Here is a 123,476-nt window from a genome sequence, read left to right as displayed (position 1 = left end):
AATGAAAAGACTATCGACTTCGTGCTTCCACTAATCAAAGCATCTCCTACTGATTGGTCAACACAGTACACTGCTTTGCATTGCACAAGGAACAAATACTGTCAGTACCCCAGATCGAAAGACTGTGATTTCTCAAGATGGTTTCTGCAGTTTTATATAAAAGCAATAAAATTGAAAGCTAAAGATAGTATCAGCAAAAATTTGACAAAAGTTTTTACTTTTCTCAAGTCATTGGAAAGTATCTTCACATGAGTGGGTTAGATCAATCACTTGTTGGTGCAGATATTTATGGTCCCATAACCATAAAAAAATAAGGGATGAGAAACACATGGAAAATGCTTGTGAAATACATGTTGATTAAAAAAAAAATGCATTAACCTAGTAGAATTAAAAGGATTTCTATTTTCATCCTCCTGAAAACAACATAATTAATTAACAATTTCTACTTGAACTAAAATTGCAACTGAATTTTGTTTTAAATTTATGTATGAAAAAAATTAGATATCAGTTGCTGGGATTACATGGTGAATCCCAAAAACGTAAGTAAGGGAAATTGCCAAGGTGGGAATTGTCCAGGCTTATTATCCAGGGAAGATTAGTGGGTAAATATGATCTGGGACAAAAGAGATTGTCCTAGTTTTAAATCTGTTAAAAATCGTGAAAATAGAATATACCCCTGGAAAGTTGCAAAAATTGTAAAAGGATTGATGCGATACCATAATTGTGTGACAAAAATCAAAATTTTGGAATCATCATCATCACTTTAGCATTTTAAATTTTTTTGAAAACCAAGCAATTTTTAATTTTTGGACTAATTTTAGTCTTACAGTATTAAAGTGATAAGATATAAATGTCACTATAATTCCCAGCATGCTTTTATTGTTTACTGTCCCGAATTTTGTTAAAAATTAATTATTAAAGTTTTGGACTAATTTTGGCCTGCGATAATCACTATCTCGTTTATGTTTTTTGTTCCCCGCGCTGAATTTTTTCGAAAACAAAGGATTTGGTTTAAAACAATTTTTAAGGTGTTCAGCATGTCTAATGCACATTTTGCCAAATATTTACACATCGCAGCATATATAAACTCCAAATTCCATAACCTTTTTAACCGACTTTTTATTGATTACAGAATTCTTTTTACCTGATTTCTGTTCTTAAAAAAACAAGACTTTTAAGATCAGCTTCCATTGAACGAAACGCCGACTGTTGCTCACGATTTTCATATTAATGGAACAGACCATTAATTTCAATTCTCTGTGCAAGAGGATGGATGTCCAATCCAAACGGAATTTAATTTCGCAAACAGTTTTTGAAAAAATCACGGGAATAAGTATTTGTGGTTAGTAACGTGGTTTGTTTTTCTTAACTCTTTATGAAAGTTTTTTATTTCTTTTACTGTACCTTACACTCCGGGCATACTCTTTTCGACGAACTTGGGTTTTACCTTTCCATGCCAATATGTTATTCTGGCCTTCGTAATATTTTTATTAAAGAAAATCGGCCTGCGTCTGGGTTGACTTTTTCTGTATGCCGGCCGGTGAATAGGGATAATAAAATTTAGACCACAAGGTCTTATTTCAAGTAAACACCACATTAGTCCCACTTTATGCGCAAAATCGACGGGGTGTATTAGTACAAAAGAAAAACAAACAAATTTCTTGACGCCTTACTACTTGTTCCAGAATTTTTAAATAGGGATTTAACACGAACATCATGTGAGAGACGCTTTTCTTCGTCCACTATGCTACAAAAAGGGTATTAATTTTCGCTACAATATTTTTTATGTTTTGCACGGAGTTTTGATAAAACGCCAAAATAAGTTCTCGCGAAAAGTCTAGATACACCTGATCCGCGAAAATAAGTTCCCGCAAAATTTCAACCCTGTCTGACCCGCTAAGTTTTATTCATTTTTAACAAAACTTGGATTAACTCTAAATCCAGGGAAATTTTAATACAAAAGAAAAAGATATGTTTATTTTACTTATTGAACACTTGTACGTTGTTTCGAAATAACTCACCGAATTATTTTTTTTTTCATTTTTTATTCTAGTTTTATAATTGCGAAAAAAGAAAATTGCGAGCCGTGAAAATTAATTATTACAAAATCTCCAAATATGCCAAATTCGCAAAATTTAGTCCCGGCGAAATTTTCTTCAACACTAAATCCGTGAAAATAAATCTCTTTTTTTCTCCCGCAAAATTCCAGTAAATAAAATGCGCGAAAATAAGTCACCGCGAAAATTGCCGTCCTGATGTTTAATATACTGTTGTTATATTCATTTCAGTGCAGACTCATGTGGAACTCATTTAAAGAGACACGTCTTTGAACTAAAAAACGTGTATTTTCTCGTTTTATGAAATATAAAAAACATATCGAAGAACTATATATTAACTATCTTAAAAAATTTAATATCATATATAATCTTTTCATTTTTTATCATCTAAATAATAATAAACATTTTTTTAAAAAAAATTCTTTTTAGCTATATTCACAGAAAATGGAAAAAAATAAACTACTTTCATGAACTAAAAAACAAAGTATTTTTTGCACATCTTAAAAAATTCATAAAATATTTTAATTTATACCAACCAACATGAATTATCAATTACGTTTGATTTTATGATTTGTACAAAAAGAATATCACGACACTTTAAATCAGAGCAGCGACTCTGCAAAAAAATTAGATTGTGCACGAAATTCACGATTTAAAATTTTTGTGCATTAAAACCTTGCTGGTTCTCGTTACACTGATCCCTCTTACTGTCAATTTTGATACCACGGCGTTAGGGTCACTGTCAAAAAGACGGCTGTCGAAGAAGTTACGGCGTTGACTAATAGCAAGGAAAGTAAAATAAATTATTATATATAAGTTTCTTTGTATATTACTTGGTTAGGGTAATCCAGTTCTTTAGAAAGCATTCTAAACAAAAAAATAGCCATATAACGTAACGATATAAAATAGAATGTATTCAAGGAAGACCAATTGTGAGACAAAAACATTTAAATCTTTGATTGACGTCAAAGCAATTTTAACATTAGGGGAATATCGCTACTTGAAAATCGCGTCCTGGGAGATTTTTTGCAATTTCTGTTTTAATTTTTTGTTACTTATGGGAATAATATAAATAAAGCCCTGATAAAATCCCGATATATTTTTGATATATTTTTGATATATGTCGAATTAGAATCGCGAATAATCAGAAAACAAATCAGGTAAGAGTTGATAGCATTGCTGGTAGTTTTAAGCAATGTCTAATAAGTCATGACGCCATCACCAGATACAGTAAACATTTTTTAGAAAAGGTGAAGGCTATAGAAATATTAAGTCATAAAGTTTCACAAAAATTGAGCAAGTAATTCAGAATATATAAAAGTTTAAATATGCCGCAGGCACTTTATGTCACTGTCATAACAAACAGGGTTAAATGCTTTAGCTGATGTTAACTGGGTTAGCTTAAAAAAAGCGAAACATTGATTTAAAATTACATTAGAGATTGTAATAAAGTACGAGGAAATATATACAAGTTTTAAAAAATTCTCGAAAACAACTAAAGTGTTCATACATGCTTTCTTTACTTTCATCTCTCTTGGTTCTGGCCTACAGCAAAAAAAATCATAACACAAATTATGTAAAGCATACACATGTTTACTAGTTATAATTTTATTGTTATTGCTAGGAGATATTTTGCTGTAGAATTCTTAAACAAAGAAAAACTTCAACAATAATAACTTCTGAATAGCCCGTTCCTATAAAGCGGCTAGTTTGCAATGCATTCTGGTCATTGTAGTAAAAGAAGTTTCGTCTGGCGAGATGAAAACGTAAACAAAACACTGTGCGTATTTAATTATGGAGATAATGATATTTGCGAACAAAGTCGAATAAATAAATAAAATTATATGATTCAAATCCTGTGTAAAATTTAAAATGTGCTTTATTGTGCTTAAAACGATCTAATGTAAACTTGTTTTTTTCAAAGTGTCTGATTCATTTATTTGATTTTGTAGTTCTTTTTCTTTTTTCGAACTTGTTGACTCCAAATGTGACACCTTGCTTTTAAGCTCCTGTATCTCTTGCATTAATAGTTCTTCATTAGTAAGCTCTGGCACTTTTTCATTTTCTTGTGGTTCAGGTAGCTTTCTTTTAATACCAAGACTGTTATTAGAAGTCCTAGGTTTGTATACTTTTGGTTTTACAGTCTTTGGAACAACTGTTGGGATGTTATTCATGTAAGTTTTTTTCCCACCCTCAAAGTGTTCAGAACATACTCTGTGTCCATCAGTTGCTACAAAATTTTTTCGACTTATCTTGCCTAGCCATATATTTCGTAACTCATGATTTTTTGGAATTACATAAAACGACAAGTCTTTGTTTTTCTTTAAGTTGTTGTAGCACAATGGGACACAACAAGTGAAGCCACCAACAGGACTCTTTAACCCTGGATTTTTCTCGTTTTTCGGTATGTTTATTTGACTTCTTAAGGCAAAATCAATATCAATATCTTCTGAAGGTCCAGATGTACTGGAATGTTGGAATGTCCACTACCAAATGCATTGCAACTTTGTCTGTTTGGGGGAACGGGCTAATAAAAGTTATTAGATTGACGTGAACGAGACTTCGAAAAGAAATTGGGGGCACAATCGGTGTAGCACAACTATCTACATCTGTGGTTAATAACAATGTCAATCGAAGTGTTCGCCACAAATCGTCCGAGTACTCTAAATAACCAAAAAGACTTATATTGACGTCTTATATAGATGGCAAATTTGATTGGTCGGTTGGTACTTGAGCTTCGATTGTGCATCATTCGGTGATATCGCGTTGGTATGTGTTAGCAGAAAGGTATGTCGCAAGAAGGACATACACCTCGCCCTCGTGGTATGTCGCAAGGAGGTAGTATCCTCGCCTGGTTTACTACATGTGCTAGAATGAAAGCATCGGATCGATAGCACAGTCGGTATAGCAATCGCCTAGCAATCGAAAAGTCGTGGTTTTAAACCCCACTCGATCCATCATCTTTGCAGCACTTGGGCAGATAATGTGCAGTTTTACTTATAGTAATATATCTCACATATGCACGGTTGTTTCTGACGTCTTATTTATATCATTTTTTTTTGATCAAATGGCTTCAAAGTTACGATTTGTGAAGTAAAAAGACTGAATGGAACAACGAACAACGATAAACATTGGAGACTAGCATTAGAGAACAGTAGCACGTCTGTTAGCCATATTGGATTAGTTTGAATAAGGATTAGCTTTAAGAGTACTTTTTTTCGTCTACTTTTTCGTGAAACATATTCAGACAAACAAGTTATTGACGAAATGTAATATTTCAACAAAGAAAAGAGAAAAGTATAGGTGCTAGTTTAAAAAACCGGAGAGCTTTATGTGGATTACTTAGATATTTGATTTCACCAAAGCGTCTCCACTACACTACAGCAACGCGAAGTACATACCCGCTGTAACTTCACATAACCAGCTGCTAACAATATCATTACTGAATCAGCTAGAAATCCACTGAATAATGCAACACTTCCCATTGTTGCTCCATGTAAACTATGAAAACAAAAACAAGAACATAAAGTTTTACACAACTCTACTTTACTCGATTCTTTCTTTAAAAAGTTTTGCCTTTTTTCATCGATTTTTTTTGCCTGATCATATTCCACATTTTTTGGAAACGCAACCAGATCTCTGTTACAAGGCAAAAAATATTTTGCCTCTCATCTATTATTGTTTATAAGGAAAATGATCACTACGCAATATTTTCATAAAAATAATGACCACCACAATCCCTAAAGCTGATCAATTTTTGGATGGCCTACATATCATTGAAAAACAAAAAGCCTTTACAACATGGGCGCCTCTATAAGAAATAATTAAATTATCTTCTGGAAATTTTAAAAATACTAATCTTAGGTCTACAATGATTCCGTGAGCTCCTGTGGCTTCCTAGGTGGAAACTATGCTAATTGAAGAGCTTACTCAAAGCCGCAACAGTAGGGTTTATTTTTTAAATCATTAGGCATCTTCAAATTATCCATTTTGTAAACCTCGTAGTTCGGCAGTTATGAGAGTAAAAAGTACTTTAATATAAGATGCAAAAGTAAAAATTCAACATCAGAAACATTTTTTCGACCTTTATATCTATTGCACCTAAGAAGTTAGAATTTCTGGTATTTTTTATTGAATAACACACTTTGATTCTTTCGAAAATCAAATTTCTACTTTTAATTCGTTACTTTGTATTTATTAAACTCGAAGAGATTTCCACTTACCCCACTCTCGGTAATACAAACAACAGCGTGACAATAATGATCAGCCGAAAAAATCCACTTGGATAAAGCAGTGAGGTCTTTTTAATACGTAAAAACCAGCCAGTTCCAATGGCTCTGTTGATTGCTAAACAAATAGCGAGTTTTCATCAAACTCAGATAACAAGCTATTACAACTGTCAGATTTTTCTTAGTTTGACGTAAAATACTTGCATAAAGAGGTGCCCATATTCTAAAATTAGGGTCTCAGGTATTATCAAAAATATTAATTTGGACCGTTTTTAAAAAGGGCGACTAACCACAGAAGAAAGGTTCGTGTAAGGAAGTAACATTAAAACAAGAAGGTTTGCACAAGAAAACAGTAAGAATGTACACACCCATGGCTTAGCATGGGTCAAAATAAACACAATCCTTTCAAGTACTCCTTTTATTGTGGAATTAACAGGGAAACAAATTAGCAACAGGTACAACCTTTCATATGAGATAATATATTCATTATATAAATAAAATTACTAAACCATTGAACTTACTTGGGATGGGTAGAAAGGTCAAAATTTTCAAAGGTAACACACATAAGGAAGCTAAACCAACATCTACATTCGAAACATTCATCAGTAACTTCGTTGATAAACCAGGAATCCAAAACAAAGTGAGCATGATCTGATATGTATATATTAATAAGATTGTGTTAGATTAACAGACGCACAAATTCTAGTGGTGCATTAAGAATAACACAAACACATTAACATACACAAACATTGCATTACCGAGAGAGAAAAAACACATGTTCCAACTCCAAAAATACGGATTTGGCGAATTGAGATCATTCGATTTTCATCTGCCTTCTAAGAAATAAAGTTGAATATAGTCAATTTGTTGCCCATGTAACTAAGCAGGGAAAGAAAATAAATACTAAGATTACCTTGGTGAAAGCAGCTTCTAATACGCGAACTTCACTTAACCATTTGCAAGGCATGGATGAAATAGGCCATATCACAGTTAGAGCAGCTAGGGACTATATTTTAAATAAGAGAACTATAATGGAAACCCTTGTGTTATATAAGATTTTCCCATTTTTTATAGTTGTTTAGGTGTGATTGCAAGTCACAAAGAAAGATTTTTAGGACCACATTTACTTGGTAGCCAAGTACTTCAGTACAGAAATTTATACTTCCAGACTACTTACCAGTACTCAGAGGCCTAATTGAAAGTAACAGAGGATCATAACAAGTAAACATACCTTAAGCCCATCTTCTCGTGTCAGTCCATCAAGTCTGTCTCTTGCTACAAAAAGATTTATCATTGGTCGGCTTATTTTTTGAACAACTCGTATCAACATAAATGGTGCCCATAATTTGTACACTTCACATATTGTAACTACTTTGGCCTAAAAAACATTTTTAACAGTGGTCTATAAGAGTGCTTCTACTCTCTTTTCAAGGAGATTGCAGAGGTAATTAGAGTTTTGTAAAATAATATTCTGCCACTGAAAACTAGGAGAAATGGGAAGGTTTTCATGCATGTTTTTCATAATGTCCTGGAAAAATGAATCTGATCTGAAAAATCTAAGCCACCCAAACAAACTGCACTCACTTGAGCTAAAAATAACTATGTTCTCTCCCCCCACTTCTTCTAGCAATCCCAGTCTGTCATCCATTGCTATTTTCTCCTACTTTACTGCACCAGCCTTCAATACGTTCACTACCTTGGACTCAAGGAAATTTTTTGTTTTAAGTTGATTACACCAGGCATAATTTGTCAATTATTAAACTATTACTGAGACGAGAGCCCATTACTTCTTAAAACTTCTGCACATTTTTTTTTTCATTAAAGGGTTATAAGCCCACTTGCAGATTAACCCCACGGTTAGAAGAACACGGTTGAAAAAATATTCTCTGTTCTCAACACTACACTGTAAAAATCAAAAAAAAAACAATATTTATTTTTGCAATTTACACAACTTCCAACATTTATTAAAAAAAATAGGTAATTGATATCAAAAAATTCTTTTTGTCTACAAAAGGAAATCTAAAAGCTAAAATAAATACTTTTACTTAAGACCCCCATATTTCCAAATCAAATGAAAATACCATACCAGGAATTTTTTTTTTTCAATTTGAGGTTAATCGAAAATAATTTTCATTTTGTAAAAGATTCAAAGAGTTCTGAGGAGACGTTGGAACTAACTAACAAAGATTAAAACTGACGTAAAATAAGTTGGTTCCAAGATTACTAAAATAAATGCTACCCTGCTTTAAGATGAAAATTCTAAAAACAACAACAAAATGTATGCACCTTACCTCCTCGTCTACCTCTTCAATCTGCTGAGGAACCAAATGATGCACATATTTATAGTATGCAATAAGCAAAATTGTCAATCTGGCTAACACACCAGAATAAGCTGCTATTAGTGGAATGTAAAGCGTGTTTTCATACTTCAAGTTGGTTTGTAGTAGTATTAAGACAAAAACCACCTATAATGGTAAAAAACACACACAATGGTAAAAAACACATAAATGTAAATAAGCAATAACAGCTGATCTTATATATATTGTATAGATTATAACTAAAAATCTATATAATAATACGCCAGTTCCGTGTGTCTGTAACAGGCAAAGTGGATGTGTTGTTTTTTCTAAAGAAACAGCCGCGGTAACATGTTACTTTTGCTAAACTTTTATTTTTATTCTGTCTTTTGTGTGCTTTTTCAAATTGATTTAAATTTTTTTGTTTTTAAAAAGTCACGGTTTATTTACTTTATTGTTCTCATAAAAACCTTTGTGTAATGATGTAAGCTTTATTATACAAAAGTCACAAGTAATTAATTTTTATTATTTCCTTAAGCACGTGTCTATTGTTATATGAAAAACATATTGGTTTTATTTATTCCCGCTTGAATTGAATTAACAATAAAACGTTTTGACGAAAAGAACAATAAATTTTATGGTTAATTTCGCTCACTATTTCGCTGTTTTTTTATTCGGTGTATATAGTGGACTTTTTCACGGGACTAAATACTAGTAAATAATAAAAGAACAGTATAAACAATGGTAAAAACATATACAATGGTGATAAACACATGCGATGGTTAAAACACGCAAAATGCAAATAAGCATCAATAGCAGATCTTATATCCTATAGATCATAATTGAAAATACACAATAGAAGGACAGTATTATACAATGTAAAACACATTAGAGGTTGATTTGAAAACACCTTGATATACCTGCGCTATCACATCTGAAATTGATGCTAAACCACACCAAAAACTGTGCTTGTACTTTAACAAAATGCCAACGTGGATCCAAGACTAGCAAAAAGATTTTAAATAAAAAAATAGGTAAATAGTAAATATAATTTGCTATTTTGCTACAGTTTTTAAATACCAAATGCATTATTAATTTGTCAACTTGTCATTAAAGATTTGCAAGTTTTTGAAACTTAGCATAACATGATAACATGACACTATAACACTATAAGAAAATCTTTGAGTAAAAAAAAAACAGCAATTTGGTTAAAATATTGGCAGCCTTAAATAAAAAAAAAATTTGGTCGTTTCTTAAAAGCAATAGGAGCATTTTTCGTGTGCATCATGCTACCATTGAGAGGTTTTGCATAAAACTAATAAATAATCATTTAAGATGGGAGCATATACCTTAAATATACAAGAAATATACAACAAAATATTATCAAAAAGGAGTAATGGTCACAACAAGGACCAATTTAGTGAAATTTACGCTGAGGTGACGTGACAGTAAACTGTACTTGACTCACATTCCTATATAATTATTTATTACCAACCCAAAAGAAATTTCAAATAAAGACTGCATGATATTACATTTTTTAATTTTAAATATAAAAAAGGCATTACCTTTTATATTTCACAATAATAATAAAATGGTATATATATTTTTTGATTCCTAAAACTTAGGGAAATTCTGGATTAAGAAATCAACTTTGGTTAAAAAAGTGTAAATATATAATGGTTCTAATCAAATGGGTTGTCCCAATTTTTAAAACACTTTCATACTTAAAAGCTACTGTATCTTCCCCACAGTAGATAGATAGATAGATAGATGTGCATATTTTACATGGCTAGCCTCACAAATATCGAGGGATATACCCTGTCTATTATTTCCAGAAGGGGCCATGGCTTAGATGGAGAGTCCTAGAGTATTTAATGCTCATTTTGAGCGACGCAGACCCAATTACGGCCCGCGCTCTACTAGACAACTCCCAGCAACATCCAACGGCCCACAAAGTGTGCCATCTTCCCAATTTCCCTCACATGGCTTGGGTTAACCCGGGGCTATGGTAACATTCACTCGCCCATGTTGAATCGCCGTCAAGAGGAATCGAACCCCGGTCTCCCGCACAGAGTACGAGAGCTATAACCACTAATCTACGGCGCCATACAGTACAGTTAATCTATGTAAGCATAGATGTTATAATTATTTTATTAAAATATTTTATTTTAAATAAATACTGCAGTGATGTATAACAGAATTTATTCCTGGCTTATATTTTAGGTTTTACTTCTATATAGCTACACCCCAAAGAAAGAGAAATCTTACCATAGCATCTATAAATGGATAAAGAGAAAATAAGTATAGGAGCTTTCGTGCTTTAGCACCAACATCATTAGATACGTCATGAAAATCGTTTATGATTACAATGCCAGCAGAACTGAAACCTGCAGAAAAGAATTGACACTAAAGACAACAACATTTACAACTAATGGCCTCAATTTTAATTTGGAAACATTAATATGCATACCAATTATCTTGAAAAGGAAAACTATTGAAAGAGTGCAGAGCTAATTTTCATTCGTTTATTTACATATTTTAATTTTTATTTTGTAAAAAAACGAATGAATATGCATACCAATTATCAATAAAATGGCCAATGAAAATATTGTAAACAATCCAGCACAAAACAATATCTTTTTACGATCACGTTGACATTTTAACAAGACTACACTAACAAATTTAAAATCTTCAATGGCACCAGTAAACAACTGTATAATTTTAAGAGCTATTCCAAAACTTGCCAATTCCACTACAGCATTAGTTGATGATGCCAAACTTCTGTTTAAAGCCTATATTAAAAGAACAAGAGTTATGACTACAGACATAACATTGATTTTCTTTAACGAAAAAAATGTTTAATAAGGTTTTAAAAAAGTCACAGAATTTTTATGTATAAAAAGCATAAAAGTACAAAAAAATTCAGGACAAATTCGTTCTGTGCAAAGAAAAATGCAACTTTGACAACTTTTAAACGAAACCCTGACTTGCTACTTACATTATGTGGGATATGATAATGTAGATACGATAGACTTTATAGAAGTTATAGGAATCCTGCATATACAGGATTATCGGAGAGTTAGAATTATTTTCACAAACCATGCCACAAAGACATGTTTACCAGAAAGCAAAATTAGTTGAAATGCAGGAGTAATAGAGTAAAGATTTTGCTGTATGCTAATGTATATATGCAATTCATTGAAATAAAAAATACCTGTTCACCGACATCTTGTGCTACAACTGTAAATGCCAGCGGTGTTATAAACTTTGTCAATGTCCAATATGAATATTTAGAAGTCATTTTATACAGTTTACTAAGGAAATGAACCATAAAGTAATTTTGGCAATGTGGAGAATTTTATGTTGATGTCTCTATTGAACAAATGATGGAATTTTTTGAGTGTTTTATTGGCAAGAAATTATTTATTAATTATTTATATACGATAAAATAAAGAAAAACATTTTAAATTAGACAAAAAAGACTACTGTATTGCAAAAAGTTGCTTTTTGGTCGGCTATGTGCGATAAACCAGTTGGGCCAGTCAAAGTAGGGCGTTATTACAGCTTTCGTGAAACTAATAACCTTTCACAACATTCTAGAGTCAATTAAAGGTGGGCATTTTCATAAAATTCGACTTAATTTTTTTTTCAAGGAACAAGTCAAGGAAAAATTCCAGCTAGCCAAATTCTGTTTCTGACTTCATTGCACAATTTGAAAAATAGTACCCAGGGATATCCCTCCGTATGTGTTAACAGAATGTATTTCTATTCACATGCAGAAATTTGCTAAAACTTTCCCACTCCATCAACAAATAACATATCTCCCTGAAACAAAACTTACAGAATAGGCACATGAACTATATTTCTGTTCTGTCTGTTTTCTAAAAAATGTCCATTCACTTATTTTTTTGGAATGGTAGCTCCCATTCTCAACCCCAGAGCTCTTTGAGATACACTCAAAAGTTTATCTCAAAGAGCTCTGGGGACGAGAATAAGTAACTTCCCATCAAGAGCTAATAAAGAGTTTCAATTGCATCACGGTTAAGATCATTGGAAAATTGCATGTGCAAAAATCATGCCATTCAGGCCAATTAAAGACATAGAAAGAGGTACAAACCCATGTATTTGTCTTTAGGAGCATTCTATATAATATAAAAGACCCATTTATATATAATTTTTAATCATTGACGTAATATTGCTTAAAAATAAACGCAAGAAAAACTCATCCTTAAATCTGATCATACTTAAATGGTGTTTTATATAATAAATCCTAAATATATTTATCACTTGTGCTGCTTGAGGATAATTAGGAATGTCGGAATTTTAGAAAAATGATGAATATCGAGACAGGTGGTGCATACATCTATATAATTATTATTATCTTCTTAGATAAACCAGATGCACACTACTGCAGATCAGTGGTAATATACTTTGTATCAATGTGTACCACCACTTGTCTGTTGAGGGCATCTTATTAAGACCAGTAAGTTTCACTTTGGCATTTCAAATCAAACGAAATGGATATATATATATATTTACCTTTTTAAATCGAGAATTATTACTGAGGTTTTTAACAAGGTGAAAGAACCTGAATTTAAATTTATAATTTACTTTTAGATTGATCGATTTAGATAGACATGCAGATAAATTCAACTGGGCAATTCAAATGGATATGTGATATCGTGCATTTTACTTTACGTATCCTTAAACAACTAAATCCACGAAGAAAACGGCTGGAGATTTCAAAGTTAAGTTTCTTAGTGTTTTTGGTTTGTCAAATGTTTTTCAGTCAGGTAATGGTTCTGAAAACGACATATGGCCTGAAGAAGCAAAATTCATTAATGGTTGTCTAGGTCATTCTCAATCACAAGGCATGGTGGAACTAGGCAATAACACAATTCAGACAATGATCAGCGCCCAAGAAAATGACTTGTGAACATGCAACTGGTCTAATTGGCTGCCAAAAACACTTTATTTGAGCGGTTGATATCTTTATTTTTTTGTATTTGATTCCATAAGTAAGACTAAAGATTTTATGGCTGAAGACAATATAGAACATGCCAATTGAACTGATTTTTGTTCATATTTTGATTTGCTCCTCATAAACCTTTGTGTTCTACATTTATTGTAAACTTTTGTGAGGAAGGACCATATATATATACAATGTTTTCAAAATAATGATTTTTGTTGATTTGAAATTTACTCCTTGCTCATTGCTTTTTCGACATTTCAGGTTAAAATGTTTGGTAAAGTCAGTACGGATCATTAGACAAAAAATTGTTTTGTTAACCGGTTAATTTTTACATTTTGTGCATATTTTTGCGGGAGAGGATGGTATGCAACCGAATAAATGATTTTTCAAAGTTTAACTTTTTGTTTTTAGGTGTTTTGTGTTTGTTTAAGTTTGGCTTTTTGATATTGTTCAGGTTGTATTGTTGTAAAAAATTATATACAAAAATTCACCCTTCCAGTTCATTTTGTCGAACACTCCCCTTAGTAAAGTTTTTGTTCGTTGAAAAAATATCATTGCAAAGCTCTTATTCAGCTCTAAAAAACTTTGCTTTTTTCACTCAAAATAACAGGTGGTTCCAAAAATATAGCATATTTTGTGTCACAATAGGTGTTTTATGACAGATTTATCATTTTTAAGCATGATAGATCAATAACTCGATATTTCCTCACTTTCTGCGCTAAAAAGCAAAGTTTTGTAGCCAAAGATATAATTGCCCCAACAAACTTGTTTTTGTACAATTTCGATAAGATGAAGGGGAGTGTTCGACAAAAATATATAGCCTTACGACTGAAAATTTTTCAAGAAAAACCAAATCAAAGACCTTTGCTTTTACCTGCAAGAATCATGGTTACACCAACTTAAACGTTATGAATAATTAATAACTTATAAATATTTTATTTAAAATTAAAGTTAAAGTATTTTCGCAGAACTTTGGGTCTAGTTATTGTTAAACAACAGACAACAGGATAACAAAACATAACATGATAAAAACGAAAAAAATAAAGAAGTAAATTAAAAAGGTATAGATGATAAATAATAATAAATTTGTATAGATTATTAAAGTGTATATGTTTCCTGTTATATGTAGGGATGCAATTTTTTATTAGTTCTGCATAAGCCTTTTTAATTATTATACAGATTAAATATATTTAAGGAATTTTAAACTTTAAGCACACTATTGAAAACACCAAAAGATAAAGAAGATTTTACTTCATTTTATCACTTTTAACAGTAAATATTTTTTGCGAAGCAATTGAGCTTTGCGAGCGAAGCGAGCGAAGCGAAATTGTGGAGCACGTTTGCTACACGCGAGGTATACCAAGAGAATTATTGAGATTCTCAAAATTTCGATAGAAAAAAAATCATATAAAATCAGCGTAAAGAAATAGGACTGATATTTTTGCACATAAAGCTAGGGTATTTTTTTTTCTAATAAAACAAATAAGTTTGGACCGAGGGGTTAAAGTATAAGTTTAGTAAAAAATACAATAAGTACGGCTCGTACCCCCCCACCCCCGGATTTTGACCCCCCCCCGTCTTTTGGTCCGGATTATACGTCCGCCGAACTTGAACACACAAAGAGGAATATGCCGTGAACAAGAAACGGTAGTCGGCATTTTAGACACGTATATTTTACAGACCCAAAATATGCCTTATTTCTTTGTATTATAGCTAATTATGGTATAAATAATTAATTAATTACTTTGCAATTTTGCTTCTAATACTATTATAGTTGTATTTTAATGAAACATAATAGTATTAAAACGGTTTTCTTCTTTTAAAAAAATTTATTGCTAGTTCTGTTTCTAATCGATTTACTTGTGTATTTTAAGCTTTTTTGTTGCTGTGCTTTTTCTGGAGATTTTAGTTGGATTGGAAAGCTCCTGTGTAAGGTACCCTTTCCTAAAGAAAAATTGAAGTAATTTGTACAATTATAACGCGCCGAGCTGTGTTTTATTTTATTGTTTTTAAGAGGATGTAAGAATACAATATTATCAATTTTAATTGGTTTTATCCAAATCAAGGTAAGGCTTAATCACACGAAAGGTAGCTAGCTAGAGCTCAGTTTTGTATAAAAGAATTGAAAGTAATTTGTAGAATACATATGGAGAAGCTGTATTACTACCTAACTGATAGCCAGATATAGGAAAAGCTGTAGCTAGGGCGCAGACAAAACAAATAGCTCTGGGCGCTAGAGTGAGCTGACCAACCGTTTTTTATCATTTTTTATTTATTATATAAGTAACCTGTTTCAGTAATTAAAAAAATATCCACTTTTGCTATCAAACCAACAGCAATGTAATTGTCAATAGGAATTAGTTTTCCGTACACCCTCCCTAAGAACAAGGTTTAAAACGACATTTAAACATTAAAACTGTCATTAAACAGAACTTCAAGGATGCCCAAGCCGCACCACGTCCTCTAAACGGCGTGGGCATCTTCAAAACTGCTTGTAATTTTAGAACAAGGGTGCTGATAAGCTGAATACGCCGTATAACGTGCAGGCGTTTTTGGGCAAGTTTAGCGTTTTGCAAAAAAATTAAAGTATTCACCCGAAAAAACCTGCATAGACCATAAGTAAACTATGTGGTAGTAAAGTTCTTAAAAGAACTGTTTTTGATGGTTTTTGATAAAATTTACTTGATAAATAACTTTTAATTTTTATTAACTTCTTTCTCTTAAAGCATCTTTTTCCAACTATCGTCCACAAGGTATGTTACAAGGAATTGAATTTTAAAAATGCTCCAGGCAAGTTCGGGAAAGTGCGGGCGGTTTTGGAAGACAATCACTAATTTAATTGGAAAAGTTGCCCGAACTCGCCCTTATATATGTGGCTGTTTGCAGCTTATTGACACCCTCTTATTTTAGAATATTCTCAGGAATAATAGACCAAAAGAAATTACATCACAGTTTTTTGTCCACCGCCCACGTGTGTTTGAGAACAACCCACATAACAAAGTTCATTATTTTTTAAATTATTTGTGTAAAAATTACTATTTCATTCACGATAAACCATTTGTCAGTCATTTTATTCGCCCAACAAAGAATCCTATCCAAGGTGCTTTTCTATTAGTGCTGAATTTAATAATTGACATGGTTCAGCATAGTTTTTAAAAGGGTCTGATTGCAAAATATGATTGCCAAAGTTCAGCACTTGTAATATTTGTGTATTTGTGTACTCAGCTTCTAAAACACACACAAGAGACATTATAATTTCCTCTGGGTGATTACATTAATGTTGGTTGAAAAAAAACCGAATGATGAGAAGCATATGTTTTTTAATGGGTCTAGGACAATAAACTTATTTAATTTCCCTTGGCCTTGCATCAATCAAATTCTGAAAAAATAAACACTTCTAAAATTATTTTGTCAGATTTGGAAACTGTTGGTATGGTTGGAACTTTGCGTATAAAATTAGTAAAGTTGCCAAATTGTTTAGTTTTTTTCTTTTATACTGTTCCGAATTAGCCTTAATTATTTATAAGATGAAAAACAGTGCTTTCAATTCCATTGACTTGGCCATCCCTTAAAGGCACTGGAAGCTTCACTATATGAAAATGTTTTCTTTTTCTTTTAGATTGTGTACAATGGGAGTGAGTGATGTAATCTTCTAATGCGAATCCGTTATTGTTTTTCTGCCCAAATTTGAAGCTATTTAATAAATCTTGATAAAGTTAAAAAACTGTTTTGATTTGTTTGTTTTTGTTTTAATTGTTTCCCGTGAGTTTTCGAAATTCGTTCCAGCAGATTCTGTGGCTTCTACTGCCGGTATTTTTACGTGAAAAAAATACTGTTTTGTTGTGAGGTCATTTACGAAATCGTTAACGTTAGGACCAACTTCTGCGGGTAGTACAACTCGATGTATCACATATCTTTCGGAATACTGCTAAAAGTGTAATTTTGTATTGCGCTCTTTACTTTTACCATTCTGTGGGAAAAGGCGGTACAAAATTTTAACACGCGTTATTCGTTTTTGTTAGTTTCGCGTAATCTAATTTTCTCGCACATTTTGAAAAGAATATCCCACGCACATCAAATACTCGCGCAGTCTATTCGCAAAAAAACTGTTTTTGAGCAACGAATTGTTCCGCAGAGCGTTCATTTTCCTACCTCGTCCCCAGGGTTCTTCTATATGATATTTAATTTTGATGTATTTCGGAAGATGTTAGCGCTAATTAAACAAGAAGCGCTAGGGACAAAGTATTGGATAGTTTAATTTTGCTTGCAACTTGCGAAATGCTTCGCAACCTTTTTTTTAATTTCTAGTGATTCTTTTTTTAAAAAATATCAGGAAATTATGCCAAAGAATCAAAATTAAAAAAAAAAATTACCCTGAATGGGTATCCTTAAGCCGAGAATGATGATGAATGATGAGAACGTTACGGCCCTGTTGTTGTCCCTCACGCTTTTCTCACGTGATTTCTGCGGTATGGATTTGACCGATAGAAATAAGCGCGCCAACCCAGAACTTTCACTTTCTCATGGAAAGGTCAGGTCGCTAGCTAGCTAGAGAACAAAGGTACATTATGTTTCGTCTCTAGTTTTCTGGTTCAATATATAGTAGTGATTTATATTTAACGTCGTTAGCTCTACTGATTTCGAGGGATATATCATGTCCCTTGTTTCCAGTGGGAATCACAAAGGTGCTTCTAGATTGTAAGAAGCTACCTCTCCATCTAGACCACCAACCTGTGTGGAGGTGGCTATAAGTTGTTTCCTTCTTCAAAGTAAAAAGGTTGTTACAAAACTTTAAAACTTCAACCCCTTAAACAGTAAATATATCTATAACTGAAAGAAATTACATCACAGTGTCCTGTCCACTGTCTGCATTTGAGACCCCTTGTAAAAAACTTCATTTCAAAAGTTTTCATCATTTGTGCAAAAAAATCCATTTTATCTACAATAAGTCGTTTTTCATTTCTTTAACCAATAAAAACCTTATTTATGTAGCTACATGGTGTTTTTCCTTGGCAAAGGTGTTTAACAAAGGTGTTTTTGTGGCGCCGTAGATTAGTGGTTATAGCTCTCGTACTCTGTGCGGGAGACCGGGGTTCGATTCCTCTTGACGGCGATTCAACATGGGCGAGTGAATGTTACCATAGCCCCGGGTTAACCCAAGCCATGTGAGGGAAATTGGGAAGATGGCACACTGTGTGGGCCGTTGGATGTTGCCGGGAGTTGTCTAGTAGAGCGCGGGCTCTAATTGGGTCTGCGTAGCTCAAAATGAGCATTAAATACTCTAGGACTCTCCATCTACGCCATGGCCCCTCCTGGAAATAATAGACAGGGTATATCCCTCGATATTTGTGAGGCTAGCCATGTAAAATATGCACATCTATCTATCTATCTAACAAAGGATGTTTAAAGAAACTTTGCATAGATGACTTCCAATGTTTATGTTTTTACGAGATTCTTAAGAGATGCTTAAGAGGTTTGAGGATTTTAAACAACACGCGTCACAATGAAATTTGAATAATGATATTTTCCTATATGTGTTTTTGAATAGGTCTAGGACAAGAAACTGTGATTAATTTCCAGCCTTCGAAATTAGCCCAAAAACCCGTCGGCAATAAATTGCCCACGACATAGTTTTTTGCAGTGGCAATTCCTTGGCAATAACAAAAGACGCAAGAGAGTGCAGTCTTTTAGAAAAGGCGTGCGATTGCACGTGCACGCCTTGGCACACCCCTAAATCGTTTTAAGTGTGATTAATCTCACGCCTGAAAAAAAATATTTAGTTTTCAAAATTAACTTATAAAATCCATTTTGTAGCATGCAATGGCAGCCCTTGACATAATTTTTGGAGACTCTACAGACAAAACGTCCGATAGATTTCCGTCTTGGTTGAAAGCCTTTAATCTCAGAATTATTGAATAGTCCTGGTCCTTTTAATCCAAGAGCAAGCCTATTCATAGCCAACCTGACCATCCTAGCTAATTCACCGACTCCTGACTTAGTTAAAAGAACTACGTAGACATAAATCTCTTATGCCTAGCCCCTTCGTCGTTGGTAACCAGGTCTTACACAAGAAATCCAGCCATGTGGTTCTTAACTAATGCAGAGGTGACGCCGCCGTTAGTTTGACACCCAAGTCTGCAAAACTGCACTTACAGGCGGAACAGACATTTTATCGTGGATTTAATTGTAGATAATTTTTTCATTTTACAAAACAATTGGAAACCATAGCAGGTCCGAATTTAATGGATTTTCTTTATGCTGCAAGTGTTATTCAAACAATTTTAAAAACGAAACCCACGTGTGGTAAAAAAAATTTTCTATATAAGTTTTGTTAAAACGTAGCTGAACTTTTCGAATGAATTTTGAAGTTATATTTAAGCCACGTGGATAAAGATTTTTTGTGATTTGAAAACGAAGCATATTTTTTCCTATTTGCTGGTATAAATTTCCTATTTGCTGAATAAACAATAAATTTATAAAAGTGACAGTAAAGTCATGCATACTATTTCGGACATGTGGGAAAGGAAGTTAAGATTGAGAGAGTTGCTATACGTAGATGCTCGATCATCGTGTTTGGGGTTCACGATTCAAAATGTCCCTCTGTTTTCTACCGCTAAATGAATGCGCAATAGCCTCAGCAGTTTTTTGCTGTCGCAAAATGAAACGGCGCCAGCAATTCGACGGTAGTTCCTGATTGCCGACACTAATCTCGAGGGCTGAATATCGGTCTGTCTAAATAACAAGTCCGGAAAAATCGTAGAATTTTTTTCTTTTAAAAGATGTAATTACGATTTTAAAAATTTTAAAATAGCCCCAGAGGTTTGTAGTTTCGCAGCTTTTTGGTGGCCAGAGCTAAATTCCTCAAATAGCGTAAACAAAAAATAAGTAAATAAAATCCTTACATTGGGCCACACATATTCCAGCAGCCTTTTTAGTGATGAGGTAAAAGGGTTGTACTGTAGAGTTAAGCAATTATCAAATAGATTAAGGTAATGTGAAAAAAGTTCTGTGCTTCATTTTGAAGCGGTTGAAACATGTAAATAAATATGCGGTTCGTGTAAGTTTATGGAAGACAGACTTTGTTTTGTTATTGTTGTATTATAGTGGCACCAGGTTAGTTGTTAGAACTTTGTGCGGGAGATCAGGGTTCGATTCCCCTTGGCAGCGATTAAATATATTGGAGAGTGAATGTTACCATAGCCCCGAGTTAACCTAAGCCATGTGAGGGAAATTCAAGATGGGACACTGCGCTGCAGCTGTTGGATGCTGTAGGGAGTTGTCTGGTAGCGTGCAGAGTGAAGCTCAAAATGAGCATTGAATACTCAATAGGAAATAATAAATATGATCAAATACAGTACTGTGAAAAGGTTTGTTAGCATCGTGGTTCTTGTTTATTTCATGTTACGCACGAACCACGATAGCCCACGATGCGTATTTTTTTAACAATCGAGGACCTCACGATCATGTTTCTTGGACTACACGAATAAAAATTAAATATTACATTGTGGCGTCCACGATAGATAACTTCTATTGTAAAACAACAAAGACCGTATTCGTTTATCAATTAAATCAAAAACCAACGGGAAAAAAATAAATTAACACTTGTTGTTTTAATTCGTTGTCATAAAGCTGGCATAGATTTTAATCATTTGTGAATCAAAATGCGATCTAAAAAGACATTTTTTATCACCGCTTTTCATTTTTAAACTTTTAAAATGCGATCTAAGAAAAATTTCTATTGTCGCTTTTCCCTTATAAACTTTTAAAATGCGATCTAAAAGAGCATTTCTATCACCACTATTCGTCTATGAACTTTTAAAATGCGATCTTAAAAAACATTTCTATTGCCGCTATTCGTTTTTAAACTTTTAAAATGCGATCTTAAAAAACATTTCTATCGCCGCTTTTCGTTTATGAACTTTTTAAAATCCGATCTCAAAAAACATTTTTATCGCCACTATTCGTTTAAATGCGATCTAAAAAATACATTTCTATTGCCGCTTTTCGTTTTTAAACTTTTAAAATGCGATCTAAAAGAGCATTTCTATCGCCGCTATTCGTTTATATACTTTAAAAATGCGATCTCAAAAAACATTTTTATCGCCACTATTCGTTTAAATGCGATCTAAAAAATACATTTCTATTGCCGCTTTTCATTTTTAAACTTTTAAAATGCGATCTAAAAGAGCATTTCTATCACTGCTATTTGTTTATATACTTTTAAAATTCAATCTAAAAAAGCATTTCTATCGGCGCAGACAAGTTTCACTTTTCTAGACAAATCACATTTCGTAAAAATACGATCGCGTCCATGACAAAAAGTATACACCAAGCAAAAACTACAAATATGTTTTTTTAACTTGATAAAACCTGAAGAAAACAAATTAACTTTATTGAAAGACTTTTTTGAAAAGAAAAAAAAATTAAATTATACTGGCTAATAAAAATCGTGGAGCTCGCGAAAATAATCGTGCAACACACGATCCTTCATGGCGATAATAATATTAGCGTGGTGGCCACGATAGAATGTTTGTTATACATAAAGACCCCGATTTTATCGTGGTTCGTGTGTAACACACTCGTTACACGAACACAATGTTAACAAACCTTTTCACAGTACTGTATGTACATCTATTTATCTATTTATTTATTTATTTATTTAGTTTTCTATTACTTATATTTAGTTTTATGTATTGATGTCTAATTTTGTTATTTTTATTTTTATGGATTATTGATTTTAAACTTAGCTCTTGTGATTTAATATGTTGAATTGTACTTTATATGTTTTTATAGTTGCAAAGAATAATTTGAACATGGCAAGCCACCAAATATATGGATCACAATCACTGTTTGACGAGGATGAGGCAAAGTCACAAGTTAGTATAGTTACTTACTTTGGATACTTTAAAGTAGATCTTCACGCGTCCAACTTGGTGAGTCCAATGCTCATCATGTCAATGATGCTGTTCGTGTTTGCCTTTTCCGAACTGAATATAATTTGGTATCAGTGTCTCATCAGGAACAGTAGAAAGAACCTCAATTTGAAACAGTCTATGTTGCATATTGCCTTTGGTAGACCATTAAACCATTGTACTCCTTGAACAGCCAAGCCTGCACAACGAAGCTTATAAAATGGCCACATTTTTTACCCAAATGATCCTTAGTGTACCATGTGATGCCTCCTTTCACAGTTTCCTGACCAAGGTTAGTACTATGTTTTCAATTACTTGCCAGATGTAAATTATAACATTCCGTTTTCTTCCTCTCTCCAGAGAGTGCAGATTTAAATTTTTTTAGTACGTCCCGTTCTTTGCACCATTTATATGTCTTGTATTTGTCCTTTCATTAGTGGAGACCATAACTGGGAACAATAGTCAATGTGGGAAATAACAAATGATTTTCAAAGAGTCAACATCAAGTTTCTCTGCCCTCAAATGTTCGTAATATCCATCCAGTTATCCTGTTTGCCTTTGATACAAGGCAAACAGGACAACTGGTTTGAGATATACTTGTTAAATTTGCAATCATTTGACAGTCCTTCACAGTGATTTTTGTGTTAATCTTTTTTGAGTGGTTTCAAAGACTCAATCTTAGGTGCTCGAACTTACACCCATTGGGTTCCATATTATTTTCATTTGTCAACTTAAGGATCAAATTGAAAAATACCGTTTTTGTCACGAAAGGAAATCAATACACCTTATTGTAAATTTTAAGAAAGCTTAAAGTATTCAGTGGATGCTGATTACATAATTTTAAGTGCTTGCCTAAAAACATTACCTAATGAAATGTAAATTTTCATTAATAGGCCAATGAAACTTGCATCACGGAAGGAATGATAGAAACGCTTTAAACTGAACGTTTAACTTTGAAGGTAGATACTATGAAAGTTAATGCAAACTCATCTTCAATCTTCCTTTTGTAACTAGATATTGGCCTTTCCTTTGAGATGAATAAAATGTTCGTAAAAAAAGTTGACACAGATGGATGAGTGCCACCCTGAATAACCTTTGAAGACAGGCGCTATGTTTGCAGTCCTTAAAAGCAGGGGTGTTACACCTGTGTTAAGACAATTGGGCCTAAACATAAGAAGTAGAGTTGCCATGGCATTCCTACAATTTCAAGAAATATAACAGGGACACCATCTGGGCCAGGAAGCTGAATTCGCAAATAGAGTGTTAATTGCTTTAATTATATTATCAGTGGTAAGCGCAACATCTGTCATTACAGGAATGGTACAAGTTAAATCATTAGCATCAGCTGTTGAATTATGTTGCTTACTAAATACACTCACAAATTGTTGTTGCAGGAGATCAGCCATTTCTTTGCAATCACTAGTGAACTTCTGTTTACTTTTGTTAAATAATGGACCTACTCTGGACCTTGTTTCGTAGGAATAAAAATATTTCGGGTTTGTTTTAATAAAAGAAATTGCTTTCTGCAGAGAAAGTTTAATGTTGACTAACTGTTCTTTTGTTTCTTTTACTTGTTGCATTTAAAAGTTTTGGACAGTTGCTTTATAAGCTTACGACGCTGCCTTATTGGTACACAACGGTCTGAGTGTTTATCTTGTTTCCTTGTAAACACTTTCCTTTTAGGAACTAGCTCTTCAGATAAAAGTAAAATTTTATTAATAATATTTTGTACTTGTTGTTCGGGGTTCATATCTTTCAACATTGTGTTCCAGGCAACAGAAATAAGTTTGTTGATATTTCCCCTGTCTATAGACTCATCAAAGTAATTAAGTAAATCAAACGGGACATATGTGCTGTTTTTACCTCATTATTTTTTTAACAGAACAATTGGGTCGTAATGAGTTGTCACTTCAATTAAACTATGGTGGGATACAGATGGTGAGGAAGGTATGCACTTATAACTGTGAATAAGCTCCTTGTTGTTTGTTATAAGCAGATCAAGCACATTGCCACAGTTGTGCATAGGCTTATGAATGCATTGCACAAGTTTGAATTGGAAGAAATCATATGGGTTTCCCAGTTTATGTTTGGAAAATTAAAGTCACCACAAAGAAACACATCTGGGAATTTGCCACTAAAGCTGTTAAGAGTTTTACGTGCTCAAATCTTTAATCATTGTTTGAACTCTTACGAACCTGATTGCATCATCAGGTTGTCGATACAATACTGCTATCAGCGAGTTACTGTGTTCGGAAAATAAAGCAAGAAGTTCGTGTACGCCATTACTGTATTCATATGTCACTCTAATTCGGGTAGCAATGTCCTCTCGCATGTAAACTGCAACTCCTCCACTTGATTGACTTCTTTTAGACTTTTTCGGGTTCCTATCTCATCTGAAGACTTCATATCCTTCTATTGACAATTCTGCATCTAAGTGATCATATAACAAGGCCTCGGTAAGTGCTATGAAGAGTTGGTTCTTCTCTTTCAGTACATCATGTATTAAAGGAACAGAAGATGCAACAGTAAGTGGCTTTAGATCCTGTGTATTGAATATGGAGCATTATTTTAAAGTAGTCTTCGTTGGTTTGCTGGATTCCAACTGTTCATTACCATCTGATTCAAAGGTACTCCTGGTCTCATATTCTGAGTTTGAGGCATTGGTCGATGCATTGGTACCTGTTGTGAATGTCTGAACTATTGTGGCTGTTGCAGTGGGGGATGGATTGGCTCTCCATAGTTCTGGATTGGTGAGCATTTGTGGCTGTTGTAATGGGGCATGAACAAAAGTGGCCTGGAGTTGTGGGAGGTCTGTGAATATTGTTGAGTTTCTAATATATGTCCCTTTTGAAGTTGTGAATAGCCTCTAAAAAATCATAGGAATTATTTCTTTTTGTGATTAAAAGTATTATTATGTAAAATATTTGACTCATTAGTTCTATTTCCTAACATTTCAGGTGTTTTACGTATGGTCTCTTTTACGTGTGCCAACAAACATTTCCATTGATACACTGTCTTCTAGTTATAGAATTAGAACACACTCTACGTTGAAAATCTGTACATTTAGCACCTAGCTTACAACCTTTCGTACCCTTGTTTCCATGCAATAAATATTTTTGACAGGCTGGTAGGTGGGCAAGTGGACAATCTGCACCTTTTCAGCCAAACTTACATGTTCCTTTTTAATAAAAGTGTCACACCTTTTCCTTCAGTTGATGTGATGTATCTCTATCAGCAGGAGGATCATCACTGTCTTTGTCATCATTGATGGAATCATACACATTGACAATGGGGTTAACTAAATTAAGTCTATTGTTCTGATATTTATATCATTCTGATCAATTACATCAAAACCAGCATGGCTATTATTTTGTTTAATAAAGCCTTGGGTTGAGAAGTATTATTATTATCATCATTAGAAATATCATCTGTAATAATGTCCTTTTCACATAGTGCACAGAGGTAATTTATACCAGGAATTTTAAAAAGTAGGTCTTGTGGTAAACACCCCTCATTTAATAGATTCATTGATGCCAATAGCTCAAAATAACATTTTTTGTGGACCTCTTGACCACAGGCATAGCATTCCATAAATGGTGTAACACCCATGGTATAACAATACACTTCTTTACATATTAGACATTTTTCTGGAAAATAATTTTTTACCTTCATAATTAATACATCTAACAAATTGCTTTCTTCATTTTGTCATCATGCGGTTTCTTAGATAAAAAAATAAATGTCTCTTTATTGAAGCTATTTAGCACTCTTTATCTGTTTGTTAGGTTTGGATGGATCGTAGGCCCGTAGGCAGTCTCTAATAATAGTGTCTGGAACTCGAGTACAAAGTTAAGCAATAATTATTTTCCACTCTTCAATATCATTTTGATCGCTACCAGAAAAGTGGTCATCGTTTTTTCTCAACATCCTTTATTTCTCATTCTCTGTTGCTATGATAAATATTCACCTATGTATCACATCAAAGTTTGGAGACACTGAACTTGTCATGGTGGGCGGCGACTTTAATGGTCATGTTGGGAAGTCATCTGAAGGTTATAGAGGTGTGCATGGAGGCTATGGATTTGGGAGCAGAAATAAGGAAGGGAAGACCAGCGCAATGAGGTATTCAAGATAGCAAAGCAAATGAAGAAGACTAATCAAGATATTGTAGGTGAGAAGTGTATACGTAATGATGAAGGTGTTTTGGCTAGCACAGAGGAGGAGAAAAGGGTAGCTTGGAAGAATCATTATCAGAGGTTGCTTAACACTGAGTTTGATTGGGACGAGGATAATTTGTCTGATGATGATGTCGTAGAAGGGCCAGCCATGCAGATCAAGACAGAATGGGTAGTGGAGGCTATTAGGAAAATGAAGATTGGCAAGGCTGCAGGAGTATCAGGTATTGTTGCAGAGATGGTAAAAGCATCTGGATATTGGATTGGAGTTGAGCTTATTACAAGTCTTGCTAACCAGATTATAAAGGATGGTGCTATTCCGAGTGAGTGGCAGTCGAGTGTAATAGTGAATTGTTTCAAGGGCAAGGGTGATGCATTAGAAAGGGGTAACTATAGAGGTTTGAAGTTGGTTGATCAAGTAATGAAAGTTATTGAAAGAGTGATTGATAAGTTACTTAGAGAAAGAATTGATATAGATAAGATGCAATTTGGTTTTGTTCCAGGGCGTGGCACTACAGATGCAATATTTTTACTCAGACAGCTTCAGGAAAAGTATTTAGGAAAGAGAAAGAATCTCTATTTTGCCTTTGTAGATTTAGAGAAAGCTTTTGATAGAGTGCCACGTAAAGTTATTTGGTGGGCTATGAGAAAATTAGGTGTGGATGAGTGGCTAGTTACGATGGTTCAGTCTATGTACAGCAATGCTAGAAGTCGTGTCAGGATTAACGATTCACTTAGTGATGAATTTAGTGTAAATGTTGGTGTACATCAGGGTTCTGTACTTAGTCCTTTGTTGTTTATTCTAGTCTTAGAAGCGCTGTCGATGGAGTTCAGAACAGGTTGTCCATGGGAGTTATTGTATGCAGATGATTTGGTACTCATAGCAGAGTCGATGGAAGAATTAGTTGAAAAGTTTGAGAAGTGGAAGAAAGGACTAGAAGAGAAAGGGCTGAAGGTAAACACAGCAAAGTCTAAAGTCATGATAAGTAGCATTGCAGCCAAGTGTGACCTTGTAGTTGGAAAGTGGCCTTGTGGAGTTTGCAGGAAAGGGGTTGGTAGTAACTCAATTTTTTGTCAGACTTGCAAGCATTGGGTACATAAGAAGTGCAGTAGTATTAGTGGAAGGTTAAGAGCTGGCATACAGTTTGTATGCAAGCGTTGCAAAGGTGAGATTATAGAGAATGAAGTATTTCCAGCTTTAATGATGTACAACAGTGGCTCGTTAGAGATAGTTAAGAACTTCTGTTACTTAGGTGATATGTTGGGCAGTGAAGGGGGTGTTGGAAGAAGTGTTACTTGCAGGATAGGTTCTGCTTGGAAAAAGTTTAGAGAGTTACTTCCTTTATTGACTAGCAGAGTTCTGTCAATTGAGGTAAAAGGTAGGTTGTATGAGGCCTGTGTAAGAAGTGTTATGTTGTACGGTAGTGAGACATGGGCAGTGAAGCAGGAAGATCTTGACCGTTTAGAAAGGAATGATATGAGAATGGTTAGGTGGATGTGTAATGCCAGTCTGAGAGACAGAAAGAGTTCAGATGAGCTAAGAAGCAGGCTAAGTCTCTGTAGAATTAAAGATGTTATCCAGATAAGAAGATTGAATTGGCTGGGGCACTTGGAAAGAATGGAGGAGGATAATTGGGTAAGAAAGTGTAGAGACTTGATAGTTCCTGGGGCAAAGCCCAGAGGCAGACCGAGAAAGACTTGGCAGGAGGTTATAAGGACAGACTTAATAGAGAGGAAGTTGAGTTTAGATCTAACACAGTCTAGATCAGATTGGAAGAGGGTCATTAATATACCCCGTCCAACCCATGCTAGCATGGAAAACGGACGTTAAGCCGAGAATGATGATGATGATGATGATCCTCCATTTCTCTATCCAAAACTTCACAGCAAATGCTATTAAGCTGGTAAAGGACTGATTACCAGATTGGTACAGCCTTGACTGTGCTGCCTTATACCTTTTTGACTCTCTTGTTTGTTATACTTTTCCCTTAAACTTATACTCAGGAACCCTTTTTTTGTTGTGTTATTGTGTTATATATTTGTTGTGTCTGATTTTTTTCAACGAGGAATTACAATAATAGTAAAAATCTCACACATGACAGGTTCCTGTTATAATTCTCACTTTCACAGGAAGTGTTAGTAAGCTGGTAGGGTTGATTACCAGATTGGCACAGCCTTAACTGTGCTGTATTATACCTTTTGACTCTCTTTGTTTGTTATGCTTTTCCCCCAAACTTATACTCAGGAACTTATTTTTTGTTGTGTTATTGTGTTTGTGTTATATATTTGTTGTATGTGATTTTTTTCAACAAGGAATTACAATAATAGTAAAAATCTCACACTTGACAGGTGAAAAGTAATTAAAAAATGTTGTGTTTTTTTGGTAATTTGACTAAAAGCTAACGCCAGTTGGTTATTTTTAATGAATGCTAGAAATTGATCACATTTTTTAGCCGAAATAATACTATATAAGAAGAAAGAGGCTAGTGTTTTTGATCTAAAGGCCTAAATCCACTTCTTGCTAATTTGACCTTTGTAACGCATCCAGCAATTTGCTGGCTCATCTGTGTTTTTATAACAACTAAAATAGCGTGTTCAACCAGTGTTCACAAGTTTTTTGAAAAATATCTTTTCATTCACAAGTTATCCATGTTTAAAGATTTTGTCATTTAATCATTCTATACATGATGTTACGTTGGCGCCACATAATTTATCATAATTAATTTTCCAAAATTATTAAGATTAAGTATTGTTGATAATATATAAATACTTTTTTAACAACTTTTTGACCTATACAGCAGTTTAATATTATTTATCACCTTATTTTCCATTTAGTGGCCGTTATAAAATATTTTACAACTTCAATGTTATGGATATGAAATGTGTAGTCATGTATACTTCAAGAAGCTATATATTTCTTACTCTTACTTTCTGCTACAAATAGGAGTCTTGTTTCTCGATAAATACTAAATTCTGTTTTCTTTAACCAACGCAACCACAAATACAATTACGTTTTGTACTGGAACCATGAGCTGTTATATATTGGTCACTGAAGAATTATATAAATAAAACACATTTTTATTTTTAACCACGTTTCATAGCTTTTAGGTTTATCAGATTAAAAAATAAACCATAGCTGTTTAAAAAACTGTAACCCCACTGTCCTCTCATTTGTTGGTTAATAACAATCAAATAAATGGCATGAAAAAGCTTAAAGAAAAATGTTAAAAAATAATGGATTACACAGGGACTTTTATTCCTTAGTTCCCCGACTTAAATTTGTGGGTTACAGTGGTAAGTGTGTTACAAAATACTTGCCTTTCTATGTTAGATCAATATTTGGATTTTAAAAGACTTTGGTGACAATTCCATTGTCAAAATATTTTGATACAATTTAAAAAAAATGTGTCTGATGTATTCCATAGGATATTCGTGATGATGAAAGTGCTAAGAACAATTGCGAAGAGAAACCATTTGATCAGTAAGTGCATTGCGTAATTTGTTATAAAATGACAATTTTATTATATATTCATAAAAATTTGTTATTATAACCGATGTTTAGTTTTTAGTAAAAAAATGCAGGGAATTTACTTGTGTTTTCTTTCTAATAACTCACATCGTGGTTGTGATGAGTTAAATAATTTTTTCATGTGTGCAGTTGCGATTGAAATAAGCAGTTTTTTTCTCCATTTGGAAAATCATGATAGCACATCATAAGTATATATAGTGTAAAATGTTTTTCATAATAAAAAATTGTTCTCTTTATTGTTTTTCTTCATTTTGAAAAATTAAAATCTTTCTGAATGATGGACATGTTGATTCGTGTGGTATTTTTAAAGCAGATAGTTTTTATGTTGTTTATTGATTGTTTTAGCAACAAGCATTGGCTGTTTGAGATACAAAAGGTATGTTTGACAACTCTTCCAGTTTTAATTATTTTTTATCTGTAAATCTACAAATTTGTAGGCTTGAAAATTGTCTGGGAAAGGGTCTATATGCATGTATAAAGTTTTCAGAAGTTTCCTTTTCCTTGGATTTTTACAATTTATCTGAATAATACAACCAGTATGTTTTTGCTATGTTTCCTTATGTGTATATGTTTCATTTGGTGAGAAACAGAAAGAGTTGACTTTTAAAAAACTTGGTTTTTACTTCACTAGCTCGCGCACAAATACTGCTGCAACTTGCAAATTTTTCTACAAATATACTACAAATAAAATATCCTTTTACTAGGACATTGCTGCAACAGTTCCTTCGAATACAAAATCTACCAGACGCAAGTTACCTGTTGAATGCATTCGAGAAAACTTCAATTCTCTTATCAACCAACTGCAGATTGCGCAAAAAACCTTACCTAGAGAGAAATGGTCAAAGCCGGTTACTGTTGACCACACCATTTCGATAAACGCATCTGTAGACTACTTGTTTTGTAATGACACAATGAGGTTCAGACGCAAAATCAATTTGAAAAACACTGCAGGAATTGGTATGTTGCCTTTATTTGTATAAAAGTTGTGTTCAAGGAAAAGAAAGTGGACTTTCATAGATTGTGTCTAACTTGTGATAACCCTCTTTTTGAGAAGGAGGAAAATCCGAGCTTGCAAATACTTATAAAAAATTAACTTGGAAAAAAATTGCAAACCCCGAGATTTTTGGTGCATAGCCTTGTGTTTATGGAGTTCGCTTCGTAATCACAAGGACAGTTGTTTTGGTCCACAGCGCGGGGATATTTAGCAAGCGCCTTTACCACTGCTACGGGTCAATCCATGTGATGTGAGGGAAATTGCGTAGGCAATACTAATAAACAGGCCCACATTGATAACAGTGTTTACACTGAAGTGGCTATATTCTGTATAAATATTCGGAATAGGTAGTTCTCATCATTTTTTTACTTCATAGATTATATGTTATGTAGGTTTTGTGGCGCATTTTTTCTATTGCGACAAATTATTTCATATATCCAATCTCCACTGTATAGCTACTTTTACTTGACCACTCATTAATCGTTTTTTTTTTTACATTCTAAATGAATCTAGTTAGGCTTTAGTAATATCGATAGAAATAAAATTCATACTTAACCAGTGATTGCATATAATTATATTTATGAATTTCAGTTATATTTCCTCGCAGTATATATAAATTGAATTTTGTCTCTAAACTCCATAGTTATAAAACTGTAATTGGAGTCCCACCCACGTGATTGCTGGTACCTAAAAAGTTATTTAGAGTGAATAATCGTTCACCATAACTTCTATTTTATAATAGTTATGTCATTTGAAATTGCATTTAGCACAACAGTCATTCTGTACAGATCAATTATCAAAATCATACAACTCACACGAGACGACAAAGTTTCCTTCCATTTTTTCCAGCCGTTTTCCTAGACGTGCTAAAATGAAGGCGCAGCAAACATTGGAGGGCTTGTCTGATGACGAATTTGAAACCAAACAACAACATAAAAAATCTGGAAAAATCATTTTAATTGATGCAAGACCGCAGCATCCAAAACTAAAACTAAACACAAGCAAGAAAAAATCTCATTCAAGCAATGTGGAAGGTGACTGTAGCGAGATTGATATTCATAGCAAGCCGACTAAAAAACGCAGAGTGGACCAGCAAGAAGAAAGTAAACCGAGCACAATATTTTCGAAAACAAAAAACATACTTTCTGGTTTGTTTAAACATGAATCTAAAGAAAACGCAACCTCTAAAGAAGTTATGTAAGTTAATCTATACTGTCGTGCTTTGTTCCATGTGAGGTAAGAAGTTTTACGCTTTCTGCAAATCTGTTTTATACTTTGTAGTGGACAGTCTGCAACAGTTTACTTTACCAAAATAATCGACTTTTTTTTCATGCTTATGTAATATAAACTTTTTTCTTATACCCAACGCTACGTATCTCTTCTCAAGGTGGCCACACCTTAAATCTTCTCAGTAACATCAACTTTGAACTATAAATATTGATTTCTTTTATAATCTTCTAAAATTGTTTAATGGTGTTTTTAAATAGCGAGTTTTTCTTATTGCGTTTATGTGACAAAAATTGGGCATGTGTTTATCTTGCAACAGATGATATATATTTACATAAATGCTTCAATTCGAAATGAACAACTTTTCTGACATTTAGCGAGCTGAATTTATTAGTAACTTTATGTCCTAAAATTTTACCAAAATTTTGTGAAATATGGAATTAATTGATACGTCTTTAGTGTTTTCTCCTAAAACTTAAACTTCTCCTAAAACCTAAACTTCCGAAGTTTTAAATCTATGGCCACTCTGTCTGACTACTGTTATGTCAATATCTGCAGTAATCCCTTTTCATCATTTGTTTTACTTATACAAATAAACACAAGTATACTCTCGCACCTCGTGAGCTTTTCATTGGACAAAAACTTCTTCCCACTCTGGATACATAACACCTAGTGGCGAATCTAGACAATTCCCACGAAGTATCTGTGTTACCGTTACCGTGAGTGAAACTAGTGACCACTCTACGTCAAAATCACAGTGGGATTTTAATTTAAACTTTCATCTCCACCCAGTAAATTTTATAAGAAAATAGACTGCTGATGTATGACTGCTGATGCACTTTCATCCTGTTGCCTAGTTACAGTCCTTTTATTGTTTCAGCAACATAGATGATCCAGAATCAGGTGATACGATTGAAACAAAAGAAGAAAAGGAGGAAGAGGACAGACATCCTTGTCCAATGTGTAACATCCTGTATCCTGCCAGTGAAATAAATGAACATGCATATCAATGTCAAGGTCCTAGTATTACTTCGAGGACTAGGTATGGAGTTGTTTTAATTTCGTTGTGTCGTACCTAATATTACTTCGAGGGCTAAGTACAAAGTTGTTTTTATTGCCTTGTGTCGCATCGTGTGGCGAAATGTTTGATATGAGATGTTTTAATTTTAAATTTAGATCAAGTGCCAGCCAAAATAGTTTGTTGGATTATTCAGGTAATTCCATTTTTTTTCTCACGTTGTTGCTTATATGCTGGACAAATAAGGAAATGATTTTTCTTACTTTTTAGAACGATTCTATTTTGATGAGTCAGTTGATCTTGATTGTTTTTTTGCAAATACTTTTAATTAGCTTGCAGAGTTTGAAACTTTTTTAACTTTACTCAGAGAACACCTTTGCTGGCACACAAGCGAACTTTATACAAACTGCATTGCAAAAGCACCCCATTCTCGAATAAACACCCTTATCGCAAGCGTTTGGCGTCCTTTGACAACCTTTTAATTTGGGTCATAGACGAGAGACAAAAGTTAGATTTCAGGAAAATATCAATTAGTTTTTACTCTGTTTTAAGACTGTGTTGTACATAAGTCTTGCCAATATCTCAGTGTTAACATTGTACAACGCCTGGTACAATTGCTACTGCCAACAACATTTTTTTGCCATTTTTATTTATTTTGCTTATTTTATTGCAAAACAAGAAAGTCAGGAACTTCTAGGGAAGCAAAAGACTGTCTATAGTCATGTGTTACTTCAGCAGGCCAAGACTTCGACAATCATGCATGGGCTAAAGCATGTGAAGGTTTAAACGAGACTCCGAATTCGAAACCGGATAAAACGGGATATATAGTGACACTAAAAGATGATAAAAGAAACGTCTGTCAGAACGATGCCACAAGGAACAGGAATCCTTCCCGGTTTTTAAATCGACCTGAAAAATCCGATAATGCGGAATCTCACATGACCGATTACGATGAACCTGTAAAAAGATGGAAATCAAAGCCAAAAACATATGCGGGTTATTATCGGAGAGGAAGTGTTAATTCGAATAAAACTCTCATGGAGAAAAGGAGCGCAGTGGAAGAGAGCTGGGTTACCGATGATGATAGCGATAATGACATTTATAAGGGTTATGTACAAAAAGGAGCGCCTAAAACGAAGAAAACGATGTACGCCACCAGTTGTAGGAACTTTGATGAAAGTCAGGATGAGCATGAAGGGAAGGTGAAGTGCGGCCGATGTGCAAAATATGTACCGGAGGAGGAGTTAAAAGTACATACGGATGAGTGTTTTAATAACACCACCATGGATTGTGATGTTTAATTTTCAAGTGATGTTGATTTAGATATATTTTTCTGTAATATTCATTTTTCGTATCATACAAATAAAAAAAAGTCGTTCAGTTAAACGCGACAGTTTTTTTTTCGTACTAATGTAATAACGCTATTTTGCAACAAGCAAATTTTGTGAACTCCACAGCGGACTCCCCGTCTGTATATAATGAGAATAAAGTATTGAATGATTATATTACTATCTGAGATTTTGATAAAAGAAATACAAGGCAAAACATCTCTAGTAAAATCACCTTTCTCACAATGCTGCAAAAATTGTTGCGGGGATGCTGCACCTAAAAGCGGTACAAATCATGGTACCTTTTTTTTACATCACATTTGTTATGATTTGCAAACCATCAGAATAGAATCTGAATTGAAAATTGTTACCCCATCCCTGTTGATCGACACATCATCTTGATGTTAATAAAAAACTTATTTTCATTTGTTTACTTATCATACAAAAAAAATCTGAGTTAAAATCAAAACGGTGTGTAGTAATTAATATCAGCAACTTTATTCCCAGGGCTTTTTTTTCCTTATATTAGTATCAGGGTTAAAAGAATTATTACAGAGTTGATGCGCGAGGGATGAATTTTATTAGTTTTCAAATATTTCATATTTTCCAGTGTGACAATATTACATTTTCGTCTATTCTTGCAGAATAACAGTGCTGATATGTAGTATATACGTTTCTTAGTTCCCTTGCTTTGCTGAAATTCTATTATAAATATTACGCGCTCGAAAGAAACCAAGGTCGCTTCATGTTGTTCTGAAGGACTGTTTTTCACAGATGATTAGTGGGAAATAAAAACAATATTACCAGATCCTCCAGCGTTAGAATCACAAATTTATTTCGTGTTTATAAATAAAGGTTATCCAGGGTCAATTGTAAAACACTCCAATTATGTATAAAAAGTTTAATAAGGGAGGAGTTGACATCTGATAAATTTACGTAGTAGTTTTTAAATCCTTTCCTTCCCCACCATCGCAAATCTTCGCGGCTAACTGAAGTTTTGGCTTCAACATAAATTATAATAACGAAATCAAAGGGAAAGAATTTTTACTATGTAATTTTAACACTTTCTCTTAGCGGCCGTTTATTTGTGTTTTATTCGGGATGTTAATGCGTCATAAGAGGAGCCTCACTTTCCAACTATTTGTGGAATAGACAAATATGTTTACGTCCAGGATATAGCAAAAATTACGCTGAGTCGCAAACGAATTTTCTACGGCCGGAATATTGACTGTGTTGTTTTTGCTAATATTATCATTAATGGGATACTTTACGATACATTGAGCATCCTCGTCACTAGGGTTTGTTGTCTATGCCAGAGCCGCTAGCGCTTACTTGACGAATTATTTTGCCGCCCGCCTCGATGTCAAAAAGGCAAAAAACCCTGGGGACAAGGTTGTACTTTAAGAGGTTGGTCTCATTTAAAGAAACAATCCCCGAACTATTTAATTAAGAGGGTGTAGATATAGTCGCGATTGGTTTGTGCTTATTGGTCGACTTGAATTCGAGGTTTTCTCACAGAGGTAAGAAACGTGTGTGTGTTTGTGAATTCAGGATTTGCAACGAGTGACAATTGCTTGCGTAAGGCTTCTTTGTTTGAGGTTTGAAAGAAACTAAAATGATGAATTTAACATTTTTTTTAGCAGATGGTAGATTTATGCTGAATCAGCAGAACAGTTTTTTTGTTTACAATTCAAGGTTTAATGTAGATATGTCAAAAAATAAAAGTACTTATCTAAAATCTTGACTTATCTTTGTGGTAAGCGTTGCTTAAAACGAGAGCTGTTGGTCACTACAGCAACGCGCTGGTCCTGTTTATGTTCTTTTTTCTGATGTCAAACAACGGATTTTTTCCGCCAGCCAGTTTTAAAAAGAGCTGCTCGACAAAGAGAAATGTGTTGAAAAAAGTACGTCTCATAGTGCGAAATTGGTAGAATAAATACTAAATTCCTTAATCCAGAACCAATCTAAACGAAATTGTTTTTGAGAGAGAAGTCCCCTTTTATCTCTCTTCATAACCAATATATTGGCTACTACGAATAATTAATGTATTTGTCTCGTTGTTCTCATTATCTGCGACTAATGAAGGCAACTTGATCGAGTCCTGAAACTATTTTTATATGCAAACTTTCATATACAAAATCAAAAAATGCTCTACATCTATTGTATAGCTAGCTACATACATTTTTTGTTTAGTTCGTACTTTTTCAGAATTATTAACAAAATAACTTTTTTGGAAATTTTCATTATGCATTTTGTAGTGTTTTTAACTTACATGTGACTTGTGTGGCTAAATTTTGCAAGTGTGATGTGTCTACTAACTATATATTGACAAACAAAATTTTAAACTTGTTCAATTAGAAATAAAAAGAACCGTGATTCTGCATTTATCGCCTTTTCTGCCCTTATGGTCATTTTCTTGCATTTATCTCAACTTTGACAACGATTGTAGATAGTTACATGTCTTTTCTCACTTAACTAAATTGCCAAAAATCATGTTTTCTACCAAGCTTTAAACCTTTCTTTCCATTAAATATGTCGACAAAAAAATTTACTGCTCCATTTACCGTTCTTTTGCTCAATTTGTTTTAACATTTGTCATAGTCAGGAATCTGCTCGTGTTTCAATGTTTTTGTAACAAAATTCGTCATCGTTATAGCAGCAAATTGTTCCATACATTATGACGTGTAAAAGAATTATCTATGTCGGATGTAAACCAATCGCATTACAGAACTCGCCAGCCTGTACCAAGAGTTTTTTCGCCGACGATCTCGATGTCGAAAAGGCAAGAACCCCTGGGGACGAGGTTCCCCTTTAAATTGTGTGACTTTAGACGAGCATTAAAAAACACGTACGCAAATGGTTTAAGTATTCATGTTTCTAAAATGGTTTCACATGGTCATATTAAAATGATATATACACTCTTAAGTGAATAACTACGTTAAATGTAAATAAATCCGGACGGTACAAGATTTTACACGTCGTTTTGAAAGAAGTCAATGTTTATCAAATCAGCACGCATTAAAAGTATTTGTCAGATCAGAAATGCGATGGTTAGGATACATCTCAAGGATATCCTTCAAAAGACCTCCATATTTTTTTTCGTTGCATATTAACTTTCTCATGGTACGTGTGACCACAGGAGTTGTGCACGAATTGTATGTGGATGTTACGTCTTCTCGAGAATATTGTGAATACTTCGTGAGAACAGCGTTTAAATGTTTTCCATCTCTGTTCTTGTATGCACAGATAAGACGTTTAATATTCTCGTTTAAAACAGGAGGAGGACAGCTGTTGTATGTTGTAGTGACCTGTCCTTGGTTGTACTTGCTATAATGCTTCTTTGTATCTTCCAATGATAGGAAGGATTTAAATGTGCAAATCAGATTTGAAACCTTTGGTGTAACAGTTGCTGGTGGACAGATCCTTTTAAAATACTCCACTTGTGTTACTGTTAGCCCTGTTTTGCCTCCATTTTGAACATCAGTAAAGCCCTGCACATAGTAGGTACATGCTAGCCTGAACAGGTCTCGGTTGTTCAGTATGCAATCCTTTTGATAACCCTCTTTCTGCATCCGCGTCTCCACGTATGTCTTTGTAGCTCTGTAAGTAGTGTAGCTCTGCCCAGTGGCTGTTGTACATTCATACTTATTTGTTTCGAAATTTTTGATCGCATTTTTCCAGATCAACTCCATGGAGGCCTCGCCTACTAAACATTTTTTATAAGCGTATGAGACTGTTTTGATTTTGTTATCGTAACATTGCCACGTGTAGCTCACATTAGTTAAAGCATTGTAAAGAAGTTTTTGCAGTTTTATGGTATTGATTTTGCTTGCAGCTTTTATCTGGTCCTGAAAATTTTGAATCTCTCTTCCCGCCTTTTTTAAATATGGCGGCGTTTTGTCACTAGATGTGACCATTTGATGGATTTGTTTGACGTAACCCAAAAATGCGTCGGATGCGATTTGGCCTTTGACGTGGTTATAGCTCTAAATGAAAGAACAAATAGAGGTAGCAAAAATAGCAACAACAACAACAACGAAAAGCAAACACCTTACTTTTGTGAGATTTGATCGAAATGCTACCAAATTGTCTTCGCTTTTCTTAAATTTGGCTTTTTGAGGGAATATTGCATTGTAGGAATTCACGGCGTTATCTCGAACTTTCTTACAAGCCTTTACTTTCATAATGGCGGAATAAATCTCAAAACCTATAGAAGGTTTAAAGTTAAAAGAAAGTTAAATACAATTGTACAATGAAACTATACTGATAAATTCTTTTAAAAGTTCCTATTTTATCTTGCATCATGACTGCACGTTAAAGCAGCCAAACAAAAATTTGCTTTTTTGCTCTTTGATAGGGTCAAATGAAATGATTAAATGATAGCCGGGACAAAGCTCATCCCGGATAATTGGAATAAAATTGGCAACCAGAATCCTGTAATTAGACCTTAGATTTACACGAAATTTTCCATTGTAGCTAACCCGCTAAGTGTACGTATATCGTTGATTGCTTATAAAAAGAGTGTAACATTCGTACCTATCGATAGAACTGACATTGCACCAGTAGCGAAGGACATAAACTTGCTAAACTTGGTTGCTGTCGTTAACGCTCTTGTTTGTGCTGTTGCAGTCGATTTGATGAAGGTGTTTACATTTTTAACACCTAATACTTTTGCAACTTTGACGTTCTTAAGAGCTGCTACATTACCAGTCGATTTTAGTGCTTCTGCTGCCTAAATATTTTCACAAAGTAGAAAAAGAGTTCTCTCTCATTAGTAAATACAAAAGCAATTAAAAATGTTATTATTTTCCATTTTATGAATATTTTACATATCTGCTGTTAAAAAACCTATAGTTTCAGTCATATGTTTCTTAAAATTGTATTTTCATAAAACTCGAATATCACTTTAAAGACAGAAACTTACGCGGCACCAAAACCAACGCGCAATTTGTGAAACAACTTTCCCTGTTTATTTCTTTAAGAAATATTCGCGGAAATAAACATTCGCGAAATGTAAAATTTTATATATTTTGCCAAATAAAGTTTTGCATTTTTAGCAATGAAAATTGAAACTTGATCCGAGTCTACCAGACATTTTATTTGACACGGAGCTGTTTAAGCAGATCAAGGTCCTTAAACTGATACGTAAAGTTCTCTTTCCAAATTAATATACCTTTCCCTCAGGTATGGTAATTTGGTAAGAGAACGTTACATAAAAGTGCATAAAAGTGTTCCTTAGTGACAAATAGTCTGAAAACGCAGCGCGATCTGATCGGGGGTAGGTATTTGAAAAACATTTAAAGATTTCAATGGATAAAACGAAAAGGGTAAATACGCATTATATAATTTAATTCCACAATTCATTTCATCGCGAAATCTTTCAAATAAAATTCTCTTCTGTAGAGTGCGATAATTTTGTATCACTGGATTATTTTTTGTTTAATTATAGACCATGCGTGGATCTTTTAAAAAAACACCTGAGAATATATTACCTTGTATGTTTTGTACCACGTGAAACCTTTCGATATAGCGGCAGACCCCAGGAGACCAACAATAGGAGCGATAGTCAGCAAAGTACCCTCCACGCTATCAAAAACACTTTGAAACTCCGTACTGACAGCAAGGATGTCCATATTTTTAGCAGTTTCGTTGTGCTTTCTTATTTCTCTCTATATAAACATGACAGGATGAAATTAAGGAATTATAAAATTTTTCACTTCTCTACAACGAAAGTTCTTTAGGGATAACAACCATCTCATCTGAGAGGAAGTTAGTTAAGGATAACAAGAAACCGTATTGGTAAGGGTGCTAGTAGGAGCAGAAAAATCGCGCTATAGACATTTATTGTTATTATCGACCCAAATAGCTCTTTCAGAAGAGCTCTAGAGTCGAGAATGATTTTTTTCATTCCCGGAGATTTGTGTTGCGTTTTAAGTCTCCTACGCCGTGTGAGTGGATTTAACCCAAAGAAGAAATACGCCGAAAATTTTATTCTACTTTTACGCAGCGTTTTTCACAAGTAAGGTCAAAAAGATAGTTGTTAAAAAAAGTTATAGCTTCGTCCTAACAACAAATGTTTTCCTTTTTTATCTTCTGCCTGCCTCTTTTAAAATATATGTCATTACCAAGTGGAGAAAAGTTTCTGAATAAAAATGTTTAAAATTAATATGCAATGCAAAAATGGCATTTTGCCTTCTTATTGAATTTAATATTATTTGAGGTGATAACAGCTCAGGGGTAAAGAGACCCTAGGGACAAGAATGAGTCATCTGAGGTTGACCTAGCCATAACTTGTTTATAATGTCATGCTGCTAACAACAACAAATAAGGCTGAGACTAATAAGGTAAAAAAGTTTCCACACATACCCTGAGTTTGGCGGATTTGTTGTTATATTTTACAATGATTGACGTGTCCAGCGTTTCCACGATTTCATTGGTTAATACCATAATTCTTTTTACGTTCTGCCAAATCTCTGCATTGTAATTATTCGTACTTTTAAGGTAAGCAAGTATGTTTTTAGAGATTGTATAGTGGTCGTTCATCTCGCTTGCCCGTCTTTTCAGTTCCTCCTTTAACGCAACGAATTTTCGTTCGTACTTACAAGCGTCGGGGTACAAGCCGCAACACTTCTTTACTTTTAAGTATATATCAAAGCCAATATTAGCCAGCGTTGCGAAAACTGAGATCGCAAATAAAACAGCTAAAACGAGACCTAAAGTAAAAGGTGAGATACCATTGCTATTTTTTGATAGGAAGCTTTGTTGAAAGCCAATCTCGCACGTCGTTTCTCAGTTTCCGGGTATTCATAAAAATGGCCTTTTCGTCATTTTCAATGTTCTATTTTCAGGAAAACAGTTTATTACGATTCATTAAGACTTATTTTGACTATAACTAACAGAGTCAACAATCCTTGAAGACGGGCTAAATGATAAAAGTTTCGTAAATGCTAGCTTCTTGGAACAGCATCTTGGCTAGCCAACGTAAAAACATTAAACTAAACCTTACGTTTTTCTCTGGGCGAATCTCTTTTTTTTACCGGACACGTATAATCTCCGTCTCTTCTACAAATTCCATAATCTCTGTTGCTATGACGATCATAATAAGCATGGTGATAGTGATATTGTTTCGCGGATGTTATGATTGTTTGTGTGATTATGAGAAGTATGAGAAAGAAACCAGTCTTCTGTAATCCATACATAGCGGTTGCTTCAAAAGTAGGTAATTAACTAAAAAATATTCGCATCGGAAAATTAACGCAACATAAAAGCAAAGTAAAAAAGGTCAGGGCCGTGGTCACGATATTCTGCTTTTTTTTGAAAACCACGGCGAAGATGCTGACGACAACAACCACAACCACAACAACAAAAACAAACAACAACAACAACAAATTCAAGTTTTATACTACCGTTAACAAAGGAAGTTTTTTGTAAATTTTGCTTTTGTCATGAGTCTCTTTCGAAATTTTAAGTTTCCGAACACAACATTCATGCACATATTTTTTCATACCTTGTTTAAAAATTGTCTATGAAGAGTACCCTACCACATAAACAAATTACAATTCTTCACGATTGGTCAGGATTTACCAGTGTGAACCCACCATTCTTTAAAACACGATACAACGCAGCTTGTAAAAAACTTCCTCTTTCAAACAATATACCCAGCAATTAAGATCACCATGGCAACTAAGAAATTTATTTGATCGCAACAATGAATGGGAATAGTTTTTAACAAATTTTTTATTATCTTAATTGTAATAGGACAAAATTATGTTTGAAAACAGGAACATGTTTTATATTACTATAGGTACACTGCATCAGTAAATATAATACTGTTTTTAATACAAAACCTGTGAGAGTTCTCATGTAATGGTAGCTACCATTCTTTCGCTTTTACATAGCAATAATTCAAATGATCAATAAAAATTAATTCCCTTTAACAACCTCGTCTCAGGGTTATTTGCCTTTTTGACATCGAGGCGGACGGCGAAATTACTTGTTTAGCCGTCAAGTAAGTGCTGGCGGCCCTTAGGCAACAAACACTGGGTACAAGGATGTTCCCTTTAAGTATGCAAATTTACTCTTAAAAGTGCAAGGTGACTTAGGCCTTACATCTGTTTAATTGAGCAATTTTGTCGAAAATATTGTACGAAAGGTTTAATACTGATATTTGCAGTAAGTTTTGCGATCGGATGGTGTATGTAAATATTCCTGCAACTTTTAATTAACTTTGTACTGAATTATAAGAGCTGTATTTCACACCGCGTGCATAGATTACTACCCCGTTTCCAGGTCATTTTGCCTTCAGGCTGTAAATTTATCGCTGCATCTAAACGCGTCTTTTCCAGGCTGTTTATTCATCCACTTTTAGTGATTAAAAGAAGAATTTGTGATTAAAAATTGAGAGAGAAAATGTCTGGTAGTAGATTTGTGAAATTTCATCCCTCCATAAAGGAAAGAAGTGAAATATCGTGAATTGTCTGAGACTCAATGTTTATGAAAGTATTTAACTGGTCTTGAAAGAATCTGCCTCATTGTTTACTTTTAATTGAAGACCATTCCTGATTCAATTGTCAAATTTTGTCGACATGTACCTTTAAACGCAACACTTACTCCAGAATTATTTCGCTAATTTTGACCAAATTCGCGAAAGTTTGTCGCAAAATTGGTCAAAAAATTTAAAAACACGTAAAAATATTATACTTTAAGTCGCGAATGTTAATGTTTGTTCAACTTTAATCATCAGTTTAAATTTTATGTCTTAATGACCAAAAAAAAATACGTTTTTAGTTTCAACTTTAAATCTTTCCAACAAAATCGATTCACGGAATAACGTTATTTTGTGAAATTTATTAAAAATAATATCTGAATATGTGTGAATCACTTTGTACTCACAGTTTTAGTGGAGTCACAAATTGCTTTAAAAGTTCTATTCCTTTGCTCTCCTGCGGCGAACAGTTAACCAGACGAGAGTTTGCAGACAATAGAAACTGCAGCGACTTTATTTCAATCTGTTAAAGTTGCAAAAATTAAAAACCTTCAAATTCACAATAGACCTTTCCCGAATTTCCTAATTATGCCAAACTAAATTAAAGAGGTCGATACTAAAAATGATTCTTATTCCTAAGTTCCCTAGCAAAGGGCAGAACAAATTACCTAATTTCGTAAATACTTTTGTTCGACTGAAAGTTACGGTCAAACCCTTTATGTCATATGGCCGACCTTTCTAAGAATAGCCTCGTTTTCAAAATAATTATTCTCTTTAAATCTAATTTGTCATGATATTTTAATATTCTATCTGAATATCCTTATTCAAAGAGCACAGAACAATTATAAAATTTTGGATGACGTCATAATTATTATAATTTATGAAATTCGGGAAAGGTGTATTCGCTCGATTACTTCAGAAAAGAAATCTGCGAATCTATATTTGCAAATTACAAGTATCAATGAAGTAATCAAGAAGAAAGAAAACAAAAAAACAGCAGAAACGGGGGTACTACAGAAAAAATAGCACGATTTAAAGGTCTAAATTTTTTCCTTTCATGACTCTATCAAGTTTAGTATGATTTTTATTCTTACGTGGTGAAAGTGTTCCATATGTACAGTCATGCTTGATGTGGTTTTCGTATTCAGCAGTTGGCGAGTACGCGCGAAAAACCTTTTTAAAATTTTCCTGTAATCTTTCTGAAGGTATTTCATCGATTTTTAACGTTTGCCAATAGTTAACAGCTTTCTCCTCATTCTCGATGTTCAATTTATCATAATACGAGTTCCGCGCGATATTTATACGAACTCGAATTTTGTCCATATCAAAAATTGTGAATCTTCTATTTTGGTTAAACTTAACTACAGGGAGACCAACTTTCGTTATAGGCAATCGATGGCGCGGGGTCCAGCCAACTTTACTTTCAGATCGGGACCCAGATCTTTTGGTTGAACTTCTTCGGGATGAAGTGAGTGACGTTGGAGAGCAACTAGTAGAACGACATTGAAAAGGTGTCGGCGAAGGCGTAACATGTTCAGATCGATCAGCCTTCTTTTTTTTCTTCAAACGAATTGTTTTCTTTTTGAATCCCTGTCCATCATTATACGACAAAGCAAAATTTAACGGTTGAGCATATGGAGAGTTTTTACCTTTGCTTGCAAGGGACAGATTCTTCCAAGTTTGTTGCAACTCCTTGTCGCTCAAGCCATCCACTCTTGCACCTGCAGCATAGTGTCCAACAACATGCGGAGTGTAACGGCCTTTACTTGCGTAATATCTTTCGATTTCTTTTAGCGAGTGTTTCATAGCAAATTTTGTGATTACCGAAAAGAAGACGCTTTGTCGTCTTTTGCCCGCCCTTGTACAAGCGGTGTCTTCGACTTGCGCTTCTGAAAAATACAACATGTAACTGTAAATTTTGAGTAATTTATAAGTGTCCTGATGTACTTTCTTACTTATCAAACATATTTAACTATTTCGTTTCTCACCTTTACATAGCAAAGACAAACAATAAAAAAGATGCTGCATTCTTTACGGAGTAAGAGATTGTGGAATTGAATTTCGCTATATAACCCTGCAACATAATTGCTTTAGGTAAAATCTACACCTCTTCACTGCACAAAGGAGGATTGGACGGAGAGTTCGCTGGCGAAATGTATTTGACCATACGATTAATTGGATTTTGCTTCAAAAAATTCGTTACGCCCGAAAGTTATTTCTACTTTTTTTAGAGGCAAAATATTTCGCTGTAAACTTTTAACCAATCAGAACCCTATTGTAAGTGTTTATTTTGAAAAACCCCACCTAGAAAAATCACTGTTTTGTTTTTAATGGTAAAGGATGTTTGCAATCAGTTTTTTAAATTTGCCAATTTTTTTTTTTTTTTTTTTGTGAAAATCAGATTATTAATAACGCTGGATATTTTCAGGTTAAATTTTTACCTAAAACTGTTATACAGAAATGAATATTTGTTAATTTCCTTTACATATATGATTGTTTAATATTTAAAAAACACACAAAAAAATATATAAATTTAGAGAGATTGATCAAAATAGCCGGAAACAGTGATCCAATTTCTGTCAAGTTAATATTTTTAAAGGTATGGAAGAAACGCACCTTTTATTTGTATACTCATACTCGTCATCATGTAGAGAAACTCTTCAAAATCAATCTCTCCATTGCCATCACGATCAAGCTCTTCCAAAATCTCCTTTACTTCATCAAGATTAAGATTTGACTCCAGATCTTTCATACTGTTATACAACTCCTCCGCGTCGATACTTCCTCCACCATCTTTATCAACTAGATCAAATACTTGTCGAAATGCAGCAATTTGTGTTGCTGTTAATTCTTGATAAGGGTCAAACTGATGAATGCCTGAGATGAAAGTTGAATATCGACTTCTTCGACCTCCCTTGTAGTGAGGATTCGTTTTACACACTGGTTCGCTGATTGTCACTTTTCTATCTGTTTTTTCTCCGCTGAATTTGAAATTAGACGGTTCAAAATAATCATCGGAATCAGAGGATATTGTAACATTGCTCAACTTTTCATTCAACTCTACATTCATGATTTAATTAGCGTCACCGCAGGCTGCAGCCGACAGGGCTAGCTACATTTTTACGTCAAAAAGTCAGTTTAGATTGTCAAAGAGCGTTAGATGAAGACGTTACATTGGCAAACTTTTGAGACTTCCGATTGTTTTGGACGATGACGAAAAGAAGACTTTTTTAAAAATGAACTCTGATAATGAAAAGCAGCAAAAAACTTACAAGGCAAAAAGTAAATAAAAAAGGTTTTTTTTCGATAGCATACGAGGACCTGCGTTTAGTCAAAAGGTCCTAACTACTGTTATCTTATTTTTATCAAGTAAAAGATGTAAAAATGCTTGAAATTTTTGTGTTTTAACACTTAAAAATATGTAATAGCCTGCTATCGACGATTTTGTCAAACCTTAGAGAAAAGAAAAACGTCCAGTTCAAACTCCCGACTTAGCTGATAGTGTACAACCAAGGTCGATGTCATTTTATCATGCATGCGTTAAATTCACGATGTGTTATGTTAGATATATTTCATAAAAAAAACTTCAAAAATGGCAGGTGTATTTTTGTACCAAAACGACTTTGTAAAACAATAAAACCTCAATTTCACAAAATTCATGACCTCTGCGAAGCTGACTTCATTAGGTAATAAAATTATTTCCGCGCAGTATTAATTATCAACAATATAATCAATCTTCGTGTAATTTCTTAAAAAATTAAAAGTCCAATGGAAATTAAATTTATTACGCACGCGTTAAATTGGTTTGGGACTTGAAACACCTCCAGGTGGAATCATGTGATAAATTACTGCCACAATCATAATGTAAACGGTAAAATGTAAATTCATTCTGGCAAACATAATATTAAAAAGTGAATTAAACTATTATTTGAAACTCATTTTATTCCCAATTCAAATCATCTTTTCGCAAAGTAGTCTGCAGTTTCCGCACTTTTTTCAACATGTCTAAATTGACGTTTTTTTTACTAACTGTCTGTTCTCCACCTTTTGTTTGATTAGTTGTTCCAACACCTCCTGCATCTGGAGAACGATAGAGAGCGTACTGATCTTTTGATGTAGTCTTCTTTTTACTTTTTGATAACTCCTTCAATTTTTTTAAATGATCTCTAATTACATGTATCTGTTTTCCTTTCGTTTCCATTTTCTGCACGATTCGCTCTACTTCACGTTCCAAATCGTTAGATATATCTGTCTCCTCTGTCTGCTGAATCTGTGACGTCAGTTCTCTGTGTTCACTAAATGCACAATAGCAAAACAAAGTTACGGTTGCCGTTTTTTAAATAAACTGTTAAAGTAAAAAGTTCGGGTCTTCTACAACCAACAGACATTATTTCTATTATAACTCCTAAAGTACTGCTTCAACAGCGCTAAAATTTGGTGACTTCTAATATTTTATTATTTGGATCTTATTTTAGGAGTTGCCATAGAAACCGTTTTGTTTAACGTAATAAGTATTTTGAGCATTGCTTTTCCTCAACTTCTGTATTGACAGAAAACGTAACAAGATAAGAGGGTAATAACATTGAAATGGTGAAATGGCGAAAACACGTGTTCTCAAAAAAACAATGTCGTCGCAAAATTTTTATCCTTGTAAATCTTTTTTTTGTTATATTATATTGCTGCTAAGCTTAATCAACGTAGCTTAACCCAATAAAGAGTTATTTGAGATTGTTAAACCCTCCTAGGTTAATTCCACCCTCTAACCCAAAAATATTTGATACTAAAAAATCTCAGTTAAAATAGGTTTAAACGGTTTCTAATATTCAGGGTTCGAGCTACAGGAGATGTTATTCACATGTAAGTCTGATGAAGGATTGACAACATTGATTTCCCAAAAAGCGGAGTCTGTTAAATCGATGTAAAAAAAGACTTACAATCCCAGTTGGGCGAATTCATCTTGTAGCGTGACTAATAACTCGTTAATGTCTTCATCGGATGGTGTTACTTTAGTGTTCTTGACGTGCTTTCGGTGTTGGGTAGGAAGAGGTAAGTCGAGAGCATTGTTACAAAGTTTATTGTGAGACTTCATTATGGAGAGTACATTTTGGATATTAGCTCCAAGCGAATGAGATCTTTTTGTAGACTAAAATGTGAAGGGAAAATGGTTTTTCTATATAGGAAACATACAATTGGAAAGAGATTTTTCTTTTGATACATTTTGTGAACTCATTTTGCTGTTTCTTTAAATAAAGATTGAAATTGATGAAAAGAATCATTCAAAAAATGATAATTGTACAAAGAAAATTCAGAAACTTTTGTCTACCCTATAGCAATTTTGGATTTCAGTAAACTTGATTTGAGGATTTAAGGAAAGTCGCTTCTTATTTGAAAAAAATTCCAGTACTGATGATTTTTATTTCTTCGCTAAATCTCACAACAGTTTATATTAGGTCTTGTTTCTCATTTTTTTATCCAATACTCTACCCGCTAAAATTATATTCTCTTTCCACACGTTTAAAGCAAAATCGAATAATCAAAAAAGAAAAGTGTACCTGTCCAACAACAAAAGGAATGTTAGCTAAATCAAGATGATAATGTGGTGTGTTTCTCACAGCGGGCTGTTTAGTTTGTGGAAGTGTACAGCTCGATGAGCGGACAACCTAAACATTATGAGTTTAAAGTACGTTTTATTGAGTAACTCTCATTTCAAATGCATACTCCTGTTAAATATTTATTCTAAAAAATAAAAAAAATAAAAGAATACGGTGTGACGCAGTGACGACGCGGGTGTTCAAATAAAATCACTGTTATAATTTTTAACCCTAATTAAAAATTTCAGTAAAGAAAAATAAGTTACAAATTTGACGTGATGCATGTAAAACAATAGGGAGAAAAAAGATACAACAATTTACATCTATCGCATATGATAATTAGGTAAAAGGCCTCAAGTGAATAAGAAAATATTGAACACCAGAATTAGGAATTGTCAAAATTTATAAAAAGTGAAGGGTTATGTGAAGTCGGTTAAATTTCAACATTATATTTTTTGTTACAAATAAACCGCAGATTACCAACCTTTTTCCTTTTTTTCGTTCTCGGGAGCGGTTCTGTTCGAGCAGTATTTCCAACGAATTGTAGAGCCTTACTTATCGCTACAGCACTCTGCAACTGGAATAAAAAAAAATACAATAAAAAAACGAGCCTCCTTGCGTGAACATATTCAAGCTCGAGTGGACTAAAAATAAAACATATTCTAAGAAAGTCTTTGAGAGCAGATCTGAAATTCATCCTACGCTAACTAGCCGAGAAACCCAGCGTCGAAACGCCGGGGTAAGCCACAAGTGAAGGTGTGACCCGGCATTGAACATTCTGTGAAGCGCTTAATAAGAGTCGTAAACTGTGCCACACGATGAGATAGAGCGCTTTAGTACAGGTATACAGTATGTCCTAAATTAAGTGAACCGCATACACCATTGTAGTGTTGCGACTGTAACATATTTTTCAAAAAATAACTTCCCTGCAACAAAAACAAACCGTTGTTACACCGTCATAGCAAAAACAATCGGTCAATATTATTTTATTTTGCAATTGTCAGACAATTTAATTGTCTGTGAAAGTTAAACAATTAATCGTGACACCGAGCTAAGCGCTTAGTACAGGTAAACCGTGTCGCACATGCGTTTAGGCTTAATACCCATTTCAAAAAAACTGAATATATTGCAGCTTTGGTTTACAAAACACAGGAAACACTCTGTTGAAACGCCGGGTTAAGCCACAAGTAACTGTGTTACCCGGCGTTAAACACCCGAATTAGTGATTAATAACCGTCAACTGTGCAACACATTCAGGCAAGTATGTAGTAAATCAAGTGAAGCGCACACAATTTATAGTGTTTCTGGTGTAATAAATTTTGCAAAAAATAACTTTCAACATTTTAAGCTGAAATAAAAACACAGATTAAAATCTGTTGTTTTCCCGTCACAGCAAAAACAATTATATATTCGATATAATTTTTTAAAAACACACGAAACAGCCCGTTGTTTACACTGGTCTGAGCATTTTGTACAGATACATTGTGTCGCACAGGAGTATAGGCGTAACACCATTTTTCAAAAAACTTTATCGCAACTTTGGTTTTAAAAGAAATCAGTGAACCGCCTGGCGTTAACCCAGGGGTTAGTTAAAAAAATTACTCAGGTTCTAGCGTGATTCCGAAATTATTCCGAAATTAAGCAGCGTCCAACCGAAAAGAGGAGGTCCGTAAAAATCGGGCCTCGCGCGCAGGCATTTTGAACAGACCGAATACGGCTATTATTAAAGAGATATTTTAAAATCAAAATAGTTCTGACTGATCACTTAAACCAGAACATTCAAACTATCCCTGACATGTCAAAAAAAATTGGTAAAATTTGGTAAAATTATATTTTTTAAAACGGCATATTCGAACGTAATGTATGAGAAAAACGCCCTAATAATGCACGCGTTACCTCTGCAGCCTTGTCTTGTAAAAGTTTTCGGTGATGGCGCTCTTCTCTGATTTTCTCCTCCAATTCTTTGATTTTGCTCTAAAATGAGGAGATAACAAGTGAACTAGCAAGGTCATAGTGTAAAATATCAATTTCGTCCATAACGCACGAACTTTTTGAATAACATAACTTTGCAATTTTTAGAATATAGGATTCTCTTTTAAAAGAAAATATAGCTATATTATTGTAAAAAGGCGACAGGCAAAAAAAATAAATAAATAAATAACCAAACCTCTGTAACGTTTTGTGATGCTGTCAACTTTAAGTGCTCCCTTTCCAGATCATTAAGTTTTGTCATGGCATGAGACTCAATAGGTCTAGGGACAGACTTGTACGTCTGCGCAGGAGAGTTGGAAACTTCACCGCTGGTGGCTACGCTGTATCCTGGAGACGAAGTGGTGACAGGAGATAAAGACGAACTTGTTATTCTGGGCACAATGGGACGTTGATTGTACATCATATCACGCATAACGTCTAATTGTTTTTCCAACAGATGACATTTACTTTGCGCATGATTAAGTTGTTCTTCAAGTTCTACAAACAAAATAGACGATAATCTCAAAAGCCATATTTACAGGAATACAATGAACAACAAATAAATAAAAGCATATTCTTCCATCGGACCGATTAAACGTCGTGAACAACAGAATTAAAATGAGATTTCATTGGTAGTTAAGGTAAAAGAATTAAATACCAATTTTTCTCACAAGCGGAGTGAAAATATTATTAGGTGCATTTTTGTTTCACATGAAGCTTTCTAAGTGTTATTTAACTAACCAAATATAGCTACCAAGGATAATAAAAAAATGAAAAAGAGCACACAAAAAAACAACAACAATATAAAAAATTTCAAACGAACAGAAAAAAAAATCCCTCTGCAAGGTACAAGACAACACCTTGTTTGAAGCAGGTGTAAGCCAATGTTTCTGTGATTTGCAGACTTTTGGCCTAATTGAACACCTGAAACATGTTAACATATTAATACATAATTAATGTTTTATAATCTCTTTGATCATAGATCTCCTATAAACAAACCTTTTGTGTGTGAATCATCCAGAGAACTAGCGTGATCAGCCACATGTTGTCGTTCCAGCAGTGTTTTGTAATCTTTCGTTTCTGTTGCTAATGATTTCAAATTATTCTCTGCTTTGGTTCTGTCAGATTCCAAACGATGTATTTTAGATTGAAGTCCTTTCAAAGCTTCCATCACAGCTGTTAAAAGAAGGATAAATCAAACATTTATCATCATTGTAACGAAATACAGAGTTTACACTGTTTCTCTTAGTTCGGTTTTTATTTGGGAAAGGTATTGGAGAGTAGTCAGCGAATAAAAAAAACAACAATCTTTTGACCGATTTTCATATTTACTCTTAAGTCTTTCGAGGCTGCAAACTATATTGCTTTCAAACACTGCAAAAGTATAACATTATTCTGCGTGTCTGTGTTGATATTTACATACTTCTAAGGGACAGAAAATAAAAAAGTGTGTTGTGGAAAAAATACTTGTGCTATTCGTTGAATTAATTCTTATTATTTCTAGCATTCCATAGTTATACTTGTAATAAAGATTAGTTTTATCCATGTTCCCAAAAAATTTTCTGCGAAAAATTCCTGCATAGATTCAATTACCTTTTTTCATAAATTTGATAATTTGAGAGGGTGCAATGGATTTTTCTCATGACGATTGTAACTTATAACTTTTTAATTTAAGTTAACTATATATATAAGTAATTTTTTTTGATGACAGAACCCAAATTCTTTTCCATAACTTTGGTTACACAAAATAAATAATTACTTATGGGTAAAGATAAACAGATTAATTTTATTATTAAATTGTTTGAAAATGTCTTAAAATACTTTACCTCTTGATTTACTGTCATGCATCACACTATTTTTCTCTGCTCTTGCTTTTAGAAATTCATAACTACCATGTTGACTAATACTTGCATATGAACTCTGTCCCGATTCCAGAGATGTATATGGAGATTCTACAGATCTCTCCCTCTGGTAGTCAACAGAGACCTTGTTAGAGTTGTGATATGGGCTGTTTAGCATGCTGCTAAATTTTCTCATGCTATCTTTAGTTTCCATTCTAAAAAAATGATACAACTGAAGGTTTTTTTGCAGGATAAATGCACATATTCTATTTCGTAATGTGTTCAGTTCGCTGCTGGGTGGTTTATTTTCCATATAAAAACTGGTTATGGATCCAATGAAATGTTTTATGCCACTTAAAAGCTGTAAATGATATAAAAATGATGCACAGTTATACTCTCGCATTTCTAATGTTGCAAAAAGAGGAGTTGTTTTCAATTTTTACTATATTCTGTATCAACAAGTCTTTAGTTTAAATTTGGATGGTGTGGAAAACTATGCAAATGTAAAACCCTGACTGGTTAAGAGAAATCAATATTTCATCCTTGGTTATAATTCAAGTACCAAAGCTATCATCGTAGAGGAGTAGTGAGAAAATTTCAAACAGGTGTCGTATTGGTCATATGCTATGTGACTTGCCCAAGCTTATACAAAAGAAATGCATACAATCCAGAAAGAAGCATTTTGGCACTTCAGAAAGAAAGAAACACAGCCATAAAACTATTGTAAATAGCTTGAGCATTGAGAAATATATTAGCTAACATGAAAACATATAATAATAACGCCTACGCATAGTGCTAAAGAATCCTTTAGACTTTAACTGTCAAAAGTTTCTTCTGATTAAATTTTCTTCTTTAAGGTAAATCATCGAGACCTCTTAAGTTCTTTAGGATTAAAAACTTAATTTTCCATAAGTCAGTCCCGGAACAACCACATGTTTACCCTTTAGGTAAGAGGCCTGAAAATAAGGTTGCTAGAATGTCATTTTAAACAATTTCAATGATACAGTTATATTACAAATACAAGAAAAGAAGAAAAAACAAACCTATAAACAAAAAAAATATTTTTGAGGGTACCCTTATCCCAAGGGTCTCTTGGTCCCTGGGCCGTTGTTACAAAGTGGCTGAAGTATTCAAAAAAAGGCTAAAAGTCCTGGAAACGAGGTTGTTTTGAAGGGAAACGCATAGATTTACTTTGTGCACAAGTTTAAAGAACCTTGAACTTGTTGCAGAAGTGCTTACAGAAAATGTAATGCAGAGTGACAGAAGTTTAATTTTTGTTCTTGCTTTAAATTTTATGAAAAACGAACGGATCTTAATTTCACTTTTTTATATGACGAATTAAAATGTTTTAAATGTCAGTTTTATTTCACCTCATATTTCTGTGAATTGGGTTTACTGCGAATCCTCTGTCTTTTTTCCTATTTCTGCAGCGCAAAAACTAAAATTTTATTTTAATTAACCACATTCCCACGGATTTTCTACCCATATGATACTCTTTTCTTTTTACATGTGAAAATTTTGGTTTTAAAAGAAAACAAAAGACTTCACGTGCAAATAGAAAAAATATTTGTTGTTTGTGAGAGTCAGACAATAGAAAGAATATTATAGTATGGTCCATGTATGAATAGTCACTTTGTTTATTTAATGCATATATAATAATCAAACAGCAGTACTGCAGCATTGCAGCAGGCATAACGTTGTAGCAATCATGCCATCACAGCAATATTTTATTTTGCAGGTGGTTATAGCAGAATTGCTTTGAATGTTTGTCAACAACGCTACTCTGCTATATGCCTGAATAGACAATCACAGAATGGATCACAAAAAATAAGAAATACATTGTCAAACAGAAAAGTAGTTATGCTTTAAAGAAGCTTTATGTCTGCTCTGCATTTAACTTGGATATTGCTGAATGCTAACTGATAGCTGGAATGAGCAATTTGTGTAGACAGTAGGTTGTTCCTGTTGTTTTTGGAGGGATAGGTAATTCAGTAAAAAGTAGCTAGAGAAAATAATTTATATAATTTCCAGCCATTGTCCTGACAGGTTTCACTGTCAAAAAAAAGAAGGATCACAAAAAGGCTGGCAAATACAAATAAAAATCTCCCCCGCCATAATATTTACAGTTACTTGTCAAGAAGATTTTGATGTACATAATGTCAGCCCAATAATTTTTTTAAGAAAGTGTACGCGTTAAAGCAAGTGGGATATAAAAATATATAACGCTACATAGATTAAATCCTTTTTGCTAACAAATGATATTAAACGGTAATTTTTAAAAACAACAACAAATATGGCAGCAATAAATGTAAACATTGGAAATTTGTTGGAAATTATCCCTCTTTTACGGTTTTTGTTTTTGTTTTTTTTGCTATTGTTGTTGGTCTGTTTTGAAATCTATAATTTAAAATAAATTTTTTTCTGAAGATTAAAAACAGTTTTTGTTTAATTTTGGGGCAATACAATTAAAAAAACAATATATATATAAAACTATTGATGTCTTTTTTATTTTGGATATTTAGTTAATATGTATGATTTTATGAGGCATTTGACATAGTGATGTGATATGTCTTGCCCTTCATGTCAAGTTGCTGGACGTCGTTTGCCTTCTTTGCCTCTTGCCTACGTCTCGAAAACAAAGATAAACGTGGGTGTTCAGAACTTGAAAAGGTTTTCATTATCGAATGGAAGGCTGAGCATAAAGCAGATTGATGTAGGTGAATTGAATCCAAGATGTACTTCTGCAGATTCTCTAGAAGGTATATGTGTACTGGTTTATTTTCATAAAACGTATTTTTTTGCTCTTATATGTTTATCATTATTATAGCCCCTGTTATTTTTTTCTTGTTTTTCAAACTCTTTGACACTAAAAAAGTGTTTACTCGAGGTTAACTGTGTTATGTTTTTTCAGAAAATGACCTACAAGGATATCTGTTAGAGAATCCCTACCTTGTGGAAGAATTTGTTATGAAAAATGTCAGCCAAGAACAAATTGAAAGGTGGCTAATCAGAAAATGTAAAATAACTGGAAAGGAAAATGCTAATTCAGGTTATTAACTCTTTTAGGAGCCTTGTTAATACAACGATGTTTTGCTGTAAAGTTCCGATTGGGCTAAACTTTAGAATATCCCCTTCAAATAGTAAATTAAATTTAATACAACCAACGACCAACTTTTGTAAAATCATTAACCAAAATAACGCTATATGCAACGTCTTCAACACTATCACGTTAGCGCCTACGCGTCTTTTAATTCGTTGCTTCGCGCAATGTCACGACATCGTATCCGACGTTAAAAATAACGACCGTTTATTAAAAAAGTCATTCTTGTAACAAACGGCTTCGCGTATCTATCGCCCATATCTTTTATAATGTATTCTTCAAAATCAATTATTAATTCACAACCTGAAGAAGTTTGGGCCGAATTAAACTCAAGATTTATTAATCATGACGTCAAGTATGAAAACGTTCTATCCGAACAATTGTTTACATACCTTAACAATAAAGCAACAGCTGCAGGTACAAACATTGGATATGTTCTTGCTTCCGTAATAACTACAGCTAATTACTTGACCTCTAAAAATCACGGTTCGATCGAAATAAGAAATGGTTATAGCATTAACCTTAACACATTTTTCTTGTTTGTTGGGCAGCCGTCTACAGGAAAGTCGCCCGCTATTAAGATGGCAGTTAATCAACCATTAAAGGCTATTCAAGAAGATACAGACATTATATCTAACACCACCACATCTGGCTTGACAAAGTGCCTCTGTACAAGAAAATGTACATACATTGTTAATGCCGAAATACAGGAGTACTTGTACAAAATATTGAAAAAAAACGATGAGAATTACACTGGGGATATGGAGATTCTATCGAAGATTTTTAGTGGAGAAAATGTGTCTATTCAATTCAGTACTGAAAATAACAGATATATACCTGAAAATTGCGCATTGTGCATATTAGGTAATTATTTTTTATTTATTCTTTTCTCTTTCCTCCTTATGCAACGCATACCGTAAATGACGGATTAAGCGCCCCGTGCTCAATACGCCCCCTGTCGAATAAGTGTCCCGGGGTTAGGGAAATATTTGTAAGTAAGCGCCCCGGAACCTTAATCCGTTATTTACGGTATACGCAGATGCGGTTAGTTGGTTCGTAATCTAACTTTTTAGCTCCTTCCAAAAAGTGAAGCAAAAATATACACCATAAAGGCTGATGAATATACGTTTAAACAAAATCAATTCTTGTGATTACAAAAAGGTTTTTAAAAATATGCACACGTATTAAATTCTTTATTTTTTAAGGTGCTACACAAATAAAAAGCATGGCTTTTATTTTGTCTTTAATGGATAAAGGTAATGGATTTTTGGACCGATTTTTAATTATAACGCCTCGTTCATACCGTCCGATGCCCAAGGAACAACAAATCGCCCAACAATCCTCAACAACAATCGATATTAAGGATATTTATGCCAACTATGTACACATAGATAATACAATATTCTATTTTGAAGAAAATGCGTTAAAGTAAGAAGATTTTTAATAATTTTAAACTTTATACATGACATGATAAATAATCTCTTCTTCCTTTTCTTCAATTCTATTTCCCCCTCTTTATTTTTTTTTTTACCAATTTGTATAGATTGTACGACAACATGGAGACACAGTTTTTGACCGATCTAAACAACGATCTTTTGCACGGCAGACCAACCAGCAAGTCTAAAAAACCAGAGTTAATTCCAAAAGTTGCTGTCGCTCTACACACAGTGGAATACTTTTATAATGCCCTTTTTAATGAAGTTGAATTTACATGTCTACCAGAAGCTATTTCCTTGCAAACATTGGAACGTGCCATAATGTATGTTGAATCAATTGATGAACAGAAAGAATTATTTTACACAGTTAGTCTTTTAAATATTTTATAATTAAGTTACAGCAAATTTGCATTTATTATCTTTTCATAGACATTTATTCATCTCATTTATGACAATATTTTTCGTTTTAGTATATCACAGAATTGGTTAGTACCAGCAAAACACCATCAGTTAAACGTGCCCCAACTTCTGATGAATATAAAAAAGCTGTTTTAATGACACCGGGTGCCTTCGTCACATACAGATCTTTCAAACAAAGTACATCAAAAAGATTTCGCGGTTTACTATCCCAAGAATTTGTTAAGTTTATAGAAAACTTTGTTAACAAAGACATTGGTCGTTTGGTTAGTGTAAGAGCAGTTGGGTCGTCAAAATCATCAAAAGTATTTGTTAAAAAAGAATTTAGGGACTTGCCATCCGAAATAAAAAATTGGTTACAAGAAAGTGAATATGAAACAAAAAGGCTCGCCAAACATCCTGTTTGTATTACGGATCGGATTATCGAGTCTATTAATCTTGAAATTCATTAGCAAAAATTTTTCAAATAATCCTTTTTCTATATCCATAGAATAAGTCGTTCTTACTTATAAAAAAGTTTACAAATTTATCAACACCAAAATATATAGGTTAGCTATAACAAAGTTAATCGGGTTTAAAATTGTAAATTTTAATAAAACTTATTTTACTCGATTGACAAATTGTATACAGATATGCCGAGGCAAAAAATGCTCGAAAAATAACAACAGTTTCTTATAAAAAATTGCTTGTACATGAAAAAGTATAAACACTGTTCGGAAAGTTGCGTAACATTTGAGTTGTGTTCAGCATGTTTTTACTATTATTTGTATTGCTTAAATTTAATCACGTTTTCTTATTTTCTGTATGATTAATATGAGTAATTGTAAAAAAAGTTTCTGAAGACAAGTCATGTGTTTTTGATGAATCTTTTAACACTGCAAGAGTAGCTAAAATTATGCAATGTAGGGAATTCATTAACGTCCCGTTATCTGACATAAGCTTTTCTGTGTATCGCGAATGACAAATACTCTGCCTGAGAAATTACAGTAAGGGACCATAGTAAGTACATTTTCTATTATTTTATAATTATATTACAATTTAACGATTCATTATTCGTTTTTCAAATCTACAAATATTCTTTGATACAATAATTTCAATAACTTGCAAAGAAGTTGATTAATTTCTGATTAAATCATAGCATGGATTACCCACCGTTAAAAAGATTAAGAAGCCGGGGGACACAATGTGGTGTCAATAGTGTTAGTCATGACAAGTCTACGCAATTTGGACCTTCTCATAACAGTTATGATCGTTTTATCCGCTCATCCGATAAAACAGCATTTACAACACACAAATACTTAATCACAAACATCACGAATACCAAAGAGAATGCCTTATCGTGGTGTTTTGATAACAATTTGTTAATCAAACAAAGAAAATGCGATAAATGTAACAATGACATGATCTTGTCTAAGTGCAAAAGTTCAGATGGAATTAGATGGCGTTGCCAAAAGAATGGTCATTTTGTTGAAACGTCAATTCGCAAAGGTAGCTGGTTTGAAAAGTCTAATTTGACGATAGAAGAGGTGATTGAAATGACGTATTGGTGGACCACTGGTATCGATCAAAATCAAATAGCCAAACAAATGTGCATATCAAGTTCTACTGCTGTTGACTGGGATATGTTTTGCCGAGAAACGTGTGAAGTATTACTCTTCCAAAATTCATCAAAGATTGGCGGTAAAGGTGTACGAGTTCAAATTGACGAAAGTAAGTTTGGAAAGCGTAAATACCACAGGGGCCATCGTGTAGATGGACAGTGGGTTTTTGGTGGTATAGAAGAAGAATCGCGAAAGAACTTTCTTGTAGCGGTAGAAAAGAGAGACAGAGAGACGCTGATACCTATAATAAAAAATTGGATCCTGCCTGGTACAACTATAGTTTCAGATTTTTGGAAACCATATGATATTTTAAGTGAATTAGATTTTGAACATTTAAAAGTTAACCACTCAGTTGAATTTGTTAACTGTAACGGAGATCATACAAATAAAATTGAAGGACACTGGAGGCAAGTTAAATCAACATTACCATCATTTGGAGTAAAAAAATCCCACTTTTCATCTTACATGGCGGAATTTATGTGGAGATATGCTAACAAGGATCAAGATTTATTTTCGAAATTCATTTGCGACTTATCTTCTGTGTATTTGTCGGATGAAATTTTCGCATTTTCATAATTTATTTTCGGATTTTTTCAATGGATTCCTAATTTCAATTACAAGATAAAAAGTTTTTCAAAAATTTTGTTGCAATTTTAAAAAAAGCCTTTTTCTTCGTTCTTATTATTTAACTTTAAAGATTTCCATTTGAGTTTAGATACATTTCCACTCAAGAACAGACGGATAGAAGAATTGAAATTTTTCGTTCTGTACAAACTGATATTTGAAATCAATTCGACTGTCCTTGCAGATATATTTTAATCTTGAATTTGACAAGAACAAAAAATATTAACTATAAATTCTATGCGGGAATCCTTTTAAACAATTTATCACCAGGCTATTATTGTGTATTTAATTTGCAGTAAATATGAAATTTTAAAATTTTAAAATGTTTTATCCACCTACTAGGATTTATAGATTTATATAATTATCGTTGGTCGTTGGCCGTTGGCTCGTAACCATTTGTTGCTCGTAACCGTTTCGTTGGTAGTTGGTCGTTGGACCATAACAAATACTTTTTCCTAATTGTCATCGTTGGTCGTTGGTCGTTGGCCGTTGGATGATAACAAATACTTTTTCCTGATTGTCATCGTTGGTCGTTGGTCGTTGGCCGTTGGATGATAACAAATACTTTTTCCTGATTGTCATCGTTGGTCGTTGGTCGTTGGCCATTGGATGATAACAATTACTTTTTCTTGATTGTCATCGTTGGTCGTTGGTCGTTGGCCATTGGATGATAACAAATACTTTTTCTTGATTGTCGTCGTTGGTCGTTGAATGATAACAAATACTTAGATAAATAATTTTAAATAATATGATAGTTGGTCGTTGGTTATTTGCATTACTGTCTTCTGCTGTAAAGGGGAAATTCTAAAACCGCTCCTCCGATTGTAAGCAGTCCCCTATAAAAGAATTTTGCTTATTTAATGAATAGTACTTGCTATTGGGCAGTTAAAAGGAATTAACGTTATACATTTGCACTAAAATCCCTCTTTGAGTTTAATGTTTAGTTGTTTTTTAACCATCCTACCATTTCCCTACCCCAGTTAAAACCAGCATGGGACTTCTATTCGGTCTTACTGCTCCAGGTTTTACTTTTTTGGTCTTGTATATTTTCAAGATTTGCGGTACTTCTTATTCCATCTTTCATTAATCAGGCAACTTGCTCTACAACGGCGTTTTCTGTTCTTTTTTTCTTTCTTTTCTTGTTTAGACACTGCTTCTCTGATAATTACAACGACATAAGTAAAGTTTAGGTTCTGTATGTTTAAAGTTTTCACAAGAGTATACAACAACAAATTCTTCAGTTTTTGTTTCATCTTCTAGTTTTGATAAGACTTGTTCATACTTTACTTACATTTACTTATATTTATTAATTTTAAAATTCTTATCTTCTTTTCTAAGGGAAGGGGCTTCTTAGATTCCACATTGTACTTACTTTTGGATCGCACTTTAGAATATCAGCATACATTCTGCATCTCAATACGTTTTTTCTTCTAGATGAAGAACATAATAGACCATCATTATCAAAATGGAAAGTAAGCATTTACAATATTCATAACCGTACGACAGTTTTCGAATTGGGGAGGCCAATACCTTTTATCAACTGTACTCTCCTCTCCACCAAGTGTCGAAGCTTCTATGTTGATATTTTTTGCTACATAAAGTTATTCCTTCTTTTTTATTACATGTATTATAGTTCTGTGTTCACAAAGACAAAAGAAAACTACTGGATAGTCTAACTGAAGAAATTCATAAAGAGAAAACTAAAAATTCAATTTTATTGGAATTAAGTAAAAATATATGTCAAGGTATACATGTATATAAATAACATACTAATTTTCTTTTTTGTATGTAGAATTTACTCAATGTTAAACATACGGGTACGATTTTATTTTTCAGCTGTTCATGCTAGCCGATTTTCCCTATATTTACTAGATGATTCTGGGAAGGTTAGAACTTCGTTTTTTTACACCTAATTGTTTGAACAGCATAGTATATTTTCAATATAAAGGTCAGAACTTTCTGTTACACTCAAATAATTATTTCTTTTGGAAAGAATACTTTTGTCTGTAAAATCAATAAACGTTTCCCTAATATTTGTAAACGATTATTTTAGTATCTCACAGGCTACTCAGATGGTTTGAGCAGGTATACAATTTACACAGGTTTCTTCTTTGTTCACGTTCAAGTTTTTTTATTAAGAAACTAGTCGTTAGTCGTAGAGGGAATTTGACACCACATATTAAAAGTTTTACATTTCTAGTGAGAGTGCATGTCCAAAGCAAGATATTGAGACAGGTGCTACCATATCTACATATGTAGCTCGTATGAAAGAAATGGTCTTTGTTACAGACATTCTCGGAGTACGTATTAAATACTATTTACTTATAACAAACAAAGTTGTTTTGAGAAATCAAAATTAAATTATGTTAAATTTTATGTTTTAGGATGACAGGTTTCTTTCTGGTACTGGAACCGAGGGTAAATATTTCTTTTGAGTAATTAATATACTGAACACTAAATTTTGGTCGGTGAGTTTGCTTTGTTGTAAAATACAGGAGACTTAACAAAATACAAAAAAGGTAGGAAAAGTGGAACTTCCTATCTTTCCATGGAAAGGTTAGACTTTAAAAATAAAATTAACGGGAATGTAATCGTGATCTAAATTTCTCATTTTTATGTTATTTTTTCAGGTACTGATGGCTCAGTTATATGTTATCCCATCATTCTAAATAACAAAAGGTTATTCGGTGAGCGTGATTTTTCTGTACATTTCTTTAATGGCCTGTATGATTCTATTTACTACAAATGGTGCAAGTATCACCCATAGTGTTGATGTACCTATTACTTTTCTCAGGAGTTGTAGAATTTGTAAGAGATGCAAACGTTTTACCGTTTGGAGAAGAGGATGTGGAGGTGATTTTTAATTATATCTATTTTTAATTGTATTTAAGCCATAGTAAGCCACAAAAGCCTCCTCCATTCCTATTGATACTGCTTTTGATTAAGGCTCCGCAATTAATGCTTTTAGAACTTCCATTTCAACTGCAGGATTGTTTATGACTTTGTGTTCTAAACTGTAAAGACAGATATGCCAGCACATCAACTTCTAAGCCACACGCTCAGAGTCAAAGTTTTTTACTTGTTTTATATTTAGATCACGCGTAGTTATCTTGCATGGGGAACTATTTCAGTACATTATGCGGAACTTGCACAGAGTCTCAACTCTTATGCGAAAATAATGGACTTCACCAACACTTGTACAAGGTAGCGATAATATGTAACTAAAAAATCGATACAAGACTGGTAATAACTTTTTTGATTTGCAAAACTACCATTTCTTTCTTTCAACCGGTGTGTATTCATTTTTGATGTCATGTCAACTTTGTTTTAGAACCTTGCTGAATCCAAACAAATCTATCACCGACATTCAAGAGACCATAATTGTATGTTGTTTTTATTTTATTTATCTATTGTTAACTTTATCCTTTAGTCACTTTGCAAAATTTTGTTTCATGAACTATGGAATTAGATGATTCGTTTGTCGATCCTCAGATTTTACGACTTTAGTTTTTTTTGTGTTACAGGAGTTTGCCAAGACATCAACACAGTCAAGTAATTATACAGTCTTTCAGTTGGATCATGAAACAAATGAATTTCTGTCGACTTTATCAGATCTAAAAGACGAAAATGGCAAAGATATTCAACTTAGGTAATACAATTCAGGTAGCATAATATACAACGTTCTTGGATCATCCAATTATGTCACTGAAAATGTTTTGAATCAAGTAAGATTATACCTTCTACATTATGTGCATTTTTAGAATCTCAAAAAATAAAGGAATACCTGGTCATGTACTAAGGACTGCACAGTTAGTTAGTGTGAAAGATGCGTATGCTGATCCGAACTTTAGCAGAGATACCGATGTGCTCACAAAATATACGACAAAAACAATCTTGGCTTCACCATTATTCGATGATGGGAGGTAAGCCCAAATATGTTTGAGTACTCATAAGTAACATTTCACTTTTGCCTGATCTAAAGAACAGGGGTCAGTGTGGGCAGGGATTTGTGATCATAAAACATTTTAACAGAATGATTTTTAATTTTTTGCAAATTAGGGTTCCTTTTCTTACTAAACTGATTCAGAAAAATAGAAGTCTTCCTATAAGCGATGTATTTAGTTAAAAACATCAGTCCTTTGCCCTTTTTGCCAAGAAAACTAAGTTATCCATACATTCCCTGTTCCTTAATTGTTTCTACTTCTATATTAGGTGTTTTGGTGTGATGCAGTTCTTGAATAAAAGTCATGGTGTGTACACAAAAGAAGGTATTGTCCGGTTATTTTTCACCAACATTCATAGGCAAGAACATTTCTAATCACAATTCAGAAATGATTAAAATGCCTGCAAATCTTTAGGCCGAGCCCCAGCTGGCGTAATAACTGCGCATAAATATCTTTCAACTTATCAGTAGTTGTGCACATCATACAACACCATTTTTTAAAAAGTCTCCCTTTAACAATGCAGATGGTAACTAACTTATCCCATAGAAATCTCTATACCATTGCTTTTAAACTCGATTGTGTATGTTACGTAATCTCGCTGCCTGTCATTTGATTATCTCAAGTGGGCTAATAACATTATTTGAAATGCACTAGAGTGGGTATCCATATTTTACAATAACGATGCCATCATTTTGCAAGTACTCGTCAAACACGAGCTGCGCCTAGAGTTAGTTTTTATGAATATAAATTTTTTTTTCAGATGAGGAAGTAATGCAGCTGTGTACCAATTTCTACAACTTGACCACGCATATTATTCAGGTGAAAGATTATGTTAGAACTACACTAGGCTCCCAATGACTCGATGTACATTTGTGTAGTTTTTTGCTAAATTGTCTTCAACAGCTGTAGCTATGACTTTTATTCTTGTAATTTATAAATGAAGGAAAAACGTGCCTATGTTATCCTTTTACATTTCCTTTTTCTGAGAAAAGTTTTGGGGTATAACCAGCCAAAGGGAAAATTTGTTTCGAGATAATCTTTTTTTACCTGCGACTTGATTTAGTGATGGGTTTTAATCAGGAGTAATAACAGGTTCAAGAAACAGCGGGAAATAGCTCAAGAAAACAAATTTTTGAGTCTTCTGGTCTTTGACTCACCTTTTAATGATCAATGTATTGAGTGGATTTTACAGTTTTGTATTGATGTTATCAACATAGGTCAAGAAAGAAAAGAAAAGAATGTCAAACGAAATCTTGATATTAAAAGAATTGTTAGAATATCATACAAAGTCAAGAAAAAAAGATTTGCGTAAAATTACAGCTCCATCTGCCACCGTTAGCGTTCCTGATGACTTTTACAAGTAAGACATTTTTGTTACAGACTCTTTTTTTGTACAAACTTACAACATATTCGTTAATAATCTCTACATGCAAAACACCAGGCATGAACATAATAAGTTTAAAATATTTCAAAATGTTTTAACCAAATACACTTTTTTGATAAACAAAGCCAAATTTAAAAATCGCCCCCCAAACTCCAAAAATTTTAAGCAATTCCTAAATAATTTACATTGGGCACATAAATAGTCAAATTTTAACAAACTGCTTGGCAAATAATGGGTCAAACAACAAGCAATTTCCATGATGCGAATTAAATTCGCATCATGGAAATTGTTTGATTTAAATTTTAAATCCTACTAAGTATAGTTTGTCGAAGATAAAATTCTTGCAACCTTAACTTGCAGTAAAACATTGAATCTTAAATGCATATTTTTCAAATGTTCTGACTTTAATTATTTTTGACTCATTTTAAAATTCTTTGGAAATAAAAATATATGATCTTGCCCAAGTAAACAACGGCTAATCAATTTTTGAGGCGTTTCGCCCTAATTTCACCTTAAACTATGTTTGGGGTGAATTCCAAAAATTTATTCTTTATAAAAAAAGTGTATACTTTCACTCGCACCCAGTAAGTAAATCGATTTTCTACATCGTTTAATTCCGCCATACACGTTATTAGATTCTCATTCGATTATTACAAGAATTCTAGTCAATTTGGACTGTGGTTTTTAAACATAGCAAAAGATGTAATGGACAAATGTGAAGTAAGGTATGGTACATACCGTCATTTCTTTTTCTCACACTTCTGCACTCCATTATAACCATTTTATTTATATTTTTTCGCAAAAATATATCAGCTATTATTCTATTCTTTGTAGATATTGCAAGAAAGCGTTGATTCGCTTTACTGCGACTGTTAAACGGCACTATCGTGACTTACCGTATCACACATGGGATCATGCTTTTTCTGTTGCTCATTTTATGTATTTGTTGTTGGAGAAAGTGTTTGACAAATTCCCTGTGATTGAAGTAAGCTGTTTTACTAAATTATTTTTTTGAAACATAGAAGTGCTTCATTTTCAACTGTCAATAACATTTTATGTACTTACATATAGGTGAATGTTTATCATAGCACATCCGTATTTCATTCTCAATAGAGAATGAAATACCTATGTGTTCACCTATATGTATACACACCATCCGGATAAACTATCTGAGTTTATCACTAACACATTGCCACACTTAGTCTAGTGGGTTTTTCTGCGGCTCCCAGTTCTAGGGACCGCGGATCGAATCCCGCTCACTCCTTGGCAGTATATTCTTCTTCAATATGGTTGTATGTACTGTTCTAATATACCTGTACTCTCTATTGCCATATCTAAAATATATTGGTAGTTCTTTTCGCTGGTTTCATTTTTTAATATCGCTTGTTGACTTGGTAGACTACAGGCAAACACCATCTATGCATTGCCAGATCGAAACTGGTGTCTTTTACTCTACAACTAAAAAGGTTTTACAGCTTTGCAGATACAGAGGCTAGCGCACATAGAAATTTATAGATCCTTCTGAAAAGCAGTGTATTATGGTTGAAAAATTGTTTTTAGAAAGTTGCATTGATTTTCGCGTGTATTTGTCATGATCTCGACCATCGCGCACGTAACAATGCTTTCATGCAGAATACTGATCATCCGATATCTCGTCTCTATGGCGAATCTTTAATGGAGAATCACCACTTTTACATGTGCAAGTATATATTTCAGGTAGCTAAAAAGTTTTATTTATTTGTGTATTTTTATCTTTTTAAAATCACAACTTTTTATATAGAATTTTATTGCTCCATTTTATTTGTATGTTATTGAGTTATACAGTGAGCTGTCAATATAACGCCCACCCTGATAACACGACTTGACGAAACAATCTTTTTCCATAAGAAACTCCTGTAAAAGCACCTGTGTAACGAGCTTCCGCTTCATTAAACTTTCTTCTGTCCCTTCCAGTTCTGTAATATCAAGACTTTGCTGTAATTTACTTTCTTGTCCTCGAAAAGTCAATTTCCTCATCTCTTTTATAATTCCACTATTTTATCCATGTTATCCTGATAAAGATGTATGTGAAATCTCTTGTACTTGAAATGGTTTGAGTAATGAATTTAAGGAATCCTTTTTTCGCATTTCAGAGAAAAGAATGCCAATTTCTTTTGGGTTTAGATGAAGAACAAGAAAAAGAGGTAAGAAAACGATCCGGACGTTTGTCTAGTTTGGCGTATCCCATAATTTTAATTATTTTATCCTGTTATCCAGTGTGCAATCATTAAAAAGTTTAGAACAAAATAGTTATTACAACATTGAGTTCATTTGGGGGAGAAGGTTCCTTTAAACGACTGAAAGAAAAACAAATGGTTCTTTTAGCATATTTGTTATTATTTTCTGTTTTTTCTCTCTTAAAAGTTCTTTGCAGTGATGAAGAGCGCTATAATTGCTACCGATTTGCTTAAAAGCTTCAAATATAGAGATGACTTGAAAGAAATTGTCGATTCAAAATCTTTTGTTTGGGAGAGCGTAGAACACAGGTATGCATGCTTCACTTGTAAGCCACATTTTGTTTTGACTAACAAAAAAATTAAATCATAAACTGTAACTGATTGATTTTTTGCTAAATTAGCTATAAGCTATAGTTGTCTATAAAACATAAATACTAAGTCAATGAGGTAATTTAAGGAACCTTTAAATAAGTACAACTCTCGATTACGCACCAAACAGTCCGAAACAAAAAGGTTTTTTTTGGGTGTAGTTGCTCGAATATTTATTATTTTAGATCACTTGCTACATGTATTATGATGACTGTGAGTGACCTGTGCGCATCGTGTAAACCCTGGGAAATTCACAAGTTTTCATCAACCAAAGTATTTAAAGAATTTTATGATCAGGTGAACATCTCATATTGTGTCAATTATAACTAAGAGTGATTTTTAAGACTAACGAAGTGAATGTTTTTAGGCTGACGAAGAAGTTTCGTTGGGAATGACTCCTCTCGCTATGTTCATGAATAAAGATGAAATCGCATTAAATCAAGTAAAAAAAATTACATTGCAGTTTCTATAAAATGGTCTATAAAATAAAAGTTGCAGTGTGCTAGAATCAACCACATCTCCAGCGCATTTTACTACACAGACTCCCAACACAAACTATCCTCTTACTCTCTAATACATATCGATGATATATCAATAATATATCGATTATATATCGATTTTTCTTTTAAATGTAACAAACATTTCGCATTGTTGAGTTCGTCTGACTTTTCCTTTTGAACTCTTGTTTTACCTCGACCAACACCACTATAATTAAATATTTAAAACCGCCGGCGAAAAATCCCAATCGCCCTGAGTAGCTAATGACGAAAGTCAAATCTGTAGTTTTTATTTTACAATTTTGTACATAGATTGGCTTCCTAAACGGAATTGTGAAACCATGTGTTCAAGTTCTAGTTCCAGTAATACCAGCCATGGTTGAGATTGAGGAACAAATTCAGTACGTACCTGAAATTTTAAATGTTAAAAATTGACGTCAAATTCTCTAAATCCTCGGCAGTAATTCACGTGTTAGCAAAAACCAAAAAACAACCCGCTGTTAATTTTTCCATATTTTTGTGCTGATTTTTTCGGCTATTTATTGCGAAAATACTTCATGAGAAGCCGAGCAAACAATTGGACAAACATGTATTTCCCGTGTCTTAATAGTTATCAGACGTGCGATGCTTTCCTCGTTGCATGTGATTCAGGTGATATTTAAAATGGGTTGCATTTAAATGAAACTAAATTCAATTCTGCTTTTCAGGTGTAGTAGCAATCGTTGGGAAGAGAAAGTCAAAACAGAAAAAAACACAGAAGACTTAGAAAGTTTGGTAACTCCTGGCAACACACTGCAGGAAAATAGCATCTCGTTCGTTCGCTACAATTGCTCTGGAGATACTAGTCAGCAGCGCTCAAAAAAGTAACTGGTTTTATAAATTGTATTAATGTATGTAAAAGTTGTATATATGTATTATAAATACTTGTAAATTGTAAAAAAAAGGTAATTAAACTCGTGTTTTTCGCAATAGTAACTTTACAATAGACTCTCGCAGGAATTATTGCACGCCTTAAAAAGCTGGAAATATAAGAATGTTTGAAAATCTTAGGCTTCACAATCAGGAAAAAATTCCTGAGTTTATGCAGACGTTTTGCAGATGTCGTTTTTAAACGATATGCGATATGAACATTGGCTAGCATTTTTAAACAGATATTTATTTGAACAGATTTATTAGTTTTATTTGTAAAGTTGTTGTTTTGGGGTATTCTGTCTATAGAACATACACTCGAAAACACCATTTTTCTGTAAATCAGGCTCACAAACTTTAAGGCAGAAAGTTCCAAAGAAAAACCCCCGAAAAAAAGGTGTAAACTTTGCGAGAAGTAATTATTTATTTTTTTAATTTTGAGAAACAACTTTTGCGAGAGAATTTCTTCAGTCACTTCTTTTACGTCACTACCTTTATCGTGTCCCAGACCTTTGGGAGAGTGAGGAGTTCTGGAACTTATCTCGTTTTAGCGTGCAAGAAATTAAAGATAGGGATGCTTATCGTAAAAAAGGACATAAATGCATGCGAAAAATTTATCTTTTATAAGTTTAAAAACTTTTTATATTTTGCCAGTTTTTTGAGCTTTATAACACTGCAGAGAACTGCTTTTTACTAAATCATATGCTTATTTCTGTATAAACTTTCAGTAATCCGGTCCTACATAAAAACGTTTTTTCCTGTCTAGGTTACGCTTTACTTACACACTGTGTACAGGGAGCATAAAAAGACGTATAGTTTTTCTATATCTAAAAAAAGTAACTCAATTTAACAAATATACAAATAACAACTGAAATCAGTCCAAAGGATAAAGTTCTTTTAACCAGGGTCTTGGCACGTACTGCGAACCACCGTACGACTGGAAATATTCGTCTATGTCTGGATGTTCAATCTGAAGAGAATTTTAATAGTAAAGTAAAATGATCGACAAACACACCACCATGGCGAGTCATTCGTCGCGAGCGAGTTATACTTTGTGATTGAGAGGTTACTTCAAAGGGATTCATCTATATGAACTTAAAGCTTTTTCTTAAACGCTCTTCAACAACAGCCCTGTCAATGCTTTATATATTTACTTTTCAACTTCACCAAATTTAGCATTCCCAGTAGTAGTATCTATAATATGTTTCTTATAACCACGTGGTGGGTTATTGGAAAGGAAAACGTCTTGTTCTCAAAAAATATTGCTATCCTGCGCTAAATTTGGTTTTTTTAGTAGCGACTCTGAATGATGGCAGGTAAAATTCGTACCTTAGTATCTGAGATGACTTCCATGTTTTCTTCGACAACGTATGTCGTTTGAACATCTGTTCGGTCACGTGTGTCCACAAGAATGGAATAATTTGGTTGATAACGCCATGTCTTGTAAAAACATAAATAATAGAACATCATAAAGTTTTTAGGTATTAAAAAAAACCCGAAAAAAACTTACCGGATCGAAATGATTCACTTGTATCCATTGATCAGGAGCCTAAATGAAGCTTTAGTTCATTAAAGAAAAGAATCGAAAAAGAATATCGCAACATCAAAAGAAGTCATATATATTATGATAAATAATCAAACGATAAAAATTTTTAATTTCAAGAACAACTAGTTCTATAAATTTTTACAAAATTTGCAGATATTTAAAAATATGAAAAATAACATAATATACAAGAAATAAGAAACTTAATTAGTATGAAAGGAATAAGTACCTTCGTTCTATAATCCCATCCAACTATGACACCTCTATATCCAAATCTTTTGTGTTTTATAACTTGCCCAATTCTATATTTCACTTTGTCACGATGTTTTCTTGGTTCAGGTGAGCCAGAAAAATATCCATTTGGTTCAGCAAAATGCATAACTTCCTTAGCTGGACATTCCCCTTGATCAGTGGCATATAAAATTCGCTCTTTCAATCCACTCACATAAATTTTCCATTCAGTAAGATTACAAATTTTCCAAAACATGTTTACTCCATCAGCAAAAAAGCTAAAAATAATGGAATGATATACATTAAATACAGAGACACATAGGAAATAATAACATTAATAGTAATAAATAATTTTAGTGGAATGCTGAGAAAAATCGCTTTGCTTTTAGACAGCAATTACAATTCTTTCTACTGGGGGCCACTGAAAAAGCTTTTCAGAAATTGAAAACATGGTATATAAATAATTATTTCTGAAATAGAATAAAACTTTTCCCAACAAAATCTACTAAGATTTTGTCCAGTTCAAGTATATTTCGGAAAAGTCAGACCATTGTGGGTCAGATCCTTATTTGCACAAATAATGAAAAAAATGGAAATATGAAACATATATGGACAGTGGACCTGTGATAATTTCTCTAAACCTAAAAGACCACCTTTAAAACATTGTGGGAAAAGAAGATAATATGACAATAAGATCTTACCAAATAAATAATCTGTATGTTGTATTTGGCTACAACAGAGTTCACGCCTCCTTAAAGTCTTTTCAAAACTTTTTAAATTCTGCTAAAAGTTGATTTTTTGACTACTCACATTAATTTTGAAACCTGTTGCAAAATGCATAGAAATGATACATTTGCACAGCATTTTATTTTTTTTACTCGTGACACACCTTTAAAACCATCAAATATTTCAGGTTCTTTTGCAAGTTTATAAAAATTTCCTGAAAATTTTCTTAATTCTTTCATGAAAACGCTGTGAAGTTCTCAAAAATAGTAGAGAATTATCATTAAAAGTCCTTAAATATCCTTAAACTTGACTTCATAAAAAAACTCACAACATACACTAATTCCGTGGCACTACAGATTTAACTGTTCATTAGATATGTATATGTATGGTTATTTAGTTAAATAACGATTTATGTATTTTATGATGCAATTTAAGAACATGCATCTGTGGATTGTTGTTAGAAAAGCTGTTAGAAGTGGCCAATGAGATTTAAATGTGAACTCTTATATTTTAGTCACATTTTCTGTAAAAGGCTGTAAAGTAACTTCTTTTGTCGCTTGTGCTATTATTTTAAATGGGGTTCACCTCAAACTAGTTTTAGAATCCTTTAATTCCAATACCTTTTCGAATCTACTTCTAAAATTTTGATAAAAAAAGGTAAAGTCAGTTGACTCAACGCCAAATTTTTATGTCAGTATGAACCTATGGATATATAGGTCCTGTGGACGAAGTTAAGCACGTATTATCTTGTATCCATATGTCACATAGGCGAACGTCACAAATATTTGGTGTTAGAGTCATTTGAGCACCAAAAATAGAGTTGGTCGGTCGGCGGATGATAACTCAAAAATTCAAAAAATTGTATCCAACCATCCAGCCATTAATGCGCGTCATTAAATTGCTGATATTTAATGATTTTTTAACTTTGGCACCCTGTTTAAATAGAGTTTCCGTGCGCAGTTAGTTCTCAGAACCCTTTTCGCATTTTAGAAGTGAAACACAACAATACTGGGCTGGGTAATGGCTGTGTCATTTTAGTTTTTCCAACTCAGTAAATTAAAAATTTTGATCAAAAATTAGGGTCGGTCGGGTGACTCTAACACCAAATATTTGTGACGTCCGCCTTACTGAAACTTAGTGTTGCATGCAGATTTGATCAGCAAGCTATAGCTAACCAGATAATTGACAGAAAGCAGATTGAAGGTTTTCTGCATGTGTTTTTGAATACGTTGGATGGACAAGAAACTGCGACGTTATTTTCCTGGCCTAGAGGCGGAATACACTTGAAAGTATAGAGGATAAATGTGAATGTGCAGGATTGGCTGCTTGCATGATTTTAATGAGGGGCGTGTAGTTGGATGACTAAACAAATCAAAGTGTTGTTATATCTTAAATAGACAACAGCACAAAGCAAACATAAAATAATGAAAGTATTTTTACCTTCTTGTCAGGTATTCTCTGTCGGCAGCCTGGGGCGTCATCCATTTTGAGATTATGTACTGCGCCGGGACTGCAAGTAATAACAACGCTAACTGTAATCCTGGTCGAGGCATACTGTGATGATATGGAGGGTTTGCATGTTTTGTACAATATGTACCACCGTTTACATTTCTGTTTGAAGAAACAGTAGCGCGAATACGTGTAGCTTGTTTACAATTTGTTTTCAGCCACTTGATTTGCACGACGACGTAATTGAAAATCACTTAAATCGACCTGGATTGGCGAGGCTAGCATTTAGGAGCAAGGTGGACATTCACTTTCGATTTTTCGAACAACCTTGTCCTCAGGGTCAAAAATTGCAACTCGTAAGAGAAGAAAGGAGAAAACGCTACAGCTACGCTTTTTGTTGGGTTGCGCAGGGCTTTTGCTGAATTTTTGCACTCATTTTATGCCTTTTATCCAGCAAATAGATACTACTGGTGCATTTATTTAATATAAGGACTGTAGTTAAAAATTTAGAATGAGGTAGCTGTATAGCAACTCCAATTCTAGCCTTCAACGCGTCACAGATTTCACCTTAGGTTGACCATGTCAAACAAACAACCTAAAACCACGGGATTCGTATGTAAAAAACTAAATAAAAGCAAAAAATGAAAGCAAAAGAAGAAAAATGTCATATAAAATAAAAGTGGTCATCTGCGACCTCGTCCCCAGGGTCTTGTAGTCCCTGAGCCGTTTTTACGGAGTTCATCATCAAGGCAACGAGGTTGGGTCATCTGTTGGACAAATGTCAAACGGTGCAACGTGTAATGTGCGATGGAAAGAAAGTCTCAAATTAATTTTACTGCTGTCAAACTCACGAGGGTCATTGCTAAACTTCGACATTTTGATCCACTAATCGTCCTACTGTCAGACTAATTTTAATTGCACATTACAGAGCTCCTGCTACATCCTTTTTCTCTGATTTGGGTATACTTAAATTTTCTGATCTGGTCCGTATAATATGACCTTTCTCTGCAACTTTTATCATGATAACCTTTCTAAGGCACTTTAAGATACTTACACTGTTGACTTTTCCCACTCTCACTGTACTCGTGGAAATACCCTTGGGCTATTAAAAGTGCCCTCTGTGACTACTAAATGATTTAATTCGGAAATTACATTTCACGTACCACGTAATATTAGTGCATTTTATTAACTGCGAAATTCTAAAAACTTTGTCTTCAAATACTCTTTCAATGTAAACACCTGTTTTACATAAAGATTTCGAACATTTTTTAAATCACCGAAGAAAATTAATTTGCCGCGAAATTATTCAATTTCCGTCCTTTCCAAAATTTCTTGCCAGTATAGTTCCGTCAACTTTAGAATCGGAAGAAAACTAGACATACAACTCGCGAATAAGCTGAAGATTCTCTTTCTCAAGACATCACATTAAAATAGAACAATCATTGAATTAAATAAACTATAATTCTACGTTGAACAGTTGTAGAACAGTACAAAACACAAAGTACCAAAAAGATTCTGTATATATTTTTACTTTAAAAAAATAAAAAAATTATAATTTACATTACCCAGCTGTGATTAAGAAGTGAACTGTGTTATGCGTACGGGACAAAAATAGGGAATATGCCACTACAACTACGATCGATAGCTACACGGGCAGGCGGTAGCCTCTTAGGAAAGTTGGACCTCACTATCACCATCTCTGGTAATGAACTGAAAATAGTTTTGTATTTTCAGACATATCGCTTAAATAAATCTATGTATCAAAAGACAAAAATTACATAAGGTATCCTTCTAAGAAATAATAACGAAAAACGCATTTCATATAAAATCTATAAAAAGGATTTTCTTTTTAAATCTATATTGACTTTTTAAATTATATTTTATATTTGGATATCAGACTACATGAATATAAAATCCACAAGCAGTCGTCGTTTAAAATTCACGAAACAGGAAAGAACTTCCAGCAGATTGTAACTGAATTTGACTTCGATGGATAAAAAGTTGATTGTGAGATTGAAGACTTGTCACCGACACTAATGGAGAACACCAGAAACAAGAGCTTTCAAATTAGGCACTTTTATTGATACATTTCATAAAAATGATATGTAAGACATATATGTGAACATCGAAAAGATTTTGTTCCAGATCAGCACACAACCAACTCTACTTCGCCAATAGGTTAACAACAGGAAGCTGCAGAAGCGGATTTCATTTCTTAATCAGAATCAATATATCGATTTGCTGAAGAAAAAATTTATATACATATATACAATTCAATTCTACGAAACAATTTTTTCCTAGAAAGTATTTTTTTATTTAGGGTATTATCTTTTTCTAGTACTGCTGTTAGATTAACAAATGGGATACATCCTTTTTATGCACAAAAAAGACTTCTAGCGTGGCGAGACAAAAATAAGATTACTCCAAAAAAATTTTTTTAAGAAGTACTTTTAATCCTTATTAAAACACAAAATATGCCAATGTGGAAGTGCTGGCAGTTGCTTACATGGCAACTGTATTTGTAAACATGACTTGAAAAATGAAACTAAAAGAAAGTCAACTTTTAAATCCTGCTTTTACTTTACAGGAGGCTGGACATGGAACAAATATTATTCACCGCTCTTTAATATCTAACTTTGCTTACCACTTTTCCTCTCCTTAACGTCAGAATGCAGCTTGGCACCGACATAGAAGACGATAGGCAAGAAGCAAAAGAAACATGTCAACGCAATAATAGATTCTAAATCCTTTGTCTTTGTTCCACACTGGTACGTGTTACTCCATAAATGGCGCGTGTTGTTCACCTATAGATAAGATTGTGTTTAACAAACAAATTGGATGATCTAAAATTTTAAGGTTTTAACAAATGTAAAGTAAATTAAAATTTATCGATGTATCAATACAAAAGATAAACCAGGGAAATAACGGATGGAGAAGAGTCTTATGATTGTCACGTCAGAATCTTTCTAATTCAATTTTTTTTATTGTCAAGATAATACTCCAATAGCGCCCCTTCAAACCAACATCAATTTGACTTTTAACGTTGGTAAAAGTGACCTTATACTCCACTGTCAGTGTTGAAGATTAAAATACATGGGTGAATTTTTTTTGAAGTTTATATGAAACTGCATTGATAATCACCTCTGGCGACATAAAATGCATTAGCTGGTTCACTACTGTAATAACAACAATTTCAAGCAACTTACTGATACATTTATATCAGCACACCATTTTGTTCCAGTTTCTTCCTCACTATCCTCATAATATTTATAGTTCTCCTGCATTTCTTTATACAGGTTCGCACAGTTACTGCAAACCTTTGTGGTGTTTTTTCCTTGAATTTTAGAACCATTATGAAACACATTATTCTAAGAAAAAATACAGAAATTAGTGATGAAATTTTAAATGAAAATATAAACATTGAAATAAAACATAAATCATGAAATCTCCATTTACCTCCTATAAACGCTAAAAATAAACTAAGGATAAATTTGATATTTTAATATATTATCATGGAAAAGCCTTTTTTACTAGGGAAAAAAATCGAAAAACGACCAAACTCAATACTATAGTACAAGATGAACACACAATTTTCTCCTCAAAATTAAAGGATTTGAGGGTATAAATAAAGGCCTTTTTCTCATCATTTTAGAGTTAAAATTTAGATTAAAAAGGATTGTAATAAAGGATAGTAATAAATTTAATGAGTTAATTTGTTGTCAGGACTATGAAAATTATACATGGAAGACAGAGGTTTTTTTCTTTTATTTTATTTTATGTTCTTTTTATTTGATGTTGATTTATACAATAATCAAAATACTAATTAAGATCGACAACAAATATAAAGCAAAAGTAATAATTTATAATATGTATAGTATGTATATTTTATGTAAATTTAAATATTCCTGTCAGGAAGCCTGCAAAAAAATACATTTTTTGTGATTTTCAAATTTCAAAGGATTTTAGCATTTTTAATAGGTGACTGTACAAGAATACACAGCAGGCTGACTCCAAAGTTGAATATTATTTTTACTTAATTTGGTAGTGGTTTACTCATTCTTTAAGAAACACAATTTCATGCAAATTTGTACAATTAATTGTAAAGATGAGCCCTGATTTACAAGAAAAAATCCTCTAAAAACTTTTTCTGCGTCCTCAGAAGATTCACTTACAACAGTGTTCATAACGGTGTTATTAGCGAAGCAGTCCATTGTTTTATTATAAAGATGAAGAAATTCTATAAAAAGAGGACTCATTCTAGCACCATCATGATCTGACGAATCTTGTAAGTAACATTCTATAAGAAACAAGAAATTATAGTAAAAATTCTTCTCAGGGAAAACTAATACATTAAGTAGTTTTCTTGTCACATATACAATCTATGCATAGTGTAAATATTCTTCCTAAAAAAGAAAACAAAATAGTTGGAAACATTGCTACATTTGTATAAATTATCCAAATTTGCACTGACATGTTCTGCAATTTTTTTATTCACATGCTTTTATTTTTGCACTGTATTCCTTTAGGCAGTAAATAAAGCATACGTTATGCCTGACATTAAATTATATATACTTACTTTTACAGCCTAAAGCATTCCAAGTTTGAACCTGGGATTCAAACATTTTTGGTATAACTTGATATTGAGCATTAAAATCAGTTACAAGTACATCTTTGCATTTTGTGAATAACAATGTATGCAAGTTTTGTAACTCATCATAATAAACAGAACAGCTATAACATGGCCTCATTGGATGCAAATGCATCAATAAACAGTCAGTTAAATTACTTATTGCACCAGAAAATCTTGTTATAGCTACATCACATTGTTGGATAGGTGGAACAATAATAATTGCACTGCTAAAAACCACTGTAGCTGCAGTGGACAAATTCTTTACATGAATAGAAGTTTTTTCCAGGGCAGAACTGCCATAAGAAGACTGAATTGATGATTCTAAAATGCTTGTACTAAACACAGGAAGACTTGCAAGTTTGGTAGTTTTGGTGATATAGGATGTAGATGTAACATTGCGTATTGAATATACTGTAGATATTACCAATGCAGGTGTACATATTCCAGAGTATATTACGGAAGGACATAATGGAGTTGAAATTAAGACTTCATTGCTTGATTTCAACAATCTTGATGTTAAGTTAGTACTTCTTGTTTTAACAGTAGTAGAATGTACTTGAGAAGAAGTTAAAGAGGTGGATGAGCTATTTTTTACAATCAAAGTACTTGCATTTAAACTTGTCTGGATTTTCATAGAAAATTTTGTGTTCGTATTTTTTGACATTAGAGAGGTATGTAAGGATTTATCATAAGCCAAACTCTTTGATGACGTTATGACGTTAGTATTTTCACTTGAAAATACTTGTACAGAGTCAAATTCCTGCTTTGAATATGTAGTGACAATGTTTTTTGAAGGGACATGAAATGATTTTCCTTCTGGTGTTGAAAGCACCTTATTGGACATTATGGTGCTATTATTCTCTTTTGCAAGAGCAGTGTTTGTTAAAAAATGCATTACAACGTAAAAAATGAGAAAAGGGTGCGAAGTCATCCGACTACGTTTTATTTCATAAGCAAATTTTCTGTTTGTCCTGCAGGCATATGTCACTTCTCGTTCCGCCATCTTCACCGTAATATTATGTTTATCTCTGCATCGTCGTTGTATTATAAGAGAGAAGTTAATTTTTATAAAATATTTCCTTATAAGGAGAGGTTAGCCTTAAAACTTTATTATCTCCACCATTTCACGCTATGGATATGTTAAGTTCTAGTTTATGTTTTCCGGAGAAGTAGTGAAAAAGTGGGAAAGGCACTTGTCTTGTTCTACTCGTCAGATCGAATCGATATCATAGAGCGTGCTGGTCACTTACTTGCTGTTTTACGCATTAAAGGATATGGCCACAGATTCTGTTGAGTTGTACATAAAGGTATTCTTACGTCTTTAATAGTGTACTATTAATTATAAGATTTAAACTGCTAGCTAGCTAGCTATAGCTATAGTTTACATTTTTTGAAATTGAGCTAAAGTATTTTTACACGACTTTAAACATTTAAAGTTTAAGGCAAGAATTTTATCCTGGCTTTTTATAATTTTACACAGCTGCCTGGGTAAGCCATATTTTTACCTGTTTTAAACAACGTTTTAGATTTACATTATTTTTTTAATGTGCTTTTAAAAAGTGAAATGAGTTAATTATAATTATCCTATCGACATTTATGTACAAAATCACAAAGTAAATCATTGTGATTATTTCTTCAGCTTTGTTTTTTTTTTCATGTAGCTAGCTCTTCTTTTTTTCTTTTTATGGATTTTACATTCTTTTCACAACCTTAGCTTCATAATTTCCTGATTCAAACCTTTAGGATAACCCTAATGGGTTTCATTCATTTAGCTTCCTGTAAAAAAAATAATTAGTGTTATGTTATTATCATCACAGTTCAAAGTTAATTAGTCTGTTGATCTTTTAGTTATACAAAATGATATCATAGAGTATATAGCTATGTATATATGTTTTTCAAGCATTATGAATGAGTGATTAAATCTATTTCGCTTAAAATAATCTTTGGTTTCTGTGCAATTTTTTCACTGTATATTTAGAATTTTGACAAATAAAACAGATTTGTTTACATCAAACATGACTTTTTTCTTTTCATTAGAAAATAAAACAGATTTGTTTGTATCAAACATAACTTTTTTCTTAGCTCAAAATGAGCATTAAATACTCTAGGACTCTCCATCTAAGCCATGGCCCCTCCTGGAAATAATAGACAGGGTATATCCCTCGATATTTGTGAGGCTAGCCATGTAAAATATACACATCTATCTATCTATCTTCTCATTAAAAAATTGTTTAATTAGAAAAAAATATCAAAACCCAATAATATAGATGCAGACTGAAAGAAAAATACATGAAAAAACATTCAATTTAATTCCTGATTCGGCTCCCTAGGCTATTTTGCATGGGATGAACTTACAGGGATCTTCATGTCAGTCTTACTTTCAGGAAAGTGGCAAAAAAACGCGAAAATGTTTTATAATGCATACATTTTAAAATTACAATTTTGTATAAAATGACAAAGGTAATGAAGAACAAAAACAAAGATATTTAACTATAAGTTTTTCTTTTCTTTCTAAATATGCTAGTTATATACTTAACAAAATGATTTGACAATATAAAACAAAACTATTAGAATCGATGATATATGTAATGGCTTTCTTGTTGCAATATAGTATATACGTAAAACAAGTCTCTCTGCAAATACAATAAATCACCTAAAAAACAGGCTTTCAACTTTGCCTTGTCAAACTGAGAATGTCATTGCTCTTGTCCCTGTTTCTATGAGGAGAATAAGTTGTATACAATAACTTGTTTCCTTTCTCTAAAGACCTGTTAGTGCTAAGACACATGTTGTTTGAAAGTATACTTTTTTGCATGCTTTTAGTTGGTGGCTTTTCTCGAGTCCACAAATGATATAACCAATGTTAATGTCCTTATGTTTGCACAATTTTTTTTGGGCCAGCAATAATTCTGCTCTCGACAAAACTTGAAATTGAAATGTCATTCACAATTTTTCAACCAATCAGTGTTTTCAAAGCAGTGTTTTTTTATTTGTAGGCAAATGCCAAAGATGGAAAGGGCGTTGGAGATTGTCCATTCAGTCATCGTATTATGATGATTCTAAAACTAAAGGAAATAGCTGGTAGTTACATTCCTGTTCATTTCCACCCTATCCCACAAGCATTTAAAACGTTTTGCCAAGAAGCAGGTGTTCCCATCAAGGTTCCAGTTTTAAAACATGGGGAATATGTTGTGTACAACCCTAACGATATCGCATACTACATAGATAAAGAATGGCCGGAACCGGTTTTAAAAAGCGAAAACGAAATGGCAAACAAAGTTGGAGGAAATCTATTTCCAAGGTATATTTCCTTTACTAAATTGAACAAGCTGACACACTATCAAAATTTATTGGTGAACATTTTTTGCTGACTACTTTTAGCTTTCGCGAAAATACATCCCCTGTATTTATTTTCTTGCACTTGAACGTTTTCCTTTTAACCTTTATTTCACCAAAAAATATAATATAAATAAGATATGTATTAAAATATAAGGTTTAATCCCTTTTAAAAAAAAGTCCGCATTACCAACCCGCGAAATTATACCTTTGTGATTTTTATGACAATAACATACAAAAAAGAGACGGCAAAGGACAGTCAAACTGCAACAAGCAATTCTTTTTTATTCTTCTGTATATAATGGACAGTTTTCATAATCATGTCTGCGATGTATATAGTTTAATTTTGTTGTTTTCACAAGAATAACGCATATAAATCTCTCTTTAGATTTTCTGGTTGCTTGCGAAATCGCGACCCAAGCCTCGACGAAAAGCTTCAGAATTCATTGGTAGACGAGTTAAAGAAAATAAATAACTTTCTTGGATCTGTAAACTCACCTGGAAAGTTTTTAGATGGTGATGAGTTGAAACATCCGGATTGTGACATTCTTCCAAAATTGCAACATGTCAAAGTTGCTTTAAAAAAGTACAAAAACTTTGAAATCCCAGATTATCTTACAGATCTAAAGAAATACATGGATGACGCTTTAGAGGATCCAGCATTCAGCACCACGTGTCCACCTGACGATGCTATTATTGAGGGTTGGAGAAAACATTTTTATTAAACATTTTTTTTAAAGAGAACAGATATATTTATGATCTATTTTGTTTGCATTCAAACACACACACGAAAATGTCAAGGTGCTGGCTATCATTGTTGTTAAAGACTTCGTTTAGGAACAGGTCTTGTTGTAATATGGTAAATATTTATAAATTATATAATAAGTTTGTAATTTGAAATCAACATTTAATTTTTATTACTTGTGTTTTATAAAACAAATCGCGAATAAAATAGACTTCTCTTGATGCTTAAAATTTCAGAACAGTTATTTCTGTTTTTACGGTGACAATTATTAAGAAACTGAAATAATTTGGGTCAAATTCTGGAGGATGATTTTTTACTTTTCGGTATGTTATTGAGAATGAAGTTTCTTTTTTTCTTCTTTTTATAAAATATATTTCTGTTCCGTATTTTCTCAGTAAAACATTTTTTGAAAAGATAACTTTATCCTATATTGATCTTTTTCGTGCCTTTTTCCCTAAAGGTATGAATCTTGATACCATTTTTTCTACATGCGCTTTTCTAATTTAAGATGCCCCTGAAAATATCAATGTGTCAAATCTCAACGCAATAATTGGAGTGTAAACATTCTGTTTATTTCGAGTGCGGATACAAGTTTTTATTTCGTTGGGTGATTCTGCGTTGAACGACGTTAAATGCAGGGTGCAGGGAAACCGCTCCGTACATTTTCCTGTTTGGGGTTTCAGTGAAAGTTCACAATTTAATCGTGGCACAAGTGCTTTGTGGCTATACTATTACGCAATCTTCTGTACCATTAAGCCCTTTTAGTTGTACTGTCCTTTTTAAAAAAATGGGCTCCCGCAACTTGGTTTAACTCTTATATTCCCGCCACCCGTAGGACAGATGGTCTTATTTACCGTTTTGACGAAAGGCTATATCTTCAAATCTAGCGACTTTTGGATACTAGATTGGTTTTTCTGAAAGTAGAAGGAATGTTTTTTGGTCAGATATTAAAAAAACCCACAGAAGTTTGTTTTAAAGTTTTTCTGTTATAAACATTACTGAGTCTACCGCGTTGTACAGAATAACCATGTTGCACGTCTGGATATATTGCTTACAAGTTGTTTCGCCATTTAGGTTTTCTGCATCCTTGAAGAAATCTCAAAGTATATTGGTTAATACGCGCACGTGGTAAACATAGTTTACAAAATTATATAGCATTTGCCCTTTCTATGCATGTGGTTTAGCACGACCTACGGAATACGGGTATCATTAAGGGGGCTGTTTATCTGAGGCGAGCTGACCGGGTTAACCAGGCTGACTCAGTTAGGCGGGCTGATATTTTGTTACTTTTATATGGGGTGAGCTGACCCGGTTAGGCGGGCTGTAAATAGTCACGAAAGTTTGTTCATATATTTTATATTGCGTTTTAAAGGAATTTTAAATTACAGAGATTCTTAAAAAATGTAATTCATGAGAATGCTACAAATAATGCTTTATTTGTCAATACAACGATATTTGTACAACAATAAAATTTGATGATAAAGTTATTCTTCTGAAGTGTTTTTATATATTTATTGTTGCCATGCATATGATATAAATATTATTTTCACCAATAGTTGACAAAAAAGGTATAACCTTCAATAATTTTTTGGCATTTCTGTACAGAAAAAAATAATGCTTCTGCAAATAAAATAATATTGATCATGCTCAAAAATAAAGTCCGTCAGCTCGGGTAGCCGGGCTGGTGCTGTGACATTGAAAAATTCCATCCCGCCCTGCCAAGATTATGGTTGAAACAACCGAGATCTCGGCAAGGCGGGCTGCTTCGCTTCTTATATGAGCACATGCATTTTTTATAAGGTTCTCTAAAGCATGGCGAGATCTCGCCTAAGCAAGGCAGCTCGGTCAACCGGGCAGCTTGCCTCCATATGAACAGCCCCTAAGAGAAATTAATAAATGTTTTAGGTAAACTGCTAAGAAGTATTAAGTTTTGAGGCTGAGACTTTTGGAGCTATCCAGGTCTCACTGGAGTTCCCCTTTATATCTCCTAAAGAAGCTATGTACAAAAAATTACGCATGCACATAACTTTTGATAAGATCAATAAAATTTCACGAAATAAAACAAAATATATACGACCCTAAAATTTCCTGTTGCTATGACACAAATCAGAAAATGTTATAAAGTTTTTGGCAGAATTACTCTAACATAAGTCACCCCATTTAAGCACTTAACCCTTGTTACGCGTACGCAATTAAACAGAAAATGATGGCGCGTGGCTTTATACTGCATTTTGGACATGTTTGGTAAATCACAGAGCTATATTTTTACTCTGGCTATATTTTTTGAACAGCAATTGATACAGTATATCATGCTATCCAAGAATTCTATTTTATTCTTATAAAAGTACGAATAAACAAAAAAGTCCACACACCCTTTTAATCTGGTTAACCAAAAGTTCTGATAACAAATCACGAGACTGTAAAAAGTCGGAGCTGTAATCTTGAGACGAAGGCAGTTTATCTTCATTTTTCAAATATGGACAAAAGTCAAACACGGTCAACGCTCTAACAGACTGCAAAGTTGCTACTTTTGGACACGTAAGCCAGGTAGACAGCGTTAAAAAGTTACTAGTCGCATCCTCAAGCATATTTACGTTTAATAAATAATTAATTTAATAATAATTTACGCCAGGATTCACGAAGGCTCCAAAATTCTGAGCATTGACAAGTTCAAAAAGTCTAATATAGAAATAACCTATGCAATTACTTGTGGTGGCTAACTTCGAAATTAGCTGACATGTCTCAACTAGAATATTCAACTAGAAAATTGTTAACATGGCTCCAGCTGGAGCATATGCTTCTATTATTATTAAATATTAAATTTCCCGTTTACTGAATATCCTTTTTACTAACATTTTTCTGTTTTGAAATAAAGCTATGCATTTCCTTCTTGATTAAATGATTAGGTACCAAATCAATCTTCTTTAACACAATAAAATTGAAAAGCAGACTAAGAAAGTAAAAAAAAAAAAAAAAAAAATAAAAAAAAATGGGTAAAATAAATAAATGAACGTAGTGCACAAGAAAAGGCTGAAAGTTTACAACGAAGTTTTATTTCATTTTACACGATACATCATACCAATTTTGTCATCTATCAAGGACCTAAAATACAAAGTAAAAATAATTTCAGTTCATTCCATTGTCTTCCTGCAATTCGTTACGGTTTTAAATTTAAATTTCCATAGTTACACATACAAAAGAGTATTTAAATCCCGTACCATGAAAGCTAACAACAAACAAAGCAGTTGTATTGTGAGAGGCACGAACTATTTTTTAAGTGTATGTGCGTGTGTGTGTTAAAGAAGATATAGAACTGCAAATACTGCAATGCAATACGAGAAAAATGCGGCTTCGATTAGAAGCAAGTGGAATTTAGGAATAGCCAGGAAACCCCCCTCTCGCCACGCTTCTTTCTACGAGCTCGTGTGAAGAAACATAACAAAGAAAGGATTTTCTGGCTAATTCAAGGACGACTTTTTTTACTGATCAACCGTTTTTTTATTAGTGTAAAACCAAAATATTGTAAAAATAAGAGGATATAGCTATACAAAGTTACAAGGATGCTGGTTAAAATAGTTATATTTACATTTCAAAAGTTCAACAAAGTACACACACAGCTTTTATCCATTTTTATTTGACATGTGATGTTTTTTTTTTTAAAAAAATCGCTTTCCGTCAGTTTCTTTTACAAAATAGTGAGGGTAAAATGAAAGCTGCCTTTTCCCACCTTGGATAATGACTCTGCGGATAATTATGATAGGTCCCCGACCTCCCTGGGTACGATAAAATTTCGTCATCAAGAACAACTTTGTCAAAAAATCATAAAAAATGTTCCTATTTTTCTTCAAGGGTACCTACTGGCTTCTATCTTGAACCTTTTTCTTATATAGAGATGTTTGACATAGAAAACAGCACAAATAAACATTATCTGTTATAGATGGTAGTCAACTTAAGGGTAATTATCAAGAGGCATATCTAACATCTAATGTGTAAATTTTCCAGAGGCAAATATTCTATGACATTAAAAAATATTTCTTTATTGTCTTCATTACCAAATGAACAGTGTATTGTATATTGCAACACTTAGAAACAACTACTTCATATGCAATTGTACTAAAATATGTCAAATTTCTAACCAACACGTACACAATATAGAACATAAGCAAAAAAATTATTCTTGGGCTACGGTCTCGAAAATGCATCACAGGGTTTACATTAATTTTAACACTCCTTTTCTGATTTTTGACCTAATAGCTATAAATTCCTGGGCGATAGATAAAGATTTGATATTATAAAACAAAATTCTTCATAAAACGTTATACTTCTGGAAATTTATAACTTCTGCAAATAATTTGTAAGCCTAAAGTGCTTAAAGAATATTTTAAAATAAATACGTACATGAACCAAGATTTTGTACAGTGATACCAGTGCCTGTTTTACAAGCAGCCTTTAGCAACTCGCAATAGTTGTTATGTGTGTGTCCATCACTTCCGCATAAGGGTATATAAGAGCTCCCACAGTCCGCTGTGCAATCTAGACGAAAAATATTTACGTATTCATTACCGTTAGTGTACACAAGGATTATGAAACGAGCCTTGTTTAGTGAAGTACTACCGCGAATAACCGGTAGTAGATCTAGCCAAAAAAACAAAATTTTTAACTTTGAATTTTTAACAAATAGAATGAAAAACATTAGGGCAGTCGAGTTTACTTTGAGTGGTTTGAGAGAAGAAGTATACTAAAATGAGAAGTGTAAATAAAAAGGCCTAAAAAGTTATTAAAAAAAACATTGCTAGCTAGTCACATTTTATAATATTATTTGTTCTAAAAGTGGTAGAAAAAAATTGTCATGGATTAAGGACCCTGGATGCGTTATCACAAGGGGTTTATGATAAAGACAGGATGTTTTAAGAAGGAGACTGTGCAGATAGAATTACAACGAGTATTTACAAAACCTAAATAAATAAATTTAAAGATATGTAAATTAAAGATGTAAAAATTTGAGTACTTTGTAAACAAAACCAGCGATTTTTGTGATATGTATAAAAAAATTATAAAAGTGAAAAAAAAACCTTACAAGTTTAGATACACTTAAAAATTATCAAAATAACAGAACAATATTTTAGAATGGCGGACACAGTAAGCATGCTATACCCCGATTACTATCTTGAGGTATAAAAATAATAATGAAACCATAGTTAAGATTAATTTTGTTTTTCATCAACTTTGCTACAACTTCACATAATCCCCACACGTCAAGGCGTAAACAAATGGAAAGCCTTCTAAGAAATACAGTTGCCTCTTGGTAACTCGAACATCGGACAACTCGAATATTCGTTAAACCTAAAGCTAACTACTTTTAATAGTTTTTTATTAACTCTTAATGTAATTTAGATAAACGATGTTGTCTGTCAAGGAAAATTCAATTTACAAGAGACAAGATTGCGCCTTTTCTAATAACTATTGTCCCACCTCTTGAAAAAATAGCTTTAACTCAAACTATGATAACATTTCAGACTAAATTTGACTTAACTCGTGTAACTCGAACACTCGTTAAGTCCAACTATTTTCCTCGGTCCCTTGGAATTTCGAGTTACCGGAAGTTAACTGTATATCGGAAATGTTATTAGAATTATCCGTTACTCGTCGAATTTAGGAAGAACAACAAAATCTAGTCACACAAAAAAATTGACGAAGGAAGGGATCGTATGATATATAAAATTAAATAACTTAAGATCTTGTTACAGAGGTAAACATGATTCAAAGAAAAATATTTTCTTGTATCTTGATCATAAGAATTTTATACTAGCTATAAATCTATTGGACTTTTATGTAGGTCGTCAAGTTAGCGGCACATAATTTAAAAAATGATCGCTTACCAGACTGTGCATGCGTATAAGCAGCACAAATAAATAGTAGAAGTGAAACCAAAGCAAACTTCATCTTTCCGTGCATACCAATGTGTGATGCGCGACGTATGTGGTATCTAATCGGTCAGTCTTTATTTATTTATTTCTATTGGCTAAATAGAGCAGCTGAAATAAAATACTCTAGCGATAATTTACAGAACATATCAAATTCGACATGTATTCAAAAAAGACTAATTATGTAAAACACGTCAGAAGGAAACACACCAGACAGTTTTTTTGACAAATTTATTTTAATTTTTAATATCATGTATATACAAGATTTTGTTTGTATTTATTTACATCTTCGCATCAAGTTCTAAAATACAAAATAAAAATACGTTAGAATTGTGAAAAGACGTGCTACATTTTTTTATGTAGCAACTGAGACAAAAAGATAAGCGAGACAAAAAAAGTGATGAAGGGTGAATGATTCTTTTCTGACAGATTTGTTTGGAAAGGATATAAGTTTGTCAGGAAATGACAAGAAACACAAATCTTCCGGACGTATTACTATGTTTGCACAAGTTTGAAGAAAAAACAAAAAACAAGAACAAAAATGAATGAAGCATTGTATTTAATATATTTCATTTTCCTGCACTAATTTATTCCTAAATCAAAATTCCTCACCTCCTTTTATTTTGATAATTTTAAAACTACAGAATGGGACCACTATCGAAATAAAAAAAATAAATAAAATAGACGAGCCATAATTAAAATGTGTTCTTACAGCAAGTTCCCAGTTTAACGACAGTTATGGTGATTCCCTGCCTGCATTCTTCTTGCTTTAGAAAGCAAAAGTTATCATACTCTTCCAAATCACCATACTCATCTCTTCCGCATACAGCTGTACCACCATTTGAACAAGAACTATTTAAGATCTGCGTACAATCTATGGATAAAGAATAGTATATAGAAAAGCTACATCATAGACTTGAAAAAACTGTCTAATTAAATCCAACAAGAGCATGCCGGGAAAAGAAAAGTAACTGTAAGAAGATATTTTAGCTAGTAAAAATTGAGAAGTTCTAAACATTAAGAAATAATGGCGATGTGATGAATAAGGTTTGATATCTTATAACCCACATGATCAAACTCACAGTTTTATATTTTGTTTATTATAACCGCCAATAAACTCTCTAAGTAATGAAAAAGGAAAAGAGGCAACAAAAAATAGGTTGAAACCTTGATTCGCTTCTGCTTCTGCTAAACAGACCACAAGTAAGATAAAAATGACGAGTTTCATCGCTAGACTTTACTTCAGAAAAATTGATATTGTCAAAAATATACTTGCACACGGAATTTTATATTTATACCAAAACTTGCCGTCATTGGTCGTTGTGATTTTGGTAAAATATCATTGGCTGATAAATTATTTTTTATTGTCGGTGTCATAAATCGTTTAAGTAGTTATATGTTTTTTAAGTTAGCATTGCGTTTTTTTTGTTTACAAACGAACGATATATATGAGTAATGTCAATAAGTTATGTAATTCTTTAAAAAAACAAAGTTTGCGAAGTATTAAAAATCTTTTCAAGCGGCGATGAAGTTTTTTTAATGTGAAAGGTTCTTAGAGTTATGTTAGTTAGAACACCTTTGTCTAAACTGAAGGATAATTAAAATATAGGAGTCTGCAAATCAATATTTACTATTTTGATAAAAATGACTATACTTAAAATTTCGATGTTAGTCATAATAATCTGCTGTTCACATCATTTAATAATAAGCAGATGTTACTCGCTATAACTCATTAAAACACAAACATATTTTAAGTCAAAAATTTTTTTATATATCGCACAGCCAATTTTTCACAAGTATATGGGGCATTATTCTTTTCCCCAGTCCCTCTTTTCTGTTTCTTGTAATTTGCTTGAGATTGAGAATAAGATTTACTTTATCAGTAATAAAGTAACCAATACGTTCAGGTTATAATCATCCGTGAGATTATATCATAGTTTCTCTATGACTAAAAGGGAACTCAAACATAAATTTCTTTTCAAGTTTCATAATTTAAAAGTTGCGGTCTCGTGTGAAAATGTTGGCACAAATTACCGCCATTTAGCTTGGCGAATTTTCGCTTATACTTATAGAAAAAATGAATTTTGACATTCTCACAGAAAGCTTACGAAGTTATACTCTGTAAAAGCATAGCTATAAGAAGCCATGCTTCGTGTGGAGACGTACTCTGGTATGGAAACGTACTCTGTAGAGAGACGTACTTTGTATGGAGACGTACACTGTATGGAGACGTACTTTATAAGCGAGACAGCCATTTAAGCTACACCTATCCTACATCAACAGTTTTTGTTCCTACGCCTTAACATGGTTTAAAGCGTTGTACTTTCTGTGTTGTAACAACATTAATTCCTGTTAAAAACCAAAAGCGGGAAACCTTAAATGGAATTTTGAACAGAAAACTTGAATCGAATCGTGAACGGAAAACTCGAATCTTGTATATTCTGTAAATAAAGCTATGAATTTTTTCTGATCACAATCACACTTGTTGTTATTATTATTATTATTATTATTATTTATATTTATTTATTAATTTATTAACACCGAGTGTGTTTGTCTATGAGAATTTAGAGGATAATTTTGGAAATTAAGAATATCAAGATACCAGAAATGTCAAGAAGAACAACTTGTTTTGTGAAACCCCTCCTTGGTGAAATTTTATGACACAACTTTTCAAAATGATGTTAAGGATGTTTACATGGAAACAATTTGTTGTTAGAAACCAGTTGCATCCTAGTTACAATAAAAAGGGAACCGTCGTCATAAAATCTGAACTTTATATCACTGCTTACGTAATTCGTGTTATCATCATAAATCCAAGTGAAATGACAAATATGGAAATTTCACATTTTAACGACACTGGGAGGTGCTTATACTCGTGTCATTAAATGTTGTTCTCCCTCCTTTCACGTGCCCTTTTACCACTAACGTTATGCCTAAAAAGAAACGTCTTGAGAATCACGTGACGTTCCGAAAAATTAAAAAGAAAAACAAAACTGTGTTTTGTTTTATAATATAATATTTTTTAAATAAAGAATTTTGTGATCTTTTTTTGCTAAGTAAACATTGCGATATAAGAAACATCAACAGAGGAGAGATGTTAATGACACTTTATGCATGCGACTGTAACGACTGTTGGTAACAACGAATCACAATAAGAGATTGTTTGACGTCAAAATTTTATTTCGATCATTTATTTATTTTTATAAATAGTAGACGTGCAGAGTGGTTTGCTCAAATATAAAATCATCATCATTGAAGATAGTTGATACCATAACCTTGGTGAATTTAAAAAATGGATTTAAAGTTTCTGCTGGTTGTAGCACTAAGTATTTTACTGGTTTCTGTGTACGCAGCGCCTCTCAATAAAAAGAAAAAGAAAACTTCAACAGCTACACTGTCGATGTCGTCAATAGCAACAACTACGCCACTGAAGACGACGCCTACAACAACAACGACGACGACTAAAATTACAATGACAAAAAAAATAGGTACGATAGTTTGTATAACGTTAAATAAAAATACCGGAAACAACCAGCCCATCGTTAACACTAGACTGAGCGCTTAGTACAGGTACACCGTGTCGTATATCCCCATAGGCGTAATACTCTTTTCCAAACAGCTACATTCTAACTTCAGTTTAAATAAAAACATAAAAAGCAGACCGTTGTTACCCTGTTCAGCTACACAATCAGTCAGCAATTATATTCTGTAGAAAGAGCATTTTTAACGTGGTAAAAACAAAGTTTTCAACTTGCTTTTACCCCGTTAAAGCAAAAACAATCGAGCAACATTGTTTTAATTAGCGGGAAAAGTTTCTGTGAAAGTTCAAAAATTAAACGTGACACCGGGCTGAGCGCTTAGTACAGGAAAACCACGTTGTATATCAATATAGGCGTAATATCCTTTCCCGAAAAATCTTCATTGTAACGTCGATTTAAATAAAAAAGCACAGGAAACAGTCCGTTGTTACCCCGTCCAGCTAAAACAATAACCTGTTCGCCAATCAAAACCAAACGTCTGCTTAATTACCATACACTAACTTTAGAAATTAACTTTTTAAAAGCATTTTAATTCTTGTTTTCGAAAAGACAAAGGTCAAGGATTGAAACTGTATGAATAAGAACACAAAGTAAAGTCATGTCGTTCGTCGTGAAGTGAAATACATACTCTTTTTGAAAATTTTTTAAAAATACGATGATGCATTTGCCAGAAACACAAAATTTCGAATTTTCACGTCTTCTTTTGAGGCACGGTTTAGTTTTTTTTTTCTTTTCTCACCCGCAAGCCCAGAATTTCAAGTTCGAGTCCCACTCCGGCGCACTTTAAATGTAGCACCAATTGGTGCCATCTCCTAACCGTTAACCGCTTGTGTGCCAGGCAAGCCAGTTAGCGCAATACTATACGTATCTCTGACGACAAACATAGTTACCGTCAGAAGTGAGAAAGAGCCAGTCGTTAGGATTAAATCCCCAAGGACGTTAACACTTCCTGTAATTTATTGGTCTCAATTTTTATTCTTTGTTTAGATCCTTGTGACTATCAATGCGGTGAGAACGCGAAAAAAAGGATTGTATGTGGATCAAATGGCAAGACTTACAACATGTGCGAATTACTAACTGAATCTTGCAAACACAATTGGACCATTAAGATGCAAACATCGGGACCTTGCTAGGTGAATATTCTAAAATTGCCTTATTAAAGAAGAACATTTTTATGTGTGCCGTACTTCATATATTTGTTTCTTCAAATATATTGATTTGTTTATTTGTTTACTTCTTTATTTATTTGTTGTTGTTTCTAATTTCTTTGTTTCTTCTTATGATTCCGTAATAACCATATTTATCTTTAACATTATAGGAGTCATAGCAGCAAAAACGTTATGATATGGATGTTTGATCAAAAATTCAGACAGTAATTGGTACCTTAAAAAGAAGATTAACACTGAATCAATTAACAAACTGAGGAAAACGAGCCTTACCACGTCAAAGCATTGTCTTTGTAATTACTTGTTTTAAAATATATATATTTTTAACCTGAAACAGGTTTCGATTTTCAACATTGTTGTAAATTGAGTTAACATTTAAACCAAGTTGACCGAAAGATTTTACGTAGGTTGACCTATTTGGTTTTTATATCTTATTCTAAACCAAGATTTTGGGGAAACAATTTTTTGGTGATTTTTTGCTGCAATTCGTGGAATTGAATGGCGCAGAAGTTAGCAAAGTTTCCCACAAGCGACATTAAACTCCATAAGAAAACTGCTTTAGCGATTTGCGAAAATAAACTGTCTGGAATGTGTTTTCTCACATCAAAAGTATAAGCACAAAGACGTAAATTTTGCAGTGATTTTTTATATCGAGAGAGAGAGAAGGAGAAGAGTTTAAGCCAAAAGAAGCGATGTTGTGTTAATTTTGTTACAAAACAAGTGCATGTGAGTTCTTAAGCTTAGCAAAATAACCTTGACTTAATCACAGACATGACGTCCGGATTACTCATCTCTTTTTCTCTTACACGCATCTAAGTTTTATTTTTTAATTAATCCAAGTCGTTCAAAAACTAAACCAAATCATCTTAGAATTAGATCAGTCATTTGAGAATTTTGTAACTAAATTGTCTAAATAAACCAAATATTATGTGGAGTAAACCAAGTTGTTTGAGAACTAAACCAAATATTATGTGAAGTAAGCCAAGTTTTCTGAGAGCTAAACCAAATAATATGTGAAGTGAACCAAGTGGCCGGTTTGTTTTGGTAACAAGCTAAAAAGTTTAAATCGGGCGTTGTCTTTATTCTCCTGCTTGGGCGTTTTTACTTGCTAGATATAGCTATGCATAATATACATGCTAGATATAGCAGCTTCAAATTTACTTGGCTGCTATAGCTAGCTATTCTTTCTTTTAAATATATTCTCCTCCTTCGGTTTTTCCTCGTATTCCATCTCATCCCCCTCTCTATCTCTCCTAGGTTCGGTGTTAGAACTGAAACTAACGCTAAAGCAAATTTGCAAAACCATTGATTAAACGTTTTTGTGCAATACTGGTAAACTATCTCTTTAATAATAGCCGTATTCCGTCTGTCTGTCTCTGCGCGGACCCCCTGCTGAGTTAGAAAATGATGTTACGGAAACACGAATATCAAATGCGATATATTTTTATCCACTTTGTTGCGACGGGTAAATAATTGACGGGCGAACCCGTGGATTTTTCCACGGGCTAACAACTAGTCTATATTATAATACCAGCATACGTCTGCCCGTCTGTCACGCAAAATAGTAGCTTAGCTGCGCAAGTATAAAAAGGACGAGCGAACCCGAGGATATTTCCACGGGCTAACGACTAGTTATTACAAATACTGGCAAATTAATTGTGCAAATATTTTTGCTCCTGGTCATGTTTTAGCAACAAGTATAAGAAAGCCAGCTAGATATACAGAGCTGTAAATTCCTCATGCTTTATCACCACATGCATGCATAATTCTTGTTTGTGTTGTATTTCTACTACTTTTGCAAATTTTGGCTGGCGAAGTTGAAACAAATCCTGGACTAGAATATTCGTGTTTTCTTTGAAAATCACGTTTTTTTACATATAAACCAACGGTCCGCTGAAAAATTACGTTTTTTTTGTAGAATTCGCACTGAGATGAGTTCAATCTTCTCTATTTCTACCTCCACTTTGCACAAGAAAAACAAGCCTTGTTGATGACAACTCAACACCAATCTTTTATGACTATGATGGACAAAAACAAAAAATAATGGAAAAAAATTGTGTTTTTTAGGTTTTTGGAAAATTCACAAAATATTTCCGCAAATATTTTACACTAACGCTGAATCGCAAAACTTTCTTCCACAAAAAGTTTCTTTCACAAACATTTTCTTCTCTTCTAGTAGTGGTTGTAATCATATAAAATGGTTTTTAGGCGAAATTAAAATGTTGCGAAAAATAAATTTAGACACGAACCGCGGAATTAATTGAAGAAAACTATTTTTTACCACCAATGAGAAATAAATGGCAGGCCCCTCCTGTTTTAGAATTTAGCCGGAAAAACTTTGGGCTGTAGTATGAAATTTTGCTGGGTCAAATTATCAGTATGGGTGTCAGCAAGAATTAAATTCATAAAGAAGATTTTGGCTTCACACATCAACTGATATCGATTTCAGTTAGTTCCTGGAATTGACAGATGACAAGCGACAACTCCTTTGGTCCTTGCGCATCCGATGATAAGAGTGATATAAAAAAAAAAAGGTTTTGAAAGTCACAACGAAACCTCACCGACTTAATTGCTGAATTCACAGAAATTGTTATAATAAGGAAATAAAAGGTTTGCTACAAAAATTAGATATATTTAATTGATTGTTTTTACGTCTTTATTAACTAATTTCTACATATTACAAAGTAAATAAACACTCTGAATCACGAAATTAAAATGTCAAGAAATCCAATTTTTTCGTCGAACCACGAAATTAAAATGCTGCAAATTTCGTAATTATGCTTCAACCGAATAATTGAAATGCCTGGAAATGCCTGGAAATTTTGTCCGAAACAAACGCGAAACAAACGCGAAATTGAAATGTCCGCGAAAATTTCCTGCCGCGAAAATTTTTTGCCTTAAAGTAAAGCCTTAAATAAGCATTGCAAGACTTTTGCAGGATTTCATTTGTATAATTGGTAGAATTTTATAAATTCTTTGGTATTTTTTTTTATATTTTTTGATTTGATAGAAAATAATATTTTTAGGATTAACAGTATTTTATTCTTGACATAAAAATTGGACGAATACCAGGGCTCAGAAACAACACGTTTGCTGATTAATTCTTTTTGCCTTTTAAGTTTTATGCTAATTTTATGCATGACATTTAGATATTGACGCAATAATAAAAAAATAGGTAAGTTTTGCTTATAAGTTTAGAGTTTCTGGAAGTACATGCGTGCAGTTATCAAAACTGAGCAACCTCTTCCTTGGAATTTGCTGATGTCGGAGCCGCTAGCGCTTACTTGACGGCTAACAAGACCCTGGTACTGCTCATAAACCAGTATATTAGTTACTATGAAAAAAAATAATGATTTGTCTCGCTGTTACATTTTCTCCGGCTAGTAAAAGCAACTTGATCGGCTCCTTGTTCTTCATGTGTTCATGACGAGGACAATGGATCTTGATTGCTTTACTCTAGAACGTTTCATTTCAAACAAAGTTATTTTTTTCACCCTATATAGTAACAAATATAGTGATGAAATCTTTTAAAAATCATTATTTATCAATAGAATGTGGTAACATGTGATTAGAAAAAGTTGATTTTGTTGGGTTATACTGGTACATAACATAACTAGCTAGCTAGTTAGCTGGCTGGTTTTTATATTTTACAAAGTAGTGAGACTGGGGCATCTATAGCTAGCTGGCTGTATATTCAATAAGGAAAGAAAAACAAAACCAAAGCTAGTTTAGATAGCTAGCTAGCTACGTATAAAATAGAATGTTATAAAGCGTCTTATAAATGTTAGCTGAGAATTTTTCTATAAGCAACCTAATTGTTAACAGCAGGTTTAAAATTAGATTAGAAATTTAAGTAACTCGCTTAGAAACCTTTCTCCCTTCTCCTCGCAACTTGTTAAACTATGGTAAAAGTCTTCCCAGAAGCAACATAGACTCCGTTCAAACATTAAAATAGTATGCTTTAGCCTGATAGATTCACTACTGATGAACACAATCCAAAGGGTCAAAGTCTGTTTCACATGCCCAGAATTGTATTAGTAAAATTGACTGTTAGGGGATTCTAAACAAGACAAAGAACACTGCCTGCCTCAGTTCTGAAACGATGTCGGCCTACTAAAGACAATAACGATTAATTTGATTAATCTTTTCACACCTGCCTATGTACAATGTTGGCAAGAAAGCTAGCTTGGTATATGTGTTTTCTCACCTAGCTATACTTCCAAAGATCATGTTATATACAAAGCTTTAAAAAGAACATTTTTTAATTTAGAATGTCAACAATTTTAAAAATATGTATTGTTTAACTCACGCTTTTTAATAAGTCTTTCTGAAAATTTCTCATAGTCGGGTAGTTTCTTTTGTTTCAATGTTTTTTTTAACAAAATCCACCATCTTTATAGCAAATCGTTACATATATTATACCGCGTAAATAAATTATCCATGTCGGGTGTAAACTAGTTGCAATACAAAACTCACCAACCTGTACCAGGTGTTTTTTAGCCGGTGGCATCGATGTCAAGATAGGCCTAGTGAAGATAGGCTGGAAAGGCAGTGCAAATTTTATAGCAGATAGTAATGACGATATTGCTGTCCGGAAGAATGCCGTTGTGACTTGCGTAAATTTCCGTTACAAGTTGACAAAATAACAACTAACAAAACTTGAATGGATAAGCATGGGAGTTAATTTTAAGCTACTTAACTGTTGAAGAGCGGTAAAAGGTGTTGCTTTCCAAGACCCTGAACTACTAGTGAAGTTTACAACCCCCCACCCCCCCCCCGCCCCTCCCCCAAACACTAAGTTAGGCTTAACCGTCCTAATTTTAGTTCTTCCTGAAACTATTGCGCACCACACGAATTTTATGAAATCCTTTGCTCAAATTAAAGCCAGTTAAAGCAACAACAATGCTTCTAATTTCTTACGGCAATTTAGCAGGGGATTCATAAAGATAACGTCCCTCGTGCTTTTCTGCTTCCTCGTCAAAACAATCATCCGATTTTACTGTTATCTATTGTATTTAGCAGAATGTATCGTACTTACCGTCAAAAAAAATTCTGAAATGTGTAGTCTCTATTTGTTGAAAAATACCATTGAAAAAGTTGAAAATGATAAAATGTAATTATTTGTTAATAACTTATGTTTAATCTTATGATAAAGTAGGTATAATTTCTGGTATTTGGGCCATGTAAGTGGTATGGTTATTACACAATATTATTTAAAATGTGCGAGAATGGAGAGCAACATCAATTAGGGAGATCTTACTTGAGCCGTTTTGTGTCCCCATTAAGGTAAAAATTTATTTTCAAGCAAATTTCTTTTAATACGATTTGCTGTAGCCTAAGCCAAAAAGTTTTCAGTTCCTCATTTAAAAAAACCTTTATGTCTGAAGCTTTGTAAAAAATACTTATATTGACTCCACTAAATTACTAAATTTTCGGGGTCCGCAAAAATTAACTCTGCAAAGTTCCGAAAAAAACGTAGTCATTTTTAGACCACTAATCTGCAAATAAAAGTTTTGTAAAGTTCTACGAATAATTTTTATCCTTGAAGTATTTATTATACATATGACAATGACATAGATTGATGCTAAATTGATCAACACAAATTGATAGACACAAATAGTCAGAAATTATTATAGGAAAAAAATTTCCCAAACAAGTTGTGTGAAGGGGAGCCTATCGAAATGTTAAAACTTATGATGTGATACAAAACTGGTCAAAATAAAATCTCACATGTTTGGCTAATTTCACTTATATGGACATATGTTTGTCAGAAATTTAAAATTTTTGCCGAAAGAGTAACAACTATTCATTTAGTCATTAGAAGTGTATATGACGAAATGAGGGTCAGCGTCTTCATGTCATTCTGATTTGTAGAAATTCTAATTACATATTTTCCGCATTAGAAAAAAGACGTACTTTCGATAAAGAAAGTGTTTTTGGTGCTATGCAATTGCTGTTGAGTCATTTAGGTGAAACGTCATAGAAAAAATCAATGCATCTAGATTACCTTTATATTCTGCAATATCGCTCAACACATGCTCTGTGAATGAAAACTCGGACAAAACTCGGAAAAAAACACGAGAATTCACTCAGCTACCATTTTTTGCTCACAGATAACGGGTATTATTATAAAAAAGCACTCTATAAATATTGAGTTACAATCCGAGTCAAAATATGCCTGCGCTTTTCGCGCTATAGTGACAAAACCGCTGCATAAAAACCAACCTTTATGAGTATTTACACGAAGCTGCGTTTTTATATTTGTAAAAAATAAAGGTCAGCTTATAACCTAAAAACTTGTCCTTATAACATTATAGCTATGATGCATCCGCCAGGTACAGAGAAAATTTGTGTTACAGGGCAACTTTAGAGAATACATTCTGTCTTGTTCCAAATCTGTTTTTTCTTTTGTTTTGTAAAGTGCAGCCGCGTCTTTCAACATCCGTATGCAGGGAAAAATCGATAAAAACTCGGGACCAGCCGAATAAGATTCGCTGAAGATATTGCAGACCGAATGTAAGAAATTCTTTAAAGAAAAAAGCAGCCGCACATTACAAATGCAGCGGTGATTTTTACCGCGTTTTTGATATAGGTGTTCCATGAAATCCAATGAACAATTACTTTTGTTACCATGAAATTTGCTACTTTTTTATTGCTATTTATTATAAAAACAAAACATTTTTTTAGTATTCATTTTGGCGGTAAAACTAGCATCAGTCAGTGAAGTATATTAAATATCAGTAAATGACGTGGAAAAAAGGACAACACGATTAGCTATATTTGGTAAAAAATACTAGATGCTAGCTTTAAGAAATTAATTAATACCTGTAAAAAGATTTCAAAGTAAATATCGTTGGTTAGACTGGGTTTGTGTGTAATAAACTTGTAGATTTTTATGCCAAATTTAGAAGAACACAGCTACAGTTTACTTTATCAAAAGGCTTAATTTAACGGCGTGGTGAATGATATACATAAAAATATATTGAATACATTGTGGATACAAAATGCACGTACAGTTATGTTTGGATGTCCAAGGTTATATTTAAGATGATTTTAGATGTTGTTTTTGTCCTCAGTGCTGACATTTTTTTTCACCGCCATTAGCCCGACTTTCGTGCGCTGATGTAACAATCTTTCGCTGACAAATAGTTTTTAAACATAAAGAATCCTCCACAATCATCGTTCTAGGCTCCGTTCTGATATTTTAACTAAAAAACACGGCTTCTGTTAATTGGCTAAAGGCATTGCCTTAGGTGAAATAAAGCAATAGTAGATTTCATAGACCCAAGATTTGATAATAAAATCGAGACAAACCGGAAATCGTGTAGCTACAGGAAGTAATAGTAGTAGCATTAAACTTGTAATATCCCGGTCACAACGGAAAGGAAGTTTCGTTAGGAAATTAAAAACTTTTTGAACGCACTTTAATTCTTTTTTCCGTAAAGGCAAAGGTCAAGGATTGAAATGGAATAAAGAACACTACAAAGTAATGAAGTGAAAAATATATTCTTCATTTCTAGAAATACGGTTGGAGTATTTGGCGAAAACACAAAATTTTTTTTAATTTTCACGTTTTCTTTTGATACACGGTGAGTTTGTTTTGTTCCTTTCTTTTTTTCACCCGTGGGCACAGAGATTATATATCACCAACGGATGACACATCCCACAAAAAAGTGGGATGATAACGTATGATGACATCAGCTAGACATTACTTGACCTTAAACTTTACGTCGATCAGGACGCACTTTTATTATAAATAGTGAACATGGAGAGTTTGTAGAAGCATAAAGACACATTCATAGAAGATAGTCATTTGATATAAAGAAAATGGTTCCTAAGTTTGTAATAGTTCTAACACTGAGCTTTTTTTTGGCTTCTGTGTACGCAGCACCTGTAGAAGAAAAAAACAACTATCCCTTGTCAGGCATCTCCACAACGACAAAATCAACAATTACTACAACAACGAAACCTAAAGGTAAGATTATTTGTCGAATTTGTTTCGTACCAACCTTTTTTTACCTATTTGTTATTGATGTCAAATCTACTCTTTACCAATAGTCATCGTATTTTGTTAGCCACCAAACACATGGTAAATGCAGAAGTTGAAACTAATTAAGAAAACATTTCACCCTTTAAAGAAATTCACTTTCTATTTTCATTTTGTTTGATTTGTTCTTCATTTTTAAAATTAAAAAGCTTAAAGAGATTACAAAACAGCTTCGCTTTTTTACATTAAATTTTAAGCACCACATTTTATAAGCAATATCTTAATCAATACCTAATTTTAAATATCATTCTAAATGATCAAAAATACCTCAAAATGAGAGAAACATTTGATATACATATTTACTCTTATATAAGCACTTAATCTGTTTTTAAATTATTTTTTCTGTACGAAAAAAATCCAACTTGTTTTTTATGTAGGCCAGGTATATTTTTTTGTAGAAGCATGCAAAAATATGACATATAAATTTAATGGAGACAGCATTAAATTTAAGATATTTTAGGAGTTTTTATAAGAAATACAGCTCTTTGTGTTGTCTAACTACTTCGACAACAAACTATGTCAATTTCTTGTTATGATTTTAACAACATGGTAGCATTTTGCAAATTTGGCCAAAATCCGTGAGCATGAAACCATAATAAGTATACAATTCTGTGCTATTTCCTAACCGCTAACCGCTTGTGTGGCAGGCAAGCAAGTTAAAACAATGATATACGTGTCTTCGACCGTAATGTAATATAGTTGCACAATGGCAGGAGAGAATGAGCCATTTTTTATTCTTTGTTTAGGTCCTTGTGAATTTCGATGCGGTGAGAGGGCGAGAAAAAGGATTGTATGTGGATCCAATGGCAAGACTTACAACATGTGCGAATTACTAACTGAATCTTGCAAACACAATTGGACTATCAAGATGCAAACATCGGGACCTTGCTAGGTGAATATTCTAAAATTGCCTAAATAAGATAGAACGTATATTTTCATGTGTGTTGTCATTCTTATATTTCCGTCCTTAAATATGATTATTTGTTTACTTCTTTATTTATTTGTTGTTGTTTTTAATTTCTTTATTTCTTCTTCTGCTTTCGTAGTAACCAATTCTATCTTTCGAATATAGGAGTCACAGCAAAAGCTTTAAGATATGGATGTTTGATCAACAATTCAGACAGTAAATGGTACCGTGAAAGGAAGATTAACACTCAATCAATCAACAAACTGACGAAAATGGGCCTTAAAGCATTGTCTTTGTAATATTTTTTTGTTGTTTTTTTTTAATATATTTTCTTTACACTGATACAGGTTTTCATTTTCAACATATTGTAAACTGACTCAACTTTTAAACCAAGTTGATCGACCTATTTGAGTTATCTTATTCTAAACCAAGATTTTGGGGAACAAGTATTTGGTGATTTTAGCTGCAATAGACATTTCTCGAATTCCTAATTATGCTAAACGCAATTAAAGAGGTCGATATTAAAAATGATTCTTATCCCTAGATTTCTTAGTAAAAGGTATAACAAATTACTTAATTTTGTAAATATTTCTGTACGTTAAGTGCCTCAATTCGAAGCTGAAAGTTACGGTCAAACCCTCCATATAGCCGAGCTTCCTAAGAATAGCCTCGTTTTTAAAATAATAAATTCAACCAGAATATTATATTGCTCTAAAAACTGTCATGATAAATAATTTTCTATTTGAATATCCATATTTGAAGAGCACAGGACCATTATAAAATTTTGGATTTCGTCATAATTATTATAATTTATAAAATTCGGGAAAGGTATGTTCGTGGAATTAAATTGCGCAGAAGTTAGCTAAATTCCCCACAAGGGAAATTAAACAATTTTACTTAGTTTCTATAGCTCGCTATTGTTTCTTTCAAATATATTTTCCTTCCTCGCTCTTGCCCCTCATTGGCCTGTCCCCACTATCTCTCCTAGGTTCGGTGTTAGAACCGATACTAACGCTGAAGCAAATTTTCAAAATTGATCTAAATCATTGGTTGAACATTTTGATACAATACTGGCTAATTAACTGTGCAAATATTGTTGCTACTGGCCACTATTTACCAACAAATATAAGAAAGCCAGCTAGATATACAGAGCTGTAAATTTGTTATGCTTATCACCACAAGCATGCACAATTCCTGTTTGTGTGTATTTCTACTTCTTTTGCTAATTTTGACTGGTAATGTTGAAATAAACCCTGGACCAAGTCCTCCGCTTTGCGGAAAAGTTGTTTTAACTTTTTTCGTCAGGGTGATCTTAGATTCAGTGAAAGTAGCAGTCTGCAATGTGCCTGTAATAAAAAAAATTCAGTCTGAAAATTATTTAATTTATATTATGTGGTAGTGAAAGATGATTAATTGTTCAAACTAGTCGTTCGCCCGTCGCAGCTAAGCTATTTCGCAGCTAAGCTATTTTGCATGACAGACAGACGGACGGACGGACAGACGTATACGGGCATTATAATATAGACTAGTCGTTAGCCCGTGCAAAAATCCACGGGCTCGCCCGTCCCAGCTAAGCTACCATTTTTCGTGACAGACAGACGGACGGATGGACAGACGTATACGGCATTATAATAAAGATTAGAAAAAAAATCGGCACTTTTTATAAAAAAATTACCTTGCACTTATTGAAGAAAGTGATGCTGAGATTGAAAAGTTATCACATTTTTAAAAAATTGATAAGACCATATGACAATTTTGTTAATCACAAAACAGCCAACCATATCGGAAGCAGTGTAATGTTTTTCACTGATGAAGTTAGCTTCGCAGTGATTTGGACAAAAACTTTTTTGTTCAAGCCAAATCCAAATTGTTTAGAAATATTTTTTTATTCGATTCACACGGTCGGGATAGTGATGGTACATTAGCTGTTGGTTGAAGTCCAATTCTTTTATCTTAAAAACATTTAGTGATGTACAAAAGCACATTAAGTGTCAATATTCTAACCATTTTGATGCTAATTTTGCAAATATGAGTTTGAGATACTATGTATCAAAATTAATAAATCCAGAAATTATTCTGACGTTTTGTCTTCCATTCCTAAATATAGTAAAAGGATAAAAAATAAAATTTCATTTGCTAAACATAACAGTGGCTATCACAGTAACAAAAAGTATGAAAAATGCAGTTTGAAATATGCGGAATGTAGGATAACCTGAAGATAAGCGAATTAAAAAAGTGAAATGTGAAAAACGAGCTGAAGTGTTTAGAACACCTGAGCACGAACAAACCAGATAAGCTAAATGTAAAAAAGTGTGCAGATGTTTTAGGTGTGAAAGTATGTGCAAGTTTTGTTGGGACTGAAATGCATGAAACTATATTAAGGAAAAAGCGAGACAGCTATGTTAAGTCTAAATCAAAGCTCAAAAGACAAGATAAAAAGATTCACTGAAAGGACAAAAGAAGGGCTATTTTATATTTTTGTAATCTGAAACCTGTGTCTTTATTACAGGTCAGTTTTAATTTTTTACCTTGCTAAATATGTGTACATATTTTTGACGTTACAAGCTCTAATGGAAAGTTTTACATTTGTTACAAATTTAAAAAACTCCGAAATTCCTACACAAGCTGCTTGGAATAAACTTGATATTTATTATTTTTCTAATGATTTAGCAAATTTAAACAGACTTAAAAAAGTTTTATTATGCAGAGTAACTCCATTTAAAAAGCTCAAAATTATGCCTAGAGGACAAATTCCAAAACAGAAAGACGGTATTTGCAATGTGCCAATAGACACTGTTAATATAACACGAACGTTACTTCAAAGAGCTGATAGTAATGGTATTGTAATGTTAAAATTAAAACGCAAGTTAACTTACAAAGGTCATGTTTACTTTGAAGCTGCTTCAACAGATAACGTTTAGGCAGTACTACAGTGCTTGAAAGGAATAACCATTTGTACCAAGATATAACAATGGAAATAGGTCAGATTTCGGCCGATGTCTTATCCTTAGTTGAACCTATTGAGGTACCAATTGGAATACAGTCAGAAATACATATTTCTGAAATTCTTATAAATGGTAGAGACTCTGATAATCCACTGTATCAGTTTAAAGTAGGGACGTCAGAAACTGTGCTCTTTTCTAATGTTCCACAACCAGGAGGGGCAGTAATTGCTCCGGGGGGAAGTGTGACACCTCTATCAGTTTTAATGGATAAAAAATATTTTTTTAATTAAGACTTACTAAATTATTAACATAAATTTGCTTTAGACTCTGATTACACTTTTTATGCTTTTTCAGTCATGTTACATTTGAATTAAAACAGCAAAATTATTTTAGCAATAAAAATGTCACTTCCAATCGTGTAACAGCTGGTATGCTATCCAATAACTTTGTAAATACTATAAGATCGTTTATTGCAGATGATGAAGGTTGCAATTTTATAAATGCAGTTAAAGGGACTCAAGCTTACTGGAAAAAGCTTCTCTCTGAAGTTTTAGCTATGGTTGGTTTATCATTATTATTGTTATTCCCAATATTTATACAAGATATAACCACTTCAGTGTTGGAAACACTGTTATCAATGTGGGTCCTGTGTTTGAAAGTATACATTAAGTATACACTGGTAATACGGACCCAATTTTCCTCACATTGCATGGGTTGACGCGTAGCTGTGGTAAAGGCACTTGCTAAACATGCCTGCGCTGTGGACCGAACCACGGACTTTGTGATTGCTTCATAACCACAAGGCCACGCGCCACCTTGTGCAGATAAGGTGGAATGAACTTATTTTGAGCAATGCACTTATTTAAATTCTGATCCAGTGCTGCTTGTTAGACATTTCCAACACAGCGTTTAATCATTTTCCAAGAAAATAGTGGTTGATGGGCCTTTTGGCAAAGGTAACTATTATGTGATTCATGTTTAATTTTAAGCTTGTGAAAGTCCTCATATTAATTCTTTTTTATGGGCTTTAAATGTATTAAGTGAAAAAAATGTTGACATATATATTGCATTTCTTGATCCTATAATTAGGGCGTGTGTTCCTGATATTGATACAGATCCCGAGTGTCACCAGCTGGTAATTACATATCAAATTCGTTCTTATTCTAAGTCCCTGTCGAAAGTACAAGAATCAAAATTGTAAATACTATTTTGGCAGTTTTTTCACAGATCATACTGTTATTGCTATTCCATTAACAAAAGATAAAATATAATAAAAAAAACAAAAATTCTAGAAAAGAACAAGCTAGTACTTGTTGTGATTAAAGAATACATTGAGAAAAATCCGGATCCTCGAAAAAGAAATAATTTCCAACAAGACCCAACACTAAAAAAGATTCTTCAAGAATTAGGGATTTGTAAAGATAACTTTGTGAGGCACTTTCTACCTCTTATAACAATAAGATCCAAATTTACCTTAAAAGTTCACAAAATTTTGGCTTTTTTATTTTAATAAAGGTTTAGTGGCTTGAAAAGCCGATATTGATTTGCAGTCTGTTTTAAATTATTACAGGCTGTTTAATACATGTGTTTACTTTTAAAAATTTGAAGATAAAACTTCTGAAGCAATGAAGCAAGAAGGAAAAGAAGCTTTCATTTTAAATAATGCAGACATTGAGAAAATAAGAGCTGGAGCCTATCCTAATAAAAATAATATTTAGTTTTGAAACAGTTTATATTTTAATGCCTGAGTTGTGGCTTAGAAAGACCGTTCAAGGTGTAGTTTTTGCAAACAGTAATCTTTCTAAGAATCGCTTTAGAATACATCACAGCAAGGAAGAACTCGATGACATTGTTGATATTTTAAAGGCAATGTTGATATTTTGAAGACTATGTTGATATGTTTAAACGTAACATGATATATCGTTACACTGATAGACCAAATGCTATATTTATAGGTGATAAAGTATAATATTATGGATAGCACATCTTTGCTTGCCTGCGATAGATAATGTTGTAAACGGTAACGAGTCAGATGTTTTTACGGGATGAGCTATTTGAAGCTGAGAATACCAGCTGTAATTTCCTAAATTATATCCTTGCAGTGAACTCAAAAGAAAAATTGAAAATGCTGTACGGTTGAAGCAATATTGCGTTATTTTGTACCAAATAGACATAAGTATCCTGAGAAATACGCACATGATTTGTTCTTTGTATTTAATCCATTTCGAGATGACAAGGATCTTAATTGTTCGACTTCTGGTGTTGTTGATATTGTTAATAGAAACAAACAAGTGTTTGTATCTTGTGCAGAGTTAATTGAGAAAACATTAATAAATATGCGCTCAAATTTATCTTCAATTTTCAGATCAAGAAAATGAAGATGTGGCACAGTTGATAGAAGAACATGTTGATTCTGAATCAGAAGGTCCAGCTGAGGGTGTAATGTTAGATAATGTTTGATTTTCCGCTAGTTGTACACTGGTTATTATTATCAAATACAAAAATCAGTGAGCGGGATTCGATCCGCGGTACCCAGAACTAGGAGCCGCAGACAAACCCACTACACCACGTGCGGCAATAAGTTAGTGATGAACTCAGATAGTTTATCCGGATGGTGTGTGTACATATAGGTGAATATTTATCATAGCACATCCGTTTGTTAGTGATGAACAAAGTAGTTCTTCTTCAATATAACTTACACGCATTATACTCGCCCGTCATGATCAGAGGTCTGATCGGGGTGAAGCATTCTCTGTTGAGAATGAAACACGGATGTGCTATGATAAAAATTCACCTATATGTACAAAAATCAGATCACTTAATGAAAATCAACGGGAATGTTGTAAATTATAATTGGGCAAAAAAATTGTTAAAAATCTGTCAGCTTCTTAAACTATTAAAGTTTCTCCAATAACTGGAGTTGCTGGAACTGGTAAATCAAATTTAATAAAAACTGTTTATCATTCTTTAACTAAGATATTCTCATACAACTCTAAAACTTTGTAAAAACCTAAGTTATTATACTTGCTCCAACAGTTGTAGCTACTGTTAATATTAATGGAGCTACTCTTCAATCTGCTATTGGTATTCCAGTTGGTAGATTCATAAAGACTCTATGATAAAAAGCATTAAGAAATAATCTATGTGGATTGCGAGCAATTATTATTAATGAAATATTGATACTCTCTAATTTGATCCGTTTGTATATCCACTTACCATTAAATCACATATTTGGGTTTTGACAATGTTTGCTTTGCTGGTATAACTGTTATAACAGTAGGTGACTTCTATCAACTTCCTCTAGTACGAAAAAGGACAGTATGTTCTGAGTACAATGATTCGTGGCAAAATTTAGCATTTATTGATGCAATTGGTTCAACAGAGCTGATTATTACATTAGGTATTACCTGCTCTCCAACAGTTGGTAAAGGATCATAATAAGAAATTTGCTGATGACTTACAGAATGGATGGTTTTATGCAATGTTTGTAATTGAATATCCGCATAATATTTGCTTTTGGAGACATTCCTAACATGTTGCGCATGTTGGTAAAAATGCGCATCATTTCCTTACATAGTCATTACAAAAGCACCACATAATTTATTTCATCGAAAAATATTAGCGGAATTTGATATATGTTTATTGAAACCCTCTTTAAATAAAAAATTAGACTAGAAGAATAAAATAAAATGAAATCAAATCTGTCTGTCTTTTATTTTACTTTATTTAAACATGGAAATTAAGAAGTTATTAAACTTTGTTGACAAAATATAAAAAGGCGTCAGCTGTGCACTCCGTCTCATGCTGTATCGTATATTCAACAGACTTGTTTACAAAACCCACATCCAAGTATAATAACGTCTATTAAAAGTCCCACTAGCTGAATAAAGTGCTGTAATTTGGATATATTTAGCCATACTATAAATTTTTGTTGGTTGTTTCTATTGAATTTAGAAACAATAGAAAATTAAATGGACACGTGGTGCTTTGAAATTTAATCTGTTCTCTTTTTCTATTTCTATCGTCCTAGAATAGAGTTGAGAAAAAAGAACCTTTGTATGTTTATGCCTAAATTGTCCAAAATAACAACTTAAAGGAGCTACGACACGAATCAATAAACTAACTTCTCTTTATTTCTTCCTTCTTTTTCTGACCTGATCTTCACTTTCTTAGCAGCAGCATTTGCAGGTGATAATTTCCGAATCTGCTCAAAAAAATCAGATCTTAAAACTTCCGTCATCATTCAATTTCACCAATCTCTGAAAACATTGGGATACCTAAACCACACAATTTGGGAGGCAAAGACAGCAATCGTCTTTCCATTTCCGAACATTTAATACCCCCAGTCAACGCAGGAATAAATTCTAACAAAATGATATTATCCACCTGTTGTAAATAACTGCCAATGTTCGTACGCATACAGTAAGTAAGTTTATTCTTGTATCCACTTACAAGGCAGCCGTAGGCTGCATGCGGTTGTATCTTTGCAATCTGGAATAACATGGAAAATTCTTTGTACCAATTTTTGATGTTATGAGCCATGTATTCATCTTTGAACTGGCACGATCCAAGAACAGCACCAAGACGTCTTTTACCTGTTATTGTGATGTTCACACTGCTATCACTGAAAACCATATTTGCTTTCTTAAATACATCATTTTTTACTATTAACCAAGATTTTATTGTGTCTGGATAATATCCAAACTTTGGCCCCAGTAAGGAGAGTTGATTCCACTAACGCCTTAGACTGAACAGCTCTCCAGCAGCAGTAACATCGTCAGGATAAGCTACTGTCTTTGTTTTTTTGACTACCTCCATAATCATGAATATCATGGAAATTATGGCAATTGCATAAACAGCCATAGCGTTGTCCCTTCCTCAGATTTCAGCTCCATTCCTCCTAACACATATAACCTAGATGCTATAGAATAACAATTGTGCACGAAAGTTGAAATTGATGGGCAATTTTTATATTATGTAAGAAAACGTTTTTGTTCACAGAGTTAAATGCATTCGCAGCATCCACTAATAAAACAGTTCCTGTATTCTCATCCTGAAATATGGTGTTCATTGCATGAACCGCGCCTTCACAACCTGCGTCATGTCCAGCACATGTCTGCAACGATACAACCGATGAAGTGATATCATTGCGTACAGCAGATATAACAACTTTGCCCTCCATTCTTCTGAGTACCTTTCAAACACCAATAGGACGAAGCCCTGGGTTCTTATCAAGAGGAATCAAACGACATGCTAAGAATACTTCCAATGATGCAGATTCTTCTTTGCTAGAGCATAACTTTCGTATGACTTTCGAAAATGTTTCACATAAAGTGATAGAACGTTCTCCGAAGTTGTTAGAGGCAATTATTCTTCTCCATCCATCCTCATCAATTCCAGATGGTCCAGATCCTCCTTTTTTCCTGGTCGCCGCTTTTCTAACTGCCTCTGCATTAATGCATTCGTAAAGAATTTGATGAACGATGGACGGTTCGTAACGTTGTTCGTAACAAAACGTCAGGGCCAGCTTTCTGTGCAGTAGGATGCTTCATCCGTATGTTGGATAAAGTGTGCTTATTCAGGGGTAAAATATCATGCTGCATCTTGTTGGTCAATAATTTGATCGCACCGTTAACATTGCTTTTTTGCATCTCTGCCACAAATTTCTTCAATATTTTCGGCCACAGATTTTGGTTTGTTAAAGTATTTTAAATTGTTCTAGTTAGTTCGACTATAATATTTAATACCTTTTATCTCCTTAATCTTTCTTTAAGGCTGCATGATCATTAACATTACTTTGATCAGCACACAATAGTGTCAACGGGGTAAGAAACTTCTAAAGAAAGATCTTATTTGCATAAGAACGAAGTTATTGCTGCTGTCAAGAAAATTTATTTTTGTAACCAATGTTTTTTCTGAACTTAAGTGAACTTTTTTAAGGACAACTTTATGTATAATATGAGAAAATATTTTAGTAGAAAATATTACATTTACATTTGTGAGTTAGAAGTAAATTATGCAGGATGTATGGCGCTTAAAAAGTTTTGTTTTGGTAAACCATGTACCTGAATACAAAAGAATTTCTTTTTATATAAAATTATAAACATTCTTAATGTAATTTATAACTACAGTTTCAGATATAATTCCTCAGTAGGCAAATTTGGTATTGCTACAAAAACTATTTTTTCTCACGTTGGCAGAACGTTCGACAAACTCTATGCTAAGAGCTTGTGTTCTTTTTTAATATAAATAAAATCTGGTTTCTTGCAAAGCAGCGAACGAAAGGACAATTCTTTCAACCCTTTTAATTTCCTATTTCCTAAAATATTGGGAGTATTAATTCGCTTACAGTTAGTGTGTACTTGGTTTCCAAACGACCATCTTTTGCGTGTAATAAAAACGCTTGTTCCCAAGGAGTTTTTTCTTTTTATATGACAGCAAATGGACAAGAATACCCTAGTATTGTTGAATGTTTTATGATCAATATCTGGGTAGATTATGGTAACATGTCACACGTAATACGCTAATTTATGCGACTAATAATGGCGAGGAGCAAAACAGAAGATACCATTTTTTTATACGTTCTTAAACTGTTTGGCAAAGATGTTGTGCTGTTAACAGGTCATGGCAACCTCGTCCCGAGGGATTCTTGCCTTTTGACATCGATGCCAGGAGCAAAGAAACCCCTGGTACCGGCTGGTAAATTTTGTAATGCGATTGGTTTACATCCAACATAGATAATTTATTTACGGGTCATAATGCATGCAACGATCTGCTATAAAGATGGCTGATTTTGTTACAAAAACATTATAATACAAGAATAATCCTGACTATGAAAAATGGTAAAAGAGATTGACACAGAAAAACTCTGAGCAATACATTAAATATTTTTTTGAAAGTTGTTATTATGGCAGATTTCCAATGTCGACATTTGAAATGAAAATAAAGGTTCTTTTCAAAGCTTTAAAAAAACATGACTTTTAGCAATTTAGCTGGGTGAGAAATACATGTAGCTAGCTAGCTAGCTTTCTTGCTAACATGTACATAAGCAAGCGTAATAAGCCATTACTGAATAAAATTTTTATTTTATTTTTCTACTTCAAGAAACAAGTGTTCTTCCAAAAGTGTAGTTTAAGTCAAATCAGCTAAATGCATCTTCCAATTTTGAAAAACTAATGTGAATACTTAACGGCAAGTTAAAAATCTATGTATAAGTAGCTAGGAGACAAAAAAATTAGCCACGCAAGTCGCATGCAAGCTGGCTAGAAAAATGTTACGTTTGAAAAAAAAAGTTGGGTCCGAAAACACCACAAAAAGAATTTACAGCTGAAATGAAATTATCCACAAGACATATTTTATTTTAGATCCTGAAAACGTATGAAAATTTATGTCGCTTGCTATACAATAGATAACACACTTAAGTGATGAACAAGTAATCTCTTAGGTCAGACATTATGTTCCTAAGGCCTTTGTTGATCACAAGTTTTTTAGCTTGTTGTTTTTAGCACCCATAATTTTTTACCAACACAATTCGGGAAATATAAGCCAGTCCTAGAACCTCGAATCATGTCCATCAGTAGTGAATTTATCATGCTAAAGCACACAGATGAAGTCCATTGTTTACATTATTAGCGGTAAGCTGTGTTAGTCCATATCGTCATATTTCTCGGACATTAAATGAATTCAAATAAATCAGAAGGCATCAATCTACACTCGATAATATTTAAAACCTAAAACTATCTTTTCATGAAAAGAAATCCACAGAAAATGTTACTTCTGGGAAAACTTTCGCCAAAGTTTAACTGAAAAAGTTAATAGCTGAGGGTAGAGGAGAAATCGTAGCGTAAATATAAGGACTGCAGTTTGCTAAGCAAAATCCCTTATTTTTAGCCCAATTTTAAACCTAATCTTATCAACTAGTAATTAGCAAGCTAGCTAGCTATCTAAACTAGCTTTGGTTTTATTTCCTTATTTAATATCACAATCTAAGATTCACATCTTTTCCCAAAGAGATACTAGACTAGTAAAATTTAAAAGCTAGCCAGCTAAATTTAGTTAGGTCATCTTATGTTATCAGTATATCGTAACACAATCAGCTTTGTCTAATTACACGTCATCACGTTTTGTTAATATGTGTTTCTTAAAAATTTCATCACCATAAATTTAGTTTCAGGGTCAGGGTAATAACTTGGTTTGAAATAAAACTTTTCTAAATCAAGCATTAAAATACATAAGCAACCGAAATACATTACTGATGTTAGTAAGAACACGCCAATAACCGAAATGTTTTTCTATAGATTTCCTAACCTGTTGTTGATATCATGTATTGACTAGTCGATAAGGCCCATGAAAAATCCACTTAGGAAAAAGGACAATGGAAATATAGGTTGTTTTAGATTTTTGCTGACGTCAGCAGTGCAGATACAAAAGAATATTGGCGAAATTTAGTTTATTCGTTGCCTGTAATGTAGAGGTTAAAAACTAATTAGCATGAAACATAATTTCACCATGCTGAATTTTAAAAGAATGGTAAAGCAACATCATTTGCGTCATTTTTTTGCAACGTCATTGTCATATGTATAACAGGTAAAGTTCACATTATTATTATTATTATTACTATTATTTACCCAGGATAGCCTCTTCAGTTCCTATTGGTACTGCTATCAACGAGGGTCCTGCGAAGGGGGTCCTAGCGCATTTAAAGCTCCCATTTGAGCTACGAAAGTCGTGGAAGCACATCAATCGCTCAACTAGACAACCGCCTAAGATATCAATCCTATTCTCATGCTGAGCGCTAGGCAGAAAGGATAGATTCACACTTTTATAGTCTCTGGCATGACTCGGCCGGGGTTTGAACCCAAGACCTCCCGCACTGAAAGCGAACGCTCTACCACAAGGCTATCAGTCGGTTGCAAAAACGAATTATAATTTTTAATCAAAGGAAATCTAAAAGGAATTTCTACTGCTCTTGAGATAATAATATATTAATTCGTATTGTATTGCTATTGTGTTTCACTTTAAAACCAAGTGTTTTTCACAATATGTAATTTGCTGGAATTATCTACTTCTTATGATCAAACAAGGTGACGTCGAAAGCTTATACATTATTTTTTGTTGGTTATGATATTGTGAAAGAATTTAAAAGAGTCAACACGAAAATAACTAAATCATTTGAAATAACATTATATTTTCGAATTAAATGAACACGTACAAAGTAATCAACTGTTTCGATAAATAAAACCTTATGAGAGAACTCGTTTGTTTGGGGCAAAAAAAGTTAGCATTGGTGGCGATACCTACTGATTTAACAATGTGATTAAAGGAAAGTACTTCTATTTTAATATTCATTGACAGGAAGAGGTATTTGTTTTATGTATTAGCCTTTCTCCTTTTTTATAATCCACTCTCAATACGTCCCATAAAAAATGGTATTCATGATAGAATTTAAAGCTAAAATCAGTTTTCCTGTTAATTATATCCAATCTGAGACACGTGCCTGTTTGTACTTTAACTTATGCAAAATAATACCCTGCTGGTAAGGTTTTTAAATACAGAAACATTCTGTTACGATGATTTAGAAGTAAATATATAAAGATATAGTCGTATATACTATACATATATATGGGCATTTATACGTTATAGATCAGTCAAACTCCTGAAATGGATTTAATAAGAGTGATTTTGTTCTTTAGTGCAATGAACCTTATCTTATCAAAACCAACTAAAAGTTCAACTGATGCAAGCGTCAGGGAGAAAATTGAGAGTTTGAATGATAAACCTTTAATTTCTTCCACCCAAGACTATGTTAAAGCAAGAGTTACTTCGACAGAAGTAACTATGACTACTATGCAGACAACAAGAAGGAAAATACTTTGTGGACCAATCTGTTAACATAAAGAACTGATACTTATATTTGATGAGATGGATTCAGTGGTAAGTCCTTGGAGTGCCGATATGCCGTAGTGAAAGAATGGATGTTTATTTAATTTCTAAAGGAACCAAAACTCTATTTTGATTGTGAATTTTGTTGCACATTTTGTCAATTTTACCATCTCAAGTTTTGGAAATTTTATTCATGTTAGTCATACTACTAAATACGACAACATATAAATATAATGTAATTGTAAGTGCATCAGTTTTTTAATAAATTATATTCGGAGTTATTGAATGTTTTAAAAAATTCCCGTTACAAAACAGATCTTGTTCATCAATTTGAAACAATGTCTTTTACAGAGTCTAGTCTAAACCTGTGTAAAACTCTAAATAAAACACAGTACTTAAGAATTTTATTAAAAACATGCGGTAGTGATACATAAAAAGTATATATTTACAATGTATATTAGAAAAAAGTAAGTAACGGGAAGTTTAATGGTCTTGGGGATTCCACCCGAGCTATAGGGCCTTTTTTCCCCCGAGTGTGGCGTAATGGGGACTTTAAGCTGAAACTTCATGATTACAAGTCAAATACGCTTCCATTACTTTCTTCATATTTTTCTTTTCTCTCATTCGGTCATTTTTTTAAGCAGAAGCTTTCTCAACAACGCATAGTTTATTGTAGGAAACATCACTAAAAACAACACGTCAAATACAAATAAATAAAAAATCTAATCGTTGCAGAATGAATTTTTGCGCCGTGGATTGACGGCAATTACCTGTATCTTAGACTTTAAATTCAGATAAAAAAGCTCACAGAGATAGCTTGCAGAGATACCCGTCAACTTCCACATATGTATATGAGCCAGTAAAATGCAAATAAGTCCGCTAATACGATGTACAAAAATGTTAATTCTTTTAAAAAGACAACCTTCTGGACATAAAAATACTTAAAATTGTTTCTTGTCCACCATATAAAAGTATAAAAAGATGAAAGAATTTCTTGTATCAACAAAAAGTTTTAGCTTAAGACTACGTTTACATGTAGGCGGGATGAAATTTCATCCCCGGGATTAGTTTCTTCCCAGGATGAAATTTTTTTGTTTGCATGTCTATTTTTTTCTGGGGCGAGTTTTAAATAATTTCATCCCGGTATGAAATTATTCAAAACCATTGCGCATAAAATTCAGAAATAAACATAGTTTCATGCCGGGATAAAATATTTTTTCTGTTTACATGGAGATTTGAGCATAGTTTTATCCTGGGTTAAAATTTCATCTCGGTCATTTTGACCGGGATAAACTCGCCCCGGGATGAGATTTCAACCCGCCTAAAACATGCAAACAGTATAAAAACTTTGGCCAGAGACAGGGATGACCTCATCCCGGGATGAGTTTTATCCCGGGTTGAGATTTCCCATGTAAACACCCCCTAACTTCATACCACGTAGATTTAAGTCGAAGGAAGATAGAAGCTGACATTTAGTTCGTTACCCTAACTCCTGTACACCTAAATTTATTATTTTCTCCCAAAAATATTTTTGTCTCAGGGTTTCAGGAAAGAACATTTAGATTTCATGTGATCAGTCACATTTTTATTTTAACGATATGATTATTAGTCTTCACCGACGTAAGATATGATTACCAAAAGCGGAGAAACTTTAACAGATAATGCAATGCAGATTTATTTCTAGCTAATTGTTTTAAAAAAAATTATTTTTTTGCTATACTCACGCCTTAAGTATCAAAGCCTTGCAAAACATTTAAAATATTCGGGTAAAACAGAGTCATTTTTTCCCAGTTAAAAAAAGTAAAAGAAAAATCTCCAACAATAATTCTTTACCACAGTTAAAATAAAGATATGATATTTTAAATATTGTAGGCGTACTAATTTTTTCAAGATGAGTTTTATCCCGGGTTGAGATTTCCCATGTAAACACCCCCTAACTTCATACCACGTAGATTTAAGTCGAAGGAAGATAGAAGCTGACATTTAGTTCGTTACCCTAACTCCTGTACACCTAAATTTATTATTTTCTCCCAAAAATATTTTTGTCTCAGGGTTTCAGGAAAGAACATTAAGATTTCATGTGATCAGTCACATGCAATTTTAATAGTCGAAGTGAAACAATTCCGCTACTAAATGTATTTACTGCATCTATTTTTTATAATCGATTTTATTTTAACGATATGATTATTAGTCTTCACTGACGTAAGATATGATTACCAAAAGCGGAGAAACTTTAACAGATAATGCAATGCAGATTTATTTCTAGCTAAATGTTTTAAAAAAAATTATTTTTTTGCTATACTCACGCCTTAAGTATCAAAGCCTTGCAAATCATTTAAAATATTCGGGTAAAACAGAGTCATTTTTTCTCAGTTAAAAAAAGTAAAAGAAAAATCTCCAACAATAATTCTTTACCACAGTTAAAATAAAGATATGATATTTTGAATATTGTAGGCGTACTAATTTCTTATTTTCTTTTAAAGATATTATGCAATTATATAAGGACAAGGTAAAAAACGACTTAGCTTATACCCTGAACAGTCACATCGATAGAAACCACATTAACTGGTTTTTAAGCAAGGACTACAAGAGGAACTTGCAGAAAAATCTGTCAGCTTCATAATAATATAGGAATACTTTTGTTGAAACGAATTTACTTAAAATTTGTGTTTGATGTATCTAAATTTCATAATCCACCAATTGACTACTTTGGTAGATCGATTTTTGAAATTTGTATATTCAATCGTGCGATGCAAGTAGATTGTGTACTAATTACCCTGGTTTTCATAACATAAGCGCGTTTTTAACTTCCTCGTTTCTTGTACTAGTATATTTTGTGGAAAATAGCAATTATGTTATTTATGCAAGAATATTTTAGTGAGAAATATTTTAATTTACGTTGGTGAGTCAGTATATAAGATCAAATTATCATAGCATTTATATGGAAATCATATTATTAATTAGCTTATGGGAAGCACGTCCTAGTAGCATTATACTACGTACCTAGACGGGAAAATATCTTTCTTGTAAGATTATAACGATTTTTAATATCCGACAGACTTCATTCGCGACGCATGTTCCTTTCCGTACATTATTATCATTTATATTTCATAGAAGCATTATCACAGACAGCAGGCAACAGGAAAATTTTTAAACAGTTGCTAGTTTCCTGTTTTCGAAACAGGGGAAGTGACTACGTTTATCGTTTAAAAATGGTATCTCGTTTCCTGAAATGGCTTTCTTTTGTGCCTATAGACAGTCTTATTCATAAAAAAGTCTAATAATATTAAAATCATAGCGGTGGCTTTTTTGATCTTGCGAAGTTTTTGAGAAACTGGTGTTTTGATTTATTCCTTTTTGTTATATGTTAGCATGCTATCTGTTTTAATTCAATATTGACTTTTATACAGCCCAGTCTAGGCACGAGTAAAGCACTTGTAGGGAAAAATTTTTAGCCTGCTCTGTTTGACTCGATAGCCCAGTCCAGTTTTTTGGACACTCTTTCACAAAGAATCATTTGTATCACACGGAAAAAGGTAGAAATGTGTAACCTTCTGTTGTTTCTTAGCTTTTTATACTAACGTTTAACTTTTAAATAACGTTTTGAAATAGTGCTGCTAGTCCTCGCTGTGGTATATTAAATTTATAAACACGTTTCAAGGAAGAACAACTTACAGTTATTAACTTTTACAAAGTTTAAAGTTTGATGATGGTAAATGCCCGTTTATCTATGTAACTGCAGAGGCAGTGAATATGGACCGAAGTACTTATTAGTAATTAGACGAAACACTGCTAGATATTAGTACACATTTTTTCCTTATAATCAACCTTCATGGTATAAATTAGAAAGAGCTAGATGGCTGGAAACCACCATATATAATGTAATGTATGTTACGACAAGAGAAACTAAACAAGAATTCTAGCTGCTAGCTAATTGCAGCGAAAGTAGAAGACATAGATAATCGAATATCAAGCTGAAAAGATTTAGATATGGATAATCATCAAAGACCATTGTCAAATATGGACGGAAGATCATTAAAAATGCCACAACTATATATGTAGCTTATACTGTCCTAATTATGTGATTATCTAAAATCAAATATTTAACTCCACCGACTACAAAACTTTATCGTTAAACATCTCTTAAAATAACTTTAAAAAATTATGAATGAATGGGAACTTATCAGGTGAAAAGCGAGTTAGCTAAAAAATTTAAACAATCCTTACCCCATAATAACTGTTTATGGAGGGCAATACTGGAGAATATTGGCCGTCGTCAAAGTATAGGTCGAGCTTGCGATGGCAATACGTGACAGAGGTTAATATTCGAAGGTATTGCCCAAAATAAGCAGTTATAATATGGATTATTATCCAGATACTGCATTGTACGACAAAAAATATAACATTATAAGCAGGATGTAGAAACCACATCTTTATAAGAACTATTGCCATATGGAACGTAAATTTAAACTAAATATATATATTTTTTAAATTGAATATCGCGTAAACATTACAGGTTTTTATTGTCGCTATAACATAGAATATTTTGAAAGATAAAAGTAAGTTTCACTTTTGTTTTTTGCGTTTTGTTTACTTTTTTCCGTGTTTATTTACATTTAACACTACCATATTGAAACTTTAAACACGGTTGCTATGGTACCCGGCAATACCGTGCAATATAGATCATTATGACGTAAGTTCTAACCAATCACATTGCGCGATTTTTGAAAATATCGATGCCGCCCTTTTACCCGGGTAATAAATATATATAGCTACGTTAATTTTGGCATTGCGATGCTGACAAAGACATGGACTAAAAAACATACTTTCACATTATTTTTTAGATTTTTTTCTTTAGTTCACAAGTTCACAACAAATTTCGGAGAGACGGTTGTGTGTTTACAAATTATTTGCTGAAATAATTTGTTGTGCTCTTTGCTACAATTTCTTCTAAACCTTATCCCGTCTCTGTCAGAAAAGTTTAACTTGCCATCCCCTTTTTAATACTAAATTCCTAACCCATTTAAATAGACAATATTAAATTTTGGCTAATCTAATTTTAGAGTTTTTTTTCGCAAGAATTAATTTTGTTGTTTATGTGTTGTATGTTTTTTTCATTTGCGAGACTCGTCTATGTTGTACGAAAATAATTTCTCAGGTATTCATACATCATGAACTCAAAGGTTATGTAATATATGACAAATGTTCATAAAAATTGTTGCATAAATTATTTTTGCTGATGCTGAAGATTTAGTAATTTTAGTAAAAGAAAAATCAGTATTGCCAAATAACGAAAACTTTTGTGGACGAAAATTGAAAAACTTTGTGGTGGAAATTTTAATGGATGATAAATTAAAAACTTTTTTTGGTGAACTTAGGCTTAAGGTAGGTGTAATTAACAGCTAACATAATGATAACAAAAATATTTACAGTGCACATGATTTTTTCCTTTCGTCAGCTATCTATCTACACTTGCTTACTTCTGAAATATAGTGGTAGTAACTATTAAGCAAATACGTTTCAAAGATATTAACAATTTTTAGTCATTAATAACCTTGAATTTTATTTCTTGTGGATAGAATAAACCATTAAAGAAACCCTTCTTTGATTTTAATGTTATAATAGTAAAGCCACAAGTTAAATTTTCTGTTAATGTTGTTGTTTTCTTCTTGTTGCGCTACCATTATGAAAAATTTGTCCCTACAAGCGTTTTACTAGTGCCCAGACTGCGCTCTATAAAAGTCGGCTATGTAGTTATGTTTAACATTTTGTAAAAAATGCAAGTGTAATTAAAAACAAAAACCAAAAGTTAAAATTCGTTAAAAATGACTAACGCCATTTAAATTAAGAATTCATCCGGGTGGCACGATAAATTTTTAAACTTTCACGGAAGCTTTTCTCGCACGCAATGTCGCACGACTGTTTTTGCTTTAACCCTTTTCGGTCGTGGGGAGGGGCGAGGCGATCTCTTATAAAAAGGAAAATATAATAACTCTTGTTAAAATTATGACTGAAACTTCAAGCTTACACCACAACTTAGTTTCATCAAGAGGAATTTTTTTCTATCTTTTGTTTACACACAGAAAATGTGCTGATGCAAGCGAAAATTTATTGCTGCCATTTTGTTCCTTTTGTCACGCAGTATAAGTGTGCCTAGTTAGATTAAATTTGGACAAGCATATGAGAAGTTATTGAGGGGGGGGGGATTCCGCCCCTTACCCCGGGTCAAAATATGTTAGAAAACCCCCGGACCGAATAGGGTTAACAGGCTAAAAACAAGTTGTGAAATGTTTTTTTTAAACATTTTTCAAAAAATTAAATTGCTGAGTATCAAACTGTGTTTATAATTGAACTGTGGTTAGGATATAGTTTTTCGGAACAGGGAAATATACGGTGTGCGACACAGTGTGTCTGTACTAAGCGCTTTGCCTAGTGTTAAGACCGGCTGTGCTCTGTGCTGTTATTTAACCGAAGTTGTGATAATGGTTTTTTGAAAAAAGGTATTATGTACCTACATGGGTGTGCGAAATTGTTTAACTGTACTTAGCGTTCAGTTCGGAGCAACATTCATTTTTGAACTTTCACCGAAAACATTTTCCACAAAAAAAAGCTTGGTCAGCTATTTGCTCTATGACGGGGAACAACGGGTTGTAAACTGTGTTTTTTTTGCAGTTAAATGTGCAGGAAAATTTTTTTTAAAAAAAATATATTATGCCTGATACACCAAATACTATTTTCTCACTTCACTTACTCGGTTTACGACATACTGCATACCTGCTCTGCTCTACCTGAATGTGTGGCACAGTTTAATAGCTTCAATAGGTAACTCGTTTATTAATTCGCTAGGTCCCAAGTTCGTTTGAAATAGTATCTTTGCATTCATTGTTGGCAGGTCTTGCCTTACTTAGACTACTTACATAAAACTTATTTCAGGACAAATGTCCGCAATTTTTATTTCTTTCGCAAATTCAAGCGGTTGGGATCATTAAACTTTTATTGCATAGTTTTCGATAGAGCTGATATGTGCTAGATAAACGATCTGGCCTATTTATGTTGGTGTAAGGAGGTAGTTTCAGCCTACACGCAAAAACACAAAATATCGCTTGGGTTTCAAAAATTAAGCCATGAATAATATGCTTATTTGAGCCTATGATTAACCACTATTTTCTTTTTATATGTTTCAGGATACCTTCAGGAATAAACATTCCAACAGAAACTGAAAACCAATGATTTTTCGTGTAAAATAAAAAAAAAACTATTTTCTACATAAAGAAACTACTTTTCACATCTTCTTTACGTATCACTGAAACCGAGTATCTACACAATAACTTCTGCCAAGGAAAGAAAAAATATATAGAAGGTTGATAAATATTAACAGCCTAAAGCTTCGAGGGCACGAAAATAAAATTCGTGCAATTGTAATAAAAAACAGGACAAAATGATTAGTGTGCTCACGTTAAATTCCTTTATTTCCAAACTCTTTTCGTTAAATTTTTGTTGCTAAAAAAAAAAAAAAAAAAAAATTTAACTGGTTTGAATTCTCTTTTTTTGTTTTAGAAATAAAAATTTTATGTTGTGAGTGAGAGAATTCCCCGCTGTCTAAGCATATTTGTAGGAAAATACTTTCCATTAACTTAATTAAATTCACTGCACGTTTCAGACAAAACAAAAAATTTGAATCTAAACATCCTACAACTAAATGGCCGAGAGTTAGAAACATGAAGCCTAAATAAAAGCTGTCTGGTGATGAAAAATAAATTTTGTTAACTTTACAAAGATAAAGTTATTTAGTTGGTTGTTATACGAAGAGTGCCGTCAAGTTTTCTGCCCAGCATTCTTTCTTCTCTTTTTTCTCTACTTTTAACTGCGTTTGTTTCAGTTAAGATCATAAAATATTTTGTTATAATCACATAAAATTTGTTTTTATGTGATTATAGTATATGTAATGCATAAGAAATAAAATTTTTTACATAAGTTTTATACTGGTTTCAGCTAATGAACATCACAGGAAATTAATCTGTGCTTGCAATTTAAGATGAAATTAAAAATTATAGAAAAATTACTTTTGGCAACATCGTATAAATCTTTTTAACACAAAGCAATTCATAACACAATCTGCTTATATGCAATAAAAGGTAAAGACAATAACAAATTAGTGATAGAATCACAACAATCACGAACTTGATTTAAGCTAACATTTAATGGGTATAATCTTTTTAATATGCAATGCATTTTCCAGTGTTAAAATATCCCAGTTATCCGAAGCGTCATTTACCAATGTGTTATTTTTACCTAATTGTAATACTGTAGAAACAGGTTCTGATTTTGACGTGGTATTCACAAGACTCCAGTTCCTCACTTTGACGCACTTTAAATGTAGTGTTTTCAGACTATGTGGACCGCAGACTGTGACTTATTTCTGTGACAACCATGTAAGTTAAAAAATTCTATACGTATCTCTAATAATAATATAGTAAAGTTGCAGTTCGGGTGAAGGAGAAGCATCAAAATTTTATGAGAATGATAACGCAAAAAAGCTTTCGTGCCAACTAGAATAAGCTGCGAAATACTGAAAGGAAATTCATGAACATAGCTAAATCAAAGGAACTAAAAATTTGCTGTTGTCATTATAAGCATTCTAAAAAGCTATTTTAAATTTTAAGACTTCAAATATCCGGCACTTCCTCTTGTTTTTATAATATTACAGAATTAAATGAATAAGTAAACACGGAAAAAATGAAGCTGTAGCATAAAAAGAATAAAATAGCACTGAAATCTATTTTTGCGTGTTGTTTTTCAAATCTACACTGTTGTGCAAGAAATTGAATTTGTTTTACAGTAGAAACTGCAGGTGAGAACACGTTTATGTTGCGTTTAACATTGCATAAAAATCTGGTATCCGCCGCGACCTATTGATTTATATCCCTGATTGAGAAATCATTGCCATTAGTCGAATCTTAGATATTGTTCTTCATATATTCTTTTATGAAATCAACATATAATGTCAACACACGCATATATGGTTAAAGTATGGTGTTGCATGCTATTGAAGGTTTAAAGGTGAATTTGCCATTCTATTCCAGTAATTTATATCCGATATGTGGCACGTGTATTTCATACGTTAAGAGATGTAGAAGAGAAGCGTTGCTGGTATGGCATTTCAATACATAAAAAGGAAGTTGCATCAAGTAGTTTCCTTTGTGGAGATTTATAAAGCATATTTACTGTAGTGGTATATATATATGTATATAGGTATTCGCTCAAGGTTAATCAAACATCTGAA

At 33.1% G+C, this 123,476-nt stretch overlaps 13 protein-coding genes and 1 long non-coding RNA gene across 20 annotated transcripts; 7 read left to right on the top strand and 7 right to left on the bottom strand.

Moving 5' to 3' along the window:
* Positions 1 to 2,325: 2,325 nt before the first annotated feature.
* On the bottom strand, positions 2,326 to 11,941 carry LOC130645552 (progressive ankylosis protein homolog). The gene is made up of 13 exons (XM_057451578.1): positions 11,798 to 11,941; positions 11,162 to 11,375; positions 10,852 to 10,970; positions 9,504 to 9,587; positions 8,578 to 8,751; positions 7,518 to 7,664; positions 7,200 to 7,292; positions 7,045 to 7,122; positions 6,808 to 6,937; positions 6,281 to 6,404; positions 5,459 to 5,558; positions 3,568 to 3,602; positions 2,326 to 2,924 (listed from the first exon to the last, which is right to left on the bottom strand). The coding sequence occupies exons 1-13, from the start codon at positions 11,912 to 11,914 to the stop codon at positions 2,864 to 2,866; spliced, it is 1,476 nt and encodes a 491-aa protein (XP_057307561.1). The 5' UTR covers positions 11,915 to 11,941; the 3' UTR covers positions 2,326 to 2,863.
* Positions 11,942 to 14,553: 2,612 nt separating this feature from the next.
* On the top strand, positions 14,554 to 34,796 carry LOC130645551 (uncharacterized). 6 transcript variants are annotated; one of them, XM_057451577.1, is made up of 10 exons: positions 17,888 to 18,116; positions 22,349 to 22,431; positions 24,350 to 24,414; positions 30,068 to 30,123; positions 30,517 to 30,547; positions 30,876 to 31,128; positions 31,933 to 32,362; positions 33,273 to 33,434; positions 33,569 to 33,606; positions 34,146 to 34,796. In XM_057451577.1, exons 3-10 carry the CDS (start codon positions 24,403 to 24,405, stop codon positions 34,709 to 34,711), a joined length of 1,548 nt encoding a protein of 515 aa, XP_057307560.1. In that variant the 5' UTR covers positions 17,888 to 18,116; positions 22,349 to 22,431; positions 24,350 to 24,402; the 3' UTR covers positions 34,712 to 34,796. The 6 variants fall into 6 exon arrangements, with proteins under 6 accessions (XP_057307558.1, XP_057307560.1, XP_057307556.1 ...); XM_057451575.1 differs by lacking the exons at positions 17,888 to 18,116; positions 24,350 to 24,414 and adding an exon at positions 14,554 to 14,616; XM_057451573.1 differs by lacking the exon at positions 24,350 to 24,414.
* A 2,797-nt stretch (positions 34,797 to 37,593) lies between these two features.
* On the bottom strand, positions 37,594 to 42,419 carry LOC130645550 (uncharacterized). Of its 2 annotated transcripts, none has more exons than XM_057451569.1 (7): positions 42,246 to 42,419; positions 41,745 to 41,965; positions 41,105 to 41,451; positions 40,231 to 40,407; positions 39,275 to 39,470; positions 38,794 to 38,945; positions 37,594 to 38,724 (listed from the first exon to the last, which is right to left on the bottom strand). In XM_057451569.1, the coding sequence occupies exons 2-7, from the start codon at positions 41,935 to 41,937 to the stop codon at positions 37,747 to 37,749; spliced, it is 2,043 nt and encodes a 680-aa protein (XP_057307552.1). In that variant the 5' UTR covers positions 41,938 to 41,965; positions 42,246 to 42,419; the 3' UTR covers positions 37,594 to 37,746. The 2 variants fall into 2 exon arrangements, with proteins under 2 accessions (XP_057307552.1, XP_057307553.1); XM_057451570.1 differs by having other exon boundaries at positions 42,280 to 42,419.
* A 1,835-nt stretch (positions 42,420 to 44,254) lies between these two features.
* LOC130645543 (uncharacterized) lies at positions 44,255 to 46,375 on the bottom strand. Its single transcript, XM_057451561.1, has 2 exons — positions 45,840 to 46,375; positions 44,255 to 45,112 (listed from the first exon to the last, which is right to left on the bottom strand). The coding sequence occupies exons 1-2, from the start codon at positions 46,291 to 46,293 to the stop codon at positions 44,256 to 44,258; spliced, it is 1,311 nt and encodes a 436-aa protein (XP_057307544.1). The 5' UTR covers positions 46,294 to 46,375; the 3' UTR covers position 44,255.
* A 400-nt stretch (positions 46,376 to 46,775) lies between these two features.
* LOC130645542 (centrosomal protein of 57 kDa-like) lies at positions 46,776 to 53,515 on the bottom strand. The gene is made up of 8 exons (XM_057451560.1): positions 52,612 to 53,515; positions 51,785 to 51,961; positions 50,982 to 51,283; positions 50,711 to 50,788; positions 49,299 to 49,391; positions 48,776 to 48,883; positions 48,158 to 48,366; positions 46,776 to 47,518 (listed from the first exon to the last, which is right to left on the bottom strand). The coding sequence occupies exons 1-8, from the start codon at positions 53,027 to 53,029 to the stop codon at positions 47,164 to 47,166; spliced, it is 1,740 nt and encodes a 579-aa protein (XP_057307543.1). The 5' UTR covers positions 53,030 to 53,515; the 3' UTR covers positions 46,776 to 47,163.
* Positions 53,516 to 55,063: 1,548 nt separating this feature from the next.
* On the top strand, positions 55,064 to 61,884 carry LOC130645549 (uncharacterized). Its single transcript, XM_057451568.1, has 5 exons — positions 55,064 to 55,385; positions 55,538 to 55,675; positions 61,239 to 61,276; positions 61,438 to 61,549; positions 61,641 to 61,884. The coding sequence occupies exons 1-5, from the start codon at positions 55,193 to 55,195 to the stop codon at positions 61,715 to 61,717; spliced, it is 558 nt and encodes a 185-aa protein (XP_057307551.1). The 5' UTR covers positions 55,064 to 55,192; the 3' UTR covers positions 61,718 to 61,884.
* LOC130645547 (uncharacterized) lies at positions 55,706 to 57,581 on the top strand. The gene is made up of 2 exons (XM_057451564.1): positions 55,706 to 56,590; positions 56,932 to 57,581. Exons 1-2 carry the CDS (start codon positions 55,996 to 55,998, stop codon positions 57,156 to 57,158), a joined length of 822 nt encoding a protein of 273 aa, XP_057307547.1. The 5' UTR covers positions 55,706 to 55,995; the 3' UTR covers positions 57,159 to 57,581.
* Positions 57,387 to 60,604, top strand: LOC130645546 (uncharacterized). Its single transcript, XM_057451563.1, has 2 exons — positions 57,387 to 57,528; positions 57,633 to 60,604. The coding sequence occupies exon 2, from the start codon at positions 58,719 to 58,721 to the stop codon at positions 59,754 to 59,756; it is 1,038 nt and encodes a 345-aa protein (XP_057307546.1). The 5' UTR covers positions 57,387 to 57,528; positions 57,633 to 58,718; the 3' UTR covers positions 59,757 to 60,604.
* Positions 61,885 to 62,408: 524 nt separating the features above from the next.
* Positions 62,409 to 69,167, top strand: LOC130645545 (cAMP and cAMP-inhibited cGMP 3',5'-cyclic phosphodiesterase 10A-like). Its single transcript, XM_057451562.1, has 18 exons — positions 62,409 to 62,491; positions 62,599 to 62,657; positions 62,899 to 63,008; positions 63,136 to 63,187; positions 63,329 to 63,453; positions 63,566 to 63,727; positions 64,017 to 64,072; positions 64,509 to 64,567; positions 64,966 to 65,108; positions 65,768 to 65,857; positions 65,967 to 66,117; positions 66,693 to 66,848; positions 67,265 to 67,315; positions 67,536 to 67,657; positions 67,903 to 68,014; positions 68,085 to 68,159; positions 68,527 to 68,615; positions 68,922 to 69,167. Exons 3-18 carry the CDS (start codon positions 62,983 to 62,985, stop codon positions 69,079 to 69,081), a joined length of 1,629 nt encoding a protein of 542 aa, XP_057307545.1. The 5' UTR covers positions 62,409 to 62,491; positions 62,599 to 62,657; positions 62,899 to 62,982; the 3' UTR covers positions 69,082 to 69,167.
* A 772-nt stretch (positions 69,168 to 69,939) lies between these two features.
* On the bottom strand, positions 69,940 to 73,285 carry LOC130645548 (F-box only protein 21-like). Its single transcript, XM_057451567.1, has 5 exons — positions 73,064 to 73,285; positions 70,896 to 71,175; positions 70,634 to 70,672; positions 70,453 to 70,563; positions 69,940 to 70,093 (listed from the first exon to the last, which is right to left on the bottom strand). The coding sequence occupies exons 1-5, from the start codon at positions 73,174 to 73,176 to the stop codon at positions 69,998 to 70,000; spliced, it is 639 nt and encodes a 212-aa protein (XP_057307550.1). The 5' UTR covers positions 73,177 to 73,285; the 3' UTR covers positions 69,940 to 69,997.
* A 1,179-nt stretch (positions 73,286 to 74,464) lies between these two features.
* LOC130645539 (uncharacterized) lies at positions 74,465 to 78,706 on the bottom strand. The gene is made up of 5 exons (XM_057451558.1): positions 77,649 to 78,706; positions 77,245 to 77,369; positions 76,279 to 76,440; positions 75,717 to 75,876; positions 74,465 to 75,313 (listed from the first exon to the last, which is right to left on the bottom strand). Exons 1-5 carry the CDS (start codon positions 78,703 to 78,705, stop codon positions 75,288 to 75,290), a joined length of 1,530 nt encoding a protein of 509 aa, XP_057307541.1. The 5' UTR covers position 78,706; the 3' UTR covers positions 74,465 to 75,287.
* Positions 78,707 to 78,835: 129 nt separating this feature from the next.
* Positions 78,836 to 82,211, top strand: LOC130645540 (chloride intracellular channel protein 1-like). Its single transcript, XM_057451559.1, has 3 exons — positions 78,836 to 79,009; positions 80,699 to 81,003; positions 81,427 to 82,211. Exons 1-3 carry the CDS (start codon positions 78,977 to 78,979, stop codon positions 81,761 to 81,763), a joined length of 675 nt encoding a protein of 224 aa, XP_057307542.1. The 5' UTR covers positions 78,836 to 78,976; the 3' UTR covers positions 81,764 to 82,211.
* A 2,609-nt stretch (positions 82,212 to 84,820) lies between these two features.
* LOC130645541 (uncharacterized) lies at positions 84,821 to 89,035 on the bottom strand. The gene is made up of 5 exons (XR_008982714.1): positions 88,875 to 89,035; positions 88,420 to 88,581; positions 87,663 to 88,008; positions 86,182 to 86,316; positions 84,821 to 84,885 (listed from the first exon to the last, which is right to left on the bottom strand). It is a non-coding gene; the product is annotated as an uncharacterized LOC130645541 (long non-coding RNA).
* Positions 89,036 to 90,915: 1,880 nt separating this feature from the next.
* On the top strand, positions 90,916 to 92,763 carry LOC130645538 (uncharacterized). Its single transcript, XM_057451557.1, has 3 exons — positions 90,916 to 91,195; positions 92,234 to 92,379; positions 92,565 to 92,763. The coding sequence occupies exons 1-2, from the start codon at positions 91,000 to 91,002 to the stop codon at positions 92,377 to 92,379; spliced, it is 342 nt and encodes a 113-aa protein (XP_057307540.1). The 5' UTR covers positions 90,916 to 90,999; the 3' UTR covers positions 92,565 to 92,763.
* The last annotated feature ends 30,713 nt before the right edge of the window (positions 92,764 to 123,476 follow it).

This window comes from Hydractinia symbiolongicarpus, chromosome 5 (genome assembly GCF_029227915.1).
Source record: "Hydractinia symbiolongicarpus strain clone_291-10 chromosome 5, HSymV2.1, whole genome shotgun sequence".
Taxonomy (NCBI): Eukaryota; Metazoa; Cnidaria; class Hydrozoa; order Anthoathecata; family Hydractiniidae; genus Hydractinia; species Hydractinia symbiolongicarpus.
This window is presented reverse-complemented; position numbering and strand designations above follow the sequence as displayed.

Excerpts from the sequence above, each read along its gene's own strand:
- LOC130645552 (XM_057451578.1), bottom strand. The coding sequence starts at position 11,914 with ATGGTTCATTTCCTTAGTAAACTGTATAAAATGACTTCTAAATATTCA. Across the intron at positions 7,665-8,577 it reads TTGAAGAGGTAGACGAGGAG|GCCAAAGTAGTTACAATATG; the intron begins GTAAGGTGCATA and ends AATGTTTTTTAG. Across the intron at positions 7,293-7,517 it reads CACGAGAAGATGGGCTTAAG|TCCCTAGCTGCTCTAACTGT; the intron begins GTATGTTTACTT and ends TTTAAAATATAG.
- LOC130645551 (XM_057451571.1), top strand. The coding sequence starts at position 22,688 with ATGGCCACATTTTTTACCCAAATGATCCTTAGTGTACCATGTGATGCC. Across the intron at positions 33,435-33,568 it reads AGTATTACTTCGAGGACTAG|ATCAAGTGCCAGCCAAAATA; the intron begins GTATGGAGTTGT and ends TTTTAAATTTAG. Across the intron at positions 33,607-34,145 it reads TAGTTTGTTGGATTATTCAG|CAGGCCAAGACTTCGACAAT; the intron begins GTAATTCCATTT and ends GTGTTACTTCAG.
- LOC130645550 (XM_057451569.1), bottom strand. The coding sequence starts at position 41,937 with ATGTATGGATTACAGAAGACTGGTTTCTTTCTCATACTTCTCATAATC. Across the intron at positions 40,408-41,104 it reads ACAAATCCGCCAAACTCAGG|AGAGAAATAAGAAAGCACAA; the intron begins GTATGTGTGGAA and ends ATGTTTATATAG. Across the intron at positions 39,471-40,230 it reads CGTGGTACAAAACATACAAG|GCAGCAGAAGCACTAAAATC; the intron begins GTAATATATTCT and ends GAAAATATTTAG.
- LOC130645543 (XM_057451561.1), bottom strand. The coding sequence starts at position 46,293 with ATGAATGTAGAGTTGAATGAAAAGTTGAGCAATGTTACAATATCCTCT. Across the intron at positions 45,113-45,839 it reads TATGAGTATACAAATAAAAG|AAGCGCAAGTCGAAGACACC; the intron begins GTGCGTTTCTTC and ends TGTATTTTTCAG.
- LOC130645542 (XM_057451560.1), bottom strand. The coding sequence starts at position 53,029 with ATGCGAGAGTATAACTGTGCATCATTTTTATATCATTTACAGCTTTTA. Across the intron at positions 51,962-52,611 it reads GCATGACAGTAAATCAAGAG|CTGTGATGGAAGCTTTGAAA; the intron begins GTAAAGTATTTT and ends TTCTTTTAACAG. Across the intron at positions 47,519-48,157 it reads GAATTCGCCCAACTGGGATT|TGAACACAGAGAACTGACGT; the intron begins GTAAGTCTTTTT and ends TTGTGCATTTAG.
- LOC130645549 (XM_057451568.1), top strand. The coding sequence starts at position 55,193 with ATGTCTTGCCCTTCATGTCAAGTTGCTGGACGTCGTTTGCCTTCTTTG. Across the intron at positions 55,676-61,238 it reads AAAGGAAAATGCTAATTCAG|ATGAAGAACATAATAGACCA; the intron begins GTTATTAACTCT and ends TTTTTCTTCTAG. Across the intron at positions 61,277-61,437 it reads CATCATTATCAAAATGGAAA|TTCTGTGTTCACAAAGACAA; the intron begins GTAAGCATTTAC and ends CATGTATTATAG.
- LOC130645547 (XM_057451564.1), top strand. The coding sequence starts at position 55,996 with ATGTATTCTTCAAAATCAATTATTAATTCACAACCTGAAGAAGTTTGG. Across the intron at positions 56,591-56,931 it reads TTGCGCATTGTGCATATTAG|GTGCTACACAAATAAAAAGC; the intron begins GTAATTATTTTT and ends TTATTTTTTAAG.
- LOC130645546 (XM_057451563.1), top strand. The coding sequence starts at position 58,719 with ATGGATTACCCACCGTTAAAAAGATTAAGAAGCCGGGGGACACAATGT.
- LOC130645545 (XM_057451562.1), top strand. The coding sequence starts at position 62,983 with ATGGACTTCACCAACACTTGTACAAG. Across the intron at positions 64,073-64,508 it reads TGGTGTGTACACAAAAGAAG|ATGAGGAAGTAATGCAGCTG; the intron begins GTATTGTCCGGT and ends TTTTTTTTTCAG. Across the intron at positions 68,616-68,921 it reads GAGATTGAGGAACAAATTCA|GTGTAGTAGCAATCGTTGGG; the intron begins GTACGTACCTGA and ends TCTGCTTTTCAG.
- LOC130645548 (XM_057451567.1), bottom strand. The coding sequence starts at position 73,176 with ATGCCTCGACCAGGATTACAGTTAGCGTTGTTATTACTTGCAGTCCCG. Across the intron at positions 70,564-70,633 it reads AAGTGAATCATTTCGATCCG|ACATGGCGTTATCAACCAAA; the intron begins GTAAGTTTTTTT and ends TGTTTTTACAAG. Across the intron at positions 70,094-70,452 it reads AAGTCATCTCAGATACTAAG|ATTGAACATCCAGACATAGA; the intron begins GTACGAATTTTA and ends AATTCTCTTCAG.
- LOC130645539 (XM_057451558.1), bottom strand. The coding sequence starts at position 78,705 with ATGGCGGAACGAGAAGTGACATATGCCTGCAGGACAAACAGAAAATTT. Across the intron at positions 77,370-77,648 it reads GAATGCTTTAGGCTGTAAAA|AATGTTACTTACAAGATTCG; the intron begins GTAAGTATATAT and ends TGTTTCTTATAG. Across the intron at positions 76,441-77,244 it reads ACACCGTTATGAACACTGTT|AATAATGTGTTTCATAATGG; the intron begins GTAAGTGAATCT and ends ATTTTTTCTTAG.
- LOC130645540 (XM_057451559.1), top strand. The coding sequence starts at position 78,977 with ATGGCCACAGATTCTGTTGAGTTGTACATAAAG. Across the intron at positions 79,010-80,698 it reads CTGTTGAGTTGTACATAAAG|GCAAATGCCAAAGATGGAAA; the intron begins GTATTCTTACGT and ends TTTTATTTGTAG. Across the intron at positions 81,004-81,426 it reads GGAGGAAATCTATTTCCAAG|ATTTTCTGGTTGCTTGCGAA; the intron begins GTATATTTCCTT and ends ATCTCTCTTTAG.
- LOC130645538 (XM_057451557.1), top strand. The coding sequence starts at position 91,000 with ATGGATTTAAAGTTTCTGCTGGTTGTAGCACTAAGTATTTTACTGGTT. Across the intron at positions 91,196-92,233 it reads TACAATGACAAAAAAAATAG|ATCCTTGTGACTATCAATGC; the intron begins GTACGATAGTTT and ends TTCTTTGTTTAG.